Genomic DNA, 110,588 nt, shown 5'->3' on the forward strand with positions numbered 1-110,588 from the left:
ACACCCGCCCGTACCCCTGCCCGTACAGCCGCACTCACACCTGCACTCACGCACCCACACACGCACTCACGCACCCGGAATTACACGCATCCACATGCGCTCCTACTCTTCCCCACACAGGTATACGAGTACGCGTCCGGACACGCACATGCGCCTACACACACATTAATGTTCAAACGAACACGCATATGCGGATACACATGAGTACCTACTCGCCCACATCTGGCCGGCTACGGACATCTAAGTCGATGCAGGCATATATGATAGTTAATTTAATACTAGCTGCGCCCCGCGGTTTCACCCGCGTTGGTCCGTATCCCGTAGGAACATCTGGATCAAAAGTTGCCTATATGTTATTCCAGTTATCCAGCTGTCTACGTACATAATTTGATTGCAATCGGTTCAGTAGTCCTTGCGTGAAAGAGAAACAAACACACACACATCCTTACAAGCTTTATGTATGGGTTCATTAAAACTAAAGAATTAAATAGATAAATAACACCGCTAACATATCTAAATTGTTATTTTCCAATAAATGTTAACGTGTAAATTTATTTGATTCCAATGAAATCTCATAGATGGCGCTGTTACAAAATTAACTTTGTACAACTAACATTCTTCAAACTATGTTCCTCTTCCCGAGTTACTTAAATGACATAAGTAGATTTAAATTATTAATTTCCAATAGTTAATGTGTAAATTGATTTGATTTTTATATCATTTAATAGATGGCGCTGTTTCAAAGTAACATTTGTACAACTAATATTAATTAAGCTATGTTTTTCTACCCAAGTTACTTAAATGGCGTAGTTTTTATAGTGTAAAATGCGTAAGGAAAATAAAGGTTCACAGCTCCTCCCCCGAAGGTGTATCATCATAATATGTATACACTATCCTGACCCGACCTCTTAGTGACATTCATCATTCAAAATTTTAAGTAAATCCATGCAGCACTTTCTGAGATTAGCCCGGACATACATACAGACAAACAGACAAAAATTCTAAAAACTATGTTTCTGGGTTCTATATCGATTATAGTTCACGGCGCAAGTTTCAACAATATATCTTACCTGCAACGCTTATAATATGATCGGACACACTTATTTACCTAAACACATACACAAATACGCGTTCACACACCCACATGCACGTCCATACACGCATACACGTATGTTTAAAAAACAATGCTTCTGCAGCTTATTTAATACTCATTAAGAAACTAAAAAAAAAAAACGGAAATATTACACAGCTGTCTCTCTGTATTTTATTAGTAATATTGAAACTCTGTCATGTGAGTTTGTTTTTTTTTTTGAAGTGAAACTTCTTTAGAATCGTTGTGATTTCAAACCTGATGCAACGGAACGGACACGAATACACAAATGTGTAGAATGAAGCCGGCAAAGAGTGAGACAGAAATATACATACTATTTTATATTTTATATATATTCATCTCATTCTTTTATCGATTTACTGAAGTTTCACTTCTATCGTGTGTGAACACACACACCTTTTTATTATAGAATAGGTTATATAGAATGATTAATTGACGGAATAAAAAATAAATAAACATTGGCAAATTGCAGGCGTCCTTCGCCCGGGCGGACCAGCTCGCGCAGCACCTCAACAGTCACCTCGCGAATTATAAGCGCCTCAAGCGATAGGCGCTTCCGCTGTCTGCTGCGATCCGCTGCGATCCGCCGCGATCCGCTGCGATCCGCTGCGATACGTGGGGGTTAACTGCGATCCACTGGCGGCGTTTTCACGCGGCGTTTCCACGCGGCGTTTCCACGCGGCGTTTCCACGCGGCGTGTTTCGCGTTCGAGCGTTTTTTTGACGCTCGTAAATTGTTACGGGCTTTGCGTTTTTTGAGAGCGGCTCGTTCTGGAATCTTTAACCGATTTTAAATAAGGAGGACGTTAGCAAGTCGTCTGTATGTATTTTGTTTGTATATTTGTTACCTCATAACTTTTTATTGGGTAAATGTATTTGAGCTTTTTGTTTCCAAAGTTTATGTAATATGCGGGTAGTTTAAAGACGCTTATTGAATCAACATTTGATGGATTTTTTTTGATGCGACATTGTCGTAATATAGTTTAAAATATATGTTTGCATAAATCAGAGTCGTTGTATGAAAAGAAATGTGTTTTTAATGGAATCAATTATATTATTACAATGTCATCATATAAATATCGAAAAAACATCGTTTCTGCGATGATACGAAACGGAAGGTACAGGAAACGACGCGGTTTCAGAAAACGCGAACGCCGGACGCGGAGCTGGGATGTTTTAAGTCATAAGTTAAAGTGTTAAGCTGTTAAAATTATAGGCCGGTTGCAGACGTGGCGTTTACGCCCTTAAGACCTGAGTGTGAGCACGTGTTTCTTGTCTGTGTCTAGAATTTTTTTTTTCTTCTTCACACCAGAATCAAAACTGTGACAATATCCTATATATATCATGTGCTTTTGTCCCCTTTTGGTGTATTTCATTTTTGAAATAAATTACATTGTAATATATATATAATAAATGTATTTACTGTGGGGGTGTGTATATGTATATATATATAATTATGTCATCTGTTGTGTAGTATGAAAGTCGAGGATTTGGGATTGCGTTTTATTTATTACGTTTTTTACGAAATGTGACAGAATCATTGCAATGTCAAATGCTGTGGTAATAAACTTGTGAAATCGCATCGAAATCTGTTCGATCGTTCTCAAGTGGCGCCCGATGAACGATAGGAATCAACGAAATTCCGGAATCCGATATAACTTTTTTTTTATGTACGTTTAGTTTCAAGCTTTGAGAATAGATGGTGTTGAAATGTCCAAAAACAACAAAAAAAAAAATGTTCGTTTGTTCGTTCATCTAAACGCCCATAAAACGCGATCCCATTTCGTACGTACATAGATATTAAGTTACACGGAGCGTTTGGACCGCGGCGTGTTTAGGCCAGCCAGAAGGCGGACGTTTAGAGAGAGAGAGAGAGAAGATCGCGTTTCTCTCTTTGTCTCCCTCTACTGCCGCAATTGTACTGTGTGTGAGGGAGACGGTCGTGAGTAATGCGATCTTCTCTCTCTTTCTAATCGATTACACGTACGGTCCAAGTTTTAAGTCACTAGTCCCATATGTTAACGATTTTTAAGCGATTTTTATATGGGACTCACGATATGCAAATAAATATATAGATAGATATACATATAGTTTAGGCCGCTTGCATACGAGGCGGTTGTTTCACTAAAGAGCGTATTTAGGGGTGATACTGAATTTTACCAAAAAAAAAAATAAAAATCTTTTTTATATGTGTACGAGTACCAATTAGTGTTGTTTGTTTCTTTCAAGATACTGAGCGTAGTTCGAAAGATATTCTCTACCATATGTAGTTAGAGAGTCGGACACTAGTGAAGATGCAGCTAGGCTGGGGTTTAAATTGAAATCTGGATGCACGGCGGTGTCCCATCCGTGTCATGCTAAATCTGTATGGCTTCTAACTGTAATGAAAATCTATTGGTCGCAACACACGCTGTTGTAGCGGAATTGAATAAATATTGACGTTTCGTTCGATTCGACCGTCGACTTGCTCGGTGACTTGGCGCTGTCTTGACATGTGTGAGCTTGGGTTTAACGTGGAAGCGTTTACTATGAAATTTCGATGTAAGATGAGAGCGATGATAGGCACGAGCGTTTGGATCGCGGCGTTTTTGCGATACGGCGTGTGCGGTAGAAAAAAAAAACGCCGCGTTTCAATCGCCGCGTGTTTTTTTATTTTTTTTTTTAATTTTTGTATATATCTTGTCTCGATTAAGTACGGTGTGACATCGTGTGTACGCATTGGTGATCTATGAACGCTAGGGCTGGTTCGTGTTGGTTGTTTTTATAGAATTTGAATAACATTGACGGATTTAAAACGCGTTTTTTTTATTTTGTTGTTACACTCGATGTTGGAAAACGTAGTTAATTTTTTTCTAGTTTTCTTTTCTTTTTTTTTCCCTTATTTTCCTTTCTGCGGGATTTCATGGTCAACTAAATTGTTTGATAAAAAAAAAAATACATGAAATAATGGTTCTTCCACGCGGGGCGGTTTGCGATATCGAAAAACCGGCTCCGCGTAGACGAGGCATTGTATTTCTCTGCTCGCCCTAGTGTTTTTAGATCGGCAATGATATAATATAGGGCTATTTATAAATCTGTTAGACGGTAACTTTATATTTGTTAATTATTCATTAATTATTTTGTAGAGAAATTGTGTTATATGTAGTTAGAAAGGAATCGATATATATATGTGTATGTCGCGGCCGGTGAGTGCGACAAGGACGCACTGATGGCCGGCGTCCCTGGTTAGAGAGGGACAGGAGACATGTATAAAATGCGTTCGGAGTGTAGTTTAATACATTTAGATGATGGTTTCGTTAGTGCCTATGAGAAATGGCAGATGTCGATGTAAAATGTGGGTGGGTAGTTAGAAAAAAAAAAAGCTCTTAGACGAATGACGCGTATCGCCGTCTCTTTCCAACACGTTGTATTGTGTTATTTCCTCCTCCTCACTCTCACTTTCTCTTTCTCTCGCTTGAATCTTCTCTTAACGGGCACACGTTGGTGTTTTTTTACACGCGATATCATATATTTAAATAAAAACATTTCTACTATTTCTCTCTTACACGATTTTATTGTATTGTATTGTTTCGATATTTTTTTATCGCCCAGGTGTAGAAAAATAATGTGTGTAATTGGGATACAACAAAGGCGATTATACCCCCTTTTCAACCGACTTCAAACAAGGAGGAGGTCCTCGATTCGACGTTTGGTTTTTTGGGTTTGTCACCTCTGAACTTTTGACTTTGTGAGCCCTTTTTTTAATTTTTTTTTCTTATTTGTAAGTTAGCACCAACTTGGGGACTGATTTTAATTCGGTCTATTTCTGACAATTAGATGGTGAATCAAAATGATCATATCACACGTGCGGAGTTCATCAAAATTGTTACAGCATAATATATGGGTGTATGTGAAATGATGGTTTTTGTAAGAATAATAAAAAGCCGACCCATATCACACGGGAACAATGCACTTTTCTACTCGTGAAAGTGTTTTCAAAATCGGTTGAGCAGATAATGAGCTGCTGATGAGCTGATGATGATGATGATGACAAATCTATATTAAAGTGCTGTTTCAATTCAACTTTCATTAGGAATACAAGCTAAAGTAAGAAATGCGAGTCAATTTCAATTGATAATAACACTTCTCACAATACAATAAGGTCGATTTTCGAATGTACATATTCGTTTATATTACGTATATGTATATATTTTTTATATTATCATAGATAAAAGAAGATTGTTTTCGTCTACAACTGTCAAATAGATGTAGAGGGTTCGATGTAATTTTCACGGATAGATAGTTAAGGAAAATATTATAATATATAGGCTGATATGTGAATGTTTCCGCTTTTTATGTTGGGCAGTGTAACCGTGTAATGTTTTTCGAATGTTGTATCGGTTTGTTTTTTTAATGTACAGCGACGGCCAAATTATTAGGGACACTCGAGTGATTTTTTTTTGTTTAGCTTAATTTATAGAAATAAAATATGTTTATAAGTAATTTAAACGCAGCACCGTAGATTTTTTTTTTATATATTCTACTATTTTTAAATATATTTTATGAAGTTACTATGTTACAGTCTTGCAAAAAGACGCGTGTTTGAATCCCGCCTCGTGATAAATAAAAAAAACTCTTTTATAAAGCGTTTTGGTGCGATAAAACTAAAAAAAAAAATAACAAATTTTTCTTTATGATTTATGTGTATACGATTTACAGTTGAATATATTATTAGACCTATATTTAATTGAAAATACTGGATCCGTGGAGTGGTTATCATCAAACAATCGTGAGACTTTGATTGCCAACACTTCACTACAATGTGGTGGTGGTAAAAAATTGTATTAATTCTGGGCCATCCTTTACGTATTTGATTGTACAAAAATTAATTATAAATCGGCTTTAAAATGAATTACGTACCTTGTAATTTGGCAACAGCTGCAGTTATTATATATGTGGGAATTATACAAGTCGTAAATTAATATTTTAATAATGTTTTTTCATGTTTTTTGGTCGACAGATTGTGTTTTTTTTTTATATACTAAAATATATGTACTTTTAACAACTAAATATGCTCGTTAGGGAAAATGTGCTATGGATTGCGAACGGGTGATGTGCAAGATACAGACAGACACACACACACAATATTATTAATATTATATTATATTAAATATAGAGTTTTATTTAATCTGTGTGTTTTATTTCTCTTTTGAGTTCCTTGGGGTTGGAGACTGAACGGATTTTTAATTCGTTTTATTTATGTAATCTAGTGGTAACCACCGGCTTATATATAGCATTTTTAATATAGCGCCATCTAGCGGAATTTTGAATTTGTAGTGGTCAAAGTGCGCGTGATGTTGGAGATAGAGGTAAAATGTTCTAGTGTGATAAAAAAATAGCATATGTCACTTTAGTCTCTATCTCTAGAAACAGTCATACCATGGAGTTGGTCCGTTGCGACGTGAAAGAAGTTCAAACAACTCGATTATGATGTCTAAGCTATGCGGGAAAAGTTTCGTCAAAATTGTTTCAATTTTTCTTTAGGTAATCTTGGAGAAAGACGTAAAAACATCGATATAGGTGGCATTATTTAAACTGTCTAGTGCTAGTCTGTATAGTGAGATAGAAAATAAATTCTCTCATTTTGATGGAGCCGAACAAATAAATTTATCTAAAATAATTTCGTCTGATTTTCAACTTAATACTAACCAGACGCTCGTCCCGGCTCCGCCCGGATATCAAGATTCCTGTTTTATCCCAAGGGAGCATTTAATCGGGATAAAAAGTATCCTATCACCCAAGTCAGCTCATACCCTGCCTGTATGCCAAATTTCAACAAAATCCGTTCATTAGTTTCAGCGTAATTGACGAAAAAACAAACAAACTTTCACATTTATAATCTGAATAAGTGTTCCCGTATAAATATCCCGTATAATTTTTAAATGTTTCAAACAAGAAAAACATAATATTCATAATCAGAAATTTATTCTATTACACTTACTTACACGTATAATTATTTCAATCGATATAACATAGATTGACTTTTATTTATAAAAAAAGTTTTCAATTTCATTTGCTTTGAACGTCATTATAAATACTCGTGAGCATTTTGACTGGATGGTAAGAAATAAGACGAAACTAGATATTTCGATTTTATTAGAAAAGGGCTAAAGTGGCAATACTGATCGCTATTCTCGTATTTGATAGTATTGCCCTCGTGTTTTTAAAATTTTGTATAGTATAATACAATAATACACTTGTTTTCAGTAAAATCTATGTTAACGTAACTTAAAGGAAAGAAGGGTAAAATAAAACACAGTTATGACTTTATTCAAGTCTTTATCTGTTATAACTTAAACTAACTTTAACTATATTATACTATGTAGGTACGGAGTATTCTCTAAAAGGGTATGTACACCTGCTTCGTAACAGTTTCCACCTGCGTTCCAAACATCACAGTGAAATAACACAACGCCAAAATCACTGTTACTAAAATCTGCTACGTTCACTTTTATTCAAAGTGATGTTATTATTTTATGATAGAAGATTTAAGACAGATATTATAATAAGAATAATAGATTTGTGTAAAAATATTACAGATAGAACTAAGAAAACCATTACAGTTTAAAATATTGAACAAAAATTATTATAACATATTGAAGAAGATTATAAGTAGTAATAAAAGATAGGTATACAATAACTACAGTTTTCTTGTCCTACGAAGATTTCATTATCTGTGTCGATGATAGAATCATCGCTGGCACAAACTGTTACGAACACAGGCGACAGTATACGAATTTTAGACTACTTGAAATGTAAAATAAATTTCACATCAGTTATTTCTCTTGCGTCAACATTAGATCACAAACAATATTTGAAACTTTCAAGAGCAGTACAGATAACATTCCGAAACGTCAACGTCAAAATGACATATTTCAAAGTTGCCAAAAACCCGCGTAACCACAAAACGTCAAATTTAACAAACATTCTGCGCGTTGGGGAAACGACTAATAAAAAAAAAAACACTACAGAGTCGTTTTTCACAAACATAGATAATATAGATTGTACTAAATACGTACGAATACAACTAAACGTAACTAAAATTGATCCCAGTAATTACTTCAAGAAGTCAACGAGGCGGTATATATATATCATTAGCGGCTTCCCCACCACGCGACAGTACAAACCTGAAAATTGTTTTCAGAAAACATAAACTTGAATAGTTATAACAAAATGAAGCAATAGACTTATTCTATTCACTTAAACCACTATTTCTTTTAAACTACGATCCTTCTAATTAATGCAAGAAACTAAAAATTCAACTAAACGGGGGTAGAAAAAATAAAGATTTATTCTATGGTCGGTAATGAGTTTCCATTGTACCGACCTACATAGAAACAGCTTTATACATCGTGTAATAATATTATGCATGATATAATTAAAAATACAAAATCGGAAGGGACTCACTAACACGTTTCTGGTCGAAAGTTAAGTTCGTAGAATCACATTTATTTGTTTTTTTTTATCATTAAAAAAAAAGCTCGGTTGGTAACTACAAAAATGTGCGTTTAGTTCAAAAAATAATGCAAATAATACAAATCTAATCTATTAGACAACATCCATGGACGGTAGAAAAGAAGGGGGTGTGGGGAAAGAAAATCGCGGTTATAGATATCGTTTTTGATAACAAACGGTTTTATATCGGTGATACGAAACGGTGATAACGAAATTCCGAAATTTAGGTATCGGTATTTACCGTCAAAAACCGGTTTATTATCAAACAAAAACATTAGCATCTGCCCTCAACACTTCTCAACCTCTATCAATACATGAAAATAAAATGATAAAAGTTTATCCTTTTATCTTTAACATCAAACTAGCAGTACGAGAACTCAAATACTACAACACCTATTGCATTATTATTGCTGTGTGTTACATATGGTTTTTGATGTGAAAACTGATAGATCTGATGCCCGATTATATATAGTTCAAAACATCATCCAAGTCATACGCAAGAAATATGATCTGATAGAAAGAGCCTACATCTGGATACATTTCGTGAAAAATCCCTAATATTCAGTCGTCTGAGGAATATTTGTTCTTAATTTGTTCGTTATATGAATTTAAGTAGTTGTCAACAAAGTGTAGTGTCAAAATAATAGTATGGTAGTGCATCTACACATTCTTGTGTAATTCACCACGTCATTTGAAACATTTGTAAGCGAATGTCGTTGCGAATTGCTCACACATTAGCTATACAAGTATGTGATTGCTATTCGTGATCATTGCTCATTGAATAACACACGAATCTCAAGGTATCCTGCTAATATTATAAATGCGAAAGTTTGTAAGGATGTGTTTGTGTTTGTTGCTCTTTCACGCAAAAACTACTGAACCGATCGCAATGAAATTTGGTTCGTAGACAGCTGGACAACTGGTATAACATATAGGCAACTTTTTATCTCAATATTCCTACGGGATACGGATTTACGCGGGTGAAACCGCGGCGCGCAGCTAGTAGTTTATATACGCGTGTTTGTTCGCCTCGCTTCCCACACGATTGTGTTAATGCATACGATGAAATATCATTTGTACTTCACACGCGTCTTTATGAGTGTCATCTTCGATCCAATCATCAATTTTCACACAAATACCTAGAGTATAATTTATAGATACACTAAACAATGATAGAGTCATGATATTACATATAAAATACTAACGATTTTTTTAAAATCAGTTCTTTTAAGCTTGGGCCTTTACATGAACAGCAATGTACCATTAAGGTAGAATTCGAAAAGTGTTAAAAAACAAACGAAAAATTATAATTGATAATGTGCTACCAACAAATAACACACTTACAAACACAAGGAAGAAGATAGTATGACAAAAACTTCACAACTAAAAGCTACATTAAACTATTCTTTAATAAAATAAACTCAAATGAAGAAGCGAGCAATGCAGAGGTTATACCTATACGAATCGTAAACAGTGCCTGCCCACAATCAGGCGAACCACCAGCTTGTTTGCCCGATCTTATATAAAAATAATCTATTAATAAATCCAAACATCGGTACGTAGCCCAATCTTAGGTTATATGTAATATCATTATAAAACACGAAGGACATCTAATCACATTTAATTTACACAACACAAAGGATGTACGAACATAACGCTACAAGTGGACAAGAAACGTCCATTACTATAAATCTCAAAAAATATTTTACTTTCTTGTGTTTCAAAACAATATTCCTAAGCACGCGACTTCGGGATATATCTACGAACAAACACAAAACATCGAGTCTAGCTTTTTCTATAACGGAATACAAAAACACTACTGGATTCCATGAAACGTAATACACTGAGTTACACATACCACGAACACTAAGTGATTTTACGGCCTTGAATAGTTTTTATTGAGTCGCATTTGTAAAGAGATACTTGCTTCAATTTATATGTATTTAAATTCACGTATATAACCTCAACGACATTTTCTACACCCCAAGAATGAAGTTCCTCAATCGTATGATCGGATTCTACAGTTACAGGAATCATTTAACCATTTGTTTTACCGTGAATTTTCTATTAATTAAACCAAGTTCCACTTTACGCGTCGTCCTCTATATATATCTGGTTATTTACAGTTTAAATAGTGTCAATTTATTGCATGGAAGTCTTTCGTTTGTGTTATTCAAGACCATAAAATGATAATTTTGAATCTCTCTAAGAGGATTATACATTAAGTCTGACTTGGTGTTATCTTTCATTCAGATAGACGGTACACGATGAACAAGGAATAAAAACAAATAATTTGGCACGTACTGTGTTAGAAGGTATACATCCAAATATTTTATTGCGAAATCGTGTCATTCATTTTAAATGTCTGCTTCATTTATTTTATAAACTGCGATCGTAAATAAATGTAAAATGTTCAAAAAATCATGGTACGTTTGGACGTATACCTTCTAACACAACCCAACATTTAAACAAAGACACAGATAGTAAATTTTATAAGGCATTAACTTTAGTTCTATATCGCCAATTCTAAATTTAATATTACAAGGATTATAAAATATTTGGTGTTCTTTGGGACTTAAAATTAACTATCTTAACATCGATGGAATGACAACACAAATAATAAACGAAACAAACGTAATATAAACACTTAAAATTTCATAACCTATCTAGACGATAATGTTTTCACATTTTGTATATAATATACTTTAATATATATTGAAATTTACCTAGCTAACATGTTTATATTTCTTTTCATCGATTCTTAAATACACTTAGCCGTTAACTATTTGGAAACGTAAGCCTTAACTATGCTTAATAGATCTCCTATCTCAGAAAGTATAGAGTAGCATCAAGAAAGGCAACGAACTGTCTATTGGAGGAATAAAAATCCATCCAACGAAACATGACAGTTGGTGAGAACTTAACTATCTTACGTTTAATGGATATACATGTTCTAAAATACCTACCTTGAAAGCGATTATAGGCAAAACGATTCGTAATCTAGCATTTTATATGTAGTTATAGCTAAATTTGTCTATCTAACGGTTTATTATATTTGTGATATCTTTGTCTATGAGGTCGCACCTCAGCTTGACGCGTTTTAAGCATTTCAGAGGTTTGCATCGTTCCATCCCACAAGACACCTACGAATGCCCCAATCCCATCGATAAAATAATTTAAAACACGTCAATAACCACTCTCGATTGACCGGATGTCTGCAATTGACTTAACAATTCGTTCCCTAGCTGTCGAACTAATATAATAATATATAATCTTAATATAAATTTCTAGCGATATGTCTCACAAGATTCGACTACATGCATAAGACGTCGTCTCCACGAATGAGTCTTCGGCAGAGAAGTAGTCGTTTCAACCCAACGCTCAAATCAGCTGTAATGCCTGTCACTACAACGAACGATGGAGCGTAAGGTTTCAAACAGATAGCAATGACTTAGAAAGTATCTTTGTAAATGCGCTGTATTATGCTTAAGCTATTCGAATATACTTTAAACTTAAATAATTATCATTTCATGTATCATTGCAAATGGCGTCAGCAGACACGAGCGTTTAAGAGTCAGTCGTTCTAATATTTTGACGACCGTTTGTTCAAAACATTATTTACAACACCCAAAACTCGCTCGTGGATGTGACAGAGAATAAAATATATAGAAACAAATCTACACAAATTAACACCGTCAATATAATATATAAAATACATTTTTTTTTTTCAAAATACCGATGGCGTATTGGGCCACGTTAAAAAGTTTCAAAAAACATGTTATCACGTAGACGAGTAGGTCTGTACAAGATTTACGTACTGGCACAATTAGTACAAGAATACATTGTTATAGTAAAGTTGAATCAACCGATCTTCAATAGTTTGCCTGCGACAATCTTAAGATATATGCAACACTTCTAAGATCTCCTTCTAATACTTTAATTTGCTAGAATATTCGTATATGAATTCTTTTACAACGATCTTTATCTGAAATAACATTTCAAGTTCGCATAGACGAGACTGCGAGCTCAATTAATGACAAATGAACCCTTTAAGGATTTGATAAGTATCCATGAATAACTCTGCCAATACGTCCACCTTTAACCAACTCTCGCGAAAAAAACGAAGACGCGAACATCAAATAATAGCAAAAAGTTTTAAGTCGATATACCACTCGACCACACTTCCACTACCTACAGTAAAAGATTAAATACCTTACGTACTAAACAATAAATATATTTCTTTCTTATGATAAATAAACTATTTTTCTCTACACTTCATCTATTTTCGTCAAGTTTGTAGTTCCAAGTATCCATTTATATTAATACACAACCTTTTTTTTATTATATTACTTGAATTGTTTATGAATTTGGCATAACTGACGTCCAGAGAAAAGAGCTAGCTTGTATCGTGCAATTCGTTATATAACCTTCCTAGCGTTCGACAGATATAAAATCTTAAAAAATTCATTCTCACTCATATCGCGTACCTTTTACCTAGGTATTCTACTAAACATTTTTCCAAAAATCTACATATTTTTCCCCTAATCTTAGTATAAACTTGTGCTTAGATGTTTGGTACCATATCATGATCGTCGTCAAAAACTCGCAAAAATTTTCCCGCCAGATGCAGTGTCGCAACCATTATTGGCCCGCGTGTGAATGATATAATCTTAAACCTATTCTTATCATATCTTATACGTAATAACTATATATTTTCTAAAAGTATTCTTTTATATTCTTAAATGCATTCCCATGCAATCATAAGCAGTAATAGAAATATTTCGATAGTGACTCACATTTGCTTTATATATTCAACCAATATTTGCTCGAATTAGTGAAAATATTCAGTGAGATCAGTATCCGCCCGTGTTACGCCGCTACAACCCGTCAGTATGTATCGTATCGTAGAGGTGACTAGAAATCGTCAAATACAAAAGAAAAATGCAAAAAAATAACATACATATTCATTAACACTTAAATTACAAAAACAAATACTAAAATAACAAAAACATTCGATTCTTACATTGACAATAACAGCATGGATACTGGAAAATATGAAATAACATTTATCTCTAAGATTCAGCGTAAAGAGTTATGGTAAGTACAGTTGTATGTTATTTCACATTTCCCTCCATCATTGAGCAAGTGAATCAACTCAATACAACAATCCTACAAAAGAAATTAAATAACAATTCTAAATTAAACATCCTAGTAATCAAGTACATAAAAAAATCACACAAAATAATCCTCAACATAATTTTCGTTTCAAACAATAACATTAAAATATATGAAAATTAAATCATATTAGAATCTGGTTAAAGTATGAAGTTAGATCCACTCTTTCTGACAGCAGCAAGGGTCGGGCGGCGCGGGCGCACGTTGGCCTCACACAAGCAAACTAGGCGCCAGCCATTCGTCCTCTCCGATCTGGAAGTGGGTTATGTTCACTTGAAAGAAGAAAACAATGTGTTTGTATTCAAATGCTAGCCTTACGGAGCTTGTATCATTAATATATTACTAGCTGACCTGGCAGATATTGCTCTGATAGTATGTATTTATTTTTTTTTTGAAGTGAAACTTCTTTAGAATCGTTGTGATTTCAAACCTGATGCAACGGAAAAACGACAGGTAAGAGACAGAAATACAAAAATGTGTAGAATGAAGCCGGCAAAGAGTGAGACAGAAATATACATACTATTTTATATTACTGAAGTTTCACTTCTATCGTGTGTGAATCGCAGACACAATTTTTTTTTTTATGTCATAGTCGGCAATGGAGCTGGTGGGACGCCTGATGGTAAGCGCTACCACCGCCCATGAACATTTGGAGAGGCATAAGGTCCATTGCAGACCTTACGCCTCTACAAATGGATTGCCGACTTTTTGGGAAGGGATTAAGAAAGGATTGGCGATAGGATGAAAGGAAAGGACTGGGAAGGGTAAGGAAAAGGATATGGGCCTCCGGTAAACCTTAGAGGTATAAGTATACAAATGTTCCTGAATGTGTGACATACATGTTTATTTTACGAATTTAGGGCGTATTTGAAATATCTATATTTCGATGGACTTTAGATTGGAACCAGGTGTTATATTCGTTTCAACTAAACAATTTAAATGCAGATTTTGCCATAAAACCACATCTCGTTAAATAGTCTTTGCTTCAAAGTTTACATATGAAATAATTCTACATAGTTTGTATAAATGGCATTTGTATCGTTTGATAGAGCAATGTTTAATTAATACTATCCTACTAATATTATTATTGCGAAAGTTTGTAAGGATGTATGTGTGTTTGTTGCTCTTTCACGTAAAAACTACTGAACTGATTGCAGTGAAATTTGGTACTTAGACAGCTGGACAACTGGAATCACATATAGGCAACTTCTTAGCCCGATATTCCTTCGGGATACGGACTTACGCGGGTGAAACCGCGGGGCGCAGCTAGTAGGCTTATAATGTTAACTAGTCTAAGCCCGGATTTGGATATTTTAACAACAAAGCAAGATAACACTTACTGGCTGCACTTGGAAGTGCTGCACGGGGTAGTGCAGCACCTGTGGGGGCTGGGACATCGCGGCGACGCCACCTACGCCGCCAACACCCCCCACACCCCCCACGCCGCCTACCCCGCCACCGAGCGCCCAGGGCAACTGGACTCCGCCCATGCTGAAATAGTTTAGGCAAGTGTAATGCAAAAGTGACCACCCGTGTACCCAAGTGGGCTATGGGACAGACGATATCAATTGTGTTTCACTGATCAATTTTGAATTTTTCAGATTTTTTTTTGGTCGTCTCTAGCAGAGGTTTATTCCTAGTTGAGGCGATCCTCGTGTTTGATTTGTGTTGAATCTATGTATTTTTGCTAAATAAACGATTTTTATTTTTTATTTTAATTTAGTTAATGGACAAGTAGGTGATCAGCCTTCTGTGTTCTGCCAGACAGGGCATTTTTTTTGGGACTCCCCACTCACTCAAGGAGGCGGTCTCAATTAGGAAAAGTGTAACGTCATATTTTATTTACTTGGACATTATTTTTTTATTTAGTTTCGAATAGTATGCATTCAGCGATCTATCACACGAAATGAAGACGAAAGTAGGATAATATAATAAGAATAAAACTAATAAGAAAATTATCCTGTATACAAGTAATTCTAGTCAGGATAATAAGATAAACTCGTGAAATTATGTCATCGATCTTTCAGAAATGTACAAAGTTTGAATTAAATCTGTCGGTTTAATGTCAAAATCGTGTCTCAAGGAGTCTATCACACACAAACATACAGGTGAAGCTAATATAAGTGTGTTAAAAACACCTTGAGCAGAACACTCACCCCATATACTGCTGCTGGTAGCCAGCAAACTGTCCAGCATAAGAATAGCCCTGGACGCCCTGCATGCCTTGCAGGAAGCCACCCAATTGCTGAGGGTAGGTGTTATACCAGTAGGAGGCCGGTGGTACACCCCCAGTGTAGGCTGCGCCGAATGGGGAGTAGGCTGTTCCACCCAGCTGAAACGACAGAGAAATATACCATTTAAAAGAATAAAAAAAAGTGTAGAAAATAATCGATCGTAAGGTGAGATTTTACCATATAGCGGAGGAAGGAAGAAAGAAAATAAATACAAAACAAAGAATTAAACTATTTATTGCCTAATTTAAGTAGAAAAGTTAGCGAAACGTTCTAAACCGACAGTTTTTTCTAGTTTATTTTAGCGACTTTTTATTTAAAAAACCAAAACGCCTTCAAACTTTCAGAGAAAAAAGTTTAATGCGGTCACATAAATATCAATTTTTGAAAATAAATATAAGCTTCCATATTTATACCGACAAAAAGTTATTATTCAGAAATATAAAAAAAAATGCAATAAAATTGAAAAGTTCCTTGTAAAGCGTACGCAATTTGTTGTTGGTTCTTAACTTTTATTTAATCATAAACGTTTATACACTGACGGAATTCACAAAATATATGCTTATTAAATAACCGTGTGTTATATCAAACCCAGTGCCAGTAATAATGAAATAGCCTCAACAACGGCCCTCAATTTTCTGTGACATTGACATGGGTCTTACGTTTCATCAATATTAAAACAAGCCTTTATGAATATTTCCCTTGTAATAAATATTGCAGTTATTGCTCAGTCGGTGTCCGACTTCAAACGAAAAGCTTCGGGTTCGAGACCAATAAATAGATGTTAACACGCTTTTATTAACTTCACCTGTATGTTTGTTTGTTTGTTTGTTTGTATGTTTGTTTGTTTGTTTGTAACTGACTTCTTTGGGCGCGATTTTGACCCACTTTAAACGGCCAGATTTCGTTCAAACTTTGTAGATTTATTGAGGACCGATGACAATACACTAATTTGATAAAATTATTCCAGTTTTCAATTTGCAAAATATGATTTTTGTTAAAGCGTGTTTTATAGTTTTTTTAAACTATTATATTTTTCATTATATCTGCGCATTACCACGGCTTGAAATGGTGGAAGAAAACAGTTAGGATGTTTGTTACTCTTTCATGTAAAAACCTCTGTTGAGATCTGTATGAAATTTGATACAGGGATAGATTATAGTCTGGATTAGCATTATACATATTACAGCCGGGTACCACGCGAGTGAATCTGTAGGTTAAAGCTAAGAATATATCATCATCATCATTATCAGCCCATACGTGTTCCCACTGCTGGGACGCAGGCCTCCTATGAGGGTTATATATGTCGGATATCAATTGTGTTTTAATATTCTATTGATGAATTGTCAGTTAAGATACAGATGTCGTTTTTTATAACTTGTACAAAACTCGTTTAGCTATCGAATGCTATAAATTGTCGAAACACTTAGAAATACACACTCGTACGGATTGTGCTTTGGTTTTCAAACATTGATTATTATTGAATAATCATTTTGATCAACTACCCTCACTTTGCTGATAGTCATTGTGACTGGCTACAATTTGATAGCAACTAACTAATCTACTACTACTACTACTAATCGCAGTACAATCATCATCATCATCATCAGCCCATATGTTCCCACTGCTGGGACACAGCCCTCCTATGCGGGTTCAAGCCATAATCCACCACTCTCGCCAAGTGCGGGTTGGCAGATGTCACATGTCGTCAAACTTTTTTGATTCTCGGACATGCCGGTGTTTCCTCACGATGTTTACCTTCACCGTGCAAGCAGTGATGATGTTATCTACATGCACAGATAAATTGAAAAATCAATTTATTTCCTGCACGCTCGCTCGGTCTCAAACCCCGACTTATCGATTTTGAAGTCCAGGGTTCTCACCACTGAGGCATCACTGCTTTTTAATATCTAACATATATATAACAATAATACATACTTGTCCCTGCGCCTGCGCGTTGTTCGGATCGCCGGACTCCTTGCCCCAAGAGCATTTCACTGGCTGTCCGTTTATATCTGTGTTATGGACCGCCACAATAGCGTGGGTGGCGCTCTCCTTTGTGGAGAATCTGAAAATGTTAAAGAGTTTATTAGTACTATATTGAAAATGTATATTATAATATTCAGAGAGCCTTTAGCGTTATATGGAAGGTGAACATTAATGGAATGTTGTTGCTTATGCATCACAAAACAGTTCTTTAGCATCATTATTATATCTAAACTAGCTGCGCTCCGCGGTTTCACCCACGTAAGTCCGTATCCCGCAGGAATATCCGGATAAAAAGTTGCCTATATGTTATTCCAGTTGTACAGCTGTCTACGTACCAAATTTCATTGCAATCTGTTCAGTAGTTTTTGCGTGAAAACTTTCGCATTTGTAATATTAGTAGGACATATATAGCTCAAAAGTGACTGACTGATACAGTGATCTATCAACGCACAGCCCAAACCACTGGACGGATCGGGCTGAAATTTGGCATGCAGATAGATGGAATGACGTAGACATCGGTTAAGAAAGGATTTTGATAAATTCTACACCCAAGGGGATTAAATAGGGATAGGATAATATAAAATTTATTAAGACCGCGCGGTCGAATCTGCGTGCAACAGCTAGAATTATATAAAATTGAAACTATTTTAAAATAGCAACTACAGAGTTTCTTGCCGGCTCTTCTCTGAAACTGCTTTCCGAACCAGTGGTAAATGGTAAAACTGTGTTATGACGATTCAAAGTACTTCTAAATTAAGTCTAACTGAATGAATACCCAAATGTTTCAGTTTGACTATGAGAAAATCCCTATGTATTATTTTCACCTGATGAAAGCATATCCTTTATCTTTAAAGACCCGTATCTCTTGGATGGTGCCGAATGGCTGGAAGGTCTTCTGCACGAGCTCCTCAGATAGACCAGTGGTGAGACCGCCGCAGTAGACCGTGCAGTTGGTCGGAGAACTCTGGTTGTACACTTCGTCGAAGGTGAGGGGCTTGGAGTTAACTGCGGAGGTGAAAATGGATATTAACAATAAATCTATTTCATCATAATCATCATCATAAGCAGTGGTGGCTCAGTGGTGAGAACCTCGGACTTCAAAATCGATAAGTCGGAGTTCGAGACCGGGCGAGCGTGCAGGAAATAAATTGATTTTTCAATTTATCTGCGCATGTGGATAACATCACCACTACTTAAACGGTGAAGGAAAACATCGTGAGGAAACCGGCATGTCCAAGAATTAAAAGTTCGACGACATGTGACATCTGCCAACCCGCACTTGGCCAGCGTGGTGGATTATGGCCTGAACCCTCATAGGAGGCCTGTGTCCCAGCAGTGGGAACATATATGGGCTGATGATGATGATGATGATCATAATCATCAGTCTGCTGGAACACAAGCCTCCTATGAGGATTCAAGCCATAATCCACCACGCTGGTCAAGTGCAGGTTGGCAGATGTCACATGTCGTCGAACTTTTGATTCTTACTTGTATTTGTTAACAAAAAATCTATTTACATGGGATCTATTTGTTGTACTAAAAATATTTATCACTAAAGTTTCTGTGATGTTGAAGACTAAATATTTTTGATAATAAAATTATAATTTTTAACAAAATAGCTTCACCGACCTAAGCTAACATTCTAGATATAGACCAAATTTAACTATCCAGATGGGAGGCACTAACTTTTTAATAAAAAAAAAGTGTGTGCGATTCACACACGATAGAAGTGAAACTTCAGTAAATCGACAAAAGAATGAGAAATTTATATAAAATATAAAATAGTATGTATATTTCTGTCTCACTCTTTGCCGGCTTCATTCTGCACATTTTTGTATTTGTGTCTCTCACCTGTCGTTTTTCCGTTGCATCAGGTTTGAAATCGCAACGATTCTAATGAAGTTTCACTTCAAAAAAAATAATCCTAAACATTGGTCCACCAGGTAAAACGAAAAGTCGAATTTATAATCTCCTTTTTGAAGTCGGTTGATAGATTCTTTATGCTGTCGAACAAAGGCCAAATGGGTGAACAGACGAAACACAAAACATAAAGAAAAACAGTACAATATAAGGATTTACAAGAAAAGTATGAGAAAAATAAATTATAATACAGTTAGTATTAAAAACATTAGAGTGAAATGTATTCAACAACTGCTCAATGTAAAGTTTTCTGCATTTTAAAGTTTTTGTTATGGACCAATGTTGTGAGAACTAAATAAAGATGATTTTGACGTGACAACGTCTTAAATTAGGTTGCGGCTAGGAGACACTCATGAAAAAGTGTCACGCCCGGTAACGTTACGATGAGTCACCGAACTATGATCGGTCCGCCGCGCGCGCAGCACTAGAGAATTAGGCGCATTGAATCGGCGCGTGCTTGTGTCTCTGTCTCTGTCTTTTTAGTAAACAAAATATATTTTCTATAGTTAAAATTTGTGCAATTCTTATTTTCATTCAATTCCTTGTTTCTATTGTGCAATTTAATAATATTCATATCAATAAATATTCTACACAGAAAAAGACGTTGTCACGTAAAATCTTCGCCCGTAAAACCGACTTTACAGGCAACCATTTTTTTTTTATTATTTTTCGAACCAAAGTGAAATGAATAAATCGCGTTTAAAATCCGTTAAAAATCATTCAATTGTGCCATCCTTTTATTTTGTGTTTTTCGATAAAACGGAAGTATTTAATTTGCAGGTAGTTATTGCTGAAATAAGTGTTACGAAGCGTTTTGTAACGGGCCGGAAGTAAACAGGAAGATTACGCGCGCACCGGAAATTGAACGGAATTAGGAGCTGTTATTACCGCCCTGCGTGAATAATTTATGGATTGCAGTGGTCGCGCAGTTTGTTATGTTTTGTTGTTTTTAATGACATCGAGTTTCGTTATGGGACTAAATATAAAATGCAACAGATTTTTAAGAATATGTGAATGAAATTATCAATTTTAATTGGATTTTTTTGAAAATGGTAATGGAGTTACAAGGAAATGACTGTTCACGATATTTTGCGTTCATTAAAATTAATTTTTATAACATTAAATACCTTTTTAATGTATTATATTTATTGTAATATGTTCACAAATTTGGATTAAGTTAGCATTGATTCTTTACAAACAATGAAATTGACTGTTTCTGTATCATCCTATGTTATTCTATCTAATATATAAAATTCTCGTGTCACAGTTTTCGTTGCCATACTCCTCCGAAACGGCTTGACCGATTTTGATGAATTTTTTTTGTGTATCTATGAGAATCGGCCAACATCTATTTTTCATACCCCTAAATGATAAGATTAAGGCAGAACAGCGTTTGCAGGGTTCAGCTAGTTAATATTACAAATACGCAAGTTTGTGAGGATGGATGTATGTGTATGTGTATGTATGTTTGTTACTCTTTCACGCAAAAACTACTGAACCGATTGCAATGAAATTTAGTACGTAGATAGCTGGATAACTGGAATAACTCATAGGTAATTTTTTATCCCGATATTCCTACGGGATACAGACCTACGCGCGTGCAACCGCGGGACGCAGCTAGTTTATCAATAAACTCAATCATATCTTGATGTCTCCTTTTGTAAAAATACTATGTTTTTTATGCTTTAGGCATTATTTTCAATATATTACGTAGACATACATACATACTTTTATTTTGACATTTTTTAAAATTAATTTAACGGTTTTAACATCTCCATATAGTTCTGAGATAGAAGAAAATTACTATATAATTACACACTGGGCTTATCTTAAGACTCTCAGAGAATGGGAGTCTTCACTGTTGTCATTACGCCCCCCTGTGGGGCATGGGGCTTAGTATAATGTTGTTTTCAAATTGATCCCTTTCAATAAATGTAAAGTTACAATTTTGTAGTTTCTTTATGGTTTATTCATGTGAACGGCTGAACAGCTTTTGATGAAATCTATAATTATAATAAACATGTGAGCTGTATTATCAAAATTTATGGTTTAAATTCTTTTGTTTATTTTTTACTTTATAGCGTATAATATTTAAAACGGCTGCACGTATATTGACGCTATTTCACTGGATGATAAAGGACATGTTGTAACATCGTAAACAAAGTCGCAGCAGCTACTAATCTTATACCTTTAAACGAGCAATTCTTGTATATATATATATATATATATATATATATAATTGGAATCTCGGAATCGGCTCCAACGATTTTCATGAAATTTAGTACATAGGGGGTTTCGAATAAATCGATCTAGCTAGTCATATTCGTGTTTTATTCGTGTTTTTTTTCCTGACATCTATTGGTGAATAATAATACTATTTTGCTTCGTAGATAGCTGGACAACTGAAATAACACATAGGCGCTTTTTATACCGATATTCCTACGGGATACGGACTTACGCGGTTTCAACCGCGGGTCACAGCTAGTTATTTAATAAAAGGTGATAGCAAGCAAATACGGGCGAATAGGTTAGGTATACATTTATTACGATTCGGATGAAAAACTCAATATTAATATTTATTAAGAAAGCTAATTTTCCGAATGTTACAAGCTTATTTCATTAATTACCAATTCCGTTTTATCTGCCTTTGAGAATATTTATGTGTTAATATTAATACAAGTGATGTACCCACACTTTGCCTACATTCCAAATGCATAACTTATTTAATTAAAACGCATTCGTGAGTTCAAATTTTGTACTAAACGATTGAACTAAGAATTCAAGTCAATGACATTTATGCGTCAGTTTTGTGTCAAATGTCATCAGGAAAATACGATTCACTGAGAATTTCGGTTTGCATTATCATCATCATCATCATCATTAGCCTATATATGTTCCCACTGCTGGGACACAGGCCTCCTATGGGGGTTCAGGCCATAATCCAGCACGCTGGCCAAGTGCGGGTTGGCAGATGTCACATGTCGACGAACTTTTGATTCTTGGACATGCCGGTTTCCTCACGATGTTTTCCTTCACCGTTTTAAGCAGTGGTGATGTTATCTACATGCGCAAATAAATTGAAAAATCAATTTATTTCCTCACCCGTCTCGAACCCCGACCTATCGATTTTGAAGTCCGAGTTTCTCACCACTGAGCCACCACTGCTTTTGCTTTTTGCATTATATTAACAGACTAGCGGTCTGTTAATATAATGCAAAAAGCAAAGTCACTTCACAACGGGCCGTGCAGCAGAAATCGTAATATTTTAATTTCACCACAACTTCAAAACTAAACGTCCAATTTTAATCATTCAAAGACCAAATATTATCAACATAAACTGTACTTATTGATGAAATAATTTATTTTAATAATTTATTAATTATTTTGATAAGGATTAATAGCGTGAGTAAAATAAACGCGTTTAAATGTAGTCCAAAAAAAATTCAAGATTTTTAAATAAAAATTTGATTGTTGTGCCTCACTCGACATAGATAGGTATAGTGTGTCGCGGACTTTTTTGTAGATATTTATAAGATCTACAATTAATTCTAACATGTTATGGTTCTATCTTTTGTAGTTTAGGCAGCGTACGCAAAATAAGTAACTTCATTGGTTTATTTTTTTCAGTTAATCGAAAATATCTTACGGAACCCTATTTTTTCCAAAATAAAATATAGCCTATGTTACTCGTGGATAATGTAGCTTTCGAATGGTGAAAGAATTTTTAAAATCGGTTCAGTAGTTTTTGAGCCTATTCATTACAACCAAACAAACAAAGTTTTCCTCTTTATAATATTAGTGTAGATTATTTATTTCGGCTGACTCTTATATTAAATTAAATACTAATGTTATACCAAAATTTAGCATGAATGCGTTTGTATGAATATCTATGACGTCACAAAATGGCGGAGAATTGATCCGTTTCTTAGTTGAATTCCATTTTACGATAGTTGCGTTGATATTGGTACACTTATAATTTACTAGTTGCGCCCCGCGGTTTCACCTGCGTAAGTTCGTATCCCGTAGGAATATTGGGATAAAATGTTGCCTATATGTTATTCCAGTTGTCAGTTCAGTATGTTCACTATGTTCAGGAGTTTTTGCGTGAAAGAGCAACAAACACACACGTATCCTTACAAACTTTCGCATTTATAATATTAGTAGGATTAAGGAATAGGACTAGTAGGAAGTAGGTAAAAGAAGGAGCGCAGAAAATCAGTATTTTTCAATGATAATGATAAAAAGTGTATTAATTTAACAAAAATAAAAATTACACACACCAACATGCATTTAACACATATATATACTAGCAATATTCATTTGTTTATGTATATATATAAAATTACCTTCACCCGTCCCAGTACATTCCTTCTTTCCTTCTCCCTTACCCCCTAAAAGCTCTGCTCTGTTCACGGGCGGTGGTGATCGCTTACCAGGCGAACCAGCTCAGTTGCCCGCTATGACATAAAATATAACTTCAAAAACAGCTTAGGTCAGTACTCACGTTCATTTTTAGGCGCCGGTGGTTTCCTGGTGGCCCAGTTGGTGCGAATCGACCGAGAGCCCAACCACTGGCCATTCATGGCAGTGATAGCCGATTCCGCCTCCTGGTGAAGACATAGTTCTTCTTTAAAAACTTACAAAACATATTATTTATAAATGTTTGAAATACTAAAAGAATTGAAAATGGTGTTGGCAGAATATATGTGTACCACACCCCCACAGAAGACCGGCGTGAAATAGCATTCTGCTGTGTTTCGTTCGGTGAGTGGGGAAGCCGGAGGCCCATATCCTTTCCCTTCCCCTTCCCAGTCCTTTCCTTTATTCCTCTCGCCAATCCTTTCTTAATCCCTTCCCAATTCAAAGTCGGCAATCCATTTGTCAGACAAATGGATTGCCGACGTAATGTCTGTAATCGACTTTACGCCTCTACAAATGTTCATGGGCGGTGGTAGCGCTTACCATCAGGCGCCCCACCAGATCCATTGCCGACTGTGTCATAAAAAAAAAACGTCAGCGTCAGAGTCAATCTCTGACATTTATGCTGAACCAAGACCCTTTTTAAGAACACAGTGCACATTTGTCTCCGTCCTGCTTTTTCCTCTGTGTGTTAATTTTTCTTTGTTTAATTGTCTTATTTTGTAATTGTCGTGTATTTAATGTGTGCTTTTAATAAACGTTTAATCTATCTATATATCTATTTATCTACATCTATATATCTATTCATCTCTTAAAATATATATCTAATAAACATTCTTTCTTTCAATCTAAAAACTTTCTTCATTTCAGTGCTGTATAAACAGGTCTTGGCTTGGTGCGGCACCAGAGGCTTTCATCTGTTTTTACTGGATAAATATCCATCGCATTACTTATTTTTAAGCAACTTATATATGTATATGTCCTTTTTGGTGACAGTGATATTATTTTTTTATTATTTCTATGATGTTCGTTATATGAAACGCGTGCTTAGCTGTGGTAAGAACTTGTTAATTTATATCAATTTGAAATTGCGTTTTTAAAACTTGAAAATATAAGGAATATAATAGTAGTATTTTTCATCCAAATGTACAATTAATTGCTCGTGGGTAGAATAGGTAATTTTATTCACTTTGAATGCGGGAGTCGAGCACGCTTCGGCACGAATTGGGTTCACAGCGGGGAGTACCACACCCCCACAGCAGACCAGCGTGAAATAGAAGCATGCTTTTGTTCGGTGAGTACTTCCCAATTAATTCCTTTAATTCCGCCGATCCCTAACCCTAATACTTTTAAAGTGGGTAGCGCACTACCTCTGCTCTGTTCACGGGCGGTGGTGATCACTTACCATCAGGCGAACCACCAGCTCAGTTGACCGCGCTTATAAAATATAAGAAAACACTTACTGATTTCTTCAAAAATGAAACAAAACCATATCCCTTTGATTTTAGCGTCTGCGGGTCTCTCACTACTCGGCAATCCCTGTAAATACATAGGAACTATTAGTCATCATCACCATCATCATCACCACCACCAGGCCAAACTGTTTGTTAAAAAATGTATGATATTCAAATTGTTAGAACTAGATCAAAATTAAATGGGACTATCAGTATGAGGTTATAAGTTAACAAACACGTGAAATACAGTGGGATTCTGAGCTTCTCAATCATTCTGAGCTTCATCTTTTTAAAATCGGTTAAAAATGTTGTCTATGTCGCTTAAAAATAATGTCACTTCCTACTTATGTGAGAATAATGATAAAGTTGGTGAGTCTTATTTAAATTTAGTTTGTGGGTTGGCATCTGCGGAACGTCGTGTCATATACATTATTTCGACTAGGAGGTAATTATTTTTCAACTTATCGATATACTTATCGAATACAAAAAGAAGAAAACATCATAAAAATCGGTGATGGCGTTTCGGAGGTTTACAAACAATAGGAATAAGAGAGACAGAAAAGAAGAAAAAAACCATATGTTTATGGATTTAGGAAGGAGAAAGAAGGAAAGAAAAAGAAAGAGGGTAGAAGGAAGAAAACAGAAAGAATGTTTATTCACCAACACATAATAAAGTTCTCGAAATCTTTACAATACAAATAAATAAATAACGAAAATATAATAAAAAGGTTATTTAAATGTCATTGGCGCTGCTAAAAGGGAACTACTCAGCGCTGATATTCAATAGATTTTCAGTAATCTATATCTTAATATATACAAATTACGTGTCACTCTGTTTGTCCGCGATGGACTCCTAAACTACTCAACCGATTTTAATCAAATTTGTACACCGTGTACAGTTTTATCCAACTTAAAAGATAGGATTTATATTATTTCAATTACGGTAAATGACTACCCGGGTGGAGCCGGGGTGTGGAGCTAGTAAAACCAAGCAAAGGACCGCCTATATCATAAGATTAAATGAAAATTTATACAAGGGTATCATCATCATCATCATCATCAGTCCATACATGTTCCCACAGCTGGGACACAGGCCTCCTGTGTCAGGCGTCAGGCCGTGATCCACCACGCTGGCCAAGTGCGGGTTGGCAGATGTCACATGTCGTCGAACTTTTGATTCTCGGACATGCCGGTTTCCTCACGATGTTTTCCTTCACCGTTTGACAAGATAGTATATTCATGGGTAAATAGACTGAGGGCATACTTAAATCAATATAAAATATTAAAACAGGGAAATAACATTGGACCCCTTATCTCCCTTCGAGAAATCGTAAAATTTTATCGACCTATTAAGGCGCTATACGTTGGAAAGAGACAAAGTTATGTGGGAGTGAGATGGGTATATGTGTGTGAACTGAAAGAAAGACTAGAAAACATTTTGTTTGTGTGGGGTGTTTGTGGGGCGGTTGAAATCGACTGTATTTTTTGTATTTGTTACCTCAGAACCTTCGACCGGGTGAACCGATTTTGACGATGCTTTTTTTATTTGAAAGCTCGTGCCATCCGTGAGTGTTTTTTGTTGTTAAAATAAGTTATCTTCAACCATCAACCAATGAAGGTAAATCAAGTTTTTCAGTGTTACTTGGCGCAGCATTTAATAACATTAAAATTTAATTTTGAAAACCCCCACCAAATTATTGGTCGGCCAATTTGAATTTGAAATTTGAAATAAAGAAAGAATTGTATTTTCTTGTGTTTGATTTTACGCGAGTATTATACATTTAGAAATTAAAAACTTTTCCGTCTCCCCGTGACCACGCTCGCTGTAAAGTGTTCGAAACGTCGGGTTAATAATATAATGAATAAATCGCGTTTCAAATCCGTTAAAAAGTATATAATTTCTAAATAAAGAAATAATGTTTATTCAACACCACATCGATGCTATAATCCAACAAAAATAAAGATTAAACAATAATAATACAAGATATAATAATGAGTCCCATCAATCATTAGATTCTCTAAAGGGCCTCTGCGTGTTGGATCTGTGTCCCCACGTAAGCCTTCCAAAAGACCGGGTGCTTCCCTTCTGGAGGTACCCGAGTATTATGGAGAGATACACGTAATATAAGATACAATAATAATAAGATTAAACTATAACTTCTCGAAATCGTGCTTAGAAATTAAATAAATAAACATCCTATCCTACTAATATTATAAACGCGAAAATTTGTGAGGATGGATGTATGTGTATGTGTATGTTTGTAACTCTTTAAAAACTACTGAACCGATTGCAATGAAATGTGGTACGTAGATAGCTGGACAACTGAAATAACATATAGGCAATTTTTATCCCGATATTCCTACGGGATACGGACTTACGCGGGTGAAACCGCGGGGCGCAGCAAGTCTACAATAAAATGCTAAAAGAGTGCTTCTATAACCAGTGTAGGTATATCTAGTATCATACTAGACATAGCCTTTTTCATTTCATTTATTATCCACATTAATCATATCCTCATCTATATCAGATATCAGCTGATGACAAAACGGCTGAACAGATATTCATGGAACATATCTAAGAACATTCGCACATAAGTCACCTTTAATCCAAAGAAAAACAAATTTGAAATCGCATCGTCCGTTCGGGAGTTATCAAACCACAGACACACTCAGACTTGAGTTGAGTTTGAGATTGAGATTCAGCTTGAGTTTGAGTTTATTAAATGTCTCGATCAAAATCTCTCAGTGACAGACAGAGTACTTGGCTTGGCGCCAACATAAATTGTTTAGTTTTCTTCTCTCCTATTTATTAAATATATAATTTATTATGAACTGAGATAAATTTATATGCAGATTTGTTTTTTATCTATACTAATATTATAAAGCTAAAGAGTTTGTTTGTTTGAACGCGCTAGTCTCAGCGAACTAACTAACCCTTCAGCTTTATAGGTATACTGGTTTGGATGTTTCAATAAAGATATGTTACGGAACCCTATTTTTTTCCAAAATAAAATATAGTCTATGTTACTCGTGGATAATGTAGCTTTCGAATGGTGAAAGAATTTTCAAAATTGGTCCAGTAGCTTTTGAGCCTATTCATTACAACCAAACAAACAAACAAGGTTTCCCTGTTTATAATATTAGTGTAGATACGAACGGATTAGTCCTTACTATCGAAAAAATATCATGCGTTTAACCAATTGCAAACGTGAAAAAGCGAACAAAGATATCTTCTTTGCTGGTGTTAGAAATAATCTATTCTTATGCTTTCGTAAAGAATCACATTTATACATATGCGCAGGAAGAAAGAAATAACGTCATTTAAAACCAATATAACACAACAAAAAATACAACTAAAACCACATAACAAAAACGTTATAAATACTTAGTCATATTATGAATCCGAAGTGTACTTAGGTATAAGGTTAGGTTAAGTGTTTGTTTTAATAAACAAATTTGATTTGATTTGATTTGAAAGTGTTAGCTTGTCTTTCTTTCAGGTCGTTATGGAGAGATTTCATGACGTAATTTTTGTGTCTGGCAATAGTTAGGTAGTTATATATATAGGCTACTTCTTACCGAGATAAAACATATTTTTGTATCACAAAGAACGGTTCGGCGGCTATTACACATCGTGAGGAAACCGGCATGTCCAAGAATCAAAAGTTCGACGACATGTGACATCTGCCAACCCGCACTGGGCCAGCGTGGTGGATTATGGCCTGAACCCTCATAGGGGGCCCGTGTCCTAGCATTGGGAATATAATGGGCTGATGATGATGATGTTAAAGTTAAACCCTAGCTACATACCTTCTAATAAACTGCACAGCACACGCATATGTTATGTCGGTCGATCAAAACACTATAAAATCCAATAGGGCACCCTTGGGAGGATTACTAGATATAAAGGGATACTAGATGTGACATCACGTAACCAAATAATATAAAAAAATGAAATTAACCAGGTACGTCGCCACTTCAACACAGCCAGGCACACTACGTCGCCATTACTAGATTTATAACGCACGGAATCTCGCGATACACAAACGCGGCGTTATGATTATTGGATTTAAAACAATTAAAAATCAACCGAAACTACCCGTGAACTGCTTTTGAATATAAAGTAAATTAGCACGCGTTCCGCGCGTGGTTACACGACAGGCGATGACGACTCCCGCGCTGCCTCCGGCCTTATGAATACATCACGTCACTAGCTACCCTCAAAATATTAATAATTTTATTTTGTCTATTCTGAACAATTTCCATGTAAATTTTTCTTTAACTACGGGGACGAAGCGAAGGGAGGGGAGGAAGGGGTGAATGAGTCATTTAGAATTTGAATATAAATGACAAAAAACCTCTTTTGATTATCTACACTAATATTACAAAGAGGATGAATTTGTATTTTTGTTTGTTTGTTTGTATGTTTGTAATGGATAAACTCAAAAACTACTGGACCAATTTCAAAAATACTTTCACCATTAGAAAGCTGTAACTTCACTGAGTTACAAAGGCTAGCAGTAGCTAGTGCTTAATAAAAGATGAATAATACGCAATAGTTCATTTAAAACTAATATAATTATTTAAATTAAAAAAAAACAAGATGATTTAACTAAATTGTCTCCCATGTTGTTATAAAGAGTATACGTAAGGGATAGCGATATATATGCGAGAAACTCATGTAATTATTGTATTATCACCGATCCCTGATAAGTGTACAGAGTTTGAATTAAATCCGTTTCAAGTGGGCCAATCGTATCTTAATGAGTCGGTTACATACAAACATACAGGTGAAGCTAGTGAAAATAAATACTCACGATATTTCGCCAAAAGGCGCGAATGCGTCCCGGAGACTCTGCGTCTCAATCTCCGGGCTGAGATCACCAACGAAGATGTGATAATGTTCTGAAACAATATTTCATCATCATTAAATTTTATTGTGGGAGTCGAGCACGCTTCGGCACGAATTGGGCCAGCTCGCACCGGGGAAGTACCACACCCCCACAGAAAACCGGCGTGAAATAGTGGCATGCCACTGTGTTTCGTACGGTGAGTGGGGGAGCCGGAGGCCCGTTTCCTTTTCCTCACCCGAACCAGTCCATTCCTTCTTTCCAGTCGTTAATCCATTCCTTTTCCCTTACCCCAAAAAAGCGGGCAGCGCATTCGCAGAGGATCTACCTTTGCGAATGTTCATGGGCGGTGGTGATCGCTTACCATCAGGCGAACCACCAGCTCAGTTGCCCGCTATGACATAAAAAAAAAAAAAAAAATATCATTACGATTAGAGTTTCTTTGCTTCTCTTCTGTAGAAACTGCTTTCCGAACCGGTGGTAAATGTTAAAACTACGAGACGATTTAAAAGTGCTTCTATAAGAAGTCTAATTCGATAAATAAATGTTTAAGTTTGAGTTTGAGTATGATACCACTCTCAACATTAAGAAACAAGTGTTTTTTAATATTCTGTTGGATGAATAATTAATATTATTATATTTAATAACATTTTACACGTACACAATAACATCGACTTACATAAAAAAGTAGGTGATAGACATAGTTATGAGGAACAGAAATAAAATTGAAATGCCTGTTTTCCGGCTTAGTAAAGTGAAAAGTTCATTTATGGGACAAGGTATACGTGTATACAATAGAATTCCTCATAGTATTAAATCGTTTAGTAGTGCTAAATTAAAAAACTATATTAAAAATGTATTAGTTCAGAGTTCCTACTAAGCTTTAATGAATATATGGAAGATGACAATCCATAGAATGTAGGCGCTTAAGAACCACAGGTCAGTTCATTGGCATCATTGTTATGTACATGTTACATATTATATAGAAAATGTTAAATTTATATTTTTTTAAAAGAGCAACTACAGAGTTTGTTGCCGGCTCTTCTCTGTAGAAACTGCCTTCCGAACCGGTGGTAAATGTTATAACTGTGTTATATGACGATACAAAAGTGCTTCTATAAGAAGTTTTGTTGAATGAATAAATGTTTGAGTTTGACAAAAAATGTCAGTTAAGATGCAGATGTCACTTATCATATCTTGTCAAGACTCTTTGGCCATTGAATCCCATAAAATGTTTAATCAGTAACATGGCGCAATCGCACGAATTGTGTCTAGCTGTTCAAATATTGACTTGACTTGAGATTCGTGCGTACAAACAAACAAACTCTTCAGATTTATTATATTAGTATAGATTCAGCCCAACTACACTCACTTTTAATTTTTAGTTTTATAGCATTGAAATGCTTTATAAATAAGAAATTTTTAAAGAAGAGAAAAAAATTGATCACGAGGCGGGATAATGTTTCGTTACATGGATGCAATATTGTAATCATTGAAATAATGTTACGTATTGGTTGTGATGGTTCTTAATCATCTCAATAGATGACGTGGGGTGCCCCTCAGGCACATGAAACCGAAAGAGTAGAAGAAATTCGATTACTGTGGCGGGATCACGGGTGGCCGAGAGGCTAGGCGTTGCTACGGTTAGGCAAGAAACGCGGGTTCGAATCCCGGTTCGTGGTCAAATTTTTTCTATTCTTTAAAAATTTATACATTCACTTTGTTAATAGTCTATCTAACGGTTTTGGTTTATGAATATAATTTATTTAACTTAATCTTATGTAAGAGACAACCTAATGCTGTAATGCTAGGCACGTCTTTTTGTCTAGACTGGAATATAGGCCATATTAGTGTACACTTTTCTATCACTGATTTAGCCCAAACTAAACTACCGATTGCCCACTATAATGTAGGCAACCGCTAAGAAAGGTTCTTGACAAATTCTACCCCCCAGGGTATAAAATGGGGCTGAAAGTTTTTATAATGAAAATTCCAATTATCAGACCGTTCGGGAAAAGCTGCAGACTTCAGCTTAAATCAATAATTATTAAACATTAAATTGATTCGTAAATTTATATGTGCGATCAAACTCATCACCAGGTTCTAGTCGGTGAAGAAAAACATCAGAAACCGGTATGAGCAAGCACCAAACAGTTCAACGATCTATGACATCTGCTCGCACTTGGTCAGCGTAATCCAGCCTAATTTAACATAATAGATATCTATCTGGGAATGCCTGGGATATTTTTTACTTTTTTATGTCATAGCGGACAAATGGGGTAATGGTTCGCCTTTTTTTTGTAGTGGGGAAATCTTGCATAGATAGCCACGGCCCCCGGGGATGGAGCCGTGGGTTATGTCGGATTCTTACCGACCAAAACCCCACTGTGTTCCGTCGAGCCACTTGAGTGAGGGGCCACGGGAGCTGGTTAAAATTCACCCGCGACACCCTCGGGGGTAATGGTTCGCCTGATGGTAAGCGATCACCACTGTCTTTGAACATTCGCTGAGGTAGTGCCTCTGTGAAAGCTCCAACCGCTTTTTAGGGCGTAAGGGATAAGGAAAGGATTGATGACTGGAAATAAGGAATGGACCGGGTAGGGTGAGAAGATCACAATAGTATTATTTCACATTGATTTTCTATGGGGCTGTGGTACTTCCCCGGTGCGAGCTGGCCCAATTCGTGCCGAAGCGTGCTCGACTCTCACATAGACATATTAATCCCCACTTCCTACTAATATTATAAATGCGAAAGTTTGTAAGGATGTGTGTGTGTTTGTTGTCACGCAAAAACTACTGAACCAAAAATGAAATTTGGTACGTAGACAGCTGGACAACTGGAGTAACATATAGGCAATTTTTTATCCCGATATTCCTACGGGATACGGACTTACGCGTGTGTAATAATAATTTTATCACAGCAGTACAAAAATGGACTCTTTCGTCAAACTCTAGAGCCATCTACATTTCAACTCGAAACACCCAAAACCATGGACCATTCAAATATAATTAAAACGTATTTGTTTGTTCTATTTCAGAAGCATTGAAATACATATAAATAGACATGAAATATGCTGACTGTACATTGTACACTGTGCGAGTATATAATGAATTGAAATTCGCTGCGAATGTACCTACGCAGCCCTGGTACTTGAGCTAGGGTTGCCAAAAGCGAAAAGACCTGAAGCACCCTCGAAAGGACGGTCACACTGGAAAAAATGTATTCTGTCATTGGAAATATAAAGTTGAAAGTGGAAGGTTGTGTTTAAAGTTGTTATTTGATTTTATAATTTCGCATTGTTTTTGAATTCTATTCAGACTGCCTTTAATCTATGTTTACAATTCCCTTCGTACGTTGGATTGCCTGGAAGAAATTGCTACGTAGCAATAAGACCGCATGTCTTAATGTATACCTAGGTTAAGTTCCGAATTATAATTGTTTTAATATTAAAATGTACAGATTAGTGCCTCGATTATCGCAAGTGTATTCCGTATTCTTTCATTATCATCATCCGACTGTAAAGTGAAGTCCCATGTCCCCTAGTAGGGTATGGGGCAGATGATGTACATTAAATACACAATTGAACATACACAATTGAACTCAGGACCACTCGGTTCTGCGCTCACGCGTTAATCACTGTACCAAGAAGGCGGACATCATCCGACTAATAACTGTTGAAGGTTGCTTCTTAAATAATTATCTTTTACAAAAAGGAAGGAGGGGGAAGGGAGGCAGGTACCACTCCTATTCTAAGGCGGGACAAGATGACAATAATTTTCTATCAGACACAATACACTCGAAATGAGAACCTCCTTCGATTCAAAAGAATGACGTTTAAACACAGAAAAAGAAATAATAAGATAGGGTTTTTTTTTATAATAAACGAAGTCTATCTATTCTGGCATTATTGACAGACGAATATACAGTCAAACGGACACTGAAGTCTTAGTGAGAGTTATACTCTTTAGGTGCGTAACCCTAAAAATGGGTATCCTTCCTACTAATATTATAAATGCGAAAGTTTGTAAGGATGTGTGTGTGTTTGTTGCTCTTTCACGCAAAAACTACTGAACCAGTTGCAATGAAATTCGGTACGTAGACAGCTGGACGACTGGAATAACATATAGGCAACTTTTAATCCCGATATTCTTACAGGATACGGACTTATGCGGGTGAAACCGCGCGGCGCAGCTAGTATAAAAAGAGTTTTGTTATAAACACTATGTGTCTGAACTTAATTATACTAGCTGTTGCCCGCAGCTTCGCGTGAGGTCAAAATAAATTATAATGCCACACACTTTTATCCTTTTTATATTCTTGGGAGTAGAATTTCTCTAAATCCTTTCTTAGAGGGATGCCTGACTCATAGTGGCTATCTACAAGCTAAAATCCAGCCCGATCGGTCCAGTAGTTTGGGCTGTGCGTTGATAGATCAGTCAGTCAACTTTGCGTATAAATTACTAGAACCGCTTATCTATTACAAAAAAAACCCCACCGTCATTTTGTAGATCTAAGTATACATACACAGATGTATTGAGGACTAGCTGCGCTCCGCGGTTTCACCCGCGTCAGTCCATATCCCGTAGAAATATCGGGATAAAAAGTTGCCTATATGTTATTCCAGTTATCCAGCTATCTATGTACCAAATTTCATTGCAATCCGGTCAGTAGTTTTTGCCTGAAAGAGTAACAAACACCCACACCTCCTTTCAAACTTTCGCATTTATGATATTAGTAGGATTAGTAGGATATAGACATACTTGAAGACCATAACCCTTTCCGCGTAGTCGGTTAATGAGTGAAGCAAAGATAACGAGTTTGTCGCAGCCCTAGCCTCATTAAAAGTAATCAATAGTAGTTAGGACGAATCAAAACGGATATCCTCCGTCCCTCTCTGACGCACGGGCGGATTGTACTTGCATCTCTATCCAGTTGTGGTGGCAGGTTTCATTTATGTCATTATGCGGAGATGCAGAAATTCATATTGAAATACTTGTTTTTCAACCGACGTCTCAAAATAAAATGAAGGATGCTTTCTGATTTGTTTAGTTTCCTTAATCGACTTCGTGTTTGATGGGAAATTAGTGTCATTATATCATTTTAGATTCTGGAGTGACATCCCAGTGTCGTGGGCAACTTATTATGGCATACTAGCTGCGCTCCGGAGTTTCACCCGCGTATGTCCGTATCCCGTAGGAATATCGGAATAAAAAGTTGTCTATATGTTATTCCAGTTGTCCAGCTGTCTACGTACCAAGTTTCATTGCAATCGGTTCAGTAGTTTTTGCGTGAAAGAGCAACAAACACATACATCCTTACAAACTTTCACAATTATAATATTATAGTAGGATATGTTGTATGTAAATTTTTAGAATGTAGTTATTTTATTTGTTATATTTGCGTATACTTTTTACCTTACTTACTTTTTTTTTGTTGGTTGCCTGGTAGAGATCACTTATAAGTGATAAGGCCGCCTTCTGTGCTGTATCTTCCTATTTATTTAAGTATAAGCTTTTGTTATTGCTTTCTGTATTTTATTGGCAGCACAATAAAGTGTTTAAATAAATAAATAACCGTCAGTTTATAATCTACTTCGTGTGATTGTAAACTGAGTTTTTATAAAATATTTCTTTTTACATAGTAAAAGTCCATGTTAGCCTGCATGGGTGCAACGGTTCAGCGCGGACGCGTGTGAAGGTTAACCCCGGTAGCGACACGCTTTGACGGGGATCACGGACCTCGGCTTGGGACGTCGCATGACCGGGGGGAGGAGGAGGGTCGCACTCATACTCAGGGTACCTTATAGTCACCGGCGAAGAAGCTGCACGTATTCTGTTGTAGTTCTTTTTTTATGGAGGCAATGGAGCTGGTGGGACGCCTGATGGTAAGCACCGCCCATGAACATTTGGAGAGGCGTAAGGTCCATTACAGGCTTTACGCCTCTACAAATGGATTGCCTATTTGGGAAGGGATTAAGAAAGGTTTGGCGATAGGAATAAAGGCAAGAACTGGGAAGGGTAAGGAAAAGGATATGGGTCTCCTGTAGTGTTTGTGTCGCAATTGGCTCGCTATCGCCGAGTCTAGTCGCACCTTGGCGATAAACGCTGATGTGTGAACAGCGACAGTTGTTTGCAATTAGATAGAAAGAAAGAAAGAACGAAACATTTATTTATCAGGTACAGCACGACACACTAATGAAAGATTTTAATTTATCAAAAACTAGCTATCCGCCCGCGGCTATGCCCGCGTAGTCGCAGGAAACTTAGACCCGGGGTTTTTCTCGCATGTTCCCGTTCCCGTGGGATTTCCGGGATAAAAACTATCCTATGTCCGTCTCCTGGGTCCAAGCTACCTCTGCACAAATTTTCAGCCGAATTGGTTAATCCGTTCTTCAGTTATAAATAGTGTAAATGACACCACTTTATTTTATATATATAGATTAATTTTATACAAATTACTAGCTGCACCCGGCAAACGCTGTTCTGCCTTACTCTTATCATTTAGGGGTGTGAAAAATAGATGTTAGCCGATTCTCAGACCTACCCAAGATGCTTACCAAATTTCAGAGGAATCGGTCAAGCCGTTTCGGAGGAATATAGAGACTAACATTGTGACACGAGAATTTTATATATAAGATACAAATAAAAAGCAACAAATAGATGAGTATATAGATATAAAAAAATGTGAGCCGTCAGGGGATGCCTGGCAGAAAAACATCGACATTATTTTGTAAAAGTAATTTGCAGAAAACAACATATTGTGATAGGAACTAAATATGTCGTAATGATAAAATAAAATATTACGATTTTTTCCAGATAGCGATGACTATTTATTGAATAAAAATTTATTTTCTTGTAATACAAAAATTTACAAATTTATTTCGAATCGTGAGTACTTAATTCGTATAGCGTGGCGACGCGTCGCCACGGCATGCGTCGCCACGCCAGAAATCGGTTTTACGTGCGGCTACAGATGTTTCACATCAACATTACAACAGAAGACCAGCATCAGATACGAGGAGTGTGTCATAGCGACCCTGACAAGAAGGAGACAACTCAGCCTCTGCAATGTTAAGGACATTAGCAGCGCTGTTTTTCAGTGTCCCCTATATGAGCTAAGGTTTCAAGTATCGAAGTCTATTTATCACATTGTTTTTTCGTTATACTCTATATTTAATATTATTTATATAAGCTACTAGCTGCGCCCCGCGGTTTCACCCGCGTAAGTCCGTATCCCGTAGGAATATCGGGATAAAAAATAGATGTTGGCCGATTCTCAGACCTACCCAATATGCTTACCAAATTTCAGAGGAATCGGTCAAGCCGTTTCGGAGGAGTATGGCAACGAAAACTGTGACACGAGAATTTTATATATATAGATAAAGCTCTAATGTACCTACATAATTCATGTAACTTAATGTCTGCAGTGTATTTCTTTTTTGGTTCAAATAAACTTATCTAAATATATATAAATCTCGTGTCACAATGTTTGTCCTCAATGGTCTCCTATACCACTTAACCGATTATAATAAAATTCGCACACCATGTGCAGTTCGATCCAACTTGATAGAGAGGATAGTTTAACTACCCGGGCGGAGCCGGGGCGTGCAGCTATTTTATATACTATATATACTAGCTGTGACCCGCGGTTGAAACCGCGTAAGTCCGTATCCCGTAGGAATATCGGTATAAAAAGTGCCTATGTGTTATTGCAGTTGTCCAGCTATCTACGAAGCAAAATAGTATTATTATTCACCAATAGATGTCAGGAAAAAAAAACACGAATAAAACACGAATATGACATTTTCTAAAAAAAATCCTAGCTAGATCGATTTATCGCCCCCGAAACCCCCTATATACTATATAATTTCATGAAAATCGTTGGAGCCGATTCCGAGATTCCAATTATATATATATAGATATATATATACAAGAATTGCTCGTTTAAAGGTATAAGATATATATATTACGTTGAGAGTTAAATTTTCACAAACATCCGTTAGGGGTTGGCTACGGAGCGTCGGGTGTCTTGTCTCTGGGCAGATCGCTACATAGTATAAAGCAAAGCTTCCAACGTCTGTATGTACGAATGCTTAAATTTGGAAAACTACATAACGGATTTTGATGGGGTTTTTAAAAACTAGAGATTCAAGAATTTCAAGAATTGAAGGTTTATATGTATAACAACATCTTTTAAACTACTCCGAATTTAACGCGTGCGAAGTCGCGGGCACATCTAGTTTTATATGAACAAAACTGACATAAACTGTTAATTGAATGCCCATTTCACAATTTCTTTATCCACTAGCATTAGACTGTGACGTCACTCGTCTGGTACCCGGGTAAAAAGCCCGTGTGCCAGTCCAGAATATTATCTATCCCTATATCAAATTGCATACAACAAACAAATTTGTTTGAAAAAACAAAATAAACAAAAAAGAGTATCAAACATCCATAATCATCCACCATCCAGTTACAAATTTTCACGTTTATAATAATAATATGAGAATCTCATATGTTCGTCGCATTTAATGTTATCAAAAAATTTACATTTGGATCGAATATTCAACTCTCAACCTACGCTAGTTTTATCAGTATCAGTTCACCGATTTAATTGAAACAGAACATACACGACTTTTCGAATTTACTCTATAATAAGATAAAGATCTCCCCTCTCCCCCTCACCCCCAGTGTGGTAATTCCCCGGTGCGAGCTGGCCCAATTCGTGCCGAAACGTGCTCGACTCTCACTAATTAAAGTGTCCTAAAAATTCTCAAAGTGTACACGTAAGACACTGTGTAAATAACGGTTAAACCATACAATGTATATCTAATAGTTTATAATTATTACATACGTCATAAAAACACGTGCGTAATTTTTAAATTAAGCCCAAAACCGTTTTTACATAAATATTATTTCAAGTAATTAATGAAAACGTGTATTAATTAATCATTTGGAGCGAGTTAAGGTGTTAACACACGTGCTGTGGTTTTAGTGTGACCTAATTTAAAAATGCTCGGATCAGTAGCAATTTGTACGTTTTTATAGAATAGACTAGCTGCGCCCAGCGATTTCACCCGCGTAAGTCCGTATCCCGTAGAAATATCGGGATAAAAAGTTGCCTATATGTTATTCCAGTTGTCCAGCTGTCTACGTACCAAATTTCATTGCAAACGGTTCAGTAGTTTTTGTGTGAAAGAGCAACAAACACACACACATCGTTACAAACTTTCGCATTTATAATATTTGTAGGATAGGAAGTAGGATAGAATATAGAATACAATGTAGAAATGTGTTTCGTTTAATTTTTTAAACTATGTAATTATTATTTTAAAAATTATATTCTGCAGCATTTGTTCAGACTAAATAATGTAATAGGTTTCCGTGTGAATAAGTAAGAAATAATTAGACGTTAACACAGCATGCACGAAGCATAACGATTTAAATTTTAAAAGAAAAATACATGTTAAATTATTGTTTTCTAAGATTTCTTTCTTATTACATTTCTCGACCGAAACGACGACCCGACGACACGACCTTTGTTTAGTAGTCCAAAATTTCAAGCATGCTTACAAGTCAGTCAGTGCGTCGTAAAATCATTGAAAAAATCTATTTAGTATTTTCTTGTGTTTGATTTTACGCGAGTATTATTACATTTAGAAATTAAAAACTTTTTAACGGATTTTAAACGCATTTATTCATTATATTATTAACCCGTTTCGAACACTTTACAGCGAACGTGGTCACGGGGAGACTGACCAGTCAGTTCGTCAGTTCGGGTTAATAATATAATGAATAAATCACGTTTAAAATCCGTTAAAAAGTTTTTAAAAATCTATTTATTTTGGCCTTCGTTAATATAATTTATCTCCACATTCAGACTATTAAGCGTGGTTACAGGCTAACCAGTGTTTTTTTTATTTATGTCACAGTTGGTGATGGAGCTGGTGGGTCGGCTGACGGTAAGCGCTGCCACCGCACCTGGACACTTGGAGAAGCGCAAGCGTGCAGACCTTACGCCTCTGCAAATGTATTGCCGACTTAAAATTGGGAGGGGATTAAGAAAGGATTGATGAGAGGAACAAAGGAACTGACTGGGAAGGGTAAGTAAAAGGATATGGGCCTCAGGATATATGTCGAAGATTGATTGAAAAAGGCTACTTTATTATGAAATGAAATGTATTAAAATTAATAAAATTTACTCAATCTATAACACTGAGATTAAACGCCGCGGTGCCGCGCGTCGTGTGAAGTGCCCTTATAACGAATCCAGGTCGCGTCTATACATTATTAATACTGTGGATTTGCATGTCGCGCCGTTTGCGTCGTGTTTCATATGCGGAGTGTCTTTGTATTATGTGACACTAGTTGCGCCCCGCGGCTTCACCCGCGTAAGTCCGTATCCCGTAGGAATATCGGGATAAAAAGTTGCCTATGTGTTATTCCAGTTGTCCAGCTGTCTACGTACCAAATTTCATTGCAATCGGTTCAGTAGTTTTTGCGTGAAAGAGCAACAAACACACACAATCTTACAAACTTTCGCATTTATCTGTCTGTAAAGTCTATTATATATTTATATATTATATATTGATATAGAATAGACTTTATAGACCGTTTATAATTAAATTTTAGACCTATAAACATTTCTGCCATATAAATAAAAATAAAAGAAAATTCAAACTAAAAATAATTTCAGTTTTTTCAATATTTTTTGTTTTACAATAAAATGCTTTCTGTTGTATTATGAAATTGCTGGGTAGTGAAGTCCCGTGTCCCCTAGTGGGGTATGGGGCAGATGATGTACATCTGTTTCACTGATCGATTTTCTTTATGGACATGTAGGTGATCAGCCGTCTGTGTCCTGCCAGACCGAGACATTTTCTATGCGTCTCCACCGGGAATTGAACCCAGGACCCCTCGGTTCTACGCTCACGCGTTAACCACTGTACCAAGGAGGCGGTCGTTGTTTTAATGTAGACTGTTTAAAATAATATTTACTTCTAATTTGTCAGAACAAAAACACTGATTATATTATAATTTGAACTCGTTTTATGACTTACAATGAAAAGATTTGACTTGGAACAGAACAGAATAGAACAGAACGGAACAGAGCAGAACAACAAAATAAATAAGTATTTCCAGAAAAAAACCAAACCGCTTTCAAAATGTCAGAACTAGACCAACTTTAACTTAGATCACATAAGAAGCATCAGCTTCCAAACAAAAACAGTATCGTAAAAAACGGTTCACCGAATAAAAAGCTACGAGGTGACAAACACAAAAAAAGGTCTGTGTGTGATTTACACACGATAGAAGTGAAACTTCAGTAAATCGACAAAAGAATGAGATGAATATATATAAAATGTAAAATAGTATGTATATTTCTGTCTCACTCTTTGCCGGCTTCATTCTACACATTTTTGTATTTGTGTCTCTCACCTGTCGTTTTTCCGTTGCATCAGCTTTGTAATCACAACGATTCTAAAGAAGTCTCACTTCAAAAAATAAATACAATCGAATAAATAACAAAAAGTATGGAGCTGACAAACAAAAAAATAAAACAAATTTAACCGTCTCCTTTTTTGAAGTCGGTCGAAAAACCAAAGTTTAGAAATTCTGTATTTCCCTCGAGATGAAATTACTTTCGGTTGGGAAACTGCGGTTTATTTGTTTGAATATTGTTTGGATCTGAATAATAAATATTGTTTAAATAGTTTCAGTCTATACGAGCACTATTGTTACAACGTTATTGTAAGTTGCTATCTGTCTTTCTTTTAATTTTTATTTTTTTATTTATTTTTTTAAATTGTTATTGCTTCCTATTTTTACATGTACGCTGCCACTGTCAGGGTCAATGTGGTATCCACTGAAAATCAGTGGAGAGTCAAAGTTCCTTTAATGGGCTTAGACTCTTATACGCTGAGTGGATATGAGGTTTATTTAACGTTTTGTAAATTAGATTATTTTTTATTAACTTTACCTTATATAAATAAATGTATTTTCTTTCTTTTCTTTCTTTCTTTCAGTTGGTTGCCTGGTAGATATCACTTATAAGTGATAAGGCCGCCTTCTGTGCTGTATTCTTATTTGTTTAAGTATAAGTTTTGTTTTTGTTTTTGTATTTTGTTGGCAGCACAATAAAGTGTTTAAATAATTGAATAAATAGATTATAAATAGGTTTGTAAATTGACTTCGCGCGCGTTAAATTCGGAGTAGTTTAATAGATGTTATTATACATATGAACCTTCCTCTTGAATCACTATCTAAAAAAACCATCAAAATCCGTTGCGCAGTTTTAAAGATTTACGCATACATAGGGACATAGAGACAGAGAAAGCGTCTTTGTTTTATACTATATAGTGATATAGTCATTTAAACTTAAACATAAAACTTTTTTATGCATGAAAACTTATAGAAGCTTATATGAACCTTATCTTACTAATATTATAAATGCGAAAGTTTGTAAGGATGTGTGTGTGATTGTTGCTGTTTCACGCAAAAACTGCTGAACCGGTTGCAATAAAATTTGGTACGTAGACAGCTGGACAACTGGAATAACATATAGGCAACTTTTTATACTGGGATATGCAGATGATATAGACCTAATCGGAAGGACGCTACCAGCAATGGAGGGTGCATATCTTGCTCTAGAAAGAACTGCCAAAAATGCCGGACTTCAAGTCAATATTGCCAAAACAAAATACCTGAAGGCCACTAGGACTTCGAGCGAGGCCCGGCAGGATATCATCGTAGGCGAAAAGACATTCGAGGCTGTACGTAACTTTGTATACCTGGGATCATTAGTAACAGACCAGAACGAAATATCCGTAGAAATATGTCAAAGAATCATGAAGAATCATTCCCACTCGCGGCTATAGAGCCTCAGATGATGATGATATTATATTATATATGCTTATAAAATAGCTAATAAAACAAGAAAAAAAAAACTGCGTGTGTGGAGCCTTGGAGAGCAAAGGTTTCATTTCGAACCAGCAGTTCCTGAGGTTAACGATTTCAACCAAACGAACAAACTCTTCAACTTCAGTATTATAAAAACTCGTATAAAATATGTAAAAATGTGCAGAACCCATAATAAATTTAAATATGCTTAGCTTCACTTGGGTGCCCTAAAAGCGTCTCGTGTAACTAGAGGTCCGTTTAATTCAGGATTATTAATATTTAAGCGAGACCTCGGCTTGTATCGATCGAGGTCTGTTAAGTTGGAGTTAAGTGAAACGAGCTTGAATCCACGTTCACGCTGAAATGTTAAGTTAAAATCTATACTTAATATTATAAAGCTGAAGAGTTTGTTTGTTTGAACACAGTAATCTCAGGAACTACTGGTCCGATTTGAAAAATTCTTTCAGTGTTAGATAGCCCATTTATTGAGGAAGGCAATAGGCTATATATGTACCACGGGCGAAGCCAGGGCGGACCGCTAGAACACTTAATTTGTAAAATAAGAAAAAGATAAAAGCTCATATATATATATATAATATACATAAAGGCTGGCTTATTGGAAGAGCGATTTCCCACAGGCAGCCTGAAACGACTAGCTTTCCACTCGCGACTCCACCCGCGTAGTCAAAAGTAAAGATAAATAGAGAGTCAGACACAGAGTTTTTCTCATATAGTTTCGTTCCTGTAAGATTTTCGGGTTAAAAACAATACAATGTCACTTTCCGAATATCACACTATCTCTTTAACAAGTTTTATCCAAATTGCTTCAGTGGGTTAAGCGTGAAGAACTGAGACAGAGCTTTGACCTGTCTTGTCTTCGGATGCAAATGGATTACATACTTGTCTCTGAACCAAGGATAAGCCCAAAAAATGCTGAGTGGACTCGTCCTCTATAGCGCCAAGTTTTAGTGTTTAGCATTGGTTAAAAACGACAAACATACAAAAAAACACACATTCTTTTAATAATGTAAGAATTCATAAAAACACACAACCATCGATTTAACACACACACACACACACACACACACACACACACACACTCACACACACAAACACACACACACACACACACACACACATACTAGCAGCGCCCCGGTTTCGCCCGCGTAGTCTGTATGCCGTAGGTATATGGGGATAAAAGTTGCCTATATGTTATTCCAGTTGTCCAGCTGCCTACGTACCAGGTTTCATTGCAATCGGTTGATTAGTTTTTGCGTGAAAGAGTAACAAACATCCATGCATATATACAAACTGTCGCGTTTATAATATTAGTAGGATATACATAGATATTTATTGCTACGCAGGAAATTCCTCCATTAAATAATTATCAACTACTGTTGTGTGTCCATAGCAAACAAATCCGGGTGTCAGTAATACAGTGCTTAACCGTTACCCGGATAATCCCGTTTTGACCCGGGCATCCCGGTGTCACTGCTACATTTACATTCCCTTTGTACTTTATATACGCTTTTAATTTCAGTCGGTTAAGATTAATGTTTGTAATCTAGGTTTTGATACTGAAATCTATAGATATGTGTGATTGTTTGATAAACTCTTGATGGATTAAATATTTCAATTATATTGGGATAATAGACCCAATTTGAAAGAAAGAAAGAAAGAAAAAACATTTATTTGGAGACAATGTGACGAGACAAAAACACAGATGTAATAAAAAAAGGTGTGTGTGCGGTAGACACACGATAGAAGTGAAACTTCAGTAAATCGACAAAAGAATGAGATGAATATATATAAAATAGTATGTATATTTCTGTCTCACTCTCTGCCGGCTTCATTCTACACATTTTTGTATTTGCGTCTTTTACCTGTCGTTTTTTCCGTTGCATCAGCTTTGAAATCACAACGATTCTAAAGAAGTTTCACTTCAAAAAATAACAAAACAAACATTATTTATAAACTTTGACTCGATACATTTATACATATAAATAAAATTAGAGTTTCCGTTTGTAATATTGATAAGTCGTTTTTACTATATATAATGGATACATGCGGTACGTGTATGCTGAAATAATTTTTTCCCGCGTTTTCACCCGCGTAAGTCCGTATCCCGTAAGAATATCGGGATAAAAGTTGCCTATGTGTTATTCCAGTTGACCAGCTCTCTACGTACCAAATTTCATTGCAATCGGTTCGGTAGTTTTTGCGTGAAAGAGCAACAAACACACACACATCCTTACAAACTTTCGCATTGATGATATTAGTAGGATTAGTAGGAGAGTAGATATCCAACTTGGTTGGCCGCTCTGACGTAAAAAATAGTTCTTCTCAGACCCAATTTTGAAACCTTTTCCGATATAATATGTATATATTAGAGAACTATATATGAGAAATTTTGAAAGAATAGAAAAATTTTGATCACGAGGCAGGATTCGAACCTGCGTATCTTGCCTAACCGTAGCAACGCCTAGCCACTCGGCCACCCGTGATCCTGCCACAGTAATCGAATTTCTTCTACTCTTTCGGTTTCATGTGCCTAAGGGGCACCCCGCGCCATCTATTGAGATGATTAAGAACCATCACAACCAATACGAAACATTATTTCAATGATTACAATATTGTATCGATGGAACGCGACCTTTGTTAAATTTAATTTTTAGTTTTATAGCATTGAAATGCTTTATAAATGAGAAATTTTGAAAGAATAGAAAAATTTCGATCACGAGGCAGGATTCGAACCTGCGTATCTTGCCTAACCGTAGCAACTATATATATTCTTGGTTAATACCATCATTTATGTAGGTAGGTTAACCTTCCGATGGTGATGCGATTCGACGCTTTTCAAAAGGGCTGCAGGAATAAAGAAATCTAATAATCTTTGATGATGAAAAAATTCCGGCGGATCAATGACCGTAAAAAATTTTTTCAAAGCTTTGAGTTTCCATGTTATGTTTATATATCGCACTAATAAATGTGAAAGTTTGTTTGGATGTTTGTCCGTCAATAACGTTGAAACTACTTTATGAAATTTGGTATTAAGACAGGGGTTGAGCTGACTTGGGTGATAGGATACTTTTTATCCCAATTAATGTTCTCTTGGGATACAACCAGAACTTGATATCCGGGCAGAGCCGGGACGAGCGTCAAGTTTAATAAACATAATAATAATAATAAACATTTATTGTCAACAGCACAAAAACTCACAACATAAAAAGATACACATAAAAAACCAACGATATTTATCCGTTCTCGGTATCTGGTGCGAATGATAAAAAATAACCATTCGCACCACTGATTCTCAGTGGCCCCTGAGTTTAGTTATATGTTAAAGACTAGTCCGCCCAGGCTTCATCCATAGTACACCACTACATAGTATAAAACTAAGTCGCTTTCTCTGTTCCTATGTATGAATGAAATCTTTAAAACTCAACGGATTTGATGGGGATCTTTAATAGATAGAGTAATTTACGGAGAAGGTTTATATGTATAATAACATCTTTAAAACTATTCCGAATTTATAATTAAAGGTTTAGAAAGTTTAGTATTATTAAAAGTAATGATTACTTATTTGAAAGAAAGAAACATTTATTTGACTTCATAGAAATACAATTAAAAAAAAAAATAAACTTAGAACAAAACAATACAATAAAAAAATTATACAAGAAAACAATTAAACAAATAAAAAAATATATATATATGTATATAAATATTTTACAAACAAATATTTTTAATTTTTTTTTTTATGTCATAGCGGGCAACTGAGCTGGTGGTTCGCCTGATGTTAAACGATCACCACCGCCCATGAACATTCGCAAAGGTAGTGCTTCTGCGAATGCGCTGCCCGCTTTTAGTGGGTAAGGGAAAAGGAACGAATTCATGCCAGGAAAGAAGGAATGGACTGGGACGGGTGAGGAAAAGGAAATAGGCCTCCGGCTCCCCCACTCACCGTACGAAACACAGTGGCATGCCACTATTTCACGCCGGTTTTCTGTGGGGGTGTGGTACTTCCCCGGTGCGAGCTGGCCCAATTCGTGCCGAAGCGTGCTCGACTCCCACAATAAAATAATATAATTTCAAAATATTTATGTGTTTATTTATTCAATGTTATGTAAAATTGTTTATATTCTGGATTCGGTCTTCACTATCAAGACACGCGATAGAATCCATAGAATAGCTAAAAAACACTAATAAGTTATTGATAAATGAATCAAAGCTCTCAAAGACTAATATAGGCTGCTAGCCTCTTACGAAAATTATTAACGCCACATGATATCGTAGCACTCGAGTGCTTGTCGTAGCTTGCTACGGGTTCATGCTACGAGCGTAGCAATTACGATCTACGGAGTATAAGATGTTAGAGTGTTACATATAGCTATAGGATACTGCTTGATGGTTTGTTTTACGTATAAAATACTGAACTAAAATTTTCCATATGATAAAACTTGAGAAGTAGAATATAATAGTTTTTGCCTGCGGCTTCCCACGCATTAATTCGGTGTAGTTTAATAGATGTTATTATAGATATAAACCTTCCTGTTGAATCACTCTATCTATTTAAAAAATCCCATCAAAATCCGTTGCGTATTTTTAATGATTTAAGCATACATGCCTATGCCCTTAACATAGATACAGCAAACGACTTCGTTTTATACTATGCAGTGATATGTAGGTATATTGTATTTTTAGAAATTAAAGACTTTTTAACGGATTATAAACGCGATTTATTCACTTTATTATTAACTCGACGTTTCGAACACATTACAGCGAGCGTTGTATAATGTAATATAAATAATAAATCGCGTTTAAAATCCGTTAAAAAGTCTTTAATTTCTAAACGTATAATACTCGCGTAAGATTAAACACAATTATACTATGTATGTTGTATTTTTTGTGTTAGTTGCCTCATATCTTTACTGGATGTACCGATGTTTATGATTCTTATTTTATTTAAAAGCTAGTCTGCCATATGGTTACATTTAAATTCAATCTTTTATTTGATAATTTGCGCGCGGTTTTTCTTAAAAGTAATTATATTATAATCGTAAACCGTTAATTTTTTTTAAATATTTTTTGACTTTCCACAATGGCTTCATCATCATGGAATAACACTTAAAAGATAAATGTAAATTGTCAGAATAAAACCACACGGAAGGCACCAGCTTAAATATATAGCTTAGACATAAAAATTTTTTCACCCAGAAAAAAAGTTATCACGTAACAAACCCAATAAAACAGTTGAATTCATAACCTCTTTGAAGTCGGTTGAAAATAGGCTATATTCTCCATAAAATGTAACTTTCTAATAATAAAAGAATTTAGATATTAAAGACTTTTATGCGGATTTTAAACGCGATTTATTCATTATATTATAAACCCGACGTTTCGAACACTTTACAGCGAGCGTGGTCAGGGAGACTGACTCAATCAAACACAAGAAAATACTATGTTGACCAATGAAATAATTCTTAAATGACATACAATAGTTTCTCTTTGAAAGCGTAACGATCAAACAATAAAAAATCGTTCCTCGATACCTAGATTATTCTCATCAAAACCAACACTCGAAGTATCAACAAATTATGTTGAATTGCGTATTAAAAACGCCCCCATTGCTGCCCCATGCCCCAAGAGCGGACGGTTAAAATTAAACCTCGCTTACACAACGTTTCTTTGAGGTATATATGAATGCTCTGTGTGTAGGGTTGGCAAAATCTGGGTCATCAGGTCGGAGATGCTGGTTTTTTGGCTCGTTTTTATACGGCCAGCTTGTAAAGACACGTTTAGGTGTGTTGTGTTGCGAACTTCGGGGCTAATCATTGTTTTTTTATAGTGGTTTTTACTTTGCTCTCATTGGTAAACTGTTTTTTATACTCTACTAGCTGCGTCCCGCGGTTTAACCCGCGTAAGTCCGTATCCCGTAGCAATATCGGGATAAAAAGTTGCCTATATGTTATTCCAGTTGGCCAGCTGTCTACGTACCACATTTAATTGCAATCGGTTCAGTAGTTTTTGCGTGAAAGAGCAACAAACACACACACATCCTTACAAACTTTCGCATTTATGGTATTTTAAACGCGATTCATTCGTTATATTATTAACCCGACGTTTCGAACACTTTACAGCGAGCGTGGTCACGGGGAGACTGTCTGTGAGTCTAAGTGAGATATTTAAGTGAGAGAGTAAAATCACACACAAGAAAATATTAGAAATACAAAAACCAATATTTATTTTAGACTAGACTCTCGTCCCGACTCCGCCCGGATATCAAGATTTGTTTTATCCCAAGCGAGCATTTAATTGGGATAAAGTGTATCCTATAACTCAAGTCAGATCATACCCTGTCTCTATACCTAATTTCATCAAAATCCGTTAGTAAGTTTCAGCGTGATGGACGGACAAACATTCAAACAAACAAATCACATTTATAATATTAGTGTGATACATAAATCAGTTGATAAAACCTCTTCGTTGTGACGTGAAAGACTAAACAGACACATAAAATTAACTAGGATATTAAATGATTTATGTTTATACGGGGGATGCCGCGGCCAACAGCTAGTATTAAGTATACTAGCTGTGACCCGCGGTTGAAACCGCGTAAGCGTGCTGCGTAACCGTATCCCGTAGGAATATCGGTATAAAAAGTGCCTATGTGTTATTTCAGTTGTCCAGCTATCTACGAAGCAAAATAGTATTATTATTCACCAATAGATGTCAGGAATAAACACGAATAAAACACGAATATGACATTTTCTAAAAAAAATTCCTAGCTAGATCGATTTATCGCCCCCGAAACCCCCTATATACTAAATTTCATGAAAATCGTTGGAGCCGATTCCGAGAATCCAATTATATATATATACACAAGAATTGCTTGTTTAAAGGTATAAGATCAAATCGCCTTTCCAATGACTCGAAAGGGATTTAAATCGTGAAATAAACCGTGTTTCGAATCGATAAAGCAATTCCATTCGTCGGAAAGCGCAAGGCAATAATTCTGAATAAAAGCATGTTTGGAAATTGAGGGGATGTCTAAATATCTTATATTATGTATCTTTGTAATTTGGCGTTTCCTTATTGCTTTAGGTTTAAGTGATAGACTTATTATCCTACTAATATTATAAATGGGAAAGTTTGTAAGGATGTGTGTGTTTGTTACTCTTTCACGCAAAAACTATAAAACCGATTGCAATGAAATTTGGTATGTAGACAGCTGGACAACTGGAATAACATATAGGCTTTTATCTTGATATTCTTACGGGATACGGACATACGCGAATGAAACCGCGGGGCGCAGCTACTATTATATATATTATACATATTATGTTAAGTGGAAACTGGAAACTTTTGTATCTTTGTAATATTTACACTAAAATAAGTGGACCGATTTCAAAAATTATTTTACCGTTAGAAAGCTGCAAATTCACTGATTGATCTAGGCCATATATGTGCCATGGGTGAAGCCGGGGCGAACAGCTAGTGTTGAATATACACTAATAAAAAAATGTCACACTGATTTAGCAAATTGACTTAACAGCAAATTAAGTATAAGAAGAAATCGCTACAGCGTATGGCTTACACCAAGTTTTTGAAAGCGTTTTTATGCCGCCTAATGGCATCTATTTGTTTTTTTAATGTCTCGCCCTTTTGAGACGCGGTTAGCGAGTTTGATGTCCCGTTGTGACAATGATCTTATTAAAAAACTCTTTTTATATTTATATTTTTTATGTTTTCGCCAGTGTCGTTTGCCTTTGACCCTTTGGTACAGCAGTTTTGGGTGTGTTCACTCATAAGCGGTTTATATCTATCTATATTTAAAAGAAAGTCGTGTTAGTCACACTATTTATATTAGTTAGTCACTCAAGAACTGCTAAACCGATTATGTTGAAATTTGGTACAGAGATAGTTTTAGATCCGAGAAAGGACATAGGATAGCTTTTATCCCGGAAATCTCACGGGAACGGGAACTTCACCGGTAACACCCCGGGTCTGTCTTACCCGCGACTACGCGGACAAAGCCGCTGGCGGAATGCTAGTGTATATATAAATCTTCCTCTCGAATCACTTCATCTAATACAAAATCCGTTCCGTTTAAATATTTAAGCATACATAGGGACATAGGGACAGAGAAAGCGACTTTTATACTATGTAGTGATATATCTGAGTAAACTTAACTGGATGAACGAATAAAAACTCCAAAAAACACCCCGTAATCGTCCTTCTAATATTATAAATGCGAAAGTTTGTAAGGATGTGTGTGTGTTTGTTGCTCTTTCACGCAAAAACTATTGAACCGATTGCCATGAAATTTGGTACGTAGACAGCTGGACAACTGGAATAGGCAAGTTTTTATCCCGATATTCCTACAGGATACGGACTTACGCGGGTGAAACCGCGGGGTGCAGCTCGTAAACGATAAAGGAAAAACAATAAAGATGTATTCTACCCTCTTTGTTTGTCAATTATTTGATTGTTTTCAATGCTCGAAACGGAATCACTTCAGAAAGATACGAATTGCTTTAAATAACTATGTTTCACATGCGATATAGAATCTTTGTATATACTAAATCGTTTAGGAGATTTAAATAAAATACTCGGCGTTTCTTCAAATGGATTCGCGATTGGTTTCAATTAACAATTCGAATTCGAACAAAGCTGCGCGAAAAGCTGGTTTATAAGTTAGATACATACAGGGTCTAAAGATCTTCATGAACCACGTTATATGTTAAAATTTACCCAATGTGAGATTTGGGTCGTGAATGTGTTATTCCAGTTGTCCAGCTATCTTAGTACCAAATTTCACTGCAATCGGCTCAGTAGTTTTTTCTTGAAAGAGTAATAAACATACACATACACATCCATACATCCTCACTAACTTTCGCATTTAGCAAGCTGCGCCCCGCGGTTTCACCCGCGTAAGTCTGTATCCCGTAGGAATATCTGGATAAAAAGTTGCCTATATGTTATTCCAGTTGTCCAGCTGTCTACGTACAAAATATCATTGCAATCGGTTCAGTAGTTTTTACGTGAAAGAGCAACAGACACACACACATCCTTACAAACTTTCGCATTTATAACATTAGTAGGAAGGACATATTCTCATTAAAGTAAACCTCAATACAACTGAAATACGCAAATCAATTGTTGGGGACAAAAGCACATATAATAAAGTGGCTCGCTTGACAAGTTGCGAAATACAATGCGATTCGTATGCTTTCCCTTCGTTACTCGATCCTTTTATGCCCCATGTGGGGTATGGGACAAGGGACGAACGTTTGTTTTTTATGTTATAGCGGGTAACTGAGCTGGTGGTTTGCTTGATGGTAAGCTGTCATTATAGCTGTCATTTTATAACATTTGTAGAGTTAATTCCTCTATGAAAACTCTTCCCACTTTAAAGAGGTAAAGGTAAGGGTAAGGATTGACAACTGAAAAGAGGGAAAGGACTGGATAAGGCGAGGAAAAGGAAACGGGCTACCAACTCGCTCTCACAGTAGCATGCTATTATTTCACGCCGGTTTACTGGGTTGTACTTCCCCGGTGCGAGCTGGCCTATTTCCTGTCGAAACGTGCTCAGTGGCGTAGCTATCATAGGGCCAGGTGGTGCAGTGCACCAGGGCCCCGGAGCTCAGGGGGCCCTCTAACCTCAGCTTTGAAAGAGGGGAGGAAGGCGGAAAGAGGGGAGAAGGGCCCGATTCTTTCCCTATGCACCAGGGCCCTTGTCCCCCTAGCTACGCCACTGAACGTGCTCAACTCCCACATTTACAAATTAACCTCCTCCTTTCAAGTCGGTTTATAATACGCTACACCATGATCTAAATAATAAGACGATTTATTAAAGACAACAGTTATATACTTGGCACTCGAATAAAAACCGTCCATGGAAGACGTCCCAAATAACGCCAAGAATATATTGTCTTTATCTATTGCCAACAGCATAAAAAACATCGAAAAAATACGGTTTTTTCAACTGACTTCGAAAAAGGAGATGATTCGACTCTATATTGTCGTTGTTTTTTTTACTCATAACTTTTTTAGAAATTAAAAAAAAATTTAACGGATTTTAAACGCGATTTATTATATTATTAACCCGACGTTTCGAACACTTTACAGCGAGCGTGGTCACGGGGATACTCATAACATCATAACTTTTTACTGGGTGAAACGATTTTTATGATTCTGTGTATATTTGAAAGCTAGTGTCTATGGTACCGTCTGGTAATATTTTAATTTGGTCTTATTCCGGCAATTTAAAGGCTAAATCGTCTTCAAATTTTAGCTAAAAATAATGATTCATATGTAATTAATCGCCTCGGCTCCGCTCGGTTAGGATAAATGTACCGAATTTATAAACTACTAGCTGCACCCGGCAAACGCTGTTCTGCCTTACTCTTATCATTTAGGGGAATGAAAAATAGATGTTGGCCGATTCTCATACATACCGGATAAGCACAAAAAATTTCATCAAAATCGGTCAAGCCGTTTCGGAGGAGTATGGCAACGAAAACTGTGACACGAGAATTTTATATATTAGACTAGCTGACCCGGCAAGCATGAAGAAGCCTAGCTTGAAGAGTAAGGCAGAACTGTGTTGTTTTATCTTATTCTTGTCATTTAGGGGTAGATGTTGGGTGATTCTCAGACATACCCGATATGCACACAAAATTATATAAGAATCGGTCCAGCAGTTTCGGAGGAGATCGGTAACTAACATTGTGAACGGGAATTTTTGTATATTAGAAGATTATTCTTATAAATATAATGCTAATACAGACAAAAACTTATACGATTGTTTTGTTAATTTAAGTTAGGATACATGTCCTTTATTAAAAACTAGCTGTTCGCCCCGGCTTCGCCCGTGGTACATATATAGTCTATGTTACTCGTGGATAATGTAGCTTTCGAATGGTGAAAGAATTTTTAAAATCGGTCCAGTAGTTTTTGAGCCTATTCATTACAACCAAACAAACAAAGTTTTCCTCTTTATAATATTAGTGTAGATTTGCTTTGTTTTTAGTAAATTGTGTCAATAAAAAGTGTTTTTATTGTTGTTTTTTTACATTCTATTCCCATTAGAAGATCTTACTATAAACCCAACTAATATTATAAATGCGAAAGTTTGTAAGGATGTGTGTGTGTTTGTTGCTCTTTCACGCAAAAACTACTGAACCAATTGCAATGAAATTTGGTACATAGACAGCTGAATAACTGAAATAACATATAGGTAACTTTTATCCCGATATTCTTACGGGATATGGACTTACACGCGTGAAACCGCGGGGTGTAGCTAGTACATTTATAATGCGCAATTGAATAACTACGAAATTTAAAAATTCCGAAAGATGGCGCTGTATTAAAAATGTGACGTCTACAAACGTTAAGTTTGACCACGCGAGCGACGCGGGAAACAGTTATTCTACACAAATACTATAAAGCGACAGAATTTGTGTTTATTTGTTTGCTTGTTTGTATTGGATAAACTCAAAAACTCGTGGACCGATTTTAAAAATTATTTCCCCATTAGAAAGCTCCAACTGATATAAGCTATAGGTTATATATGTACCGCGGACGAAGCTGGGGCAAACATTTAGCAGTTAACCTATATATATTACAAACGTGGATTCTAAGGAAAGTCTGCGTACAAAAACCCTTGATATTTATTTTTTTAAATTACTACACTTCTCATTTCGTATAAGTACAGATAAGAGATATCAATGGTATAATTAAACAAATTACTAACACACTTTAATGAAAGAAATCAATCAGTTTATACTAATTAAATTGTAATTGCATACAGATTATACGTAAATAAATTATAATACCGGCGATCCAGGCGATGGATATAATAAAATAATGGCATTATACTAAAACAATAAGTAATTTTATATCATATTTCGGAAAAGTATCGTTACAGCATCAAAAATATTGTTTTATCACTTTTATTAGCTTCACCCGTGTGTTTCTATGTAACCCACTTCTTTAAACGCGATTTTAACTTTAAACGGACATATTTAATTCAAAATTTGTACACTTGTCCACTGCAATATAATCAAAACAGTAAACTTTTGTATGTTTGTATGATTGTATCGTTTTCAAGCAAAAACCACTGGACCGATTTCAAAAATTCTTTCATCATTCAGCTGCACCGAGTGACATCCTATCCTACTAATGATGCGAAAATTTGTAATATGTGTGTGTTTGTTGCTCTTTCACGCCAAAACTACTGAACCGATTGCAATGATCTTTGGTACTTAGACAGCTGGACAACTGGAATAACATTTAGGCAACTTTCTATCCCGATATTGCTACGCGATATGGTCTTACGCGGGTGAAACCGCGGGGCGCAGCTAGTTTAAAATAAAAATGATACTTTTACATAAAACTAGAAATATTGAAATTTAATATAATTGGTTTAAGGCATTAAAAATTTGCTTTTTGAATATGATCAATTTAGAAAACAACATCTGTGTTACATTCGACGGTAAACATTATATTATGTAATTTTAAACTAAGTTGTACGGGGGAGCTCGAACCATATTTATTTTTTGAAAATCTCATGTAATTTGAAATCAAAATGAATGACATAACTCGCTCATACCTTGTACCAACCCATAATGGTTAAGAGGTAGGGGGTAGGGAGGTAGGGAGGTGGGGGAGGGAGGGGAGGAAGGGAATGAATGCAATAACGTGGGATGGCTTTGAAAATATACATTTGCTAGCAAGTTCCCTTATAAACCGGTTTTAAATTGTTATAAATGCGTTTTAATTGTTATGTGCATGATATTATGATTTATCCTACTGTGAAAAGGTGGTTCACCCAATGAATGCGAAATTTTGGATGTTTGTAAAGATTTAAGGCATACTAAAACAACTTTAGGTATATTTGATTTTTAGTTTTTAACCAATGAAATGCTTTATGAGAAATTTTGAAGAATAGAAAAAAAATTCGATCACGAGGCGGGATTCGCGGTTGGCCGAGAGGCTAGGCGTTGCTACGGTTAGGCAAGAAACGCGGGTTCGAATCCCGTCTCGTGGTCGAATTTTTTCTATACTTTCAAAATATCTCAACTTTACGTATACTGTGTATAAAACCAACTAAAACTTCGTTGGATCTATCATTAAAGCGTGTAGTTTGATTTCAACTATATTTATTATGATTAGATTTAATAACGATTTAAAATTATATAAATACTAGCTGCGCCCCGCGGTTTCACCCGCGTAAGTCCGTATCCCGTAGGAATATCGGGATAAAAAATAGATGTTAGCCGATTCTCAGACCTACCCAGTATGCTTACCAAATTTCAGAGGAATCGGTCAAGCCGTTTCGGAGGAGTATGGCAACGAAAACTGTGACACGAGAATTTTATATATATAGATTGTTTACATTTATCTGAATATATAAAGTCTTTTTAAATAATGCATGTAAGACTTTATTGATTAGTTTGTTTTTAACTGCATTTATTTTGATCATTACCCCATTATATCTTATATTGTTTGTATCTTAATTATTAAAAATATATTCTATCTATATGTAAATATTATGTATATTCAACTGTGTGTGCATTGATAAATATTGTATATCATTATTATTATTTACACACGTATTATAATTATACATGTACTAGCTGTGACCCGCGGTTGAAACCGCGTAAGTCCGTATCCCGTAGGAATATCGGTATAAAAAGTGCCTGTGTTATTTCAGTTGTCCAGCTATCTACGAAGCGAATAGTATTATTATTCACCAATAGATGTCAGGAAAAAAAAACACGAATATGACATTATTTCAGTTGTCCAGCTGTCTACGAAGCAAAATAGTATTACTATTCACCAATAGATGTCAGGGAAAAAAAAAAACACGAATAAAACACGAATATGACATTTTCTAAAAAAAATTCCTAGCTAGATCGATTTATCGCCCTCGAAAACCCCTATATACTAAATTTCATGAAAATCGTTGGAGCCGATTCCGAGATCCCAATTATATATATATATATATATATATATATTTATACAAGAATTGCTCGTTTAAAGGTATAAGATTATATTTTACAAAATATTCATAAATTTAATAGTTCGAGCATGAACACATCCGCTGTCAATAAGGCATAAGGCATCCACTGAAAATCAGTGTTAGTACGCTGAGTGGCGGACCTAATTAAGGCACATATATATTTTAAGTATATTAATTACTTTGTTATATTTACCTGCATGTGTCATAATAAACGTATATTCTTTCTTTCTATATGTTACCATTGCTGGGACACAGGCCTCCTATTAGGGTTTTATTCTGATGTAATAAATTAAATTATGATTTAAAATTATTTGTAAATGATTATTGTACATGCTATGTATTTCATGGCGAAACATGTGAAAAACTTATCGTATTTTTATATTGTATCATCTTATATAGCATAAAAAAGTGTGAAGTCCCGTGTCCCCTAGTGGGGTATGGGTCAGATCAGAGTCATCTGTTTCACTGATCGATTTTCTTTACGGACAAGTAGGTGATCAGCCTTCTGTGTCCTGCCAGACCGAGACATTTTTTTTGTGCGTCCCCACCGGGAATCAAACTTAGGACCCCTCGGTTCTAAGCTCACGCGTTAACCGCTGTACCAAGGAGGCGGTCTTGTGCATCATACTAACATCGCCCCGGTTTGACCTGTGGTAAGTAATTCCTATCCACAAAAACTTTCTTAGTGTAATGATTTTATGTATAAAGTTTAGAAAATAATGGATCCTACTAATATTATAAATGAGAAAGTTTGTAAGGATGTGTGTGTGCTTGTTGCTCTATCACGAAAAAACTACTGAACCGATTGCAATGAAATTTGGTACGTAGACAGCTGGACAACTGGAATAACGTATAGGCAACTTTTTATCCCGAAATTCCTATGTGTTACGGACTTGAGCGGGTGAAACCGCGGGGCGCAGCTAGTAAATTATATAAATGGCGAAATTTATAATAAAATAGATAAACGCAGACGAAGTTACATGGTTGACTTGTATTATGCACGCGTGGAAAACCAGGGTGGGTCGCTAGCTATAATTAAAAACAAACTTCAGGCGACCGCCCTTCTGTCCCTTATGGGATGTAATTAATTTGCCTCATAATGAGTACCTATTTCACCTACTCATAGTGCTACAGCATTGAAGGTGGCTATTTTGTCCCATAATAAAAACTTTCTTATATTTATTTAGATATAAGAAAGTAAATTTTAAACCTATAATCAAAATAAATATATATGTAATGAACCTTTATCTGTTTAGATATGAGAAAGTAAATTATAACAAACAATTATTATTACTGTGGGCGTCGAGCACGCTTCGGCACGAATTGGGCCAGCTCGCACCGGGGAAGTTCCACACCCCCACAGAAAATCGGCGTGAAATAGTGGCATGAAATTGTGTTTTGTATGGTGAATGGGGGAGCCGGAGGCCCTTTTCACCCGTCCCAGTCCATTCCTTCTTCAATCCATCTCCAGCCGTCAATCCTTTCCCTTTCCTTTACCCCTTAGAAACGGGCAGTATATTCGCAGAAGCCCTACCTCTGCGAATGTTCATGGGCGGTGGTGATCGCTTACCATCAAGCGAACCACCAGCTCAGTTTCCCGCTATGACATATAAAAAAAACTGAACTGCTTTCAAATTGTCAGACTGTATTTCTAAGACTCCCGGGAGGCACCAGCTATCAAATTACAAAAGATTATGCAAACCGGTTCACGCAGCCGAAAGTTTTGAAATGACAATCCCAAAAAATATATAATCGAATGGAGAGCCTTTATATTTTGAAGTTGGTTGGTAGATATGTGTTAAAATAACTTATAACTCAAGAACGGCTGAAGGGATATTGATTTATGATTATTTGGATTTGTGTCCGTTTAGTTTTTCATAAGGAAATCTTCAGAAGATACTCTAGCTTTGGGGGAAAGCAGAGTATGTGGGATTTCTACCCACTAAAACCTCCGGCGGCCAAACTCTAAGCATAATAGCAGGGATCCTGGGATCTCCTATGGAACGCACCAGGATTAAGATTAGATTAAGATTAAAAACTGTTAATGATAAATATGGTTTGAAAAAACTAAAAATACGTATATGTATAGAATATTTATAAACTCAACTGAATTTCCTCAGCTCTTACACACTAGAGTATCTATACTAATGTTACAAAGAGGAAACTCTTGTAATTTCCTATGTATGTACTGTTTTCACACAAAAACCAGTTGAGCGATTCAAAAATTCTTTCACCATTAGAAAACTTCAACTTCTCTGAGCGACAAAGGTTTTGACGTGACAACGTCTTAAATTAGGTTGCGGCTCGGAGTCACTCATGAAAAAGTGTAACGCCCGGTAACGTTACGATGAGTCACCGAACTATGATCGGTCCGCCGCGCGCGCAGCACTAGAGAATTAGGCGCATTGAAACGGCGCGTGCTTGTGTCTCTGTCTCTGTCTTTCTCGAGCGTTCTTGGCGTTGGAAAAAAAGACGTTGTCACGTAAAATCTTCGCCCGTAAAACCGACTTTACAGGCAACCATTTATTATTCCACGGGCGAAGTCGGGGCAAACAGCTAGTAATGGGTCACGTTTAAGATCCTTTAAACGTCGTGAGGAAACCGGCATGTCCGAGGATTATACGACATGTGACATCTGCCCACACTTGGCCAGCACGATGGATTAAAGCTCGAACCCTCTTAGGAAACCTGTGTCCCAGTAGTGGGAACATATATTATGATGATGATGATGATAAATATCCTTTAAAACATATTTTACGGGTGAAATCTGAATCTACACTAATGATATAAAGAGGAAGTATTTTTATTTTGTTTGTTTGTAATGGATAAACTCAAAAACTATTGGAGAACTTAAAAAATTCTTTCACCATTAGAAAGCTGCCTTCACTGAATGACATAGGCTATATGTACCACGGGCGAAGCCGGGGCGAACAGCTAGTCATGCTATAAATATTATATTACAAGATACTTTATCGTCGTGATAGTCGAAATTCTGAATTCTGGAAGCTTCTTTGTCATTTGACTCTGGGAGGATTAAAATTCATTAGAACATATTTTAAGGACCTTTTGAAATAAGATTCTCTCGAATGTGTGACGTTTTATTTGGGACAAAAGGGGTTGGAACTTGTAATATAAAGTTTATTTTAAAGAGGGTTGTTTTAGGTGTGTGTGTATTTGATGTAGCTTTTAAACGGATGAATTTACTGACCCCTAGCCCAGGTACCCAAAGGGTAAAGCGGGACCCAGTTAGTGAGACTTCGCTTTACGTGTGTCTGTCTGTCCGAACGTTCAACCAGGCTGTATTTTATGAGCTGTGATTGTAGATAATTTAAATTTTAAGCGATTATGTACTTATTTCTTGCTGATATAAAATAATTGAAGTTAAGTCAAGCAACGGTTGGTACGGTCGTAAATTGGATGGGTATCCATTTTATGGGTAACTTTACTATCGAATGGGTAAGTGTGTTTGTTTGTCTTACTTTCACGTCGCAACGAAGCGATTTTAAGGGCCATTTTTTGAGTGATGAAGAGTATAAAGCAGTGGTGGCTCAATGGTGAGAAGCTCGGACATTAAAATCGATAAGTCGCGGTTCGAGACCGGGCAAGCGTTCTGGATAAATTGATTTTTCAATTTATCAGCACATGTGGATAACATCACCACTGCTGCACGGTGAAGGAAAGCATCGTGAGGATACCGGCATGTCCAAGAATCGAAAGTTCGACGACATGTGACATCTGCCAACCCGCACTTGGCCAGCGTGGTGGATTATGACCTGAACCCTTATAGGAGGCCTGTGTCCCGGCAGTGGGAACATATATGGTGATGATGATGGTGATGATGATGGGAATAAACGAATGCATCGGGAATTGTGAGGAAAAGTATATGATCTTGTAGAAAATATTAATAATTAAGTTAAACTTTATTTTATTATGTTGTCTATGCTAAATTTATAACGAGGAAGAATTTGTATTTTTGTTTGTTTGTTTGTAATGAATAAGCTCAAAAACTACTGGAGCGATTTGAAAAATTTCTTCACCATGAGAAAGCTGCAACTTCACTGAGTGACATAGGCTTTATTATACCACGGGCGAAGCCGGGGAGAAATTTTAGTCTTTGACATTTTTCCAAATCACAGATAATGTCACGGGTAACAGCTAGCATAATAATAGACGCATAGACAATACGTAACGCAGTAAGATGTCAAGAACCATAAATTATAGAGGATTCTGGCCACTAGCAATATTTACCTGGGATATAAAAAAGCCCATAAAAAATGTTATGATGGGTTTTATGTAGCTTAAACATAATTTAGGGGTTGTAAATAATAAGCAATGAAAGAGCCTTTTATAACTGATCAAGATAATCACTATATGGCTTCATTCATCTGTTTATCTCAATCTATACTATCCTACTAATATTATAAATGCGAAAGTTTGTAAGGATGTGTGTGTGTTTGTTGCTCTTTCACGCAAAAACTACAGAACCGATTGCAATGAAATTTGATACGTAGACAGCTGGACAACTGAAATAACATATAGGCAACTTTTATCCCGACATTCCTACGAGATATGGACTTACGCGGGTGAAACCGCGGGGCGCAGCTAGTAATATTATAAAGCTGAAGAGTTTATTTGTTTGAATGCACTAATGTCAGGAACTACTGGTCCGATTCGAAAAATTGTTTCAGTGTTAGATAGCCCATACATTGAGGAAGGCTATATATGTACCACAGGTGAAGCCGAGGCGGACCGCTAGTCACACTAATATAATAAAGAGGAGACTTGTGTATTTTTGTATCTTTGTAGTGTTTTCATGGGCGTTGGTCGCTTACCATCTGGCGTACCACCAGCAATTTTTATGACATAAGCGGGCACTCGAGCTGGTGGTTGTCCACCACCATCGCCCATGAAAATTCGCAGATAGCACTTCTGCGATTGCGCCTTTAAGGGGGTAATGGATAAGGAAAGGATTGACGACACGAAAGAAGGAATGGACTGGGAAGGCTAAGGAAAAGGTCTCCGAGGCCTCCGGCTCCCCCACTCACCGTACGAAACACAATAGCATGCTATTATTTCACGTTTGTGCGAGCTGGCCCAATTCGCGCGGAGCATGCTCGACTCTCACATTAAAAGTCTAGTCCAGACAAAAATCAGTTGCCCACTTAGGCCATAAAAAATGTAATAATCCATCATTTACATATATCTTAGATACAAAATTGTTATGATATAAGATATAATCATTCGAGCTTGTATCCCTTGAATATAAAAAGAGACGAAAAACGAATTACCTAGTTTGTTATTGTTGCTGTGCTGGTGCTGGTGGTGGGGCTGTATTTGAGGCATCAGCGCTGGGTGCGGCAGTTGCAGCAGTTTCGGCTCCAGCTTCGTGGCAGCTGCAACTGGTATCGGTCCAGCGTTGGTCATTGTCGTCATCGTGGCTGCGGGCATCATCAGAGTTGACATTGTGAGCATTTTGATGTACCGCCGTGTATTTAAAGGCTTCTCATCGTGGAATAACGCTTGCACTCTAAATTTGTACACTGCAAATGTTTCGCACTGCAAATTTGTACACTGCAAATGTTTCGCACTGTAAATTTGTACACTGCGAACGTTTCTCACTGTATTCTTTTACACTGCGGCTCGCGTTGGACACTTTTCACACTGTTGTATAAAATCTATTTGTATATAACTAAATAACTAAACTATTCTAGATGCGACTGCAGAGATGTTGATAAGTTTTAGTTTGGTATTGTTTGTTTTTTTGTTTTGCGTTGTGGCTGTACGGCTGAGCATATTAAGAGGTGGTTTTACAAGTGGCTTTTTTATCCTAATTGTGATCTCTCACGATATAAACATAGTGAGTTTGTTTGAACGCGTTTTTTTTTACTCAGGAACTACTAGTTGGAGTTGGACAATTTTTATGCTGAATAGTACATATAGGCTATAGGCTGCGTAACACCGTGGGGCAAAGCGAGTATGATTTAGATTTAGTTAAATAAATTTCCATTAAATTAATTTATAACTAAATTTCCCAAAATCTATACTAATATTATAAAAGTGACGAGTTTGTTTGTTTGAACACACTTATTTCAGAAACTGCTGGTCCGATTTGAAAAATTCTTTCAGTGTTAGATAGCCCATTTATTAAGGAAGCTATAGGTTATATATGTACCACGGGCCGCTAACGATTTAATAAATGATTTCTGTTCCGAGACTTAAAAAATTCATTTCTAAATATATAAAACGAAACAATAAAAAATCACTATATAGTATAAAACAAACTCGTTTCTCGCGTCTGTCTAAATGTATGTACGCTTAGATCTTTAAAACTACACTATAGATTTTGACGAGATTTTTTCAATTAATAGAGTGATTCAAAAAGGTTTATATATAATAACATCTATTAAACTACTCCGAATGTAACGCGTGCGAAACCACGAACAAAAACTAGTATATAAATAAATAAAATCACAAGAAAATAAATAGATTCTAATACATATATACAAGGAAACTCGGAGTTAATTTTTATACTACACTGTACATTAAGCTGAACCACTTATGAGTATACTTTTACCTAATTGATAGCCTGCTGTTCGATACGCCAGTTATATTTCCCTAAGTCCAAGCCCATTACGAACTATACTGGTGTATGCGTTCACTGTTTTGCTTTAAACCGACTTCAAAAAGGAATTATTAATTTGATGTATTCAGAAATAAAAAACTTTTTAACGGATTTTAAACGCGATTTATTCATTATATTAAGAGGTCATGGAGACAGTCTCCCCGTGACCACGCTCGCTGTAAAGTGTTCGAAACGTGTTAATAATATAACGAATAAATCGCGTTTAAAATCCGTTAAAAAGTCTCTAATTTCTAAATGTATAATACTCGCATAAAATCAAACACAAGAAAATACTAATTTGATGTATGTATATGTGATAGTGTCAAATTGTTTGTGTATGTTAGTATAAAACACCTAAACGCGTGTGCCGAATATCATGAGTGTATGTTTGTTTGCATGTAACTCAAAAACTATGAGTCAGATTGAAGTGAATTTTTTATGATGTTTCAAAATTCAACTAATATTTAAACGCGACAGTTTTTTCGTGGATGTATGTATGTATGGATGTTTGTTAATCTTATATATCTGTATCTATCTGTATAAAACTTGGTACAGAGATAGATTATAGTCTGGATTAGCACATAGGCTACATTCACCCGGTTACCGCGCGAGCGACGCCGCGGGTTACAGCTAGTATGTATATATAACTATATAAATATTAAACATCACTACATAGTATAAAACAAGGTCGCTTTCTCTGTCTGTCCCTTTGTCCCTATGTATGCTTAAAACCTTTAAAACTACGCAACGGATTTTAATGGGGTTTTTTAAATAAACAGCGATTCAAGAGGAAGGTTTATATGTATAACTACATCTATTAAACTACGCCGAATTTAACGTGTGCGAAGCCACGGGCTAAAGCTAGTATATAATAAAAAACTTATATCAACCAGTAAAATATCAAAACTCGAGCGAAGCCGCGTTAAATCACTAGTATAAATAGTCTACGGTTGCTGACCCTACCCTCTCAGTAAGAGCTCAAAGATTGAGCTGTAATTCAGTAATTTAGCGCAAAGCAAATAAATGTTACGTTTTAATGTGGTATATTGTGTACTGGGAGCAAAAAAAAAATTAAAATAAATAATTTTTCCTTAAAAAAACGCCTTCGAAGTGTCCTATATAGACTAAATTTAAATGAGATCATATGGCAGGCACCAGCTTTCAAACGAAAAAAAAGTCGTAAAAATCGGTTCTTTCATTAAAAAGTTATGAGGTATTAGCTGCGCCCCGCGGTTTCACCCGCGTTAAGTCCGTATCCCGTAGGAATATCGGGATAAAAAGTTACCTATATGTTATTCCAGATGTCCAGCTGTCTACGAATCAATTTCATTGCAATCGGTTCAGTAGTGTTTGCGTGAAAGAGCAACAAACGCACACACATCCTAACAAACTTGCGCATTTATAATATTAGTAGGAAGGATGAGGAGGTATACAAACACAAAAAATACACACCAATTGATACCTCCTCATTCGTTAAAGTCGCATCATAAATAAATAAGTAAAATGTATGTTTCGTTAAAATCCTTTACATTTTAAGGCTTCATTATGTGTTTGTTAAGGTACAAAAAAAGGTTCATTGGGGATGAAAAAGACATACCACGGGTAAAGCCGGGGCGTACCGCTAGTAGATTAGATATTTAAAAATTAAAGACTTTTTAACGGATTTTAAACGCGATTAATTCTTTATTTACATTTTCTTTATCTATATTATTCTTATACGATTAAATCGCATTTAAAATCCGTTAAAAGTCTTTAATTTCTAAATCTATAATACTCGCGTAAAATCAAACACAAGAAAATACTAGAATACATTATATGTCAAATATTAATTCCGAATCAACCCAGAGAGGCTGAAATTACTGTTTGTGGAGAGATTAGCGTTTATACGCTATCATCTCCACAAAACACCATCATCCACAATATCCCAACATAACAAATTTATTTGCTAACCGTACACAAAAAGGGTGAAGTAGATACAAGTTGCCGAATATCGCCGCTGTGTGCGTGAAGGGACGACGTGTGTGTGCGTTAGATCGATAAACTGACAGCTCGGCTTGCAGCGTTCAACGCAGAGTGACCGTACGCAAAAATTACGTAATTTATAAATAAATTAGCTTTTGCCCGCGGCTTTGCACGCGTTAATTTCGAGTCGTTTAATAGATGTACGTATAAACCTTCCTCTTGCATCACTATCTGTCTATTAAACAACCCCGTTAACATCCGTTGCGCAGTTTTAAAGGTTTTAAGCGTACAAAGGGACATAGGGGCAGAGAAAGCGACTTTGTTTTATACTATGTAGTGATGTGTAATATTTATGACATACTAGCATATTAATAGATGTTATTATATATATTCAAATCAAATCAAATCAAATCAAAAATACTTTATTGTGCACCAAATCATACATAAATAAATTCTATAAATAAACTCTATAGAAGCACAACAGGCGGTCTTATCGCTAAAGTAGCGATCTCTTCCAGACAACCTGGTGGACAAGGAGACGCTATTAATGTTTAGTAAAAAAAATATATTGTACATATATTGTACGTATAAACCTGCCTCTTAAATCATTATTTATTTAAAAAATCCGTTGCGATGTTTTAAAGATTTAAGCATACGTAGGGACACATAAGCGACTTTGTTTTATACTATGTAGTGACTAGCTGTTGTCTGCAGCGTCGCGCGTGTTCTTACTAAATTTTCGTACAAACTTTCATCCCCCTATTTTATCCCCTTGGGGGTAGAATTTACCAATCTTTCTTAGCGGATGCCTACGTTATAAAATCTATCCGCATGCCAAATTTCAGCCCGAACCGTCCAGTGGTTTGGGCTGTGCGTTGATAGATCACTATATCAGTCAGTATATTTAGACATAAATGGTTAATGATGACAATTTATGACATTGTGGAATTTATGACATTGAAGGTGTATTGTTAAAGTCATTTTCGATAACTAGTCGCTTAATATTGTAACAATAACATCTATTATTTGTTTATTTATATATTACTAGCTGCGCCCCGCAGTTTTACCCGCGTAAGTCGATATCCCGTAGGAATATCGGGATAATAAGTTGCCTATATGTTATTCCAGTTGTCCAGCTGTCTACATACTAAATTTCATTGCAATCGGTTCAGAAGTTTTAGCGTGAAAGAGCAACTAACGCACACACATCCTTACAAACTTTCGCGTTTATAATATTAGTAGGATAGGATACAAACAGAAAAAAAACTTAACTCAATTTAATTTTTAGTTTTATAGCATTGAAATGCTTTTATAAATGAGAAAATTTTTTGAAAGAATAGAAAAAATTCGATCACGGGGCGGGATTCGAACCTGGGGATCACGGGTGGCCGAGAGGCTAGACGTTGCTACGGTTAGGCAAGAGACGCAGGTTCGAATCCCGCCCCGTGATCGAATTTTTTCTATTCTTTCAAAAAATTTTCCAACTTAACTCAATGTTTTTAAGCGGCCGCTCCACTGTATTTTTTGTTCTTTGTCATCAAGTCGACTAAATGCGCCGCCGTTCGTTTATATTTTCACATCTTTTGTTCCCTTTCGTTTTATTCTGTTTGGCGTGTGATAAAAAGGGTCAACAGATGTGTCCAATTTTTGTATTATACAGGCTGCTCGCGTTTGTACATTTGTAGTATACAGCGTGTTTTATTTACGTTTGTGACGTCACACTAAGTACAATTTACGATGTGCGGATGAAAGAACTATCATCTATATCTATGGACTAGCGGTACGCCCCGGCTTCGTCCGTAGTATATACATAGCCTGTAACCTTCCTCAATAAGTGGGCTATCTAGCACTGTAAGAATTTTTCAAATCGGACCAGTAGTTCCTGAGATTAGTGACTTCAAACAAACAAACTCTTTAGCTTTATAATATTAGTATAGATAAAAGTCGGTTAAGTGCGAGTCGGACAAGTGACACTAAACGTTACTTAGAAACAAGTCAGAGGTGATTGTAAAAAATATGGTAACCCATCCAATTTACGACTGTGCCAACCGTTGCTTAACCTGGATGTTTTATTATTTGTTGCTATAGTGGACTGAATAAATAAAAAAAAAATTCTTACCAATATTATAAATGTGAAAATTTGGATGTTTGTCCGTCTATCACGCTGAAACTACTGAACGGATTTTGATGAAATTTGGTCTACAGCTAGGATATGAGCTGACTTGGGTGATAGGAGACATTTTATCGTGATTAAATGTTTGGGATAGAATAGGAATCGTGATATCCGGGCGGAGCCGGGACGGGCGTCTAGCAGGCTATATATCTAGCAAGAGCGAAGCCGGGGCGGACAGCTAGTTACATATAAAAAATGGTTGCCTGTAAAGTCGGTTTTACGGGCGAAGATTTTACGTGACAACGTCTTTTTTTCCAACGCCAAGAACGCTCGAGAAAGACAGAGACAGAGACACAAGTACGCGCCGATTCAATGCGCCTAATTCTCTAGTGCTGCGCGCGCGGCGGACCGATCATAGTTCGGTGACTCATCGTAACGTTACCGGGCGTTACACTTTTTCATGAGTGACTCCGAGCCGCAACCTAATTTAAGACGTTGTCACGTCAAAATAGCTTAGATTCTCTGTCCATCTATATCTATACATGACCTATAGCTTAATTAGTTAAGACAGATTAAAATATTCGTAAAATATATTGTTCACAGATTGAATCGAACCCCTCTCCTCTACAGTATTCAGGACACCCACCACTGCGCTAACGGGTGAAAGAATCTATTTATTAAAGAAATATCGCATACGAATTCAAAAATAATATTATTCTAAGATACAAGAGTATCTTTTGTTATAAAAATATGGCGCTTCGCGGTTTGTTTTTACGAAAAATCCGCAAAAATAGAGAGATTTCGGAATAAATTTATACGTACTCATATAATAAATATATTTTTTATGTATTTTGTCAAATGTATTTTATAATATACCTATATTTTATATTATATATATTTTTATATATTCTTTTTTATATACAGTAAATGTTATTCTGCCTCCCTTTGTACACCTAATATTTATCCTTTACCTAAGGGGTTGCCTGGAAGAAATCACTCTAAAGTGATAAGGACGCCCCGTTATACATTATCTTTAACTATTGTTAATGTTTTCTTTTTCTTTTTCTTCTTTCTTTAATTAATGTGTAATAAAAGTGTTAAAATAAAATAAAAAAAAATGAGAAAGCAGTTCTGTCTCTTCTTCGTGCCTAAACGATTGAACCGATTTTGATGAAATTTGGTACGAAGATAGTTCGAGGCCCGATAAGAACATAGCGTTAGGTATCGTTTAGTTTATTAGTTTATCTAGTTTTTACTAGGAAATCTCCTCGTACCGGGAACTATGATTAAAACCTGGGTGAAGCTACGGGCAGCAGCTAGTCTATATACATATATAACTCAAAGGTGACTGACTGACATAGAGATCTATCAACGCACAGCCCAAACCACTGGACGGATCGGGATGAGATTTAGCAAGCGGATAGATGTTATGTCGTAGACATCCGCTAAGAAAGGATTTTGATAAATTCTACCCTCAAGGGGGTAAAATAGGGCATGAAAATTTGTACCATGAAAATTTATTAAGACCGCGCGGGCGAAGCTGCGGGCAACAGCTAGTATATTATATAGCTGAAGAGTTTGTGTGTTTGAGCGCGCTCATCTCAGTAACAAATGGACCGATATCAAAAATCCCTTCACCGTTGGGTATGTCTAAAGGTTTTTACACCAATAATATAATAAGGAATCCTACTAATATTATAAATGCGAAAGTTTGTAAGGATGTGTGTTTGTTGCTCTTTCACGCAAAAAGTAATGAACCGGTTGCAATGAAATTTGGTACGTAGATAGATGAGCAACTAGAATACCACATAGGCAACTTTTTATCCCGATATTGCTACGGGATATAGACTTACGCGGGTGAAACCGCGGGGCGTAGCTAGTCTTTCACATTTGTGTATGTTTGTAACGTTATCACGCAAAAACAGCTGGTCCGATTTTAAAAGTTCTTGCACGATTAGAAAGCTGCAATTCACCGAGTGCCATAGGCTATATATGTACCACAAGCGAAGCCAGGGCGGTCCGCTATATTATTAAATATGTATGTTTTAGTACATAAAATAAATTATTATCAATGTTTTTATATCTCCTAGTGGGGTATAGGACAAATGATGGGTTTTCTTTACGAATAAACGCGAAACAATATATTTTAAGAGAGGAGCTTAACCTGCGTCCATCCCTTTCCCACTGCCCGTGGAATCTGAAACAAAAGATATAAGTATTAAAAGAAATTCTGTAATATAAAACGTAGATTGACTGGTTGATCTATCAACGCACAGCCCAAACTACTGGACCGATTGGGCTGAAATTTCGCGTGCAGATAGTCACTATCATGTACTTATCTGGTTAGAAAAGGTTTTTTATGAATACTACCTCCAAGGGGATGAAATAGGGGATGAAATGATACCATGAAATTTTGTGTTGATCACGTGATGCTGGCAACAGTTAAAAATCTTATAAAATTAATAATACACGATAAATGTCTTGTAGATATATCAGAACGTTGAACGTGCTAATCTCAGGAACTGCTGAACCGATTTGAAAAAATTAATCGGTGTTAGATAGCCCATTTATTGAGGAAGCCTCCATATCATCACGCTAAGACAAATATCAGCGGACCAATGAAGAATATGTCAAAATCGAGGAATTTTTTTCCTATTTAGAGCTTCCTACGAGTTAGTGTCAGCTCAAAATAACTATTCCACGCGGACGAAGTCGCGGGTTGAAACTAGTCACTATGTAAAATCTTATACCTTTAAACGAGCAATTCTTGTATATATATATATATATATATCTACTATATAAAAATAAGTCGGGTTTTCCTTCCTGACGCTATAACTCCAGAACGCACGAACCGATTTCCACGGTTTTGCATTCGTTGGAAAGGTCTCGGGCGCCGTGAGGTTTATGGCAAAGAAAATTCAGGAAAAAATTCTGCAGAAAAGCGGGAAAAACGAAACCATCTGGTGGCGAAACGGAGTTCGCCGAGTTTGCTAGTATATATATATATATATATATATATATATATATATATATATATAATTGGAATCTCGGAATCGGCTCCAACGATTTTCATGAAATTTAGTATATAGGGGGTTTCGGGGGCGATAAATCGATCTAGCTAGAATTTTTTTTAGAAAATGTCATATTCGTATTTTATTCGTGTTTTTTTTCTCCTGACATCTATTGGTGAATAATAATACTATTTCGCTTCGTAGATAGCTGGACAAGTGAAATAACACATAGGCACTTTTTATACCGATATTCCTACGGGATACGGACTTACGCGGTTTCAACCGCGGGTCACGGCTAGTTTTAAATGAGCAACTACAGAGTCTCTTGCCTGCTATTCTGTGCATATACTGCTTTTCGTACCGGGTATATGTTAAATGTTATGACGATTTAAAAGTGCTTCTAGATGAAAGCTAACTCAATTAATCTATGTTTGTTTAAACACACACACTACTCATTAATGTGACTGTGTGAGTGTGAGTGACACTCACACAGTCACATTAATAGGCTTCGATTTTGTTTTTGTTTTATTCCTGTTCTTTAGCTAAATAAGCTGCTACTTTAGCTTAACAAGCTGCTACTTTAGCTAAACAAGCTGCTACTTTAGCTAGACAAGCTGCTACTTTAGCTAGACAAGCTGCTACTTTAGCTAGACAAGCTGCTACTTTAGCTAAACAAGCTGCTACTTTAGCTAAACAAGCTGCTACTTTAGCTAGACAAGCTGCTACTTTAGCTAAACAAGCTGCTACTTTAGCTAAACAAGCTTTTATGGGTGTCATCGTTCCAAATAAACAATTTTGAATTTTACTCGTCTTTAATGTTATTGTATTAGTTATATTGTTTGTAAATAAGTAATTGTATTTAAGTTTACCTGTAACTTTATTTTACACTAGCTGTTCGCCCCGGCTTCGCCCGTGGTACATATATAGTCTATGTTACTCGTGGATAATGTAGCTTTCGAATGGTGAAAGAATTTTTAAAATCGGTCCAGTAGTTTTTGAGCCTATTCATTACAACCAAACAAACAAAGTTTTCCTCTTTATAATATTAGTGTAGATAAGGGAAGTTTTAGTTTTTGCATAGTTTTTGTACACAATTCTTCAGTTATTGGCAGTGGCGTAGCTATCAGGGCCAGGTGGTGCAGTGCACCAGGGCCCCGGAGCTCAGGGGGCCCTCTAACCTCAGCTTTGAATTAGGGGAGGAAGGCGGAAAGAGAGGAGGAGGGCCCAATTCTTTCCCTATGCACCAGGGCCCTTGTCCCCTTAGCTACGCCACTGGTTATTGGTGTGCCTTATAATTGGCGTATCTCATATATCATTAGAATAATTATCTTATTAATAGCTGTAAGGTACCTTTATGAATAAAATAAAATTATATACAAAGATCGTAATTGATAACTCTCAGAGTAAATGAATGCTATTTTATCAACGCTTAAAGAATTTTTCCAATCGGACCAGTAGTTCCTGAGATTAGTGCGTTCAAACAAGCAAACTCTTCAGCTTTATAATATTAGTATATATGGAAAGAAAATGCGCTTAACATGAGTTTTGTTTTTTTAAAACAGATCTCCTTGTTGTAAGATCCTAGCCCTACTAATATTATAAACCCGATAGTTTTTTTTTTATGATACAATCGGCAATGGAGCTGGTGGGACGCCTGATGGTAAGCGCTACCACCGCCCATGAACATTTGGAGAGGCATAAGGTCCATTGCAGACCTTACGCCTCTGCAAATGGATTGCCGACTTTTCGGGAAGGGATTAAGAAAGGATTGGCGATAGGAATAACGGAAAGGACTGGGAAGGGTAAGGAAAAGGATATGGGCCTCCGGCTCCCCCACTCACAGAACGAAACACAGCAGAATGCTATTTCACGCCGGTCTTCTGTGGGGCTGTGGTACTTCCCCGGTGCGAGCTGGCCCAATTCGTGCCGAAGCGTGCTCGACTACCACATATTTAATTAAGTTTATAAGAATGGATGGATGTACGTATGTACCAAATTTCATTCGGATACGATAAGTTGTTTTGAAATAGACACAAACATCCATCAACACATACTGTTTTATAATTTCAATAGGATATCTCCCATACTCTTAAATAATATTCGTAAATACAAAAAAGTCATCAAAACACAAGCAATTCCGGGTCGAGAGACGTGTATAAAATAGAATTCATTGCTAACATCAACTATTCAATTCTATACATACCTATAATATATACTCCATCTAACAAAGAAGTCCGCAGTGCGCATGCGTCAAACGAGCGAGACGGATAACGGGTCGAAGTCTATACCGCGCCGCGTGTGTGACAGAGACGGCGATGGTTATAAATTTTTCAGTAATAATTGTATATGAGATGTTTTTAAATGATTTAAAATATTGATTGGCAAGCGCTGGCACGCGTGGTCGGGTTTTGGATGGGTGTGCGAGATTATAGCTGTGTGGATATGTTGTGGGATATTGGGTTTTGTTATTTAGTATGGTATTAAACTGGAAGCATTTTGTTAAAGGATAGATGAATGGTTGGATCTTTTGTATGTTTGTAAATCTTTCACGCGAAAACCATTGAACCGTTGAACTGATTTAATAATTCTTTGACCTTTAGAAATCTGTAACTTCGCTGAGTGACATCCTACTAATCCTACTAATATTATAAATGCGAAAGTTTGTAAGGATGTGTGTGTTTGTTGCTCTTTCACGCAAAAACTACTGAACCGATTGCAGTGATATTTGGTACGTAGACAGCTGGTTAACTGGAATTACATATAGGCAACTTTTTATCCCGATATTCCTACGGGATACGGACTCACGCGGGTGAAACCGCGGGGCGCAGCCAGTCCATAATAAAAGAGACCTTCATCACGAATTGGGCCAGCTCGCACCGGGGAAGCTACCACACCCCCACAGGAGACCAGCTTGGGGATAGTGCAGTACGTATTAGTATGAGATGTCTGGATCTAACGAAATCAGAATAAAATCTAATTATATAATATATTAATTTAAAACAGTATTATATTTATTATATTTCTTGTTTAATTCCACAATAATTGAAGCTGTTTAAACCGATTTCAAAAAAGTCTCTTATTCGACGGATTTTTTTGGTTTGTTTACTTAATAAAAATTAGTATATTTCGACTGGCTGAACCAATTTTGATGATTCTTCATTTTAAATTTATGCCTTTTATGAAAAAAAACAATTTTTATTGGAAACCTTAACCACTACTTTAAACATTATACTAACATAGCTTTTAATGTACCCATAATCTCTCTCTTTCGCACACATCATCCACCAATCCATCCGTCCCTCTCGCACGCAGCCTTTAAACATTTAATTATAATATATACACAACGGTTATAAGTAATGAAATATGGCGAAGTGAAATAATTAAAAATAATATATTTGATTATTGTAACTTCACGTGACTTAATCGCGTGTTAAATAACTGTTAGGCTCGTATACCAGGGCATTAGCTATGCTATGTTATTTTTAAAGCTTTCAAATGGTTTGCGGATAATTTGTAAAAAAGTGTTTTCGCAAATTCTTATGAGATTTTTTTCTGCTTTAAATACTTCTCCTATCTACACTAATATTATAATGATGGACCTTTTGTATTTTTGTGTGTTTGTAACGTTAGCGCAAAAACTGCTGGATCGATTTTAATAATTCTTTCACCATTGGAAAACTGCAACTTACTCATTGACAAGGACATATATATGTACTACGGGAGAAGCCGGGGCGAACAGCCTGTTATCGTTTACGAATCATCACCTAACGATGTTGTTATGCCAGTCGCAGATTTTATAATTAAATTAAATTAATTCTTACTAATATTATAAATGCGAAAGTTTTTAAGTATGTTGCTCTTTCACGCAAAAACTACTGAACCGAATGCAATGAAATTTGGTACGTAGACAGCCGGACAACTGGAATAACACATAGGCAACTTTTTATCCCGATATTCCTACGGAATACGGACTTGCGCGGCTGAAACCGCGGGGCGGAGTTAGTCAATTATATAATATTCAAATTTAATATATAATACACAAGTTAGAACTAGACCAAATTTACCACCACACGGGAGACACCAGCTTTCATTAAAAAAGGAATCACTAAAATCATAGCATCCAGTCAAAAGTAATGAGGTTACAAGCGAAAAAAACAATCGAATTGAAAACCTCCTCCGGAAGACCAGCTGTTTTGTGATCAATGGGGTTCTAATTTTCTTCACAACTCCATCAACATGGATATCAAAAGAAGCTTGTACTAGTAATATATTAACGGTTGCCTGGTAGACATGGCTTTTAGCCATAAGGCCGCCATTTGCACTAGTTTTTGTTAAATTTTATTTCTTTTTTATATTTTGAAAGAATAAATAAATAAAAATACTGGAAATAAAGAATAAATAAATAAAAATACTGGAAAATTTCAAATTCAAAATGGCCGCCCGCACAAGATGGCGTCCGGGTTTATATAAATTTAATGTTATTAAATATTTTATGTTTCCTGTCTTATTGTCTCTAAATAAATGTTTTTTTTCTTTCTTTCTTTATCTTTCTGTCTTTCTTTCTCAATAGATTAATCAGTTCAAACGATGTTTACATAAAAAGCAAAAACATCGCCTAGCGTGTTATACAAACAGGCTTTAGTAATTGCATGATACCTTATCATATTACCCTATATCACGAATAAGGTATACTTGGTTACTGAGGGAGTGTCCCCCAGTGGGGCATGGGGCATATAACGACTAAAAATACACATCTACATCATTCTACTAATCCTATCCTACTAATATTATAAATGCGAAAGCTTGTAAGGATGTGTGTGTGTTTGTTGCTCTTTCACGCAAAAACTGTTGAACCGATTGCAATGAAATTTGGTACGTAGACAGCTGGACAACTGGAATAACATATAGGTATTTTTTTATCCCGATATTCCTACGGGATACGGACTTACGCGAGTGAAACCGCGGGGTGAAGCTAGTATATTATATTATCACTAGAAATCATTTTAAAAGAGCAACTACAGAGTTTGTTGCCGGCTCTTCTCTGTAGAAACTGCCTTCCGAACCGGTGGTAAATGTTATAACTGTGTTATGACGATTCAAAAGTGCTTCTATAAGAATCTGTTTGAGTATGTGTTTATATATTATGACTGCGTAACTCAGTCTGTCTTTATGTCTAAAACTCCTAAATCGTATTGGATAAAATTCGTTACAAAAAACCGCCCTAAGAAAGGATAATATTCCGGAAATCCCCACATGACTCGATCCTTTTCATAACTGTCCGGGCGAAACCGGGGCCTTAAGCTATGTTTATAATCAATCATTCTTATATGTTTCGTCCTTCTGTGTAATTTTCTCACTCAACTCTAAAATAAATATAGATAAAAAATGTGTGTTTTTTATCGCAGTCACGGGACGCCTGGCAGATGTGAATCATCGACATTATTTTATAAAATTAACTAGCTGCACCCGGCAAACGCTGTTCTGCCTTACTCTTATCGTTTAGTGGTGTGAAAAATAGATGTTAGCCGATTCTCAGACCTACCCAATATGCTTACCAAATTTCAGAGGAATCGGTCAAGCCGTTTCGGAGGAGTATAGAGACTAACATTGTGACACGAGAATTTTATATATAAGAGATATGCAAAGAATAGAGTGTGATAGGAACTACATAAGTCATAATGATAAAATAAAATATTACACCGTTCACACTACTGCATATAGACTGTATATATACACTATCATTTAGCGTGGCGACGCGTCGCCACGGCATGCGTCGCCACGCCAGAAATCTGTTTTACGTGCGGCTATAGATGTTTCAAATAAAAATATAAAAAAAAAATGGTTGCCTGTAATGTCGGTTACGGGCGAAGATTTTACGTGACAACGTCTTTTTCTCGGTAGAATATTTATTGATATGAATATTACGCCAAGAACGCTCGAGAAAGACAGAGACATAGACACTCCTTACGTATAAGGTCAACCCGCACTTGGCCAGCGTGCTGGATTGTGGCCTGAACCCTCATAGGAGGCCTGTGTCCCAGCAGTGGGAAGATGTGTGGGCTGATGATGAATGAATGAACTTGGCTCTTACACAGAGTCATCATCAGCCCACACATGTTCCCACTGCTGGGACACAGGCCTCCTATGAAGGTTCATGCCATAATCCACCACGCTGGCCAAGTGCGGGTTGACCTTATACGTAAGGAAATTATTGAATCCTAGCGATCTTAATCAGTATAATAAGATAAACTCATGAAACTATTGTATTGTCACCGATCCGCGATAAGTGTACAGAGTTTGAGTTCAATCTGTCCGTTTGAAGTAAAATCGAGTCTAAACGAGTCGGGTACATACACACATACAAGTTAAGCTAATTAAAAGTGTCCTAAATATTATAGCAAAATTTAAATCTAATACAAAACAAAATCTATTAAAAAAAACATTTAAGTCTATCTCTTGTTACAACTCTCCAAAACGGATAAACAAAAACCAAACGCCATCGCTAGCTGATAATTCAATAAACAACGCTGCACGCCCCGGCTCCGCCCGGATAGTATTTGCGATAATCCCCACTATTATTATAAATGCGAAAGTAGCTCTGTCTGTCTGTCTGTTACGCTTATACACCTAAACCACTGAACCGATTTTGATGAAATTTTGTATGAAGATAGACCTGACCTTGGGAAGGGACATCGTACCTCGAACCCTGACGTATCGATTTTGAAGTCCGAGGTTCTCACCACTGAGTCACCACTGCTTTTGTTATATATAATTTATTATATATATATATTGCATGCTGTGCATTAATACAGTATCTAATAGAAAATTTGATAACATTAGTATAATATTATATATAACTAGCTGCGCCCCGCGGTTTCACCCGCGTAAGTCCGTATCCCGTAGGAATATCGGGATAAAAAATAGATGTTGGCCGATTCTCAGACCTACCCAATATGCTTACCAAATTTCAGAGGAATCGGTCAAGCCGTTTCGGAGGAGTTTGGCAACGAAAACTGTGACACGAGAATTTTATATATATAGATATACGTTCACTTCTAATCTCAAAAATCGCAGAAGTCAGCCTGAAAGCATTTAAATTCTCGAACCAAAGAAGTTTCGAGAAAACAATAGATTCGATTCGTCAATAGCCGATTTATCTGTTCTTGCATTTCTCATAAACAGTACGACCATTTCAACCGAATCTACAATGAGAGCTATTATTTAAAATCGATCGTTCAGCAGAACTATTGTTTGATTCAGGCTTAACTTGAATTCTAGGAAACCTAGATTGTAGGCATATAGTTTTGGAAATATGAATATTTAGATTGGTTAGTTAATAAATGTGATAAATTAGTGCTGGGTAATATATGAGACTAGCTGTCCGCTCCGGATTCGTCTAGAATAAAGGAAAAATTGCATATGTATCCTATCCTATCCTACTTCCTAGAATTCTAATCATATTATGAATGCAAAAGTCCTACTAATATTATAAATGCGAAAATTTGTAAGGATGTGTGTATGTTTGTTACTTTTTCACGCAAAAACTACTGAACCGATTGCAATGATATTTGATACGTAGACAGCTGGACAACAGGAATAACATATAGGCAACTTTTTATTATGACATTCCAACGGGATACGGACTTACGCGGGTGAAGACTTGTAAGTTTATAAAAAGCGGAAGGAAGGAATATTTGTAATTTTCAACCGACTTCAAAAAAAGGAGGTTATTAGTAACGAAAGAAAGAAAGAAAGAAAGAAATAAATAAAGAAAAACATTTATTTTAACACAGACATTTATTTTTAGTACGATTGTATGGTTTTGTGTGTGTCCCTTCACAACTTTTTAAAGGGTGAATCGGTTTTTATTTATTTTTTTTTATTGAAAGTTTGTACGCCCCATACGGTCTTATTAAAATTTGGTCCAGATCGGACAATTTGATGGTAACTTAGTTTGCAGCGAAGGGACAAAAGCTGATGTTCAAATAAAAAATGGTTGCCTGTAAAGTCGGTTTTACGGGCGAAGATTTTACGTGACAACGTCTTTTTCTCGGTAGAATATTTATTGATATGAATATTATTAAATAGCACAATAGGAACAAGGAATTGAATGAAAATAAGAATTGCACAAATTTTAACTATAGAAAATATATTTTGTTTACTAAAAAGACAGAGACAGAGACACAAGCACGCGCCGATTCAATGCGCCTAATTCTCTAGTGCTGCGCGCGCGGCGGACCGATCATAGTTCGGTGACTCATCGTAACGTTACCTTTTTCATAAGTGCCTCCGAGCCGCAACCTAATTTAAGACGTTGTCACGTCAAAAATCTTAATTATTTACTCTTCCACTCATATACGATACTCACATCCAAACACACACATCCTTACAAACTTTATTAGTAAAACAATATTAGCTCAAGGCGTTACCATGGCAACTAGATGTAAATATGGAAAACAATTTAAAGCATTCGGTTTAAATACATCTAGATTTTAATATGAAGCACTAAGCCAGGTATAACTTGAAACTTAAAACAACTGTCATTCGTTTTAAACATTAATTAAACTTCGTCTAAATAAATTCTTTGAAATTGAAATGAAATAAGTTTGTAACTTAAAATAACTTGAAGTGCATCTTCTTGAAATTACCCTCTTTATAAATTGTTTAAGTTAACAATACTGTTATAATGTGAACTTAAGAGTAAAACTATTTATGCAAAAAGCAACATAATGCAACTAAATATATATAACTCAAAGGTGACTGACTGACATAGGGCTCTATCAACGCACAGCCCAAACCACTGGACGGATCGGGCTGAGATTTGGCATGCGGATAGATTTAACTTTTAGTTTATAGCATTGAAATGCTTTATAAATGAGAAATTTTGAAAGAATAGATTTGAGAATAGAATTGGTGTGTCCCTAAGGAATATAAAAACCGGAAGAGTAGAAGGAATTCGATTGCTGGGGTCGGATCACGGGTGGCCGAATCCCATCTCGTGATCGAATTTTTTCTATTCTTTCCAAATTTCTCAAGCAGATAGATGTTATGACGTAGGCATCAGCTAAGGAAGAATTTTGATGAATTCTACTCCCAAGGGGATAAAATAGGGGATGGAAGTTTGTATGAATTTATTAAGACCGCGCAGGCGAAGCCGTGAGGCAACAGCTAGTTAAAATAAGATTTAAAATGCAAATACAATAAACAAATAAATATTTCAACAAAAAGCGTATAGCTTTATGCGTATAGCTTGCAATTGTCAGAACTAAATTGCACTACACGGAAGGCGTCAGCTTTCAAATAGAAAAAGAATCAACAACATCGGTTCACCCAGTTAATATATAAACAAACGAAAAACTCAGTCGAATTTATTTTAAGTCGTTTAAAAACAACCGTTTTTCGCTTCACCAAAAACTCATTACGCAAACGTTAAATAAACTATTGCCGAAGCGGTCAAGGAAAATGAAAATATTTACATTGGTGTTAATTAAAAAAACGGCGTAACAATTAGTCTATGGTAACTGACGTTCGAGTGAGACCATAAATTACAGAGGCTAGTGTATAGACTAGACAGCTATTCTGTTGTTTGTGGCAATATTTCTAATAGACAATCCTTTCCTTTACCCTTGCTACTCAAATATTCACAGAGGCACTACCTCTGCTCTGTTCACGGGCGGTGGTGATCGCCTACCATCAGGGGAACCACCAGCTCAGTGGCTTAAAAAACCGTCATACTATAATCTATTTCGCGACATTGTTAACTATCAACATATTATAATTGTTTACAATTTAACGCATTATTTTCCGTTAGACTGTAATGAGAAGACATCGCAGTTATGTGCTACTAAGAATTTACATTTTCTCAAACGTCAAATAACCTTTTGGGACGTCGGTTGAGAAGCTAATTCCTGCGCTATAACCTAATTTGAAAAAACTTCCACAAGCTGACTACCGTATAAGCAAAATGGATCATCGAAATATCTGCCCCATACCCCACAAGGGGACATCGCTAAATATAACGCCCCAATACGGTTGAAAGACTAACAAATTGTCGGTAAGTTAGAAGCTGTCGCGGCTACATCAAAGGGATACAAAGGGACTGGGGTGCGGTACAAGTCATAAGAGGTTTTTGATGTGAAACATCTATAGCCGCACGTAAAACCGATTTCTGGCGTGGCGACGCATGCCGTGGCGACGCGTCCACGCTATACGATGGTATATATATACACAGTCTATACGCAGTAGTGTGTACGTTGTAATATTCTGTCCTATCACAGTCTGTTCTTTTCTGCGTATTACTTACAAAATAATCTAAACATCTGTCAGGCGTCCCGTGACGGCTCACAATTTTTTGAATTGAAACTTCTTTAGAATCGTTGTGATTTCAAACCTGATGCAACGGAAAAACGGCAGGTAAGAGACAGAAATACAAAAATGTGTAGAATGAAGCCGGCAAAGAATGAGACAGAAATATACATACTATTTTATTCATTCTTTTGACGATTTATTGAAGTTTCACTTCTATCATGTGTGAATCGCACACACACCTTTTTTTTTATTTAAATTTTATAGTAAATACTTTGTAATGTTTTTTAAAGTTCGTTAACGTTAAATAACGTTCTTAAAGGGTGGAAACCACTTCTTTACGTAACGCGTTACGGCGCCATTGTATATTTTGGGTTTCTGACCTTTCGACTAACGATGATTCGTTTCTATTTGAAAGCTTCCTCCCATGTGATCCCATATAAATTTGTTCTAGTTTTTTGTTCATATTTGAGCGAGATTCATTTAAATTAACACTTTATGCCCTGGCAGTAAAGTTCAAACTCTATTGTATCAAACGAAAACTCTGCCCAACACGCGTAGGCAGAGTTTTTCCTTGGACAATCTTTCAGCAAGATTCCTAGGCCAGTTGTTTATTGTAGTTGGTAATTAAACACAAATTTATCGCTAACCCCTATGCCTTGTGGGTATGACGCTTGATTTATTCAATTTAATACTGTAACCTTCACTGTCATGTTGATTAAACCCCCACCACCCCTGTAATGAGGCCATGACATAATAGGCCATTATGTAATTAACTAGCTTTCCGCCCGCGGCTTCGCCTGCCTAGTGAAAGGAAAAGACAGCCTCTAGGTTTTTTAGAAATATTACCTTTTTTGAAAAGTCTACGTGAATTAAAATAAAATTGACAGTCTTTAAATTACTGATCCCTTAAAAATCCTGTCAAAATCAGCACTTCTATTTGCGTGATATATAATCACACAAGATGATAAAAATGATTATTTTAGCAAAAAACAATAAACTGCCTTCAAATTGTCGGAACTAGACTAAATTTCTATAAAAAAGGATCAAAAATATAAAAAAAAAAAATCAGTCGAATTGGCAGTCCCAATACAATTTTAAAATGTATTGCAAGTAGATTAGATTGTTTATATGTAAACCATTGTTGCAAATTATTCGCATCAATGGTATAGAATAGAATAGGATAATTTTTAATTCAATGTACTAACATAGTTTTTAAGCATATTGTTACTAACAAAATGAGTCTTGATAGTTGCTCGAATAAATGAAATTATTATTATTATCATAATAATTTCCTCATTTTGGAATTCGGTTAAAAAGAAAATCAAATTAACTAGCAGTTATACCATTCGAGGCGGCAATTAGTCATAAAAATTCCACCTAACATGCTATAATTATTTATTTCCCCTACTTTATATTCAAAGGGGTATTGTCACCCCCGAGAATTGGGGTGTGGTAATTAATTTATTAAAGTTATTTAGAAATTCAAGAATTTTTAACGGATTTTAAACGCGATTTATTCATTATATTAGTAACCCGACGTTACGAACACTTTACAGCGAGCGTGGTCACGGGGAGAAAAATATCTTAAATTTCTAAATGTATAATACTCGCGTAAAATCAAACACTAGAAACACTATTAAAGTTTTGTTATTTAATAGGTACTGAAAATGGTAAATTTCTCAATATATAGATACGAAGCTAACCTCTATTCAAAGTAGGGCTGATTTTATATTAGCGTGCAACTGAGCTGGTGGTTCGCCTGATGGTAAGCGATCACCACCGCCCATGAACAGAGCAGAGGTATGGTGCCTCTGCGAACACGCTACCAGCGTTTAAGGAGTAGTGGATAACGAAAGGATTGATAACTGGAGAGATGGACTGGGAAGGGTCCTGGTGGGGAAAACGGGCCTCCGGTTTTCACTTGCCGTAGGAAACACAACACCATGCTATTATTTCACGGTTTTCGGGGGGGGTGTGGTACTTTCCTGGTGCGAGCTGCCCCAATTCGTGCTGAAGCATAAACTTCCTGTCTTATACCGTTTGAAGCTGGGGAAAAAACCTAACCGCTAGCCGAAACTTTGGAATTGCAGACTCCAGTGAATATAATTTATGCTAATACTGGTATTGGCTGGAATCCAACGCCGCAGGTGTAACTTTATAAGCGTTTGCTACGGTTTCTGTGATATTCAACGTCTGATTTTTATGTAAGAGCAATTGAGCTGGTGGCGGTTGATGGTCTACCTAGGGTTTGGTTGTAAATGGGAAAGAAAAGGATTGAAATGGGAATAAAGGATTAATACGAGCCTCCTCCACACCTCATCCACACGCAATATTATAAGGACACTTATATTTTTGTATGTATGTAACGTTTGCATGCAACCGCTGGACCGATTTCAAATTTTTTTTTTCAACATCAGATGCAATTTCACTGAGTGACACAGGCTATATATGTACCACGGGGCGAACTAGTCCTATCCTACTAATATTGTAAATGCGAAAGTTTGTAAGGATGTGTGTGTGTTTGTTGCTCTTTCACGCAAAAACTAAAGAACTGATTCTAATGAAATTAGTATGTAGATAGCTGGACAACTGGTTGAACATATAGACAATTTTAATCCCGATATTCCTACGGGATACAGACTTACGCGGGTGAAACCGCGGGGCGCAGCTAGTTAATAATAACGGATCTGACAAACATTTATTTTTTCCCAATTATGACAGTGAGTGATGGCTCTCGCCAGTGTCAAGGTGTCATTTTACATAAAATCGGTCAAGTGCGAGTTGGGCGCCACAAGGGTTCCGTGACATACCTAAGCGAAACACTATTTGCAAAATAATCAAAATAATCGTTCTACTAATATTATGCGAAAGTTTGTAAGGATGTGTGTATGTTTGTTGCTCTTTCACGCAAAAACTACTGAACCGATTGCAATGAAATTTGGTACGTAGACAGCTGGACAACTGGAATAACATATAGGCAACTTTTTATCCCGATATTCCTACGGGATACGGACTTACGCGGGTGAAACCGCGGAGCGTAGCTGGTAAATATATATAATTCAAAGGTGACTAACTGACACAGTGATCTATCAACGCACAACTCAAACTGCGCGCCGAATTGGGCTGAAATTTTGCATGCAGATAGATGTTTATACGGAGGCATCCGCTAAGAAAGGATTTTGGTAAATTCTACCCCCAAGGGGATGACAGCGTATACCACTAAAAGTCATAAAGATCGCGCGGGTGAAGCTACAAGCAACAACTAGCCATAGATATAAACATTTATTTATACATAAGAACTAACAATAAAGGCAAAACACTGAACATTACAAAGAAGAAAATAAGAAAACTATAAACAAAGACACGACAATTTAAGTAGAAAAAAAATTCTGTCCCAAAAAATTCTGCCGTCCAGTGGTTTGGGCTGTGCGTTGATAGATCACTATGTCAGTCAGTCACCTTTGAGTTACATATATTCAGATTCATAAGATATGCTTACACCGACAGACGGACAGCGAAGTCTTCTAATAGGATCCAATTTTACCCATCGAATACGGAACCCTAAAAAGATGACACTAGAAGGGTTAGCGTATTGATAAACAACTTCCATTTATTATTCATCTCATTCCTCCCTTTTGACAACAATATATCTTTGTAAAGAGATCCCAGAAGCAAATACGCTATTTAAGAAAGATAAAAAAGTATGTTTTTTATGTCTGAAAACTAAAACACGCTGAGTGTGCTTACCCTTCCCAATCCTTTGTTCCTGCCACCAATCGTTTACTGATCCCTTATCTATTAATGTTGGAGATCCATTTGCATTGGTGCAGCCTCTGCCAATGTTTATGGGCGGTCCTGTTCGTTTACCAACAACACACCTTATCCACCAATGCGAACAAATATAAAAATGTATTTTGTATGTGGTAGTCGAGCACGCTTCGGCACGAATTGGGCCAGCTCGCACCGGGGAAGTACCACACCCCCACAGAAGACCGGCGTGAAATAGCATTTTGCTGTGTTTCGTTCGGTGAGTGGGGGAGCCGGAGGCCCATATCCTTTTCCTTCCCCTTTCCAGTCCTTTCCTTTATTCCTCTCGCCAATCCTTTCTTAATCCCTTCCCAATTTAAAGTCGGCAATCCATTTGTAGAGGCGTAAGGTCTGTAATCGACTTTACGCCTCTGCAAATGGTTATGGGCGGTGGTAGCGCTTATTATCAGGCGTCCCACCAGCTCCATTGCCGACTGTGACATAAAAAAAAAAAAAAAAAAAAGGTACACGTGCGAAACCGGGGCGGACCACTAGCACATAAAATTATATACAACCAGTCAAAGTGAACTAATTTACAAGAAATAATCATTGTCTATATCAACTCTAGTTACAAACGACAAAACTATATTAGACGGAAAATATTTCCCGCCATATTTTCTGTACCAATTGACAACAAGATGGCCGCTATGCGGGTCACGTCCGAAGAGCGAAATCAGTTGAATAATAAAATATGTAATATGCATGACGTTTATTATTTTTCTACTCCTTTCATAAAATATAGGCAAATAAATAGAATGTCGTATATTCCTATTCATTATATAACAATGAATGTCTTCGTTACATGTTTATAAACAATTTATTTATTCTTACATAATATTACGACATTACCATCCGGACGTATTTAGTATTTAAATCTGGAATTGAAAATATTTTCATTGTAAATTTTATCCAAATTGGTATTAAAGTTTTGACGTGAAAGCGTAAGAGATAAATAGATTAACAAACTTCTCAGCATTTATAGTCCAGTATTGGTCCAGATAATCTAAATCTGGACTAATACATATACAGTATTAGTCCAGACTTAGATTAGCCTCAGTAATACATAAATGCCTTAATGAGTTTGTATGTCCTTCTGTCACATTGCAACGGAGTTATGTAACTGGCAAACTGGCTGGTAAAAGTCTCATTCCCATGGGAAAATTATAAATTCCTATATATATCCAATTTCCAATAAATTCCAATAGATGGCGCTATACTAAAAATGTATGCATGACATCTTTTAATTTACTGTGATTATGCGAGCAAAGCGACGGGCGGAGAGCTAATGACTTATAATGATAGTTGTAATATTTGCAGTACCATGCGAGTGAAACCACGGTCTCCAGCAAGTATATACAATTATTCCGTTTTATAAAAATATCAGCGTCCCTGATACCATTAAAGATTCTAAAATGGGACTAAGTGACAACAATTATCTATCAAATACAATAACAGTTTGCCTGGCAGAGATGGCCATCAGGCTTAGCCATAAGGCTTATTTTGTACAATTTTTCTTTTACGCGTACGCCTTTAATTTGTTTTGTCAAAATGTACAATAACGAATGAATACATAAATAAATCTCACCAATCGGTTGAAAATCCACGGAGTTATCGACAAAACCAAAGAGAATACAGCAATTTCCTCCTTTTTTGAAGTCGGCTGACAATGCTAAATAAACACCAATTACTCCCAACCCAATAATTCTAGACAGAACATCTTAATACCAGCTTGTACCCATTCAGTTTATCAAAGCTATGTCGATAAATTTTTAGAGCCTTCGAGAAAGTTCTGAAATGAAATTTAAAATCTTTTCAAAGCGCAAAGAACGACTGGCATACTCTCTAATTGGGGTAGAATTGTTCTAGTATTAATAGAGATTACGTGATGAAGAAGTGGGTTTTATAATATCTACTAGCGGTCTACCCCGGCTTCGCCCGTGGTACATATATAGCCTTTCCAATGGGCTATCTAACACTGAAAGAATTTTTCAAATCGGACCAGTAGTTCCTGAGATTAGCGCGTTCAACCAAATAAACTCTTCAGCTTTATAATACTAGTATATATACTTATATACTAGCTGGAGGCCGAGACGGCACTCGCGTAGTGCCTTAGATGTAGCCTATGTCGGAATGTTGTTGAAAATTACAAATATGGACTCGCGATAGTAAGCTTTTAAGTGGAGGACTGAAGACCGGCGTGAAATAATGGCATGCTACTGTGTTTCGTTCGGTGAGTGGGTTGCCGAAGGCCCGTTTCCTTTTCCTCACCCTTCCCAGATTACTTTTATTCGTCAATCCTTTCCTTATCCCTTTCTGCTTAAAAGCGAGCAGCGCATACGCAGAAGCTTTACCTCTGAATGCTTTTGTGGTGGTGATATCTTACCATCAGACAAACAACCAGTTGCCCGCTATGACGTATATACTAATATTATAAAGCTGAAGAGTTTGTTTGTTTGAACGCACTAACCTCTGGAACCGATTTGAAAAATTATTTCAGTGTTAGATAGCCCATTTATTGAGGAAGGCTATAGGCTATATACGTACCACGGGCGAAGCCGAAGCGGGCCACTAGTAAAAAACAAAAAGAGGCTAGTAACGAACCATCAAAAAATCAAATATAAAATTAAATTAAACAGGCCCCTAAACAATTTGGTACAGGTTAAGGTTTTCAAAAACTTTCGAAGTTAAACAAACCGGAAAAACTTTGAAAAACCCGAAGTCGGAATAAGCCTCGCGCTGTTTAAATAACGGATGTGAATTCAGTTTGTATTTAACTACAGAACCAGCTGAGTTCAAGTAAAAAAGTATTTATAGCCGACTTCAGCAATGGAGGCGGTTTTCGGACTGATATTTTGGGTTTTAGTTATGTACTGCATACAGCGAAAAAAGTATTTTTTTATTTATATAATTATTTTCGACGTTCGAAGTTTCCTAGAAATTGACATTAGGTTCTTTGACTGCTTATATACTAATCGATACTAATATTATAAAGCTGAAGAGTTCGTTTGTTTGTTTGAACGCGCTAACCTCAAGAACTACTGGTCCTTCGTGAATTTTTTTTTGTATTATAGCTAGCCCATTTATCGAGGAAGGCTTTAGGTTATATATGTACCACGAGCGAAGCCGGGGCGGACCGCTAGTAAAGAGATACAGTTTGTGAATATATAAGTTTTTGATATTGTAGGGTATAATCTCTGAATCTACTGAAACAATTGTAAAAATTATTTAACCAATAGAAAATAGCGTTATCTGTGAGTGTCACAGTTTATATTTTATCGAATTTTTATCACGGGTCATCATACTACGGGTCAATGAATTTTCATGGTACAAACTTTCATCCCCATTTATTGATCTTGGGGGTAGAATTTATCAAAATCCTTTCTAAGCGGCTGCCTACGTCATAACATCTATCCGCATGCCAAATTTCAGCCCGATCCGTCCAGTGGTTTGGGCTGTACGTTGATAGAGCCCTATGTCAGTCAGTCAATTAGTCACCTTTGAGTTTTTATATATATGCAGATTTTATTAGAATATTTGAGGCATTATACGAATGATATAAAATAAAAATAAAATAAATTAAACTTTTATTTGCCAGAAAAAACATGATATACATTATTATTAGCTTAAAGATATTACTGAGCAGTGAGCTATAATTTCTTTTTATTACACTATTATTCATTTAATTTATACACCATTTGCGTAATCAAAGTGAAGGTATCGTGTAACAATATCCGATGTTTTGTTCAGCAAATTCGTACATTTTCATACGAGCAATCAGTTAATAACACCACAAAATAATAAAATACATTTATAAAAGCATTCCACCAAATTAAAACGAACCTTCGCGTTTGTGTCGATAACTATTCAGTTTAAGAAACAAACAATAGGAGAATTGGAACAGTCAACATGGCTATTGAAATATTGGGAATGGCGTAGTGCCAAGTGTAATTTTCATAACGAAATGGCCCGGCCTAGTTCCCGCGCTTTGTTGTGTCATTTTAATTTTTTTTTTATCGGCGCGCCGGCCAGGCACTATTGACAATTGACAGTTGACAGTTGACAGTTGACAGTTATCAATGAGCGATTGACGCGGCTGTTTTGGCGGGTGCGTTATGGCGAGCGGGGGAAACGCTAATTTTTTTTTTTTATAAACAGCTTAAAAATAATGTTTTATAATAATTAATAGTAAAATTTAAACTCCGTTCGAATAAATATGTTATACCACCATCCATGTTAAATCAATGACCACTTCCGAGAAGTCGGTTAAAAGAGTCTATTTGCGAACCATCAAACGACCCAAGTCAACCCTAAGTATACTCAGAGATAGAGAGGTGATATGTAAATTTAAACACTCGTTCAGATGTAGGCCACAGCGGTCTTTGATCTTCCCGCTGTGATGGAGCGCCGACGTATAAAAAATGTTATTTATAAGACCTAGACTGGCTTCTCAGTGGAGATCATTGGTAAATGAAAACCTATGGATCAGATCAGAATTATGGGACATCTTTGGTATGGGTTTTTTTGGCACGATTAAACTTTAAATTATGCCTTTTTATGCCATTAGTGAGCAGCCGTTGTACTGCTTACCATCAGGCGACAAACCAGGTCCTATGCCATAAAAAAAAAAAAATTCTGGACCTCTTAGGTAATCTGCTATGTCTTGCCCCAGAAATAAAGCGCCTTAGTGACTCTAAAACTAAAGAGAAGATTATTTGACATACGACAAGACTAGAAGACACTGTCAGCATAGGCTGGTCAGCATAGGTAGTATAGACTACCAACATCCGGAAAAATACTCAACATACCAACTGCGGAGAAATAGGTGGAGGTAGTTCGCAAACAACAATTTTTGTATGAACTTCAAGAAATATAACATCTCAGTCTCCCCGTGACCACGCTCGCTGTAAAGTGTTCGAAACGTCGCAGTAGAGTAAAGTCATACACTACCATGATTTCACACTAACACGCCAGGATTGTATTAAAAAGGTGTACATTCGGTGTATTCAAATAAACAGATTATTATAGTATACTAGCTGCACCCGGCAAACGCTGTTCTGCCTTACTCTTATCGTTTAGTGGTATGAAAAATAGATGTTAGCCGATTCTCAGACCTACCCAATATGCTTACCAAATTTCAGAGGAATCGGTCAAGCCGTTTCGGAAGAGTATAGAGACTAACATTGTGACACGAGAATTTATATAAGATTAACACGCAGTTGGTGCTGACAGCCGAAACGCATGAACCTCTATCAAGCGTTTTAATATAACGAATAGGTATCAGTGCATAGAGGTTCATAATTTCTGGCTTTTATTTATATACTAGACGCTCGTCCTGGCTCCGCTCGGATATCAAGATTGCTTTTTTATCCCAAGGGAGCATATAATCGGGATAAAAAGTATCCTATCACCCAAGCCAGATCATATCCTGTCTGTATACCAAATTTAATTAAAATCCGTTCAGTAGTTTCAGCGCAATTGACGGACAAACACACACACACTTTCACATTTATAATATTAGTGTGATTATGACATGCTAATGCCCGCGGCTTCGCACGCTCGAAGGAAAACCCTTTCAGCCCTTTTCTATATAATCTACATATTAACCTTCCTCTTGAATCACTTTATTTATTAAAAAACCCCATCAAAATCTGTTTAATTTTATAGATCGAAGCATACAGACAAACAGATGGCGGAAAACGACTTCGTTTTGTACTATGTAGTGAGTCTGTAGAGTTTGTTTGTTTGAACGCGCTAATCCGAGAAACTGCTGAACCAATTAAAAAAAAATCACCATTGGATAAGTTAATGATTCTACAGTGTTATAACACACGGGCGAAGCTGAGCCGTTTTTAACACGCTTTTATTAGCTTAGCCTGTATGTATGTATGTATGTATGTATGTATGTATGTATGTATGTATGTATGTATGTATGTATGTATGTATGTATCTATGTATGTATGTATGTATGTATCTATGTATGTATGTATGTATGTATGTATGTATGTATGTATCTATGTATGTATGTATGTATGTATGTATGTATGTATGTAATGGAATCTTTGAACATCATTTTTTAAGATTATAAAAACCGTGCGAAGAAGCCAGGCTTCCCAATACCAAAGGAACCCAAAAACTGCCAGCGGCTGCCTTGTTTGTGTGAGTGACTTCCCATAAATTAGGTAAATAATTCATTTTTATACATTCGTTTATTTTCTACTCTCCTTTGTAACACAGACGCTTGGGGCCGTAAAAAATTACATTTCTTTGTTCGTTTATTCGCAAAATAGTAAATGTTTAGAAGTTGAAAGGAAAGTTAATTGTTTATTTTGTCGGTGCTGGTTTTTTTGTTTGCGAAATACGCGATTTATTAATGTGAAATGTTTTAATACGTTAATATGTTTTTCGTAATTATCTAGTTGTAGAAAAGGTTGTGGGATTGACATTTAATTTGGGTGAAATGGTAATTTTCTGTTTTAATTTTTTTTTAACCGGCTTCAGAAGACGGAGGAGTCCTCAATTGACTGTGTTTTTATGTTTATTACTTCATAACTATTAACTGGGTGAACGGTTGACGAGAGGAAGAAAGGATAGCACTGGGATGGATAAGGAAAAAGGTCACATATCCACCATTTATACTGATAAATACATATATTTAAGTATATATACTGATTAGATGTTGAAATCTATTAATGGTTTATTTAAAGAAATATGTTCAAGTTATAAACCCCTGTTGAGAAATAGGTTAAAGTTGTGTCCCTAAAGTACTTTATAAAAATAACGTATTAAATACACTCTGGGCTTTAAATTAAAACAAAAACAATTCAAATTAGTTATTATTTACGGGGAAACATAATAAATTTACTCATATATTTCGGTGTTAAAAAAAATTTTTCTCATCTAAAACCCGGTTTAAAACCGTTTAATTTTTAACAGTATTCGCTCATTCAGCATTGAACCAATTTTAACTGACCTTGCATCGTAGCAATGTCATTATTAAATGCCTCTACATTCTCCCGTAGCAATCTCGTAGCTCGTAGCCAGCGTAGCAGTGGCGTAGAACGTTTTTGTAACCGTGCTTTGAAATTTGTAATATTTCTTCTCAAACTCAAACTCAATCATGTATATAAAATATTTTTCTACCAATTCATAGAATATATAAGCGTGTTTTTTTCTTATTTAAACTATATTTAGTAAAAGTTGTAGAGATATACAAAAAATGACAAAAACATGTTTTTTCTTTCTTTTATTTCCACTATCTTATCTTGAAATATCTTGAAATATTTAGTCTGATATTCAGACTAAATATTTCAAGAAATACAAAATCTGATACTTTTGTTCCGCTAATATATATTTTAACGTTACTCAGATACAAAAGAAAATAAATTTATATTTTAAATGTCTGGATGAAGGTGTGAAGAAAGCGTAATAAATTTATAGTAGTTGATGCGTTGAGCCGTGGTATTTTCTAGTTTGCGGTGTTACGAATGTATTATATAATGAACTACCTTACCGCCCGCGGCTTTGCCTGCATAGTCGCATGAAAGACTCCCTTGAATGTTCCCGTTTCCGTTGGATTTCCGAGATAAACACTTTTCTATGTCCTTTTCTTTTAAATTTTCAGCCAAATCGGTTAATCTTTTTTTGTGTTATAAATAGTGTAACTAACACCACTTTTCTTTTATATTTATAGATATTTAGAAATTAATTTGATAGTACTGCAAATTCAAACGCAATAACTAATATTATAAATGCAAAAGTTTATAAGGATGTGTGTGTATTTGTTGCTCTTTTACGCTAAAACTAGTGAACCGATTGCAATGATACGTAGACAGCTGGACAACTGATATAACATATAGGCAACTTTTTATCCCGATATTCCTACGGGATGCGAACTTACGCAGATGAAACTGCGCCCCGCGGTTTCATCTGCGTAACGATATAACTAAACAATTAATATGCTACGGTTACAAATAAAACAAACACAGTCACGGTTCGCAGCTAGTTTAAACCAATAGGGAGTTTAAAACGTTCCTAAATAAACAAACGGACTGAGCAAATATCCCAACATAAATATTTTTATCAATTGAAAATAATCGAATGCTTTTGTTGAGTGAGATTTTAGACAGTTACTTTAATAAATTTATAAAAAAAACATTACGGCATTTCGAAATAGAAGCTTTAGGGTAATCTCGCATTAACCGACTTCAAAAAAGGTCACTTGATAAAATAAAATCATTATAAATAAAAGGAATTCAATCAAAACATCATCATAAACCCGCACTTCTAAAATAATCCAACGGTACCATTGTATTAGCTACGATAACCTACACGTGCTACGCCGTAGCAGCCGCGTAGGCGTCGTAGCTCAGCGTAAACGCTTCTACAGGTATTATGTGTTTAATTTATAATTATTATTAATTCAAAATAACATACAATGAGTTTTCTCTGACATAGTTAATTCCCTTGCTTTGTTATAAACATTAAAGATATATTTACGTATTTCTTAATAATAAATTTAAGGAGTAAGTCGAAAGCGTCTGGTATGATTATTACATAAAGAAAACGATACATTTTGATTTATAGAGAAAGCCTAAAAACAGAAAGAAATAACTAAGAGAAATATTGACAATAAAATTGGAATGGGCATGTTAATAACAAATTTTTCAAACTGCTTTCTGAATCTCTCTTATACAACGCTATTACCATCAAAAACAAACTTAAACTTTTATTTATTCAATTAGACTTTATTTAGACCGCCTCCTCGGTACAGTGGTTAACACGTGATCGTAGAACCGAGGTAGAGGGGGTTCAAATCCCGGTGGGTACGGACAACAAAAACAATGTGTCCGACGGAAAGCTGATCCATAAAGAATATCGATCTGTGAAACAGATGTATATCATCTGACCCATACCCCACTGGGGGACACGGGACACACACACAGACTTTATTTAGAAGCACCTTTGAATCACCATAACATAGTTTTACCAATTACCACCGGTTTGAAAGCTGTGTCTACAGAGATTAGCCGACAAGACTCAGTAGTTGCTCTTTTTGATTCAAGTCAGTTGTACATTATATGTATCGTATATAGGATGCCAAAAAACCATCGTTATAAATGCGAAAGTCTGTCTAGACGTAACGGTATCAACTTAATCTAGGCTTGAACTTGGATTATTTAACAAAAAATATCGTAGTAGTTCGATAAAAACTAATAACGACATTGCTGGATGAAATTTCTGGTTTCATTTTTTTTTCGAATGATTAATTCTCATATATTTTCTTGTATTTGATTTTACGCAAGTATTAATATTTAGAAATTAAATGTAAAGTGTTCGAAACGTCGTGTTAAGTAATATAATGAATTAATCGCGTTTAAAATCCGTTAAGAAGTCTTTAATTTCTAACTCTCATAATATAGCTGTCACTTTTCCAGTTAAAATTTGTTCAGATATCGTATTCTATAAAACATCGCTTTGCTTTGAAACGGGCGCATTCGTACGGACTGTGCCTTGGTGTTTGTATAATGATAATTCAATATTTGCCTCCAACTACCCTCACTTTACTCATAGTCTTGTCTAATGATTTGTTATCACCTGACATCATACTTAAAACGGTGAAGGAAAATATTCTGAGGCAACCGACATGTCCGAGGTTCAAAAGTTCGACGACATGTGACATCTGCCAACCTGCACTTGGCCAGCGTGGTGGAACCCTCATAGGGGGCCTGTGTCCCAGCTGTGGGAATATAGGGCTGATGATGATCCTGATGATGACTACATCAATCAGGCAATTGTGTAGAATCGCAGTACATTCTTATTACGATCAAACTAATATTCAACACATTCCCCCTTCGATTCCTAACAATATAATATTAATTATCGATTGCTTTGCCATATTCGAATACCGATGGTTTTGCATACATACATATACCATTTAGGGATACACGGAAAACATATGATAGTTTTAATCAAGGAAATGCCGGAAACGGGAGTAATTTGAGGAAAACGGGATGTTTGTCTGTCAATTCACCTATTAAGAATCTTTAAAATCGATCCAGCAGTTCCTGATATTAGCGCATATAAACGTAACATTCAGCTTTATAATATTAGTAAGATTCAGAAGCGATGTCTTATAAATGTTCTCTTATCACGTTATATCTAGTGAAGGTTCAAGGAGGTCTTTAAGATGTGGGTATCGCTTCAGGCAATGTTAGTTTATGCGATTAACTTAATACGTTTTGGGTCAAAATGTGATACTTTACAGGTATGTACAGGTTCAGATAGCGATGTTTGTCTATTTCAATCGCCAGATGTTTTCCTAGGCGAATTATTTTCAAATTCGATCTTTTTCGGCGTGAAATAGTAGCATGCTGCTGTGTTTCGTTCGGCGAGTGGGAGCCGGAGACCCGTATCCTGTCCTTTTCCTAGTCTTTTCCTTTATTGCTCTCGTAAATCCTTTCTTTAAACCTTTCCAGTTTGAAGTCGGCAATCCATTTGTAGGCGTAAGGTCGATTGCAGACCTTACTTGAACCTTTCCAGTTTGAAACGGCAATCCACTTGTAGAGGCGTAAGGTCTGCAATCGACCCTTCAAATATTCGTGGGGGGTGGTAGTGCTAACCATCAGGCTACCCACCAGCTCCATTGCCGACTACGACAAAAAAAATAACAGAAAAACTTCTAGAACTGTAGCAATATAACCTCTGAATAAATTTTAGTGTGATTTTATACATGCAAAAACAATTTTTATTCATAATGCTTAGTTACTTATTATTTGCATTATTCATGTTTTAATGCAATATGTAAATAGAGTTATGCTAACTAGCTGCGACCCGCGGTTTTACCTGAGTAAGTATGTATCACATAGGAATATCGGGATAAAAAGTTGTCTATGTGTTATTCCAGTTGCCCACTTGTCTACGTACCAAATTTCATTGCAATCGGTTCAGTAGTTTTTGCGTGAAAGAGCAACAAACACACACACATCCTTACAAACTTTCGCATTTATAACATTACTCAAACTCAAACTGTATCTGTATCAAAATTCCATCCAAATTAATTTGTTTTAGACGTGAAGAAGAGGCAGACAGAGCTACGTTCGTTTTATAATACTAGGAAGGGTTCAATATATTAAATAAATATATAAATGTAACTATATCAATCTTTTAATGTATTTTTAAATATACAATTCTATCATATTTAATAAAGAACCTCCTTAAAAATTGTTAAAACCTAACAATCCACACATCTATTTGTTTATTAAAAAAAGTATCTTCTGTTATTAATTAGTTTTATTTAAACGTAAACATCCATTAGAATCGAAATGTTAATTTAATATACACTGCGTTTTCGTTGTCCATCAGGTTGTCTGGAAGAGATCGCTGCTTAAGCGATAAGACCGTCGGTTGTGCTCTTCATACTTTTGATTTTATTTATTTTTTTGTTTGTAAAGGTACACAATAAATAGCTTTTGATTTTATTTGATTGAAAATGATTTTATCCTACTAATATTATAAATGCGAAAGTTTGTAAGGATATGTGTGTTTTTTGCTCTTTCACGCAAAAGCTACTGAAGCGATTGCAATGAAATTTGCTACGTAGACAGCTGGACAAGTGGAATAAGATATGGGCAACTTTTATCCTGATATTCCTACGGGATACGGACTTATGCGAGTGAAACCGCGGGGCACAGCTACTGATATAATAACGCGTAGTTGCAATTGAGGAGGGTTCTCAAATCAACTGTAATTGTGAGTGAGTTATTGAATGAATCTTAGTATCTAGTTACGAATCTAGAAGTTCTATCTCCCCCCTCCCCCAGGAAAGTCAATGACCTTTTATAGGTATGGATTATTGTAATTTTTTTTAATATCTATCGTACTTATCACACTAATATTGTAAATGTGAAAGATTCTTTGTTTGGATGTTTGTGCGTCAATCACGTTGAAACTGCTGAACGGATTTTGATGTAATTTCGTATATAGACAGGGTATGAGCTGAATTGGGTGATAGGATACTTTTTATCCCGATTAAATGCTCCCTTGGGATAAAACAGGAATCTTGATATACGAGCGAAGCTTGGACGAGCGTCTAGTATAAACTACCTATTGTTTTACATGTTAACATATTAAATAACTGAACATAATTGGGTGGATTTTTTTTACAATTAGTAGGATAGAGCTTTGATAAAGGGCTTTAAGATAGCGTTTTGTCGCAATTTTATTGTGGGAGTCGAGCACGCTTCGGCACGAATTGGGCCAGCTCGCACCGGGGAAGTACGACACCCCCACAGAAAACCGGCGTGAAATAGTGGCATGCCACTGTGTTTCGTACGGTGAGTGGGGGAGGCGGTGGCCTATTTCCTTTTCCTCAACCGTCCCAGTCCATTCCTTCTTTCCTGTCATGAATCCGTTCCTTTTCCCTTACCCACTAAAAGCGGGCAGCGCATTCGCAGGGGCACAACCTTTGCGAATGTTCATGGGCGGTGGAGATCGTTTACCATCAGGCGAACCACCAGCTCAGTTGCCCGCTATGACATAAAAAAAAAAAAGTTACAGAACTTAAGTAAAAAATCATTACTGCTTCTTGCACCGTTGGTAAATAATTTATATGAATTATTGCGATTTAAGTGCTTTTAAAAGAAGTCAAGTTGAATGAATAAACGTCCGAGTTTTTGTTGAAAAATACGGCTTAAAGCTTTATAGCGATTTCTTCCACGCAACTTCAAACAGATATTATACGAATAAAAACCGAAATTAACTTCATTACTAAATAAAATATAATTTATATATATTATGACATAATAGTTAAGTGTTCTATTTAAAAGTGTGTGTATTTTTTATTTGTTTTCAATAAGTATATATTTTTCTTTGTTTATTTTTTTTCAAAGACTGTATACTTTTATTTACTTAAATTTTGAAGCTTTCTTTGTTATCCATTGTCCTACTTTCACACCAGCCACTGGCCTATTTTCATATGCAATAACATCAAAATTGATGCAGCGCGATCCACGAGCACCCTGCATTACTTCAAACTAGATTAACATCTATCAGCACAGAATTATCAAAAACGGTTCAACCGAAAATAACAATAACGCAATTTTCACGGATCATAACAGTCGCACAATCTCATAATGAATAATTTATTTATAAATTATTTATAACAACAATTAAAAACATCAACCTAACCTACACGCACGAAAAATTTCACCAAAACCGACACAGCGTTACGTGCCAACCAGCCGATCGAACGCAAAAACACAAACGGATGGAACAACCCAACAGCGTCCGCGACTCCTTTGTGAAACCACGCAGGCCCTCTACGCAGTACGAAACGGACTTCGCAAACGATATAGTAAGAAATAACCAGTGTAACTAACGCAAACAATACCAAAGGAAAACGCTACGTTTAACCGGGGGACAGAGATAAAACAAAACAGGCACCAGTTAAATTTGTATTTAAACATGGAAATATCACGCAAAATGGCGAAAGACTTACTCACTGTTATTCCTTCGCCCCGGGCGGTGCAGGTTCGAACAAAGAGACCGCCCCCCTCCCGCCCCGTATCCAGGGGGAGTGGAGACTAAAAAAAAGACCTAGGATATACTAACGGGCAACACTTATTACAACGGTTAACACAAAACGCGTATAAAAACCGTACAGCCACAATTGAAAATCGCAAAAAGATTTATATATTGTATTGGGATATCATAGTATTATTTTTTTCTTGTGCCCGACACAGCGCAGCGTACCACCTCGTATGAGCGCCCGCGACACACTGGGCCCGCTCTGCAGGTTTCAGGAAGGTTATATGCATTGATTAAGAGCAGCTGAACATGTATAGTTGTCCCTGTCTGACGCGTGCGCTCCGTCTCTTTCGCGCAGCGGTGGAGTCGCTAAAGCAACGAATTTTGGCTTGCTAAATGTACTGTGTTGCTCAAAGTTTTTTTATTTTCATTCACTGTTAGTTATTTAGGTGGTAGCTGTAGCACGCGGCGTTTCTCGCACGGTATCCGGGTTGAAAACAGCCTGTGTGCTAATCCAGACCATAATCTGTCTCTATATCAAATTTTATGCAGATAGGATAGGCTGTTTTCGCGTGAAAGAGTAACAAACATCGACCCATACTTATAAACTTTCGCGTTTATAAAATTAGTAGGATATGGCTCGAATGTGTCGTTATATTAATGAACATCTCAATCTCAAACGATTTTGAATTTAATTATAGCTACTTCTTATACTGATATTCGCACCGAATTACTAGTATTAAGTCTTAACGCTAAGGCAGCTATCTCTTCCAGACAAGTCAATAAGAAGCAGTAAGAATATATGAAACGCTCGTTCCGGCTTCGCCTGGATTCCTGTTTTATCCCAAGAGAGCATTTAATCACGATAAAAAGTATTCTATCACCCAAGTCAGCATATACCCTGTCTATATACCAAATTTTATCAAATACGATCAGTACTTTCAGCGTGATTGACGGACATACAAACAATCAAACTTTTACATTTATGGTGTTTCACACAAAAGTGTGATGGACATATAATTAATCTGGTTTTACTAGGCTTGTACAGTTTGATTCAATCAGTTTCTTTAAATGAAAAGAAATTATATAAAAATCTGCTCCATTCTGAATAAGCACTTTTATACGTACCGAAATAGAAGTATATATGTATTACTGAAAATATGAATTGTGAGAAATTGACTCTTTTCAACCGATTTCAAAGAAGGAGGATATCAATTCTATGTGTGTTTTGCATAACTTTTTACAGTGTCAACCGATTATGACGCTTTTTTATTTAAAAGCTAGTGTCTGTAGTGTGGTCCCAATTAATATTTAGTCCAGTCTAGCCCACAGATTCGTGGCGTGGTGAAAATAAATTTTCATTGTGGTACACCATCCTATTTTATCCCCTTAGCGGTAGGATATATCAAAATCCTTTCTAAGCGGATGCCTACGTCATAACATCTATCCGCATGACAAATTTCAGCCCGATCCGTCCAGTGGTTTGGGCTGTGCGTTGATAGATCACTATGTCAGTCAGTCACCTTTGAAGTATATATATTTAGACTAAGAAGAAAATTACACAAAATTCATGTTTTTAAGATGGATAATTTATAAATTGAATTGTATTGTCTGTTTGTATTCTATCTTTGTGTTTTTATATATATAGATTTAATTTTTAATAAAAAACTTTGAGAACCGCATGTAGGCTGACTGTAACACATTTTAATGGGCGCTCTGATCCCTACAGACGGTCTGGGCTAATTATGATGTGACTGTTGGATACATGTAGTTTTTTTATGAAATACATATTAATCGCTATGGTACTAAGTAAATACATATTATGTTGTTTTCTCATTAATTAGTTAGTTAGTTTTTAAAAATCGTTTAAATTGGTCGTTATTATTGAAAAATAAATTACTTTCCTTTTTTTGAGTTAATTAGAATCTTCTAATAACTATAATATAATAATATAATTAAGTGAAGTCCCGTGTCCCCCAGTGGGGTATGGGGCAGATGATATACATCTGTTTCCCTGATCGATTTCCTTTACGGACAAGTAGGTGATCAGCCTTCTGTGTCCTGCCAAGTCCCTACCGGGAATCGAACCCGGGACCCCTCGGTTCTACGCTTACGTGTTAACCGCTGTGCCAACGAGGCACTCAATAACACTACTCTATCGGATACCATGCAAGCAACGCCGCGGGCTCAAGCTGGTGTGAGTAAAAATGTTATAACATTATTAATTTTATGCATAATTATGAATATTAAAGGAAAGATGATATAAATTTTTATATGTTTAAAGTTTGTATGTAAAATACATTTTAATATATAACATATAAAATACATTTTAATATCAAATAACATATCTACACGTTAATTTTAGTAGTAATTTTCAAACATAAACTCAAACTCAAACATTTATTTATAAAATTTAACATTTATATAAGCACTAGCAGCGCCCCGCGGTTTCACCCGCGTAAGTCCGTATCCAGTAGGAATGTGGGGATAAAAAGTTGCTTATATGTTATTCCAGTTGTCTAGCGGTCTACGTACCAAATTTCATTACAATCGGTTCAGTAGTTTTTGCATGTAAGAGCAACAATACCACATACATCCTTATAAACTTTCGCATTTATAATATTAGTAGGATTTTTGAAATCTATAATTAAACAGATTTGGATGAAATGTGCTACAGACATACCAGCGTGGTGGGTTAAGACCTGAACCCTCATAGAAAGAAGAAGAAAGAATAGTGTTTTCTTGTGTTTCATTTTACGCGAGTATTATACATTTAGAAATTAAAGACTTTTTAACGGATTCTAAACGCGATTTATTCATTATATTATTAACCAGACATTTCGAACGCTTTACAGCGATCGTGGTCGCGGGAGACTCATGAATAAATCGCGTTTAAAATCCGTTAAAAAGTCAATTTCTAGAAGAAAGAATGTTTTTTAACACCTCAATCAAACTTTATACACTAATAATAAGGTGGACTTATAGCTAACTAGACACTCGCCCCGGCTCCGCCCGGATCCTGTTTTATTCCAAGGGAGTATTTAATCGGGATAATTGCATCTCTATAATACATCATCATCATCAGCCCATATAAGTTCCCACTGCGGGGACACGGGCCTGCTACGGGGCTACTGACTGATGCGTAGCGCATGCTGAGAAGCCTTTTTAGCACTGTCACCACATGTCATAAATGGGAAGGTTTGTTTGTTTATATGTTTGTCCGTTAATCACGCTGAAACTAGTGAACGGATTTTGTTGAAATTTAGTATATAGACAGGGACAAATCAGGAATAGACAGGCACTTTATCACTTGTAAATGTCCCAATTTCGAACGGGCAAGGTCACGGGCGGATGCTAGTCCTACTTCCTATCCTACTAATATTATAAATGCGAAATTTTGTAAGGATGTGTGTGTGTGTGTGTGTGTTTGTTGCTCTTTCACGCAAAAACTACTTAACCGATTGCAATGAAATTTGGTACATAGACAGTTGGACAACTGGAATAACATATAGGCAACTTTTTATCCCGATATTTCTAACGGACTGACGCGTGTGAAACCGTGGGGCGCAGCTAGTAAATAATATACTTCACATATACCCAAAGAAAATATTTCAAAGAGTACGTAGGTACGTGTACATATACAAAGTGAAACATTAAGTTTAAGGGTGTCCCAAAACTTGTATCAAGCACCCAACTTTGGTCATAAACCGCGAAAACAAATTTTCGTCAAAGCCTCCACCATTTAGAATGTCCTGCTATGTACGTTCAACTCGCTATTTTGAATTTGTGAGATGGATTTAAATAACTAAATCTCAATGCTATAAAACTAAAAATTTAATTTAACAAAGGCCGCGTTTCATCGATACAATATTGTATTGAAATAATGTTTCGTATTGGTTGTGATGGTTCTTAATCATCTCAATAGATGGCGTGGGGTGCCCCTTAGGCACATGAAACCGAAAGAGTAGAAGAGATTCGATTACTGTGGCGGGATCACGGGTGGCCGAGAGGCTAGGCGTTGCTACGGTTAGGCAAGATACGCAGGTTCGAATCCTGCCTCGTGATCAAATTTTTTCTATTCTTTCAAAATTTATCATTTATAAAGCATTTCAATGCTATAAAACTAAAAATTAAATGTGACTCATGCGTGTTATTAGATATGTATGATGAAATTCGGTTGAGCCATTTTAGATCTCCAGCTGTTTTCAAGTTAAAAAAATCATATCGTAAAAAGCCGTACATAAAAGTTGAAGACGCAAATTCATTTATTATTCAAAGCCAGCATTGCGATGTTTATTGAAAAATTACTCCCGAATGACTTCAGATTATATTATAATATGGATGTAGTTCCTTAGGGCATCCCGCTCTGTCAGATGTAATGGTACGGCGATACTGGGCCGGGATAATGGTACACCTCTACAAGGCCACAAAAACTGTATTTGAAAAAATTTGAAATGTATAAAACCTTTGCTCACGAGCTTACTTTTTGCCATACCGTAGCAACGCCTAGCCTCTCCGCCACCGGTGATCCCAGCTCAGTATTTTTTTCTTTATTTAATTTACTAGCTGCGCTCCGCGGTTTCACCCGCGTAAGTCCCGTAGGAATATTCGGATAAAAGTTGCGTATATGTTATGCCAGTCGTTCAGCGATCTACGTACCAAATTTCATTGCAATCGGTTCAGCAGTTTTTGCGTGAGAGCAACAAACACAAACACATCTTTACAAACTTTCGCATTTATAATATTAGTAGGACAACACACACATACAAACACATTTGTATCATTTGGAAATTTAATAAATTCGGATAGATGGCGCTTTATAAAAAATGTGACGTTTATGACATTTGCCTTTTTATTTTGCCCTTGCGTGGGCAAACGGGCGACGTCTAAGGTTTTTATATATTTAAGAAACCTTTATATTTGTTTTGATAAGCTACGCATTTAGCTATTAGGAAAGATGTTTTGCACGTTAGTTTGTTTCACGCAAAAACCAGTGGACCGATTTCATAAATTCTTTCACCATTAGAGCTGCAATTTCTCTAAGTGACATAACCTATACATATATATATACGGCCGAAGCCGGGGCAAACTACTAAATTGTTAATTGAAGTGTAGAATGCGGATATAATTAATCCCACGACTTAGCAGTTTACTTGTTATAGGTTTGGGTATTATTTTAGACTTAAAAGCGGGCAACGCATGAAGCAGTCATGCCTCTAAGAATGTTCATGGGAGATGGTAATCGCTTACAGATGAGCCACCAGTTCAGTTCCCTGCTATAACATATAAAAATTCTACCCCCAAGGGGATAAAACGGGGACGAAAATGTATATGATAATTTATCTTTACAACAAAATTAACGAAACTCTTACTATCTATTCCTTATCTTACTCTAAATGTAAATTATCAGTCCGTACCTTTCTTTTAGCAAAAACTTATGATGAGACAGAGCACCTTCTTGAAATTCAAACATAAATATAAAAGTTCTTAATTACGGCTATTAAAAAATACTCGCTGTACACACACACACACACACACACATACACACACATACACACGCACTCACACACGTACATACTCAAACTCCTCCACTTATAGGCAACTCAGTATATAGATATTTATTTATTTTTCTTCTCTATTGTATTCAATTATAATTTTTAATAATAATGCTGTCAAATGGCTCAAATTGTGAATCTACTTTAGAAGCAAGCTGTTTCTCCTAAACACAGGTTGCCCTGCAATCTAGCTAGGGAAACATCGGCTTGATATATGTAAACTTTAAAAATATATGTAAGGCAAACCGTTTATATAAACTAAATTGTAATTGTTATAAATTGTAATTTTAAAAATGTCAAAAATGTATGTATGTATGTATGAAATAAATTGAATTGAATTGAATTGAATTGAATTGAATTTTGCCCACGCGGTCGAAACCGAGGGCAAAAGCTAGTCCTATCCTACTAATCCTATCCTATCTTACTGTCCTACTATATACTATCCTACTAATCTTGTATACTAAGTTTGTAAGGATGTGTGTGCGTTTGTTGCTCTTTCACGAAAAAACTACTGAACCGATTACAATGAAATTTGGTACGCAGACAGCTGGACAACTGAAATAACATATAGACATCTTTTAACCCGATATTCCTACGGGATACGGACTTACGCGGGTGAAACCGCGGGACGCAGCTAGTATATCATAATCGTTCAATGCACAGTGAATGATGAGATATATGAGAGTTATTCACATTATTATTTCCCCATATAATCAAGTATGTGTATAATATATATACAAGTCGTGAATAGGACGTATTTAATAATGGACAAACAAACAGATTGCCAGCTCCGCACGTGACGGTAGCGTCAGCAAATAAGATACATATATTATTATTTTTACACTTACACAATATTTATACATACATGCATCTTTTGGTGGTATTTTGAGACACTGCAATTACAATGTTTTATTATTATCTTGTTATTGTTTTTAATATTTCTTTGTATTTTTTTTTCAAATTTTCATGTCAGAATATACCGATAAAAAAGATATCTTTTTCTTTCTTCTTTCACCTTTCATCATCATCATCAGCCCATATATATTCCCACTGCTGGGACACATGCCTCCTATGAGAGTTCAGGCCATAATCCACCACGCCGGCCACTTGTTTGATTCTTGGACATGCCGATTTCCTCACGATGTTTTCCTTCACCGTTTTTAAGCAGTGGTGATGTTATCCACATGTGCAGATAAATTGAATAACCAATTTATTTCCTGCACGCTCGCCCGGTCTCGAAACCCGACTTATCGATTTGAAGTCCTAGGTTCTCACCACTGAGCCACCACTGCTACTTAATTATAATGTACTAGCTGCGCCCCGCGGTTTCACCCGCGTAAGTCCGTATCCCGTAGGAATATCGGGATAAAAAGTTGTCTATATGTTATTCCAGTTGTCCAGCTGTCTACGTACCAAATTTCATTGCAATCGGTTCAGTAGTTTTTGCGTGAAAGAGTAACAAACATCCATACATCCATACTTACAAACTTTCGCCTTTATAATAGTAGTAGGATGTTTATTCAAATAACTGTTATTTATGTAATTTTTAACAGTTACATATAATTGTAGTAATTAAACAGTTGAATAAAGATTGTTATTATTATTTATTTTCATATTATTTTACGACAGTATTGTAAATTTATTTGTTTACTAGCTGCTCGCCCCGGTTTTTCTCGTGAGTTTGGTAAAATGGTCTTCGTGGATTTTCTAAGAGGCTGTATTAGATTATTTATCTTAGCAATAAACCTATTTCGATGCCCCTAATTTATATTTTAAAACCTATCCAACAATATCATTTAAAAATTATTTCCTTTTTCCTTTAATTGGACACTAAATTAGCTGTAACATAATTTAAAGGGAGACGCAAGAGCCAACCGAAACACGGTTTCCAACTAGTTCTCTTATCTCTATCACCTTAGAATTGAACTTGATGAATTTATGTAAATAAACGTGTTTTTATTTATATGTAACACTAGCCTTTCTCAATAAATGGCCTATCTAATACTTAAAGAATCTTTCAAAACGGACCAGTAGTTCCTGAGATAAACGTATAATATATATAAAGCGTATAAAAATATAATTTTATATATATGTAAAATTATTATTAGTTTAGGATCAAGCCAAAAAGTTAAAACTAACTCTGGTATATCACCATAATAAATTCTATCATAATCTGACCAGTGGTTTTTGCCTCATTGATGAAAACAAACAGAAAGAAAATACTGACTTTGTTTTCGGTTCTATAAAATATGCTTATATTACTCTTCTTAAATACTATTTAATATACAGATTATTTAAATTTAAACTACCATAAAAATGTCAGTACTAGCTTTCAAATAAAAAAGAATCATCGAAATCGGTTCACCCAGTAAAGTGTTGTGTAACAAACACAAAAAATACAATTGAATTAAGAACGTCCTCCTCTTTTTGAAGTCGGTTAAACACAAGACATTATTGGGGCACTATACTACACTAATTCAGTTTCATAAACACATACGTTTCACTAACATTACATAAATCACATCATCATCAGCCCATATATTTTCCCACACACAGGCCTCCAATGAGGGTTCAGGCCATAACGCTGGCCACCACGCTGGCCAAGTGCGGGTTGGCAGATGTCACATGTCGTCGAACTTTTGATTCTTGGACATGCCGGTTTCCTCACGATGTTTTCCTTCACCGTTTTCAGCAGTGGTGATGTTATCCACATGCGCAGATAAATTGAAAAATCAATTTATTTCCTGCACGCTCACCCGGTCTCGAACCCCGACCTATCGATTTTAAAATCCGAGGTTTATTTATTTATTTATTTATTTATGCTTTATTGTGTTGGAATAATTACAAATTGAGACTTAACCTAGGGAACATTATCACAAGTGGCGGTCTTATCGCTAAATAGCGATTTCTTCCAGACAACCGGTTGTATTGAGAGAAGTTAAAATAGAGGATAGGAGTAGGGAAGAGCATAAATATATATATATATATACAACGAAAAAATAAATAAATAAAATTTCTTATATTAATTTCAATACAGTAAAAATATATATTATATTATCATACATATATACATACACAAATAGATGTAAATAGCTACATACATAAAAATAATGAATATAATAAAAAGTGAAATATAATGAATATACGTACATTGATCTAAGAACGGCAGGAAAAATAATAATTATGAACCATTGTTTTAAAAACATTCAAAGATTGAGCCTTCTTAATTGGTTCCGGCAATGCGTTCCATAGCTTAATCGCCCGAACGGTGAAGGAACTACCGAAGAAGCTTGTATGATGAGCTGGCATTCTCAGTCGGAGCATCTCAGATGAGCGAACAGAATCTCCGTTATCACCCCTGAACACGAAATTATCTTTAAGATATTTTGGTGTTTTGGGGTTAAACAAGATCTGATACAGAAGTTGTAACACGTGAGCATCCCGGCGAAAATGGAGGTTCTCACCACTGAGCCACCACTGCTTTTAAATCACAATTTTATCTAAATTACTGCGGCTGAACCAATTTTGATATGACTTATGATAAAACATCTTACAAAATCATGTACTCTTACCACGCATGTCAGCGTCTATCTATCTACATACAAAAAAAAATGTGAGTGTGAGTCACGGGACGCCTGGCAGATGTGAAACATCGACATTATTTTGTAAAAGTAATTTGCAGAAAAGAACATATAGTATTTTCTTGTGTTTGATTTTACGCGAGTATTATACATTTGGAAATTAAAAACTTTTTAACGGATTTTAAACGCGATTCAGACAGTCTCCCCGTTACCACGTTCACTGTAAAGTGTTCGAAACGTCGGGTTAATAATATAATGAATAAATCGCGTTTCAAATCCGTTAAAAAGTTTTTAATTTCTAAAGAACATATTGTGATAGGAACTATATATGTCATAATGATAAAATAAAATGTTACGATTTTTTTCCAGATAACGATGACTATTTATTGAATAAACATTTATTTTCATGAAATACAAAAATTTACGAATTTATTTCAAATCGTAACTGCTTAATTCGTATAGCGTGGCGACGCGTCGCCACGGCATGCGTCGCCACGCCAGAAATCGGTTTTACGTGCGGCTATAGATGTTTCACATCAAAAAATACAACAAAAAAAATGTATTTTTTTGCCGACCGTACATAAAAGTCCACGGAGGTTGTATTATTCGCCTTATTTATGAGTACCGTGGGTTCGAGTCCCGGTAATTTGTTTATCTTTGTGTCCGCTATACTTCCAATTATTATACATGCTTTTAATATGGATTCTCCTTGGTTTTCTTTGTTCTAATTTCGGACCGGTGTGAAGTTAGCGATGAGTGATGGCTTTTTCAATCTTTATTTAAAAAAAGAGAATCGTTCAAAAAGTGTACATGTCATCCCCATATGAACAACTTAATCTATTTAACTATTTTTTCAAACAAAAAATAAAAAACTATAATCTTATTCCTATTAATTCTACTAATCTATCTATCTACTCTACTATCCTACTAATATTATTCTATCTACTCTACTAATATCCTACTAATATTATAAATGCGAAAGTTTGTAAGGATGTGTGTGTGTTGTTGCTTGTTCACGCAAAAACTACTGAACGGATTGCAATGAAATCTGGTACGTAGATAGCTGGACAACTGTAATAACATATAGGCAACTTCCTATTCCGATTTTCCCACGGGATACGGACTTATATATAACTTACAGGAGGATGGATTGTTAAATGCTTAAAATTTTCGCATTTATAATATTAGCAGGATAGGATTTTTGGATGTAAAGGAAAACCGTTTCGTTTAACTTCGAACACACTCCACTAAAATCTATACTAATATTATAAAGCTAAAGAGTTTGTTTGTTTGAACGCACTAATCTCAGGAACTAAGGGTCCGATTTGAAAAATTCTTTCAGTGCTAGATAGCCCATTTATTGAGGAAGGCTATAGGCTATATATGTACCACTTGTGAAGTCGGGGCGGACTGCAAGTTGATATATCCTCAATCATATCACATTAGGTACATCTTGAAGTCGGAACCTCCATCCTAAGGTGTAGCAATCTGTGGTTGTTTATGACCCAGCGTCACGGGGTACACGGCCATTTGGGGCGGGTCTCACAAATCCCTTCATTTAACATCATAATTATTCTAATGTCGCTTCCCAGTCGTCATGTATATATGTATGTATGTATGTATGTATGTAAGCTTAGATGTCTAAAACTACCTCTTTAGTACTTTAAAACTACTAACCCTCTTTTTGCAATTGATAAAGTGATTCAAGTGGAAGGCTTAAATGTTTAATAACATTAATTAAACTACTCGGTAATTAACGCGTGCGAAGCCGCGGGCAAAAGCTAGTTATGTTATACACTTAATATTCATTCGTGTTTAATTGCAAGGTATTTATCTTAATAATGTCAAAAAAAATGTCACAGTCGTTAGGTTTATTTATTTATTTTATTTATTTATTTAACTCTTTATTGTACTGGTATACAAATAAACCTTAAAAATAAAAACTTAAAACTAGACCAGCACAGAAGGCGACCTTATCACTAAAGAGTGATCTCTTCCAGGCAACCCACTGTGTAAAGAAATAGTAAAAAGCAGGAGGTAGGGTATTAAGTACATAAATATTTTAACTTAGAATACATATCACATATACATATAAATATACCTTACGTTTACTAAGTTCAAGTGATTTCATTACATATTTCCTTGTCTGACAACGGGGAATCTGCTAGACTGTAAAAATAATAATTGAGTTGAGTTTAAGTTGAGTTTGAGTTGAGTTGAGTTGAGTTTGAGTTGAGTTTGACATGAGTTTGAGTTGAGTTTGAGTTGAGGTAAGGTTTTACACAATACTCCCCCCCATCGGTTCCAAGCCTTGTCGTGGCGGGGGGGCTCAGAAGCTCAGATTGTACTCTGGCACTCTGAGTGAAGCTAATTGGACGCGGAGGGGCTGGACGGCCGGTCAGTAGTCTGAGAGACTCGACCGAACCGACGGCCAGGGAACCTTATAGCTAGCTGGCTGTTTGGCTGGCTGGCCTGAAGGCTGGCTGGCTGCCTGGCTGGAACCGGCTGGTAATCCGGTAGGCTCGCTGGCTGGATGG

The 110,588-nt window shown here is 36.1% G+C and overlaps 1 protein-coding gene across 2 annotated transcripts; it reads right to left on the reverse strand.

Moving 5' to 3' along the window:
* Positions 1–10,602: 10,602 nt before the first annotated feature.
* On the reverse strand, positions 10,603–70,462 carry LOC119838584 (nucleolysin TIA-1). Of its 2 annotated transcripts, none has more exons than XM_038364573.1 (10): positions 70,430–70,462; positions 62,857–63,285; positions 30,610–30,697; positions 25,802–25,877; positions 24,424–24,526; positions 18,824–19,004; positions 17,949–18,078; positions 15,936–16,111; positions 15,120–15,270; positions 10,603–14,031 (listed from the first exon to the last, which is right to left on the reverse strand). In XM_038364573.1, exons 2-10 carry the CDS (start codon positions 63,038–63,040, stop codon positions 13,990–13,992), a joined length of 1,131 nt encoding a protein of 376 aa, XP_038220501.1. In that variant the 5' UTR covers positions 63,041–63,285; positions 70,430–70,462; the 3' UTR covers positions 10,603–13,989. The 2 variants fall into 2 exon arrangements, with proteins under 2 accessions (XP_038220501.1, XP_038220502.1); XM_038364574.1 differs by having other exon boundaries at positions 10,603–14,051.
* Positions 70,463–110,588: the final 40,126 nt, after the last annotated feature.

This window comes from Zerene cesonia, unplaced genomic scaffold, assembly GCF_012273895.1.
Source record: "Zerene cesonia ecotype Mississippi unplaced genomic scaffold, Zerene_cesonia_1.1 Zces_u003, whole genome shotgun sequence".
Taxonomy (NCBI): Eukaryota; Metazoa; Arthropoda; class Insecta; order Lepidoptera; family Pieridae; genus Zerene; species Zerene cesonia.

Bases quoted from the DNA above. Each gene is read 5' to 3' on its own strand.
- LOC119838584 (XM_038364573.1), bottom strand. From the start codon at position 63,040: ATGCTCACAATGTCAACTCTGATGATGCCCGCAGCCACGATGACGACA. The intron at 25,878-30,609 runs GTGAGTATTTAT...ATGTATTTACAG, and splicing joins GCGCCTTTTGGCGAAATATC to GGATTGCCGAGTAGTGAGAG. The intron at 14,032-15,119 runs GTAAGTGTTATC...ACCCACTTCCAG, and splicing joins AGCACTTCCAAGTGCAGCCA to ATCGGAGAGGACGAATGGCT.